Raw genomic sequence first — 121,896 nt, forward strand, 5'->3', positions numbered from 1 at the left:
GTTTTACATACAATAGTCAGGAAACTGAAACAACCTAAATATTCATCAATGAATAGACCATGGAAATGTGGTATCATATACACAATGGAATATTTTTCAGCTATAAAGGAAAAAATGAAATGTGCACAAAATGGTTGGATCTGAAAAAAATCATTCTGACAGAGCTGTAACCTAGACCCAGAAAGACAAATGTCATCCATTCTCTCTCATATCCGGATGTTAACTTTGAATCTTTAGATATGTATGTTTAAAGCAGAATATGCATAAAAGACAGGAAACTAGTAAAGGGCGGATGGGTGGGCAACTTCAACGGAAGCGGGATATTATGCGGGTGGTATATAGAAGAAACAGGGAATAATAGAACAGAGAGTTAAATGGGGTGGGGGTGGGGAGCAGGGTAGAAAAAGGAGTATAAACTGGTGTGGTGGCGCACGCCTGTAATCCCAGCACTCTGGAAGCAGAGGCAGGCGGATCTCTGTGAGTTTGAGGCCAGCATGGTCTACAAAAGCAATCCAGGACAGCCAAAGGCTACACAGAGAAACCCTGTCTTGAAAAACCAAAAAGAAAGGAAGGAAGGAAGAAACAAGAAAGAAGGAAAGAAAGAAAGAAAGGCAGAAAGAGGAGTATAAGGAACAACAAGTAACACTAAAGATTTTTTAAACACCATGTGGAAACCTACTACCGTAAACCCTCTAAAATGTATACATACACAGGGGGTTAACTGGAGTTTCCCTTTAAGGAGGAGAGAGCCTCCCAGATACCATAGGCGATCAGACAAAAAAGCCCATTGCCAGGCATGTGTTATCTCTTTTCAAGTTGTTGGTCAGAGGGTCCTAGAGACCTTCAAAATATTACATGTTATTGTCATTGTCCCAGAGTTTGATTAAAGTCTTACCATCCAGACATGAGGATGCCACGTACCTGAATCCTAGGAAATGGAGAAACGGAGCTCTTACTGACACGAAAGCCTCATTCCTACCGGCTAGCTGTGGTTGTCTGAGTGGGAATCGCCCCTATACTTGGTTCCCAGTTGAGGAAACTTTGGGGGAAGGATTAGTAGGCGTGGCCTTGTTAAGAGGTGTGTCTCCAGGGGCAGATTAGAATTTTCAAAGGACTCATTCAATTCCCAGTGCTGTCTTGATTCCCCCACCCCCACCTCCACCCCCACAGCTGTGTGGTTGTGACTCAAGATAGAAGTTGGTACAAAGGGGTGAGTTATTACCGCAATTGACATGGCCATGCTGGTCTTCTGAGGAATGTGGAAGACTTTGAGGAAGGAAGTTGAATGCTGTAATCAGGGATTAATGGGCCATCCTGTTAGGAGTTTGGAAGACAATAGCACTTAGAGCAATGTGAACTGTGGAGGCCCAGCTCAAGAGGTTTCAGAGGGAAACAATATTAGCAACTGAGCTAGAGACCATTCTTGTGATATTTCAGCAAAGAATGTGCCTGTTCCCCTGTGCTAAAAATTTGCCTGAGGTGCCGGGCCGTAGTGGCCCACGCCTTTAATCCCAGCACTCGGGAGGCAGAGGCAGGCAGATCTCTGTGAGTTCGAGGCCAGCCTGGTCTACAAAGTGAGTCCAGGACAGACAAGACTACACAAAGAAACCCTGTCTCAAAACAAAACAAAACAAAAAGATGGCGCACCAGGTAAAGGTGCTTATTGCCAATCCTGGAGACCTGACTTCAGTCACTAGGACCCTCACTACAGGGGAGAACAGACTCGTACAAGTTGCCTTCTGACTTCTACACACATACTGTGTCATATATGCAACACACACACACACACACTGTTTAATGTAATAAAAAGTTTAATTGTATGAAATAAAAAAAAGACAAAGGAGGAAAAGGAAGCAAGAACTTGGGTTAAAAGAAGAAACAAGCAGAAAAGTTATAAAAATTGTCGGAGGTATTTTTTGTTGTTGTTATTTGTTTGTTTATTTCACAATGTCTTTAATTCCAGCACTCAGGAGGCAGAGAGATGGGTAGATTTCTGTGATTTTTGACCCAGCCTGCTTTATGAAATTCCAGGCTAGCCAGACTTATATGGTGAGACTCTGTCTCAAAAAATAAATAAATAAATGCACAATGAAAAAAATAGACAAAATCAACTAAATAAACATAAGATAAAAATTAAATGTATAAGCTGATATTAAAATAAAAGTAATATAAGAGTAGAATGAAAGGAAACAAAGGACAAAGTAACTTAAGCACACACAAGCACACACACAAAATTTTTTTCCTGGCTTCTCTAATTTTAGATCCTGACAGGTATAAGGATGGTCACTTGAGACTGGAGGGCCTTCTCCTTCATTCTGCTCAAGTAGGTGCTCAGCCCACAGCAACCTCCAGTCAGTCACTGAACGGTGTTATAATCCCTTTAGGGGCTTCCTTAACCAATATATTTTATTACAACTTATTAACCTGAGTATACCCAGCTAACCAAAACAATAGGAAAAGAGGATTGACAGACACAGTAACAAAACCGTAAGGATCTCAGTTCTGAGGAACGATTCTCCTGGTGTAAACAGCAGGATTTCTTCTGCTGGAACCTGGAGTAACCAGAACCCAGAACCTCAGCAGGAGCCGGAGCCCCAAAGCCTTCCCTCAAGCAGTTCTCTCTTGGAGCGTCTCGAAGTGGAGTGATGAACAGCCAAAACTATCTGAAGTCTCCAAAAAGCCCCGCCTCCAGTTCTGAGCTCATTTATATATCTCCTCCCAGAGTCTGTTCATGGGATCTTTTCAGCTGGCAACAATCAAGCTCCAGCACGAGGTGGTTGGTCTTCCAGGGAATTAACTTCACCTGTTCTCTCACAAGACCATTCTGATCCCACACTTGGGATCATAAAAAGCAGGTTTATCTCTCCTTCAGCTTCCCTCCCACCACACCAGCAGTCACTTCTGAACACTCACTCCAGAACTCTGATTTCAGCTTTGGGGTGGCTAACATCTGCCAAGGTCTTTTCCTGAGTGTGTGTGGTATGCAGGGACAGGCACAGCAGCCCTGGGATCCATCTAAGGCTCTCACTGTGCTGGGCACGTAACACCCTGTGGGGAGGAAGTACTCACTGGACCGGAACCTCAGAGTCTTCAGCGATGCAGAGAGAACACCGCGCGGCAGAACACTAGCTGTGGCATTGGAGGCACCCTGTCTCTCTGCTCCAGGCTAACAGTCTCCTCAGTTGTCTGAGCCTGAAGGAAGAACCTTTGGCTTTCCCAGGCTCATCAGGGAGCAGAGCAAACTGGTTCCATGTTATCTTATCTGTCTCTCTGAACTCTTCAGGTACTCTATGATGTCTTTTATAGTTTCTTTCTCTCCACAGTATAGAGACTGGCCTATGTTTCTCTTGTTTCTCTCAATCCTGGTATCACACAAAGGCCGCTTCTATCTGCCATCTTGCTATACACACACACACACACACACACACACACACACACACACACACACTTCTTTTTTCTGGGTTAAGAAGGTTTTCTAAACTAGTTCATCCCAATTTCCTGTCTTTATTTGTAGAAATAGACTTTATTCTAAACATATTAAATATTGGGTCTGGAGAGATGGCTTAGCAGCTAAGACCACTGGATGCACTTCTCAAGGACCTGGGCTCAATTCCCAGCACCCACATGGCTGCTCACAAGCATATGTAACTTCTGTACCAGGGGATCCAGCATGCTCTTCTGGCCTCTGTGGGCACCAGACATACAAATGGTGCACAGACGGGCATATAGGCAAAACACTCATACACATAAAATAGAATACGTTTACACTTGTTTAAAATAATTAAGTATTACATAAAACTTTAATTGAAGAAGAGCAGAATTAGCTCTAGCTTAAATGGGGGAACAGAAGGACCAGACATCCGTCTACTCAGCCATGCCCTGGCCAACATCTATGGATCGTTAAGAACCTGGGCTTTTTTGTTTGGTTGTTTGGTTGTTTTTGTTTTTCTATTGCATTGATTGGGGGCAGGGGCTATGCACATGCCAATGCATACATGTGTGGATGCCAGTGGACAAACAATGGGAGTCAGATCTCTCCCTCCACCATGTGAGTCCCAGAGAGAGAACTCTTTTGGTGGGCTGAGCACTTAGTGCTTTGACCTGCTAAGCAGTGTCAATGGAGGCAGGCACCTGGGCATTTTAAATAGCTTTAGAATTCTATTGAAGTCAGTGTTGTTACAGTAGCACTGGGCCCCATAAGGAAAAGCTATTGCCTTCTAGTCACAATAATGGAATCTCTGGCCCAGACAGAGATCTAACATTCAGTTGGGCAAGTCAGTCACCTGGCTAGGGGAGCACCTTAAGGCCAGTCCACCTTAAGGCCAGTCCACCTTAAGCCCTGCTAGAGATAGGAGGAATAACTGTCCTTTTAATAATGAAGTGCTTTTTCTTCCCAGAATTCTCACTCCCAAGTGTGGTGACTTAGAGAGCCACAACCACAAACTTTGTAAATGTGCCTCATTCCTTAATTACTCGGAAAGGTGTAGCTTTTCCTTTTCTTCTCTCTTTTCTAACCATTTCCCTAACACTTTGAACTTCATTCTTTCTCTAAAGCTTGCTCCCAGCTGGCCTAACGCAAACAGCATGGCTTTTCTTCCATTTCTCTGTCTTCCTCCTCCAGGAAGCTGCCAAGATTTAAAACTTGGCTGCCCTGGGTTCTCTTTTAAATTCTAATTAAATTGGCCTCAAGTTCCCCTTTGAGCCCATCCTTAAATTCTTTTACTAATGAGACAAAGAACTCCGAGAGGGAACCCTAATTTTCCAAGTAACCTGTGATGATTCTGGCAAGACTCCCAAAATTTCGGGTAACATTATAAAATCCATAGCTCCATGATACACAGGACTCTGGTGAGTATCAGAGAGAGAGCGTGTGTGTGTGTGTGTGTGTGTGTGTGTGTGTGTGTGTGTGTGTGTGTGTGTGTGCAGGCTGTGTGTCCTGCAGAAGCTCCCACATGTGCTGTGTCTCATTCAGAGACATTTCTCTAAGGTCTCAACCATCATGATTTCTTGCAACTGGGCTTCAGCTCCAGGAGGAAACAACACTGGAGGCATCAAACTTGGGGGAACCACAGGGCTCTTTTGGAGGCTGCTGGAACATTTCCCTCAAAAACATGAAGAAAGGAAGCAAAGAAATGGAAATGGCATACAAATGTACAAATGTAACACTTCTTAAGTAAATGTTTAAGAGAAGGCTGTTTCTCTCTCCACACTGATTTTGGATGTCTGGAGTTATTATATTCCTGTTTTTAATAATTAAAAATAAGATGCCAGCCAACAGATATTATATGAAGAATTTTGTTATGTAAGCATGAAGGGGGAAGGAGAAGAGGAGGAGTATCTCAGAGAGAAACAGAAAGACAGAGAGATAGGGAAAGAGAGAGGTAAGAGAGAGAGGGAGAGAAAGGGAGAAGGAGAGAGAGAGAGAGAGAGAGAGAGAGAGAGAGGCCATGAGGAGGGTTTGTCCTTTTATAATCTTGGGTAGGGCCATGCCCAGTGGGAGGTAGGCAATGGCATCACAGGTAGGCAGACTTGGGGGAGAATCCTAACATTCCTCCCCTTTCCTATAATTAAAAATGAGGATGTTGGATTGTTTTTCATGTAAGGTAAGTTAAAGCATATAAACGTAGGTTCATTGGAAGCAGTGCTTGGCTGCCATGTAAGAGGAAGAGTGGGGGGGCGGAGAGAGAGAGAAAAAGAGAGAGAGAAAAGCAAGAGCAACAAAAATGTCCAGATTATATAGTGAAGGGGAAGGAAAAGCTCTGTCCTGAAAGTTCAGGGTAGAGGGCAGGGTATGTCAGCCATGTCCTGCAGCAGATAGGGACCGAGGAGTGCTGGGAGAAGCTGGAGCTGTTTGTCCCAGGCCTGGGGCAAATCATTTCAGCCTTCTACAAATGGATAAGGCATGAAGCAATCAATGTCTTTGACTACTTCCTGGTGACAGTAAGGCAGCAACAGGTATTAAATGGCTGAAGTGTTGGCCAGGTTCCCAAAGAACAGACTGTTCCATTTGCTGTCCAGGGTCTGAGAACATCTGCAGCTGGGAAGGGCAATGCACTAGATTTTGTGGCAGCAGCGGCTGCAGGCAGTTGGGGGCGGCAGTGGCAGCGGCAGCGGCAGCAGCAGAGGAGAAAGAGCTGTGTCAGTGGCCTCACCCAGTGAGAAAAGTCCTAGGTCAGTGAGAAGGAACAGCCAGTCATGCAGACCAGGGATGGATACCTCCTTTCCCAGTGAACCAGAGAGGTGTGGACAGTCTCTTGGACAATTGGAATCTTTTATGCCAACTAGGAAGGGAGAATGTATTTAATCAGCTGGCGTTGGGTGCAGGAGTGTAGCAATAGGGGAGTTAGGGGAGTTCCAAAATCAGAGAAAGGGGCAGGAATCCCACGCTTAGAGAGATAGGAGGCAGGTGGGAAACTTAGACTGTTGATTGACAGCGCTTATCTGGATTCCATTTGACCTGAGAAGGGGATGTTATGTAGTTTACAAGAATCCTTTTAAGTTCATAAAGGGAGATACATTTTAGACATGTTAGCATTTTCACTGTTTGAAATACGCAGTGAAATGCCCATTGTTAGACATGCAGGCAGTAGTTAGTAGACATACAGCAAGGGGTTGGGGGGAAAAACTTATGTTAAAAGGCACAGATACTCTGAGGTGAGCTTAGAAAAGGCAGAAGCCTTACGGAACTTTTCTGACATCTGTGGAATAATCACACGGGGAGAACAGAAATCTCCTGTATGGCAGAAGGGCAAAGGCGTACTTGATCTTGGTTTTTAGCATCAGTACACATCATGAAAGAGGGGCTTCTTCCCTCTGTTTAGAAGACTGGAGGGATATAGTTTTAGCACAATGAGAGACGTTTTAAGAAAAGGACAAAAGGAAATGTAAAATCTTGAATTTGGAAATATGATGAGATTGTGTAGTAGAATGTCTTACCATAGTTAGACTAATAAATCAGAGCTCCATTGATGGGCATCAAAGGTCTGAATGGCTAATACAATAGCATAGCAACAGGAAGAAATAAAATGCCCTTTTAGACATGTTGACCTTCATAAACTGCATTTACCAACTTAAAACACCTTCTTAGACCTTCTAGAGTTCATAAAACACCTTGGAAGCTTTAAGATATAGGTAAAATTGCTGTGAGCAGTCACTGTCTCTTAGCTAAAAGAATGGCGAAAGGGCCAGGTGTAGCAGTGCATGCCTTTAATCCCATCACTTGGGAGGCAGAGGCAGGCAGATCGCTGTGAGTTCGAGGCCAGCCTGGTCTACAAAGTGAGTCCAGGACAGCCAAGGCTACACAGAGAGACCCTGTCTCGAAAAACAAAAACAAAACAAAACAAAAAAAAAAAGCAACAACAACAATAAAAACAAGACAAAAAAAGAATGGTGAAAGGAAGTCTGATAACAAGGTAGACTGTATCTAGACCTGACAGTTAAAGTTTGCTCTCCTGCATATGAAGAAGGCTGGGAAGGTACCTGAAGCCTCCCATGATAGAAGTGACTGTGTAGCCCGAGTGTGAGGTTAAAACAGACCTGTAGAGTTACCCTGAGTTTGGTGAGGCTGATGAATCTAGGAAGCATCTGTACTCCAGCGGGTCAAGGAGCCTGTAGGCTGGAAGTGTCTACAGCTCTTCTGCTGGTTGAGCCTCCAGTGGCCGGGACAAGCCTGAGTGCCAATCTGCTGACAGGCAGGGTATGCGGCTTTTAGGCAGCTGTGGGACCCGTGTCCCCATTCTGGATGCTTCTGAAACAAGTCCCTGGTGGAGGAGGCTCAGGTTGGACCCCAGCAGGAGGGGGGATTGCAGACTTCTAGGTCTTATTTATTTATTTATTTATTTATTTATTTATTTATTTATTTTGCCTCAGGGTAGTGGCTAAGACCTGAAGCATAATTTTTGCTGTGGCTGAGACTGTCCAGATTTTTAAATTATTTTTACCAGTTCCTATCCGGGGATTTATGAACCATCCTCAGCCTGTTAGTTAAGAGGGCAGTGAGACCGCAGTCTGTCTTAAGAATATTTAGATAGACAAACTTTTTTTATAGTTTGAAGCTATGTATAACACAGTCCATAAAAGAGCAGAACAGTTTTTTCTATGATCAATAACCACACATTTAGAAAATAAGACTAAATATATTAAAAGGCAGTTTTAACATCATAAACAAATGAATGTTAATACAACAAAACATTATAGAGTAATTTAAAAAACCTTATCGAACCCATTAGCCAGGAAGCCTATAGTTGAATCTGGGGCAGCTGGTGACAGAAGGAACAGCATTTATTTATTTGTCTAGGAATTAGTTAAAGACATAAGTTAGAAATAAAAAGATTTTGAACCAGAGTAAAAACATAACCTTGAAAATGTAAAAATCAAAATTAGGTAAACATTATAAGACACAGAAGCTATATTTGAACAGGGCTGGCAAGCAGCGTATCCACAACATCTGAAAACAAAGACGGCGCTTAGTCACATGGTTGCCCTTAACAAAGATGGTGCGGAGGGCAAAAGCTCCACCTCCTCTCTCCCAAAACCAACATGGCGTCTGCCACTGTGAGCAACCACTGGCGGCCAGATTTGAAAATGCTATGGGCTGCCATGATGTCTAGGTGCTACAGCTGCCAGTGCAGGGGCGCGGTTGGTACAGCAGGCTGCAGTGACCAGGCTGTGCAGTGTTTTAGCAACAAGGGGAAGTATTGAGGTGGCAACGGTAGCTGCCAGTTCCCTGCTGACCCCCGTACAGGTTCCATGCCATAGGGGCCACTAATTTTAATAATTAAAAATAGTATGCCAGGCAATAGATATTATACAGAGAATTTTATTATACGAGCATGGGGAGATAAGAAAGGGGGGAGGTGTACCTCAGAGAAAAACAGAGAGACAGAGAGATAGGGAGAGGAAGAAAGAGAGGTGTGTGTGTGTGTGAGAGAGAGAGAGAGAGAGAGAGAGAGACAGACAGACAGACAGACAGACAGACAGACAGACAGACAGACAGACAGAGACAGAGTCCGAGACAGAGACAGACAGAGAGAGCCACGAGGAGGGTTTGTCCTTTTATAAGTTTGAGTAGGGCCACAGCCAGTGAGAAGTAGTCAATGACATCACAGGTAGGCAGATTGGAGCAGAATCCTAACACCTATGAGAGTGAAAACAAAGGTTTACTAAAGGGGAAATGCAAGAGGGCCTTTGTTACCTAGATAACCTCAAATCCTGGGTTCATGTGACCATCTTGCCTCAAACTCCATGGTAAATAGGACTGCTGGACCATAAGCAGGCACTACCAAAGCCTCAAAAGTGAAAATGAAATGTGAACTGAAGACGGAACAGGAAGAGCTGGGATTCTGAACTGGCAAGATGGTTCAGTGGGTAAAGAGCTTGCCATGCAAGCCTGACAACCTGAGTTTAACCCCTAGAGCCCTGATAAAGGTGAGCAACTCCAGAGAGCACCCTGCACTCCCTGACATGAGCTCCCACACATGATAATAACAAATACTTTGTAGAAAATAATAGAGTGGGCTGAGCATCAGCTTGCATTCGTCCTTCTCTGCTTTTCTACATTTTTATTTCACTGTTGTCTGTGTTTTGTATGTATGTCTGCAGACCACGTGCATGTAGCATCTACAGATCAGGTGCATGCAGCATCTGCGGATCACATGCATGCAGGATCTGCAGAGGCCCAAGAGGGTGTTGGACTCCCTGGAGTTACAGACAATTGTGAAGCACCATGTGGGTGCTGGGAATTGAACCCAGGTCCATCTGGAAGAGCACCCAATGGGTGCTCTTAATCTCTGAGCCATCTCTCTAGCCCCCATCATCTGCCTGCTTCTTGACTTAACCAGATGCCTCAGGCTCCTTTAGCCTTGACTTCTGCCATGATGGACTACACCCTTGAACTATCTTTAATAGGGGGGAAGGGTTTTCACATATGCATAATGCTAGGCCTCTCCTTACGTTTTAACCTCACTGCAGAACCCTGAATATGGACTTGGAGCATCTCTGACTCTCCTTGCTCCTCTACTCAATGCATCTACATTGAATAAATCTCCTTTTCTAATTTGCTTCAGATTATCCAGAAAGTCTGATCCTTGGAGAAAGTTTCTCCCTAATCCGTGCACCCCCAGGCTTTGCTTTCCTGTGTTTTCTTGTTTGTTTGTTTGTTTGTTTTGTTGAGGGGGGGAGGGTTGGGATTGTTTGGGTTTGGGTTTGCAGGAGCAGTACTGCACATTCGGGAGGTTTGTGAGCAACTTGGATTCCATCTGAACCGTCGTGGTCAACTGCCAGTGAGGGGTTGGGTTTGTCCCTGGAAGCTCTCTTGTTGAACTATTTGAGCTACCTTGGCATCTGTATGACGGGCTTTCTCAATTTGGAAGCGCTCTTGAACAAATCCGTTGAACTACTTGGTGTTTGTCATGTGACAGGAGAGGGTTTGGGGCTCTTGGACCATTTAATTCTGTAGTCCCATTCGAGATAAGGAAGCCATGATTTCTGTAACTCTGAAAAGTGCTACCTCAGTGCCCCCTTGGGGGAGCTGTACCTTATGAGTGTTGAACAAGCCCTGGAGTATGTCCATGTTACAGCTTGTTGCGCCTGGATGGAGGGGTTGCCCTTTAAAAGAGAAGACAGCTGGAAGACAGCATTGGGGGAATTTGAAACTAAAAGGAAAGCTGGACTTCAGGCTGGCCTATGTAGAGTGTTAACTAATGGAAATGTTAATTATGAGATTTCTTGCTGATGGAATGTTTGAGCCTGATATTTTCAAATGTTAATTCAAGAAACAGAGATAAAGAGAAAATACAGAAATTACAGGAACTGGATAAAATTAAAATCAAATAAAAAAACACACAAAAATGATTTATGTTGATTAAAAATGCCTCTAAATGATACTCATTTTTAAAAATCTGATTTTAGAAGCCGGGTGGTGGTGGCGCACGCTTTTAATCCCAGCACTCGGGAGGCAGAGACAGGAGTATCGCTGTGAGTTCGAGGCCAGCCTGGTCTACAAAGTGAGTCCAGGATGGCCAAGGCTACACAGAGAGACCCTGTCTCGAAAAACCAAAAAAAAAAAAAAAAATCTGGTTTTAGATTATTAGTTATCATTTGTTCTTTTAATATATGAGTGATAAATATACCACTTTAATTAAGACAAAGATACATAAAACATGAAGTGATGCATATGTACATCAAAGATCTTTGCATTAAATGTCTTCCTTATTCTTTTCTTTTTTTTTTTTTTGTTTTGTTTTGGTTTGGTTTTTGGTTTTTCCAGAGTTTCTCTGTAGACCAGGCTGGCCTCAAACTCACAAAGATATGCCTGCCTCTGCTTCCTGACCAGTTGGAAGGGATGATTTCGCCAGTGGATCTGGCTAGATTGTGGTCCCCATTGTGGCCTTCGGTATAAGACATGACCTGTCCAGTTGGGAAGCTGTGGGAATCCAGGCATTGCTAGGTAGGGATCAGTGGCAGTAGGAGGAACTGGAGTGACAATGGGCAGTGGAGGGCAGCATTTTAGTGTTTCACAGCTATTGTGACTGGACTGGTATGCACTGGCTAACTAGCAGCCCAACTTAAAAGTATTATTGTTATTATTATCATTATTAGTTATAGAAGAATTATTATATATTCATATTTAAATATATTATCTATATATATCTATTTAACATATAATAGTAACAATTAGTGTGTGTGTGTCTGTGTGTGCCATGGCATGCATATGGAAATCAGTTCTCTCATCCCACTGTAGGAGCCAAAGATTGAACTCAGGTGGTCATACTTGCTGTATAACAAGCCATTCTACCCTCTCAGCAATCTCACTGACCTTTGCCCTGACTTTTGTTTTGTTTTGTTTTGTTTTGTTTTGTTTTGTTTTGTTTTTTGAGACAGGGTTGTCCTGGACTCACTTTGTAGACCAGGCTGGCCTCGAACTCACAGCGATCCGCCTGCCTCTGCCTCCCGAGTGCTGGGATTAAAGGCGTGCGCCACCACGCCCGGCTACTTTTTTTTTTTTTAACTTCTTTATTTTTCTTTTATGAGTGTGTTTTGTCTGCATGCTTCAAACTTGTGAAGTACCTGTAGAGGCCACAAGAGGGCGTTGGACCCTCCGGAACTGGAACGTTGGTCCCTGGACTCAAACCCAGGTGCCAAGGAAAACAGCCAGTGTTCCTAACTGCTGACCCACCCCTCCAGCCCCTCAGTCCCTCAGCCCTGACTTTAGTCTATTACACAGTTACTTGGTAAATATATCGTGGTCACCCAGTCCCTATGGGGTAGCCATGTTACTTTTGCAGAGTCATGACCAAAATACCTGAGAGAACAGCCTGAAGGAGGAAGGGCTAATTTTGACTGTCCGCTTCGGAGGGTACATAGTCGCTTAGCTCTGTGCACATCACGGCAGTGCAAGTGTAGCGGAAGTAGGTTCCTCACCCCACAGTGGACAGGAAGGAGGGAGAACTTTAGAGCAAGGAAGAGCGTGAGGGTGGCAGGAGGAAAGAAAGGGCCTGAGAACCATTCTGACGTCTCCACGACAGCTTGTGTTTCAAGGGCCACGCACATCCTCCCCAGAGTAGCCCTGTAGGCAGTCTAACCTTGCTTGCTACATACCGCTTGGCCTCACAGAACTCTCTGGGACCTAGTATAAACCTTTAGGACCCCACTGTTCTTGCCTTCTGCATGTGTGCAAACCAGTACTAGAACTAGAGAGAAGGCTCAGAGCTTAGGAGCATGTACTGCTGTCCCAAAGGACTTGAATTCAGTCCCCAGCACCGCTGTTGGGTGGCTCACAACCGCACGTCACTCCTTCCCCAGGAGGTCTGGAGCCCTCTTCTGGTCTCTTTGAGCAAAGGTAGTTAGCCTGGTAAGGATTCACGTTTCCTGAATGTTCCCTCCCACTCTCCACTGATCAGCCTCCTAGCACCCGTCAGGTTGTGAAGCTGACCTACCACAAATAGGACGAGATGCAGACACTGCCTACACTAGGGATAAAAGACAGAAGTCGTCTTGGCCAAGTGCACTTGTTAGGAACAACAACAACAACGACAACAGTTCTTTTGACCTAATTTTGCTTTGTTTGTCTAAAAACTAAGGTTAATCTTTGTTTCTAAAAGCTGTATAAGATGAAATAAACCCTTTCTTCTTCCCCAAATTGATTTGGTCATGGCGTTTTATCACAGCAACAGAAAAGTGAGTAATACAGCAGTTGGGTACCACAGAGTGGCTTGTTGCTGTGATAATGTTACAGTGCTAGGCTTTAGAGGAATGTTGGACTAGAAAAACAGTTGAACGCTGCAAGTGGGACTTAGGGGCCATCGTTTTTTGAGGATGTGGATGTTTTACCACATGGGTTGTTCAAAACTCTCTGATTCTCAGGCAGGAAGCAGGTACGAGATGGGGAGCAGGCTGGGTGGCCACCAATATCCTTTGATGTGAGTCTCATTTCCCTAGGTGAGAAATTCAGGGACCCAGAAGTCTGTCAAATAGAGTCTTACAGAGTGCCTCAGTAGCTGCCTGTCAGGGCTTCTGTGGGCTCTGTGGCTTGAGCAGCAGCTGCCTCCAACTTCACACTCTTTTTAAAAAAATTTTTTTTATTTTATATTTTACTTTTATATATACATTTATATTATTACACATATATACAATAAACTACATACAGCAAGAAGGGCCATGAAACAATTAAGAGTTATATAAATGTTACATTCATAATGTTATGCCTATTTGTACTTGGCAACCTTGGAGAAAACATCTTTCCTATCCTGGTGAGTCTGTAACTCTGAGTGTAAACCAATAGCTATCTTATCTCGTCTATATCAACCTAAAAACATCTATCTAGACCTAAAAACATCTTAACCCCTAAACAACTAAGCTTAATTGTAAAGCTAAACAATCCGGTCTTCAACCACATCAGAAACTTGAGAAGGAATAAAATTAATTATCTGAGTAAACAGGAAGCACAAGTTAGCAGCTTCCAAAATGAGAAAATGACAGAGACGGTTTGTTGTCTGAACAGTCACCCAAAGCTCTCTATAATGTTGGAGCATTGTCTTCTGGCCCAGTATATCTGGCAGACATATTTATGAGGCAGGAACTATTGAGGACTTGCTTACCCTGTCTTGGCAGAGTTTAGGCGTTGACTCTGCCTGCGTCCAAGGTTGCTCACTTTAAGGCACAATTTAGAGAGCCCAAGCAATGTTCCTTCAGGTACCAAGTCCTTTTATTTTTATTTACTATATTTATTTATTTATTTGTGTGTATGTTTGTTTGTTTTTTGTTTGTTTGGGTTTTTGTTTTGTTTTGTTTTGGGACAAAGTCTCTCTGTGTTACCCTTGGCTGTCCTGGAGTCACTTTGTAGACCAGGCTGGCTTCGAACTCACAGCGATCCGCCTGCCTCTGCCTCCCGAGTGCTGGGATTACAGGCATGCACCACCAGGCCCGGCTTTGTTTGTTTGTTTTTGAGACAGGGTTTCTCTGTATAGCCTTGGCTGTCCTGGACTCACTTTGTAGAACAAGCTGGCCTCGAACTCACAGAAATCCGCCTGCCTCTGCCTCCTGAGCGCTGGGATTATAGATATGCATCATCATGCCTGTATTACATACAGAGAAAGCTGGAGAGACGGTCTCTGGCCTCTGTGGGCACCTGTACTTGTATACATGTACCCACAAACAGAGACACACACCTATACAAATTAAATATAACAAAAAGAAATCTCTAAAAAGTAATTATTTGTGGAGATTATATGTTCTGTAATTTTCATTGAGAAAGACTTTTTTTTTTTTTTTTTTTTTTTTTGGTTTTTCGAGACAGGGTTTCTCTGTGTAGCCTTGGCTGTCCTGGACTCACTTTGTAGACCAGGCTGGCCTCGAACTCACAGCGATCTGCCTGCCTCTGCCTCCCGAGTGCTGGGATTAAAGGCATGTGCCACCACGCCCGGCGAAAAAGAAAATTTAAGCTGACCTATGTGGGGTCATTGCTGAGTCTTTTCTACAATTACATCCATGCATTTCCTGTTGCTCTAACAAAATACCGGAGGCAGAATAGTGTGCAATAGCATTTATTTGACTCAGAATCCTGAAGGTTGGAGGATCCAACCAGCACGGCACTGGCATCATATTGTGGACGCCCTGATTGCATCATATCATGGTAGAGGGAACAGGAAGGGAACGGTTAGGGCACAGAAGACCAATTGCCTTCCACTGGGCCCTGACTTTTAACAGTTCTACCACCTAAACACCGCCGTACGGAGGACCAAGCCTTCCGTGTGTGAGCTTCCGGGAGACAAACTGCATCCAAGCCATGGCAATAATAACTCTTGCTTATAAATAAGGTTTAATTATGGTTTTTAAATTATGATTCTCATTGAAGATGGAGCAGACGTGGGACTAGGAAAGGAGAGAGGAGCCTGTCACTCTCTGAAGGCGTCTGTATCCCCATCAGGGTCCAGTCCGCATGTAAACCAAGAGGTAAGCAGTTTCCCGCCTAGAAAGCAAAGAGCACACGTCAGCACAGAGAAACGAAGCATCCGGAGTGAAACCGTGGTACAGTGGGCATCAGTAAACCTCCTGGCTCTTAGGGCAAGCAGCTGACACACAGGCCAGTGACTCCCCTAGAGGGCAAAATGGCTACCTGAGTGAGGAGCTACGAGGTGGCATCTAAATCAGATGGTGAAAACCTGTGGGACCACAAAATACGTGCAACTCTGTTTCTGCAAATGGATTCAACCACAGAGGTGATTTAAATCAGTCGCTGAGCCGGGCGTGGTGACGCACGCCTTTAATCCTAGCACTCGGGAGGCAGAGGCAGGCGGATCACTGCGAGTTCGAAGCCAGCGTGGTCTACAAAGTGAGTCCACGACAGCCAAGGCTACACAGAGAAACCCTGTCTGGAAAAAACAAAAATAAATAAAATAGATCAGTCGCTCGTGTATTGTGTGCCGCCTTCTCTGTGCTACAGGGGTGGGGGTGGGGTAGGGGTTCAGGGGGGGGGAGCCACAGAGCTGCGCCGCCGGGAGTTGTGTTCCACGGGGCTGACAAGCTCCTCACTCTTTACAGAGAGTCAGCCAGTCCCTACTCTAAACCAGGAAGGCATCAGCAACAATCAGAAGCAAAGATCTGGCGTCGAAGAGTGACACTTGAAGGCAACGAGAGAAGGCTGGCAAGTAGGTTGAAGGGGGATTTCAGACACAATCGCATCTCCTTCTCTATTTTTCTTTTTTGGTTTTTTTGAGACAGGGCTTCTCTGCTTCTCTATTTTTCACGTGGTCAAGCCCGCCTCTGAGCTGAGAACCATCTCTGATCACCTTTCATGTTCGTCCTTGTTCCCAGACTGGGGGTTTGGGGTGGGTGGGGGGTGGGAGCCGGGAAAGCTTGACGGAGACTCTTTGATCTATCTTCATCCAGCTTTTTCTTTTTCTCTCCAGCTGCCCCCCCCCCATAGCAATTGGTTTTAAGAGGTAATTGTTGATGTTCACTAAATGCTAGGCATACATAAATGAAAAGGCTCAGCCTTCCCCCCTCAAAGAGTACATATGAAAAGTGAAAGTTATATAAGCAAGCAATTAAGAGATGAGCTTTGTTGTTGGGGAGGCACTCTCAAGACACAGAGACAGCGCTGAGACCCCACACACACACACAAACCTGCCTTGGTTGACCTGTAAAGGCTTTGCACAGCAGCAAAAGGCCATGAGTAACAAAACCTGAGGCTGACTTTGCAACTAGGAAGAAAAATGGCAGACACAGCGTTTGGACTCCACTACAAATCCACAGGCACTACTGAAATCTCAGTGTCAAGAAAAGCATGGTGAGCCGGGCGTGGTGGCGCACGCCTTTAGTCCCAGCACTCGGGAGGCAGAGGCAGGTGGATCACTGTGAGTTCGAGGCCAGCCTGGTCTACAAAGTGAGTTCAGGACAGCCAAGGCTACACAGAGAGACCCTGTCTCGAAGAAAAAAAAAAAAAAAGAAAAGAAAAAAAAAAGAAAAGCATAGTGTAGTGGGACGGGTCGTCACGGATGACGCTGACTAGTTGGTCTCAGGGGAGTCATCAGAATGTAAGAAACACCAGAGCCATTATGGGTTTCACACAGCCAAGAATTCAGAGTGAGCTCCTAGGGTTACAAGACCCCCGTCCTCTTACCACCGATATCTGTGATTGCCATAGGTACACTGGACGTCCTCCCAGGTGACCTGGAAGCACAGAAGGAAAAAGTCAGCACACGACTCAGTGTGCAGTGTCCCGAGACCGCACGGCACTGTAACTCGCCCTCCCCAAACCCAGTCAAGTCTGTTCCTCTCTTTAAGAGTCACAACTCTGGCTTTAAAGAAGTTTCCCACAGAGTCTGAAGTGCCCCGGGCACTGAGCTCGCAGTGTAGTTATAAACCAAATGCAGTTTTCAAGTGGGAGGGGGACTTTGCACTTCGTTAAAAGTGCCTGCATTCAGAGGACAGGACCACAGTCTTCGGGGTGAAGACCCAGGTAGCCCGAGGTCCCGGATTTATTAGAGGTACCTAATCTGGGGTGAGTAGCAATGTGGCTGATGTTTCTCACCCAACAAACGTGTGAATCGTTGAAGCAGAACCACTTCCCATCCACAGGATTCCGGATGTAGGCACAGTAATGACCAAAGTCAGCCATCCCGACATGAGCAATCACGGCAAAGAGTTCATAGTGTACTTCAGACTGGAGAGAGACAAACGCAGAGACACTTGCAAATGTCGCATTTCCCACTTCAAACCTACAAAGAAGAGACAGTCTTCCCTCCCCTCCCCCCACCAGACTCTCCTAAGATGTTATTAACTTGGGACAATTGAATTAAATTTTCCCCTGGTAAAATACGGTTCAACAAGTGACTACTTTGATATTATTATCCTCAGAGCAGACTCTGGCTACTCAATACGAAAGTTTAGTTGGTTCTAAGAACCTGAAGCTTTGCATTAATTTAGGTGTCTGTGAGTATTCCAAGTGCCATTTCAAATGGGAAGTACCAAATTGCAGGTCCCTTTTCTAAATGTTCCGAGGCATTTACATAAAGCCCAGAAAAAGGAAGCTTTCTGAATCTTTAAAAGCAAAGGCAAAGGCTTGCAGTCACAGTGGGGAGATGGCCCAGCATCGCTTCAGAACTACGTAGGTTTGATCGTTACAGATTGCTTAAGAAAGAAAGGCTGCCTTGGGCTGGCAAGGTGGCTCAGCAGGTAAGGGTGACTGCCTCAAAGACGGGTGAGCTGAGTTCAATCCTCGGGACCCAGGTGGTGGAAGGAGCGAGTTGACTCCCACAAATTGCCCTCTGACCCCCACTCGTGCCATACACACACACTAACAAACAAATAAATACAACTCACTTTTTTTTTTTCATTTTTAAAGAAGAAAAACAGAAAGAAGCCTGGAATGTGTATGTGCTTTTGTGAATCATACCAAGTTGTGGTCGGTTCTCCACTGTTGTTTATGCCAAAGATGGCCAACGAGGGGCCTGGGTACCTGGATGAGGGGCCTGACCCAGGATGTGTTTGGCTCACATGATACTGGTCCGTGTCACCTCACAGCCTGCTGAGTTATGGGCCTATCTCTGACATGTGACTTGATACTCACAACTAGAGCACTTATGAGTGAGTGGGTCCAGGCCCCTGATGGGGACGGACGGCTACCTCAGACGGCCACAGAGTCTGCCGTTATGCATGAAGGATGGAAGGCAGGCCTCACCTGTTCCTGGGTATCGCCGAAGTCTTTCTCAGTTGACAGGATCTGACTGAAATCCAAGCTCTGGGGGAAACACACGGAGTGGCAGATCTTTTCCGTCTGTGAGTTCCTGGTGAAGAATCTCATGAGCTGGATGGTCAAGGTTTGGGGCAAATGAGTCAGTTCCAGAGCCTGAAAAGGCAAAACCAGCATGAAGATGAAGTCCTTAGGCCCCTTCTGGACTCACAGAGACTGAGTGTCACCCACCACACATCTGCACAGAAGGTCTCTGCTCAGGCAGAGGACCCCAGCCTAAGCCTGAGAGGAAAGCCCTACCCGCTGCTCTCGAACCATCATCCTTTCTTGTCCCTAAAAGGCTCTTCCTGTCCCTTTTGGTGATGAAATCTGAGATGCCAAGTCTGAAGTTATGCAAATGAGAAGTCCTAGGGTGCCAGGTACTGGCTGGACCCAGATTCCCTATGTCAGCCATTAGGCCAGGAGATGCCCTTAAAGGATCTGAAAAGACTTGTCAGGAACCCCACCGGGCAATGCCAGATCAGTGAAGAGTCCGGGTTGAAAGAGTACCTGTGTCCAAGGTGTTGTCTTCCCACAGCTCTCACAGAAGCACTTGTCTGAGCTTGCTAACTCTTTGGGCTGGAAGAAACAGCGCAAGGCATCCTCCTGTCCCAGCCAAGAGAGCAAATACAAGGCAGCATTAGTGTTTCCCGTCTCAAAAAGCAGCCCCCTCCCTCTCCTAGTGGAAGCCCGAGCTACCCTTTAGTCCCCTTTGCCCTGAGTGGACACATGTGATACACGGAGCAGAATTTCAGAAAGTACCCACTGGCAGAGGAACAGAACTGGAGGGGATTTGCCAGGGGAAGAACGGGAGGAAACCGGGAGGCAGGGGAGGGATTGGCCCCCGGTAGTACAGGTGCAACACAGGTCATTTTTTTAAAATTGTGTTGCATTTTGTGGTGGTGGTGGCGGCGGCGGCGGTGGTGGTAGAGAGACACACGCATGCCAAGGCACATATGTGTAGGACCCGGGGATCAAACTCAGGTCATAACGCGGCAGCAAGCCCCTTCACTTGCTACGCCATCTTGCCAGCCCACACGTTGTTGCTTTTAAAACTCCAAGGGTGAGTGACAGACTCAAGGGGAAAATAGCTACCTCAGGATACCCAACATCACCAACAAGACGTCTCTCACCAGCGTTTTCAGGGGCTTGGAGTCCATATCAAAAAGAGGAAGAGAGAGGGTGAGCAGCTTGCTCCTTCTGCTCCTCTCTGCCTCACAGCCCCCGCAAATCAGGGACTCCTTGGTCCAGATTGTGAACAGGGCCTGCAGCTGCTCGGCCTGCAAGTAGAGAGTGAGACGTTAAGATGACCCAGAAGCCCGGATAGGTGGTTTCTAGACAGAAGTTCAGAAACGGCCGACACAAAATTTTGCTTCCCCTCCACATGAAGGAACCATCCAGGGAGCTACAGGGGCGGAGCATTGACTCATTCCCCGCTAACAGTGCCCACAATAGCGGAGCTGGTCCCACATCTCATGGCACTGACTTCTCCAGATCCCCGCTCTTACCAAGTCCACGTCCGTGATCTGGTCCTTAGTCAGGTTCCAGATTGTAAGGTAGAGATGAGCAGCATCGTGCTGGACGGACACTGGTCGGAGGGAAGCACAGTTAGCAAGGAAACATCACACGCCCTTGTAGAGCCGGCCGGACACCGGGCACGAGATCACTCGCCACTTTGTCCTTTCCCAGCATTCCTTCACTTTCAAGAAGACTCAATAAAAAGGAAGCTCGGCGTTGACTCTTTGTTTAAGAGTTTCTCCTTGAACTCTGAACGACAGATAGCAACTATTTTCACCCCTTTTCCTGCTTAGCAGGTACTACATGACTGGACTCCTCCGCCCCCTGGTGACAACTTTTATTCACTTCACTAAAAGCGGGGCCTCTGCCTAATCTGACCAGGTTTCCCCAAAGTTGCCAGAAAAAAAGGAGCGAAGAGAAAAGAGCAACTCCATGTTAGATGATGCTGGGCAAGACGAGTAGGAGCTTTGCAGGGAACTGTCTCGCTGTAGTGTGAGTAGGTCTGAAATTGTGAACAGACACAAACTGACTTTAATAGTGTTGGGCCAACGTGTGAAGTGAGAAAAGGCGAGGAACAAGCTTCAGACTATTTCATAAAAGGGCAAATCTGCGCCAAAATGCAAAGACATTTCAGGCCAAGGCAGTTTCTGAGAACATGCCACATCTTACGTTACAGCATCACTGCCTTCCCTTAATGATACATATCTCAACATAAACTTGACAGTCATTTTTCTTCCATTTGATTTTTGATCTGTCCTGCTTCCAAACTGTACGTTCCCTGGAGGCAAAATCTCTGTCATTCCCATTGCATTTATGCACATCAAATCTTCAATGATGAATATGAACATTATATGTTAATAAAATATATTAATTAATCTATATAATGAACCCCAAGTTAAAAAAAATAGCCTACCAGATGATTAAAACTGATTTACCCGGGGAATCATATGGAGAAGGTTTCCTGTCTCAGAGCTAATCCTGACATAAGGAAAACTGGATTATGTATGGTTCTGTGATGATCTGCTTTGTTTAGATTTATTTATTTTTATATGCATGCATGTATGTATGTATGTATGTGCACCGTGTGCATGCCTAGTGCCCTTGAAGGTCAGAAGAGGGCATCCAATCCCCCTGGAACTGGAGTTACAAATAGTTGTGAACTAGCCCACAGGTCGTGAGAACTAAACCCGGGTCCTCTGCAGGAGCCGCGCGAGCTCTAACCACTGAGGCAGCTCTCCAGCTCCTGTGATGGTCAGTCTTAAGTGTCCACTTGACACACTCGGAAAAACGCCTGGTAAGAGAGTCTCAGCCAGGGGGCTGTGCAGATGAAGTTGGCCTGTGGGCATATCTACAGGGGTTGTGCTGACTGTGTTAACTGACACGGAAAGACCCAGATCACTGTGGGCTACACTATTCCTGTGTTTGGGTCCTAGGCCATATGAAAATAGAGTAATCTACATTTTAGAGGCGTGTGGGCACGCGTTCCATCTGAGCGTGACTGTGGGTGTGATTTGCCCCACTGTTCCAAGTTCCCACCCCCATTCTGACTCCCCTGCTGTGGCAGACTGTACCACACTGGACTTATGAGCTAAAACAAACCCTTTCTCCCCAAGTTGCTTTTCCTCAGGGTATTTTATCACAGGAACAGAAGTGACACTGGGACTGCTGCCGTCTGCAGTCATCCCAGAGCCAAGAGTCCCCTGGCATCTACAGAATGCAAGGATATTTGCCTATCCCCACTCTATCGCTCACACTCTGGAGCACCAAAGGAAATGCATGTCCCTGAGAAGCCATGTTCTAATGGAGGACAGGTTGCAACCGGTCATAATCTGAACACCCCTGGGGTGCACAAAGCACTATGGGAGGCTAAGAAAAGTGAGACTAGGAAATGAGATGGTTAGGAAGACAGCTTCTAGGAGTCTAATTCTTCATAAAAAGTAATTAAAAGGATCACAAAATAAAAAATAGAGAGTGAACAAGATGGCTCAGAGAGCAAAAGCATTTTCTGAGCAAGCCTGAGGGTTTTAATCTGAACATGGGCGCCCACTGTGTCCAGAGACTATTCCCAGAAGCTATTCCCTGCCCTCCGCATTTGCCACATCAAACACCCTGCAGCCCTCATATACCTGCATGTGTATACGTAAAATAATAAAAAGATAAATAAATAATTCTTAAAATAAAATTTTTTAAAGATCATATATGTCAAAACCACACTTAATATCACACTGTGTGAAGGAAATCTGAGCTCTTTCCCCCAAGATTTGCAGCAAATTAAGAATATTCAAATACTAACAGAAACACTGGCTGTTCTTCCAGAGGGCCTGAGTTTAATCCCCAGGACCAACATGGCATCTAACATTTGTCTGTAACTCCCAGTTACAGATCCAACAACCTCTTGTGGCTTCCAAGGGTACCAGGACCACACTTGGTACACTGAGATATATGCAGGCAAAATACCCATAATCATAAAAAATGTTTTTAATAAGTCAAATTCTGAATTTTCAGAAAAAGAACCACAAGAAACTATGCACCCTAGCATCTCCAAAGGAACACAATAACTTTCTAGCAACAGACCACAAAAGAAAGAAAACTAGCCAGGTTGTGGTGGCGCACGCCTTTAATCCCGCACTTGGGAGGCAGAGGCAGGTGAATCTCTGTGAGTTTGAGGCCAGCCTGGTCTACAGAGTGAGTTCCAGGACAGCCAGGGCTGCTACACAGATAAATCCTGTCTCAAAAACAAACAAACAACGAAAAAAGAAAGAAAGAAAGAAAAGAAATAAGGAAAACTAATTTAATGAGATACCAGAAAATAAAAATATCAATCAAGTTAAAAAGGAATACTGTTATATGAGTGAAAAAATCAGCATACATAGAGATAATTTAAAAATCATGGCACTAATTACTTCAATAAGTTTAGGTTAAACAATAACACAAAAGAGGTCCTTTCCGGTGTTGGTCAGGCAGAGAAAGTTCTCCAAGCATGAAATCAGGTCTTTTGAAATAACCTAATCAGAAAAATGAAAAATAAAATTACGAAAAACAAAAAAATCAAGGTCTATGGAACAGACTGCATGAAATTAATTAACAAAACACTTATAATACAAGTACTATAAGAGGAGATGGTAGAGCTGGAGAGATGACTTAGAGGTTAAGAACACTGCCTGTTCTCCCAAAGATCTTGAGTTCAATTCCCAGCAGCCAGATGGTGACTCACAACCATCTATAATGAGATCTGGTGCCCTCTTCTGGCTGCATACATAAATACAGGTAGAACACTGTAAAAATAACAACTGTACAAATCTTTAAGAAAAAAAAAAAGAGGAGATGGTAAAGGCACAGAAAACCTACTGAATCAACCAATGACAACTTTCCAAATCATGGCAAATATAGACATCCAAGTCCAGGAAGCTCAAAAGCCTCCTAACAGATTTAGTTAGAAAAGACCCTTTTTTAAGGCAAGAGTGGCATGAGATATACAAAGTCCTGAAAAAAAAAAAAACCAACCAGTGTGCCCTTAGAGGTGTTGCAGGTATGGCTGCTGTGTCACATGTGCACCAGTAGATGGCAGAGAGGAGACAGGCGACATTTACACTCAGCATTCTGACCTGGGAACATCTAAAGGATGTGTAGCCTAACACTCCCTGACCTGAGTCGATGACCACCAGTCCAACACTGAACAGGTCAGGACAGGTTCCCAGGGTGGGAAGCAAGCCAGTGACTAGAAGAACCCTGGCTGGGACCATGGGCTCCAGGCAGGAGTGATCCTGAGATAGACCCTCCCACAAGACCACTTAGATGGCCCAGGTAAGAAGCAAGCCCAAGATGACCACCAGATTCAAACCATGGGGTCCAGACAAAAAGCTAGACTCAGATGACCACCAGTCCACTGTCCAGGCCTAGAGGAACAGAGCATGCCCAACATGACATGTTGATGTCTGAGGGCTATGCAGCACTGGCACCACCCTTCCTATGGACATCATGGGAGAGCTGACCCTGGCCGTGTGAGAACAAGATTGCTAGCACCACCCTTAGGTAGCTGCAGCACTCGGGAGAGTGTGCCCTAACCTCACCTGGGTAGCACAGTAGAGCTGTCCCTGATGCCAGGGCACAAGTGAGCCAGCTCCAAGGGTGTGAGCATGAGAGGCTGGCCTCACATCTTGTCTGCTGTGAAGCATTGTGGACAAGGGAGAAATGCCATTCTCCCACCCTCACCACTTACCGTCTATGGCAAGCAGAAGATCTGACTGCTGCAGCACTCAGGAGAGCTGGCCCTGCCCCTCACCTGCTGCAGCACTCAGGAGAACTGGCCCTGCCCCTCATCTGCTGCAGCACTCAGGAGAGCTGGTCCTGCCCCTCACCTGCTGCAGCACTCAGGAGAGCTGGCCCTGCCCCTCACCTGCTGCAGCACTCAGGAGAGCTGGCCCTGCCCCTCACCTGCTGCAGCACTCAGGAGAGCTGGCCCTGCCCCTCACCTGCTGCAGCACTCAGGAGAGCTGGCCCTGCCCCTCACCTGCTGCAGCACTCAGGAGAGCTGGCCCTGCCCCTCACCTGCTGCAGCACTCAGGAGAGCTGGCCCTGCCCCTCACCTGCTGCAGCACTCAGGAGAGCTGGCCCTGCCCCTCACCTGCTGCAGCACTCAGGAGAGCTGGTCCTGCCCCTCACCTGCTGCAGCACTCAGGAGAGCTGGTCCTGCCCCTCACCTGCTGCAGCACTCAGGAGAGCTGGCCCTGCCCCTCACCAGCTGCACACTCAGGAGAGCTGGCCCTGCCCCTCACCTGCTGCAGCACTCAGGAGAGCTGGCTCTGCCCCTCACCTGCTGCAGCACTCAAGAGAGCAAGGCCAACACCTCACCTGGGCAGCATAACAGAACTGGCCCTCGATGTGGAGACTGTAGGTGAGCCAGCCCCAAAGGTGTGAGCACAGGAGAGCCATCCCTGCCTTTTGTCTGTTGTGTGGTGGCACAGATGAGGGAGAAATGGCCTCCTCTCCTCCTTCACCCCTGGTCACCTATGGCACCTGGGATCAAGAGAGTGGGAGAACAGACCATATCCCTCACAGGCTGCAACTCTCAGAAGATCAGGCCCTGCACCTCATCTGGGCAGCAGGGCACAGCTGGTCCTAGTTGTAGCCAGCCCCATGAGTGTGAGAGTGAGAGATCCAGAAGGCTGACCAGCTCAGATACCTTTCAGGACTAGACCCAGGGCTTTGAACTGGCCTAACAAAGCATGAGCCCATTGATGAACTACTGGAGTGCATGGAGGGGTCAGTCCTACTACAGATTCAAAACTATGAGGTCTCCATGACACAGAGCAACAACCAAACGTCCAAGAGGAGTGCCAGTGAGGTTCCAGTATTGATACTGTACCAGAATCCAGAGGCCTCATATCAGACCAATGAATTGCTGCAATAAACATTTGCGAACAAAGAAGTGTGGACAAAAGGGTATATACCATGAGGCACACAGTGGGACACACTGCAGCTTCTACAATGAGATAATTTTTCTCTGTTGTTGGGAAGGTTTCAAGGGTGGAGGGCAGGTATGAGGGGAGGGAGAGATGAGTGGGAATAGGGTACATTATGTCAAATTCACAAAGAAAGTAAAAAGGTTTTTTTTAAGCCAATGAAGTGTGTATGTGTGTGTGTGTGTGTGTGTGTGTGTGTGTGTGTGTGTGTGTGTGTGTGTATCCCTCAAAAAAAGGAAAGGAAAATAAAATTTTTCCAATAAAAACAAAAACCTGAAAAATTCTTCACCAGATTTGCCCCATTAGAAATGCCTATAAAAGTACAAGACAGGCAAGACAGTGTACCTTCTATACATTAAAAAAAAAATCTATTCATAAAGATGTACAAGAAAAAGAAAGATGCTGAGTGTGATGGCACATGCCTTAAGCCTAGGAAGCGGGGAGCAGAGGCTAGGAGACCAGGAGGTCAAAGTCAACTTAGCTACATAGTGAGCTTGAAGTGAAGAAAAGATGAAGAAGAGGAAGAGGAGGGGGATACAGATGAGTGGGAGAGGGAAGATGAGAGGGAGGAAAGGGAAAAAAAAAACCATAGGATTATCCAAAACAAATCCTAAAATTTTACATCATTACAAGAGCATGCCTCATTTATCAGTGGTAATAGTTAATGTAAACCAGTCCCCCACTGACACATCAAAAACCAAAACCCAATGATGCCTACAAGAAAATCACTTTACCGGTAAAGACACACAGAATGAAAGTAAAAGGCTGAAAAGGGTACAGCAAGAAAACCAAAACCAAAGGCTGCTGCTATACTTGTACCAGCAAAGTAAACTTAAAATTCCAGTGCTGTAAAAGGAGACAGAGAGGTCCGTGAGTAATAAGAAAGCAATCAATCCAACAGAAAGATTTAACAATTGTAAACATACACACTTCCAAAACGGGAGCACCTAGTTACATGAGGCAAATGTTCCTAGGTCTAAACACAGAGATGGATTCCAAAACAATAGTAGTTGGGTGCTTCAACACCCCCACTTTCAACAATGGAAAAATCATCTGAACCAAAAAAAAAAAAATCAACAGTGCTGGTGAGATGGCTCACCACAGAACAAACACTTTGCTCCTCAGACCTGGGTGCAACACCTAAAACCCACAGTGGAAGGAAGGCATCAACTCCATACAGTTCTCCTCTGACCTCTAAACACAAGCTGTGGTATGAATGCACCCTCACTACACACACACACACACACACACACACACACACACACACACAGCGCATATGTAAGATAACAATAATAAACAAACTTTTAAACCTTTTTACAACCAATAATGAGTTAAACAATACTATACACCAAGTGGATTCAACACACATTTACAGAACATTCCAAATCAAAATCGAGTGAGGAAAAAGCATTCTGATGTAATGTAGCTCGTTCAGTTTATTACGTATTTTATAAAGGACTAGAAGAGAAGAATCCAAAGTCAAGCCTGATGAGTTAGGACCTCCAAAGGAAAGACCTTCTAGTTCCATTCTGTGGCTGTGATAAAATGTGGTGACAAAAGCAGCTTAGGGGAGGGAAAGGTTTATCTAGGGTACACTTTGAGGTCACAAGTCCATCAGTGACGTGGAGGCAGGAAACTCTAACAGGAACATGAAAGAGAAACCGTGGAGAAATGCTGCTCGATGGCTTGCTCACCAGCTCATGCTCAACTGACTTTCTTTCATTCTTTTCTTTTCTTTTTTTTTTTTTTTTGGTTTGGTTTTTTGAGACAGGGTTTGGCCCTATACTCGCTTTGTAGACCAGACTGGCCTCGAACTCACAGAGATCAGCCTGCCTCTGCCTCTCAAGTGCTGGGATTGAAGGCCTGCACCATCATGCCTGGCTTCAACTGACTTTCTTATACAGCCTGGGACCACCTGTCCAGGGATGTGTGTGGGCCACAGTGCGCTGAGCCCTCCTATGTCAATTAACACTCTACAGAGTCATGTCCAGATACACCTACACACCAGTCTAATCTGAGCAATCCCTCCGTGAGACTTCCTTATCAGATGATTATTGGCTGTGTCGAGTTGACAGTTAGAAGCTAACCAGGGCAAAGGGCAACAGGGAGGACGGCTGTGTGTTTTGGCAAAGGTACCCTTGGCTATAGGCAACACGGAGAAATAAGTGTCTATAGAGAAGGATGTGCTAACCACCCTGATGCGATCGTCAGACATTGCAGAAATCTATCAAGTCATGCACTGCACCCTGAAAATGGGCAGGTCCCCTGCTCGTCTTTTTAAAGCCACTGCAAAACAGTGAGCTCCACGCCACCTAGACTCCACCTACCTGTCCATTGCCGGTCAGCCCCCTCCCTTGCTCTTTCCCTAAAGCTCCCCACCCCCACTGGGTATCCGTGGGCAGGCGAGGGATGCAATGGCTCTTACATGGCACGTTGTACTTCTGGAGGCAGCAAGCAAGGTCCATGGGCAGCACTGCTTTCTGTCGGCTATTCTGCATCTTCTCCAGCAACAAGAGCAGCTGGAAGGGGACACTTCTCTTCTGCTCATCTGCCTCCCGTGGCACGGTTATCCTGCCAAGTAAGATCAGCCAGGTGGCTCATACCCATCGCTCTTCGGGCATGGGCACACTGAAATCACTGTAAGAGCTGCAAAGACTTTCAGCAGCCAGGCCATTCTGTGGATTTACGTGCTGATGGTGGAAATGGGTAGATTTATGCGCGTACTCAGGTGACTTAGGCACTGGCATGTACAGAATACCATACTAAGAGGGCGATGAGCACAGCCCCACCCCAACCAGACTCAGCCATCATGCTAAGGAAGGGTGGCTGCAATGCATTCTGGGCCTACACCAGAGCAAGCAGGTAAACATGCAACTTGAGCTACTTCACGCTACAAAACCAAATAATGAATTAGGTCCTGGGAAGAAAGGGCGATGTGGTTTTACCAGGTTTCACTTAGTTAGAGGCGACTCTCCCTTGCTTTGTGGATGAGGAAAAGGGAGAAAGCATGGGGCCAAATAAAGCCACCGATAAAATGGCTGCATCTGCCCATTTATATTAGACCACTGACTTTCTCTGATGTTAGTTTGGTCCCAACTCTAAACCCGTGAGTGTCACCCATGGTTGCACTTCAAAAGTATCTGAGGAGTCTATTTAAAATCACTGTTGGGGGCTCGAGAGGTGGTCCAGCAGTTAAGAATGCCCTCTGCTCTTCCACAGTTCCTGGGTTCTCTTTCCAGCACCTACACGGTGGCTCACAGTTCCATGGGAACCAACTCCCTTCTCTGGCCTCTGTGGACACACATGTGGTGCACAGAGATAGATGCAGGCAAACTGCCCACATGCGTAAAACAACTAAATAAAAACTTTTAAAAATTTTTATAGAGCAGCAATGAGCCACCCAACCTGAAACCAAATGGAGGTGGGGACAAGATTGTTATATATTTTTAAACTTCATAAGTGATGCAAACTTGCAGTACAAAACACACAAGAAAAGATCTTTTGTCAGGCATTTCTGGACTGAAGACTTATAAAAGTCAAGGTCACGGTAAGTAAGCAAATAGTGCAAAACATAAAGGATATGAACATGAGTCATAGCTGTACCTCTTCAGTATCTTCCTGAAGTCCACGTTCATCATGAACACCTGAATCAAGGAGTTAAGGCAACAGGTCTGTCCGATGTTGTGTAAACCAACCAGACCTAGAAAGTGAAAAGAAATAAGCACTGAAGGCAAGACATAACACGGAACGGAACTCAAACATTTTTCTGGGGTTCTACTAAAACCATAAAATCCTGAGACATGCTCTCACAGACACCAAGAGTTTGTCAGGGAGCTTGCAAGCAATCTGGGAAAGGGCGATCAGTCCTCAGGCTTTGAAAAAGGGTAAATGGCAGAGCAAGCCTTAGCAATACACTAGGAAGAGTGATGTCACACACTGACAATGAGCAGCATGGCAGGTGTTGGAAGAAAAGGCGAAGAAACTCTGAGAACCCATGGGGGCAGCTGGGAGGAGCTGCTCTCTCCTCGCACTTCGCACTCCGCCGCACTCCAGACCGCTGAGTCAGAACCGGTGTGGTCAGCGTGGCTCAGGGAAAACACGGGCTCTGGTTTACAGTGGGCTCCAGCAGAGGAGTTGGTCCTCACCACAGAAATGGAGGACACTGCTGGGCAGTGGTGGTGCATGCCTTTAATCACAGCACTCAGGGAGGCAGAGGCAGGCAGATCTCTGAGTTCGAGGCCAGGCTGCTCTACAGAGTAAGAGCCAGGACAGTCAGGGCTACACAGAGAAACCCTGTCTCAAAAACAAACAAGCAAAAACAAATGAAGGAGAAGGAGGGAAAGAAAAAAGGAGAGAGAGAGAGGAGAAGGAGGAGGAGGAGGAGGCGGAGAAGAAGAAGAAGAAGAAGAAGAAGAAGAAGAAGAAGAAGAAGAAGAAGAAGAAGAAGAAGAAACAGAGGATAGTGACAGAGGCCGTGGGGAAGACGCCCCCCAGCCCTAAACTTACCTCAAGAGGTGGACACAACTTTCAAAGACATGAGAAAAGCAAAAACAATATGTCTGGGACACATCAGCAAGCAACCTCCTGTCCCACCCCAACCACAGGCTCAGCTGACCCCAGAAGGTGAGAGGCTGAAAAGCAAGAGAGTGTCCCAAATCTCAAGGTCCTGGACAAAGAGCTTCTGAGACAGGACAAAGCAAATGATTACAGAGGCAATGGATTTCAGCTCTTGAATCAACGGGAGGAGTGGGGGGGTCACCTTCCCTACGCAGATGAAAGTCAACGGAGTGGCAGAGCGCACGCGCCACTTCCAAAACGCAGTGTGAGCAAAGCATCTCTACACAGCGATAAGCGAGGGTGGGAGGGCGCTAATGACCATGAGGGCTGTCCCAGGCATTGCCGTGTTCTCCCGACAGCTCTTTCTTCCTCTTCATGTTCTTCTCTTCCTCCAGTTCTGAGTGCTGCTGAGGCTCAGTCGCAACCGACTGACAGGGTTTCCTCAGGATCCCAAACCCCTTGCCCATGAGTGATCACGCCCAAACCCCCGGAGGTTGGGACTGCCAGACTGGAGGTCAGGATTCCAGGACTTAGCCTCCAGGGAGAGTCCACACAAGCCGGGAACAACGGATCCTCTGTAGAAACACAAAGCCACGGCCAGCCATAAGACGGGGAACGAATCCATGCCTCCAGCCCTCACTGTTGCTGGAGGAAGGCCCGCTTAGACATCTCTACAGCGGGAATTGATGGCAACGCAACCCTTCTACCTTTTCGTTTCCCCTTCGTTGGCATGGACTGCGGTGTATAAACACTTCCTCCCGGGGTCTCAATCTCAGCAAACGGCCTGAACCACAAACCTACCATCTCCTTGCCCCTCACTCTCAGTCCTTAACAGATGAAAAAGGTGTCCGTTTCACTGGCTAGAGACTGTTCACCGGCAAATCTCTTGCTCTGCACATCCTCGGTCCCCTGGCACATGCCTGCAGACATCTAGGGGCCTTCCTCTGGGAAGCCTGTCCTACGTTCTCAGGTAGGGATTGGGGCCATCTCTGCTCTTAGCGCGCTGTGCCCAGTTACTCACATTCTGACGTGAGGCCTGTGTGTGGAATTGGTGGCTCACAGCTCAGGCCCCACCTTCCACGGACATCCCTTCCCGGACCCAGAAGACAACTGAATCCCTTTCACCCAAACCAAGGCCTCATAAGAACAAGATCGAATTACAAATGAGGAAATGAGCTACTGTGAACCTCCAGTTCTTACTTCCTCCTGACAACACAGACCTCAGGCACCTGTAAGCCCTCTCCCAAATTCATTGAGATCCCTGGAGGTATCCCGTGTGTTTCAGAACAAACGTCACAGCTGCTCTCCCAGCCGCACCTGCCTCTCTTGGGTGTGCTTGGGCAGCTGCGAGGCTCTGCCAGACACGCGGCCAGCTGGAGAGAGCTCGCTGGCATCTTCAAGCAGGGATGCTGTGAAACTGGAAAACACCAAGCTATCCATGTGCCCTTTGCTTCCCCGCAGTTCCTTCTGAAAGGGTTTCAACTTCTGCCTGCAGCTTCCCCCGCATCTGCAGCACATCCACAGGTCTAAGCTGGAGTGCACAACTGCACTGTGTCCTGTGTCTCCTTCTCTCTAGCCAGAGCGCACACACAACACAGATTTCCTCCTGAGAACCCATTGGCTATGGAGCCCTAAGTCACCTGGGTTCAACTCGGATCCCCTCAATTAGATTCTTTTTGAGAGAGAGATTGGTGTTGGGGGAGGTCTTCCTCGAGTGCCCTCCATCTTAGTCACTGAGGCAGGGTCTCTCAGGTGAGCCCAGGGCTGGTTTAGCTAGCCCCCTTACTGCAGGGATTCCCTGTCGTCGTCATCCCCCCACCTGCTTTTGAGTACTAGCATCTTGGGGAGACCACCATGCTCACCTAGCACCTACACAGGTGCGGGGATCCCATCTCCTGTCCCTCACATCCACACAGCCAGCATTTTACCACACAGCATGTTCCCGAGTGTGGATTTGTGCAGATACCGCTGGCGACCAGAAGAGGGCGCCAGATCCCCGGGCGCTCAAGTTATAGGCTGCTGTGAGCTGCCCAAACAACTCAGTCCTCTGAAAGAGCAGTAATGCGCTCTTAAGCCATCTCTCCAGTACCAAAAGCTAACATGTCTAAGTACTGGTTTATAACCTAGCCAATGACGTGTAAGAAGCCAGTCAGAACTGGGTGGCTAAATGAGTAACCCTAAACCTGGTTGTGTTTACGAGGGTGCGTTTCATGGAACAAGTCTGTCTATAGCCGAGTTTACTAAAGACAAGAGGCTGCTGCGCGTGCTTATGGTGGTAAGCCAGGCAGGCTGCCAAACACCAGTAACTCTAGCATTTATGAGGCTGAGGAAAGGAAATAAGTTTGGGGCCAGCCTGGCCTACAGAATAAGAGACAAGGAAGGTAATGTGTGTCATGTGTGAAAGCTTGGTTTCTGGGGAAAGGGGATGTGGGTAGGTTTTGCAGAGAATTTTTAAGAGGATTTGCATATGTAAGCTTGCATAAGTAAATCCAAACTCAAAATGGAAGGAAATACAAACAGTCTAGAAATGCACTGACCGGTAAGCTGACAGTCATGGAAACCCAGCATTCTACAACTATCCATTTGGGAACAGTCAGCAATTCTGAGAGAATCTGATCACCACATACCACACATGTGCTGACTTGAGAGGGCATTCAATATGCCCTCTGTTATAAATATGCAGTTGGGGGTGTGGGGTGTGGTTGGGTTTGTGTGTGTGTGTGTGTGTGTGTGTGTGTGTGTGTGTGTGCGTGTGTTTGGCTTTGGTGTTTGTTTGTTTGTTTGTTTGAGGAAAGATGTTCCTCTGAGGGCTGGAGAGATGGCTCAGAGGTTAAGGGAACCGACTGCTCTTCCAGAGGTCCTGAGTTCAATTCCCAGCAACCACATGGTGGCTCACAACCATCTATAATGAGATCTGATGCCCTCTCTTCTGGCCTGCAGGTGTACGTGCAGGCAGAGCACTGTATACATAATAATAAATAAATAATAAATCTTAAAAAAAAGATATTCCTTTGTATCAAAACTTGTCTCAAACTCCACCCTCTTGCCAAAGCCTCCTGGGTACCATAATGACAGGCAGCAATGCCACCACCCCCACTAGAAATGTGTATGATTCCTATGTGTCAACTAAAAATAAAATATATATTTAAATTTTTTACTGAGCCAAATGTTGGAGGGAGTGTGGGTGAACAACTTTTTTTCCTTTTCAATGTGTAATGTGTGTGCGCACAGACATGGGTACACACTATAGCACACATGCAGAAATCAGAAGACAACTCAATTGAATTGCTTCTGTCTGGGAATTGAATCCAGGCCCCTAGGGTTGTGCAGCACAGCACACTTTTACCTGCTGAGCTGTCTTGCTGAGCCTCAGCAGGATTTTTTAAGATTAAAAGGTTTTTGTTTGTTTGTTTGTTTTTTCTTGCTAGGTGTGGTGGCAGGTGCCTTTAATTCCAGCACTCAGGAGGCAGAGGCTGACCTGGTCTACAGAGTGAGTCTGAGAACAGCCAAGGCTACGTAGAGAAACCGTATCTCAAGCCTCCCCCCCAAAGTGTCTTATACTACTTATTTATCTTCTGTGTGTATTATGTGGACATGAATGTCATAGCACACAAAGGGAGGTCAGAGGGAAATTTGCTGGAGTCAGTTGAGTCAGTTTTCTCCTTCCACATAGGTCCAGGGATCAAACTCAGGGCGTCAGGCTTGGCAGCAAGAACCTCTTCCCACTGAGCCCTCTAATGCCAGCCCCCTAACAGGACTTTTATCTGCTAGTAGGAGAGGGGCATAAAATGGCCCAATCACCTGGGGAAATAATTGGTGTTACCGTTTAAACTCAGATTCAGCACTATAATTTCAAGAGAAATTCTCTCTCTCTCTCTCTCTCTCTCTCTCTCTCTCTCTCTCTCTCTCTCTCTCTCTCTCCCTTCCTCCCTCCCTCCCTCCCCCTGCTCCTCCCCCCTTTACTGTTTCTTTGGTTATATTTGTTTTGTTTGTGATGGCTCACCTGTTTTTCTTCCTTCCTTCCTTCCTTTCTATCTTTCTTTTTTGGTTGGTTGGCTAGTTTGTTTGCAGTGCTGGAGATGAATCTAAGCTCTCTCACATGCTAGGCCAACGGTCTACACTAAACTACGTCTGAGCCCCCTAAAGAAAACCTCAGATGTGCCCTTGGAGACATGTGTGGCAAGATCATGGCAGCACCGTCTGCATTATACAAACCATAGATTCTGCTCATTCTCCTGTGGGCATGACTAGACCACATTACATGTCACAGCAGGCTGAATCTGAGAAACAGAAAATGTGTAGCCAAGGGAACAAGAAAGATGACTTAGCCTCAAGAGCACTTTCTGCTTTTGCAGAAAACCTGGGTTTGGTTCCCAGCACCCACATGACAGCTCAGAACTCCAGTTCCAGCGGATCTGATGCCCTGCTTCAGCCTTTGTGGGTCCTGCATGCGGGTGGGGCACATACATACATACAGGCAAACCCTCATACACATAAAACAAAAGTAAATCCGCATTTTAAAAATAAAATATCACTCAAAACAGCAAATCTGGGGACTGCGGAGGTGGCTCAGTCTGTAAAGCGCGTGCTGAGAGAGCACGGAGGATCTGAGTGTGAGCATTGAGAACTCACTTAGGAAGCCAGATGTGCACATCTGTGGTCTCCAGGATACAAGAGCCTGTCTCAACCAAGCATGGTGGCACACGCCTTTAATCCCAGCACTTGGAAGGCAGAGGCAGGTGGATCACTGTGAGTTCGAGGCCAGCCTGGTCTACAAAGTGAGTCCAGGACAGCCAAGGCTACACAGAGAAACCCTGTCTTGAAAAACCAAGAAAGAGAGAGGGAGGGAGGGAGAGAGAGAGGGGGGGGCTCCTCAAAAACAAGATGCCTCCTGAGGACCTACACTGAGGGTAATCTCTGGCCTTCACACACACATCCACATAAACAGAAAGAAAGAAACAAACAAAGAAAGAAACACAGACACACCATTAAAATTCAGAAGACATTATATGCTTCTTACTATAGATTCAAACTTACTGCCAGTGGGGAAGTGTATTATGTATGCATCAATACATGCATGTGATAAAAATTTCTAAATAGAAAGTTATAAAAAAAATCAAGTTTAGGCAACTATTTTGAGGGGAGGCAAGGGCATGAGGCTGGAGAAGGGGCAATTGTTGCTTGGGGACAGCCTGCTTTGGTGGCGGAGCAAGTTCATGAGGTTTATCTTACTACTAATTAGCTCATTAACTGGAACCCGGAGTCACGGCTAGTGGACTGATGCACAGAGCAGACACAGTCCAGCTTAGGCCTGAGGCCAACAGCCTCACATACAGGTGGAGTGCCCCAGAACAGCTTGGGAGGCAGAGCCAGCGCATGGAGAGCAAGTCTACAAAGCTCAGTTTGACAGTGAAGGGAACTCTTTAAAGGCTCATGCTGGTACTGAGGGCAGGCAGATAGCACAGCGTGGTGGGGAAGGGAATGGAAGCAAAGGGCACTGAGGGAGGTGGCAAGCGGGCAGAGAGGATGCGGCTGAACGAAGCATACAGCTGCCAGAGTGGAGAACCCTGCGTTCCCAAACTCAGCCAGTGATTCAAGACACTGGCTCCAGAGCAGATGCCTGGCCCCACCCTTGCTGAAGCGTGCATCGGTCTAACCAGGGCCAAGGATGGAAATACCCACCGTGGGGAGAGCCGCTGATGCAGCCACAGAATCAGGGAGGCTCTTGCGAGAAAGAGCTAGGGAGCCAGTGCCATGGCATGGGAGTTCAGAGTTCCTTCCTAGCTGCTCCCCGACCCTGGGTGTGGGGAGAGAGCAGGTCTCAGCTATAAATGCCCTGATAAAACTAGCAGTATCAGCAGCATCTAAGCAGCCTCGTCTTCCAAACGTTTGAGATAAGGTTTAGTAATGTAGTCCACTGACCTCAGACTTTTGCGCATAGTTTGTTTTTTAGATGGGGGGAGGGGGTGTCTCACTATGTAGCCTAGGCTAGCCTCAGATTCTCAGCAAATCTCCTGCCCCAGCCTCCCCAACGCTGTGGTTACAGGTGTGTGCTGAGGCGCCATAAACTCTAGACCTTCCTGACTCACTCAGCCTCCCTAGGGCTAAAACCCTCAAGGATTACTAAAGGCACACACCACTGCTCTGGCCTTTGACCTCATTCTTGGTGATCTGCTCGAGTTTTATGAACAATGGCAATATGATGGACCAAATTAGATCTTTCCAGAGGAAACCCAAGCTAGCAAAGCACCTTGGGGCTCCTCTGGTCCTGTGGCATGGTGCAAACTGGTGCTCCCCTTACGGTGCCTGTAGACACATCTATCCTCAGCCTGGAAATGCTGGAAACCTTTCCAGGGTCCACTGGGGCTCTGGCCACAGCCCAATCACATGATGCACTCAGTTGAAGACGATGTGATTTTTCTCCCTCATAAACATAATATTGCATAAAAGTTCTGAGACCATAAAACACAGTTTTCCACAGTGAGAGAAAAGAAAGAAAACAACGAGAAGCTTTTTTTTTTCCTGGTTTTTTGAGACAGGGTTTCTCTGTATAGCCTTGGCTGTCCTAGACTCACTTATAGACCAGGCTGGCCTCGAACTCACAAAAATCCACCGCCTCTGCCTCCCAAGTGCTGGGATTAAAGGCGTGTGCCACCACACCCAGCTTGAGAAGCCTTTTTTTTAAAAAAGGTCCTCTGCTAGTGCATACTGAGTCAGACAGTAGTACAATACACACCCTATGGCACTTTCAGACGCAGGAGGTAACGGTATCAAAGCACACAAAAGATACTTCACAGGAAACGTGCTAAAATGTTCTGAAACACCTGCCTCGCTTTCTGAGACGATTTCAAAGTATAAACTGCCTCAACATTAAGTATAAAATTAAGTTGTTATTTTGAAATGCCATGAACTCGGACTTCCAGGGGGCAGGTTTATGCTTAAAGTTATATTTAGCTTTCTTCACAGAATATGAAAAGCAAGCTGGGGAACAGATCTAAAACATTCCGACTTAGGAGATTTGAAAAAAATCTTTCCAGTGTCTCAGTCCACTGGTTTCAATTTTAGGAGGTTTTTCACAAATGTGGTTGCGTATTTACAAAGGGGCATACAAAAATGATATTTGTTGATGAATCTTCTATACAAGTAAAAGTAAGATGTAACCTAAGTGTCCATGAGTTACTTAAATAAATACACACTTTTCATAGGACATGTCAGCTAAATACTGGCATGGAAAGGCGCAGAATAAGAAGCAAGTTACACAACAATGCTAAAGATATGCATAAAATTTTTTCTGATAAAGTGTACATAAAAAATATACTGAGTTGAAAATTAAGAGAAACATCCCTACACTTTTGTCTGTGTTGTTTTATTTATTTATTTATTTATTTATTTGAGACAAGGTTTCTCTTTATAGCCTTGGCTGTCCTCAACTCGCTTTATAGACCAAGCTAGCCTCAAACTCAGAGATCCTTCTGCCTCTCTCTGAATCAATAGGCATGCACCACCACCACCTGGCTGGTGTTTTAATCTTTAATAAGCAACTTTTTTAAATTAAACCTAAATCATGACTAAAGCCCAAATAAACATTGTCCCAGTACATGCACGCCAAGGATACACACTGCCACTATCTGCAGAGCCCAAGAAAATTATTAATCATCTGGAGATACATGAGCAAAGCTCTAGTGGATGAAGCCACAAACTTGCCTCAAGCACCTCGAGTCAAGCCCACCAGCGAAGACTAGACCGGATCCGCAAGGAGAACATGGCACAGCGGAGCAGAACAGCCAAGCAGCCTCCCAGCCTGGCAGCTCAGGAGCGTCTGCTGTCCCCAAAGCACCGCAGCCTCCAACTCCTCCCTGGTGCTCCTGGCCACGCCCTCTGCACGCCCGGTCACGCCCCCCTCACCGCCAAGCTTTCGTTTTCCCCTAGATCCAAAGGAAAGCGAAACTCAGGCCCGGAGCGGGCGGGTCTGCGCAAGAAGCGCGTACTTACGCGCGCGCCTAGGGAACCCGCGGTTGCCCACATCGGGATCTCAGCATCCTCGTTTGGACCTGGCCCGGTAACTCCCGGATACACGCTCCTTTCATCTGCTTTTTTAAGATTGGAAATGTCCACAATTGCTGTAACTTCTGCTTTCTGATTCAGCAGCGGAGGACTCCCTTGCTGAGGCTCCCTCCAAGGGTAAAGAGCCAATGAGAGATAACATTTACTGCGCCTCTGTCATTTGCCCGGCTCATCGTTAGACTCTGAAAATAATTTTACCTACACAACGGTCTTTTGTGCCTCTACGTCTAATCCTAATTTTATAGAATAAGACATTAAATTTTTGCTTTATCAAAGAGGTTGTGGCCAACTTAGGGTGACAAGTTCGTGAGTGCTGAAACCAAGATTCTAACCGGGACCTCTGAGCAATTCCACCCCTTTGTGGAAAATAACAGATCGCTGTAATTAGCACACCAGGTCCAGAAGTGCGATGAACAAACACAGCCTAAGCCGAGCCTGGTTTGAAGGATCTGGAATGCACCCACGGAATGCTTGCTAGCTCTTTACAGATGTGTTTCATCTGCAGGCTGTGTGAGTGGTGGCAGAGGGCGTCTGCTGGCTGCTGGGCTAGGTGAATTATGCGCGGGATCAGAATGAGGTTTCCACACGGGTTTGCTCTGAGAGTGGTTCCCCCACTCCCACCCCCAGTAGTTACAACATAAAGATATGTAAATAGGTCTCTCTCTGTTGTGTGTGTGTGTGTGTGTGTGTGTGTGTGTGTGTGTGTGTGTGTGTTTGTGTATGAAGCATGAACTATACAGAGTTGTTGATAATGAACCGGGGTTTCCATGTTTGGATATAGAAAGCAGTATGGTGCTGAGGGCAACGCATTGTCTCCTGATCAGTGATTGAGGTATACAACATGGCATTTGCACACATCACGGACAGATATATTAAGTCCTCAATACATCCGCTAGCCAATCGGTTGTGCGACTAGCGCCTTCTATCTATCGGTTCAGTCGTATCCAAAAACAGGAACATCAAAAACTGGAGGGGAATGAAAAGAGGACGTTACAAAATTGGATAGTTTGGTCAATATATTATTCCTGTAGAGTGCTAGGGAACAAAGTGTATTTGTTCCCAGTGGTGATTAGCAAACAGCTCCTTATAGCCAAATCATTTTTTTTTTAAAAATCCGGCTTGCTCAGCAAAGCAAGTGATTGACATCTGCACCAGTACGGAATGAATGAGGGTCAATCGTGGACAGGACAGGGGATGGCTGGATGATGCAAGAAGCCATTGCAATTCCTGTTGTGGCTCTCTTCCCTCCCCTCGCCTGCTGTCTCCTTACCTTCCAGCACAGTTCAGGGCTATCACCAGGAGCTAGGCTGAGCAAGGTAATAGAACTCCACAGTGGCCCAGAGCAGGATGTCAGAGGGTGACAACAAGGAAACCGCTCACCACCCATGTCAAAACCCACCCTCGTTGAGGCATCCCACCAAGCGTGGAGCGGGTGCAGCTTGCCTGGGCCTTGGAGCCTAGAGGGCCGGAGTGGGGTTCTATGTGTGAGAAGGCAGAGGCAGGGAGAGGAACGTGTCCATGTAAGAAGACGCTGGTAGAGGTGAGAGTATGCTTTCCACATGGCATTTCTTCCCCCTAATGCCTTAGTGTGAATTTATTATCACTCACATTTTACCAGTTGTCCCAACAACATCCCTTACAACAGAAAGACCCAGTTCAGGACACCTGGCTTATCTTGAAGACCATGTCCCTGTCAGTCTGGGAGTGTTCCTGACACTTTTGGTTTTCATGACCTCACAGCTAGCTGATTTGCAGAACATCTGTCACTTTGGGCTACTCAGATGTTTCTTTGGGAGCAGTCGGGCCAAAGGTCTTCGACAGGGGATTATGCTCCCATCACTCATTCCGTCCTGGACTCACTCTGTAGACCAGGCTGGCCTCGAGCTCACAGAGATCCGCCTGCCTCTGCCTCCAGAGCACTGGGATTAAAGGCGTGCACCACCACGCCCGGCTTCCTATAGGTTTCATATTGTTTCAAATTCTTAAATATAAAACAAAATTATGGGGCAAGTACATCTTTTTCTGAAGACTGCTAATAAAATTGTGCTTTTTAGATGCCTTTTCAAATGCCAGGGAGGAAAGAATTTAAGTTCAAACCACAGTAATACTTGTTGCAAAAGTGACTTTGGGCCCCCCAGGAGTTTTTCCTGTGGCTCGCCCATGCTGCCTACGGTGGGGTGATTTCAGTGTGATTGGAATCTTCATTGGCAGTATGCCTAACTTTTTGTCTTTTTGTAAAGTTGAATTTTGAAACTAGAGGCCCTGCCTAACCGCCTCACTCAAAACTTGGTCACAGAAGAAATTGTTGACAGACTAGATGGGACAGGGCAGTCCCTTCCCTGACAGGAAAAGTTACTTTAGAGACAAGTCATGTCAGAGGCCAGGACCCCCGTGCTCATAAGAAGGGTAGACCATGCAGCGTGGAGTAAGAAGGTTTGCTCTTTTGAGAGAGGGGGCGGGGGGAGAGAGATGGCTGACAAAGTTGTAATAATTCTTTACCAAGCTCACTTCTGTATATGTTGTCTCGTGTGACCCTATCTGCACAGTTCTTCCCTAGTTTCCTCTCTGCACCTCTATGTTTTTGTACCCTAAATTTTTGTGGTCCCCATATAGTCAAGAATAAAGAAGGCTGTAAACGGAATCTCCCTCAGCAGAGCCGTCCTCCCTGAGAAGGAGGGTGGTGCTGAAGCAGGCACACACACACACACACACACACACACACACACACACACACACAACCTTAGGTTTCACTTTCCCAGCTGCAGGTTCAGAAGACAAATAACAGAGACTTGGAGGGGAAAGGGAGGCGCCTGTTACCTGGCCCAGTCATTCCCTGCCCTCGAGCAGGGCCTTTCAAACGTGGTACTAAATGTCTTATTTTGAAAAATAGATTTTTGCACACAAGGGAAAACAGAAATATTTCAGTGACTCCAACATGACATTCACTCATTATTAGCATTATTTTGGGTGCACTGTCTAATTGTTTCTCAGCCTTTGAACACACGCATACCAAACACACCACACATAAATCTATATATTACTATTTTCCTTTTCTCCCCCCCCCCCCGGACTATGTAGTGGTGAATTACAGAGTCCAGATTCTTCAGCTCTGAATAATTCACTGTGTGTCTCCGAGAATCGAAGACACTTTACTAAGTATCCCTAGTACAATTATCATCAAATTTGGAAACTTTCTAAAATCTAGTTCATATTTAGGTTTGGCTAAAATGAATAATCTCATTTATTTAGGTTTTTCATTATTATTGAGAGAACTTTATAGAATCTTGTGTTCAGTTATAAGAAAACTAGAGTCTGGACTCTTATGTTCCCAGTACAACATTTTGCAAAACTATAGTACAAATTTCAACCGGAGTTTTGACACGGCCCCAGCACAGAGCATTTCCCCCTCAGAAGCATGCCTTGTGAGGAGGCTCTCCACCTCCTTCCCCGACTCTTAGCATCAACTCACCTGATTCCCATATCTTCAATTCTGCCACTTCAAAAGTGTCTGTAAATGACATTTTCTAGACACGTCCTGCAAGGTCTGATTAACTGATTAGAACTGCCATGATATGGGGAGGCTGAAATCTTGCATGTCCAGAGCTGAACTGTACCTTATTTGGGCTAGCTTTAGCCCCCTAACTAAATATTTCCTTGCCCGACTCTGTGTAGGACTTTAAGCCCCGTGGTTAACAGACAAAACTTTTAGCATGCAGTAAGAGGCCACTAGCTTCCACCAAGCCAAAAGCTAAAGATGTCGTCATCGGATAGCATCTGAGACCTATAGGAAAGACTCCCTCCCGCCCTCACCCCCACCCCCACCCCGCTCACCCACCTGGCCCCCGCCCACCCCTCCCTGGCTCCACTCACCCCCACCCCCACCCCACTCACCCACCTGGCCCCCGCCCACCCCTCCCTGGCTCCACTCACCCCCACCCCCACCCCGCTCACCCACCTGGCCTCCTACTCCACGCCCCCAGTCTTGCTTTAGCCACCTCTCTGATGTACTCACCGTTGTATTTTAAAAATTGCTTTGACTTATGACTTTCTTTGTCCTACTATGAAACTGTTTTCATGTGGGAACACGGGCCCTGGGGCAACCTAGTTCTGTTTCCCATGCTGTAGTCACTCAAGTTTGCCTCCTGAATCAACTTTTATTCCCTTTGAGGCTAGATCTGTGGTTTTGCCTCAACATGTTACATAAATAGATGTTAGCTCTGAGACACATATAATTCTTTAGAGTATTATTATTATTGCTGGGTAATATCAAGAGTTTGTTCCTTTTTATTGCTGAGTAGTATTCCATAAGATAAATGTATTTAGTTAGCCATCTCTTGAATTATTTTAATTTTTTATTAATTGCAAATAAAACCACTATTTAAAATTATGTATTTTTCTGTGTGGATTTTTTTTCCTGGGATAGATGCCTAGGGTACAATTGTTGGATGGTATATAGCTCTATGCTTAATTTTTTTTTTAGAAGTATCAAATTCTTTTCCACATTTGATAACACTGTTTTATGTTTCCAATAGCCATGGGTATGTGTTCTGGCCACCAGCATCCTTCCAGCATTTGCTAGTGTCACTGCTTGCCAGCTAACCATTCTGACAATGCCCACAGTAGCAAGCAGATCTAGCCCAGCACTGCTGCCAGTAGCCTGACAGGTTTCCCACAGGAACCTCCATTCTGATAAAGTCAAGTCCTTGACTACTTTCAGGACAAGACAAAGTGACACAGGTTAGCTAGCTTATTAAGAGGTTAATAGGGAGACAGTGCATGTTTCCACATTTAAACATGGAGAGAAGGAAAAAGAGAGGGGAAGGAGAGAGGAGAAAGGGGGGGAGGGAAGGAGAGGGAGAAAGAAAAAGAGAGATGCAGAGGGGAGGGAGACAGAAAGAATATCCATGCAAGTCATGAGTACAAGCTTCTCAAGAAAGAGGCACCCCTCTCGGGCGGGCGTCTCTGTATTGGCTGATGAATCATAACATCTTTTCAGGTTACTTTGCACAAAGCACGTAACTCACGCGATTTAAAGACTAACCAAGGTGAAAATCAAGTATAAGAATTAGCTGTTTTACTTTTCCTGAAGAATTTTCCTTTATAAATGAGATTTTTAAAGTGGTTCTATGGGGGCTGGAGTAGGTGGCTCAGTGGTTAAGAGCACTGGCTGCTCTTCCAGAGGACCAGGGTTCGATTCCCAGTACCCACATGGTGGCTCACACCCATCAGCAGTTGCAGTTTGATGGGATTTGACACCCTCTCTACTGGCCTCCTTGGGCACCTTGGCACACAAGTGGTGCACAGACATCCATGCAGGCAAAACACTCACACATAAAGTAAAATATTTTATTAATTATAATAAATAAAGTGGTTCTATGAAGGAAACACCGTTAGAGAGAAGAAAGGGGTTTTGGGGCAGTCATCTTCAAGACCCTGAGTACACACAGTTCATTTACTGTTGTGACCATCCTTGCTTGGGAATTCTTGCAGAAAACATGCATCATCTCTTTGTTTTACGGGTTGCATTACTGACTCAGCCAGCAAGAAATGCAAACTGGATCCTGGTTTGAGCAACTTCTCTACCTTCCTGTGTCGACCGTGATTTTGCCTCTAATGACTTTTGTTGCTGCTGCGGCTGCCTTGTTCTGTAGTTGAGGTTGCTGCTGTTTGACATGTGGTCTTGTGCCAGGGTTGCCTCAAACGTCACTAGGCAGCAGAGGATGACCTTTACCTTCTCATCCTCCTACCTCTGCCTCCTAAATCCTTAGTCCCAAGCCAGTTTGATAATTAATGCTTGTATGGCTAGACTTAGCGAGGACTGGATCGACCCTAAATATTCAGTTTTCTTTCTTCCTTCCTTCCTATCTTTCTTTTCTTTTTGTTTTTGTTTGTTTGTTTGTTTTTGTTTTGTTTTGTTTTGTTTTGTTTTTCAAGACAGGGTCTCTCTGTGTTAGCCTTGGCTGTCCTGGACTCATTTTCTAGACCAGGCTGGCCTCGAACTCACAGCGATCTGCCTGCCTCTGCCGCCCAAGTGCTTGGATTAAAGGCGTGCACCACCACGTCCAGCTTTTCTTTCTTTTCTTACTTTTTAAATACAGGGTTTCTCTATGTTACCCTGGCTGTCCTGGAACTCACTATGTAGACCAGGCTAGCCTCTAACTTGGAGATCTGCCTACCTCTGCCTCTTGAGTGCTAGTATTAAAGGCATGCTCCACTACACCCAGTGAATAGCCATTTGTCTTAAATGAGGCCACAGAAGGTCAGGGAACCAAGTATAGGCTGAAAGGGTTGGGGGAGAAAAACTCCATACTGCAGCCTCACACACAAAACAAGAATGTCAACTCATAGGTGAGGGTTAACAGCTAAGCCAACAGAGAAGCCAGTACACAAACAACCATGGGAAACCAATACTTGTTATGAACACAGACTAACAGGAAGCTGAAAGAACATATTCATATTAGCTTTGAGTCAACTTGGCTCTTTTTGTTGTGGTGGTTATTGTTGTTTTGTTTCTTTAAGTTTTTATATTGAGGCTTCTGTGTGCCATAGGAAAGGAAAAAAAAAAAATAAAGGAAGAAATAGGAAAAACCTTGAATACTCAATTTCCTTAGCGTACTCCTTTAAAGAATGGAGGGAGGGGCTGTGCTGCCAGCACCTTGTTGTTAGACAGCATGGGGGCCATCTACTTTCCTTGTGTATGAAATTGCCAACTTTACAAAAGGCGATTTTCTACAAGAGCAGGAAGGGCTTGAGAACCAACTGGAAAGTCTCGGGTTCTGTAGAGAGAAGAGAAGAACTGGCCAGCTATATGTATTTGGGAACCTAAAATGTGCGGATTAAAGATTTTAATCTCCCTGGGGGCTGTCCTAGGGCTCATTCACCTCAAGAGTGGTGTTTCTATGGCCAGTGAGTGGCTTAGGATTCGCTGATAAGGTGGGGGCCGGCATGAAGCCATCAATATCTCGAGTGATTTGTCTGGCAATTCGTGTATTTTAACAGTGGGTTTGAATTTTTGTTTTTTGTTTGGCTGGGTTGGTTTTTGGTTTTTCTTTTGTGTTGTTGCTGGGTTTTGTTTGTTTGTTTGCTTGTTTGTTTGCTTTTTGTTTATTTGGTTGGTTTGTTTCATCTTGTTTTGGTTTTGGGGTTGGGGTTTTTTGTGTATGGTTTGTTGTTGTTGTTGTTAGTTTGTTCGTTTGTTTTTGTTTTGAGACAGGGTTTCTCTGTGTAGCCTTGGCTGTCCTTCTCCTTCCCACTACTCCATGGGTAAGATTATTAAGCAGAATTAAGAACCATACATGGCATGGGTATGCATGAATATTGAGAGATATCCTTAAGAAAAGAACAGTACAGTGAAGAACCAGTCTGCCTCCTTCTTAGGCTTTAAAGCCATCTTACAGTAAAGGTGAACTAGGTTCCGTCTATACATAATTTAGCCTCTGTTTCTCCAGGATGGGACTATGTCCCACCCATAACCTTAACTACAAATGGTTCTGTGCTGCCAGTTCCAGCAATGGCCATCATGTGTTTGCTTCAAAAGTTGTTTAGAAACATCTTGCAACCCTACCTGTTGTTCAAAAGGGTTGTTATGGCTACCTTCTTATAACTACCTGTTGTTATGTCCACCTTGCCACCATGTCTTTGTCTCAGGAGGATGTTAAGCCTAATTTGTTCTGTTCCATTCTGCTCCTGTAACTCTGCCTACTTTACTCATCAAATCCCCCATTTGGAAACCCCCTACCGCTGAGCTTTATTTCTGATTGTGAGCCTAGCCTTCAACGGCTGAGCCATCTCTCCAGTCCACCCCAGAGCTTTGAGAAAACGTTGTCTTCCTCACCTCCATTACTAAACTCTTGGATCCCACCGTAGGGAGAGGCAGCCCATGCATACAAATATAAAAACTTACTTTAGTTAATTTGGCCATAATGACATAGGTCCGTGGCTTTTCTCCTCCGGTCTTTGGGATTAGCATACAGCTAGACGAGGTAGTGCATGCCTTTAATTCTAACACTGGAGAGATTAGGCATAAACTGTTCAGGAGTTCAAGATCAGCCTCAGCTGTAAAGCAAGTTCAAGGCCAGCCTGGGCTATATGAGACCCTGCCTCAAATGTCTCAAAACATAAGAAAGACGAGAAAGAGAGAGAGAGAGAGAGAGAGAGAGAGAGAGAGAGAGAAGAGAGAGAGAGAAGAGAGAGAGAGAGAGAGAGAGAGAGAAGAGAGAGAGAGAGAGAGAGAGAGAGAGAGAGAGAGAGAGAGAGAAATATTGGGGGGAGAAATAGGAGGAATGGAGGCTAGAGAGAGAACACACATACCCAAGACAAGGGTACAGGGTCCTCATCCTCCCTCCCCTGTGCCCACCCCACCGCACACCCCGTTCTCAAATGCATACATGTGCCCCTGCATACACACACACACACACACACACACACACACACACACACACACACACACACACTTATTTATGGTTAGGTTAAAATGGGGGGAGACATCTTATTTGCTCCCACTTTACCTATGGTCTTCACTCAGTTTATAGAACTGTGAGGCAATGGCTGCCGTGGATGAACATCTAACTGTCACATGGGCCAACTGCTCCCTGCCCTCTGAGGAAGAAAGGGGACTGCAGGTCCCAGGCTGTCTTTAAGATAGCTTTTTACATAAGTCCAGGGAGAAGAAAATGGAGTCTTTTACATCCACCCATTTGAGTCTGGGAGATAGTCGAATCCCACCCACTCCACGCTTGGCAGAGTTTCTAGTCCCTGGGTCCATGGAAAATGAAGCCTTTTGTGTCTTCTCTTTGGGGATCAACTTCAAGCTCCAGCCTCCCGAATTCCTGTTAAACCCCCGAAACTGGCAAGCCTGAGAAAGGATGCCCTAAGGAGCCTTTCTGGCTAGCTGGCTGACATCTTGAAACAAAGGACCCCAGAGAATTGGAATTCCCCACTCCAGGGCTCCCACACTAGAGAAGGAAACAGCTGAAGCCTGGTGCCAGGCAGAGAGGAGGAGGGGGGCCTCACACAGCCCAGCCTGCCCAATCCCCTACAGGAGAGACTGGAGCTGAGATGCAGATCAGTGATGGAAACACACCTGGCCAGGGCTGCTTAAGTATGCGGTTCTCTTGCCTTCTATTTACAGTCTACCCCCATGTTAGGACCTAGACGATAGAGCTGGGGTTCCTGGGAGAGCTCAGAATATCTTTGTTCCTCTTCTCGATGTGTCTACATTGAGTCAGTATCCTTTTTCTGCTTTTCACTATTAATTTAGCCCCATCTTTTATATTTGTTTTATTTGATTTACCGTGTGTGTGTGTGTGTGTGTGTGTGTGTGTGTGTGTGTGTGTAAATGTGTGTGCACATGTATGCCAGTGCCCAGAGAGGCCAGAAGAGGACCTTGGCTCCTCTGAAGCTAGATTTATTGATAGTTGTATGATGCCCAAAGTGGATGCTGGGAACCAACCTTGGGTCCTCTGGGAGAGCAGCAACTGTGATTAACAAGTGAGCTATCTCTCTAGCCCCTCTTCCTTAGTCTTTATTCGGATTACAAGATGGTAGGGTTCCACTCAGCTTCTTTCATACCTCCTTCATGGTGGTTAATCCCTCTCTTCCCCTCACCTCCCCACTCCTTTACCTCCTTCCCTACTTAAACCTCTCCGCCCTCAGAATTCTCCCCACTCTCTACTTTTATGTACATTCTAGTCCAACCTCCCACTCAATTTCCCCTCTCAGTTTCCTGGCTTCTACAAGTATCCCAAGTTAAACAAAGAGAACAAAGGACACAAAGCTAGGATGTGCACATAAGAGAGAACACTATGCATTTGTCCTTCTGGTCCTGGGTCACCTCACTTAGTATATACCTTTTTCCAGCTCCATCCATTTGCCTACAAAATTTGCAATTTTATATTTCTTTACATTGGATAAAATTCCATTAGGTGTATGTGTTATAATTAAAGATTAAAGCAATGGTAGATTGAAGGCACCAAGCAGCAGATGTTACGTTATGTTATACGGAGTTTATTAAATGAGCATGGGGGAGAAGGAAAAGGGGGGAAGGGGCACCCCAGAGAGTGAGAGAGTAGAGAGAGAGGAGAAAGAGAGAGAGAAAGGTTAAAGAGAGAGGAGAGAGAGAGAGAGAGAGGAGAAAGAGGGGTAGAGAGAAGAGAGTGAGAGGTAACAGAGAGAGAGCCATGTGGAGGTTTGTCTTTTTATATGGCCCTGGGCGGGGCCACACCCCCATGGCACGTAGGCAATGACATCACAGGTAGGCGGACTGAAGCAGAATTCTAACAGTATGTACAACATTTTCACCATCCAGTCATCACAGCTGATGGACATCCAGGCGGCTGCCATTTCCTAGCTACGGCGAATAGAGAAACAATAATCATGAACGTGTGGGATCTCGGTGGTTAGATACAATCCCCTTTGAGTATTTGCCCAGAAGAGGCACACCAGGGTCGCATTTTGTTTCTAATGTTTTGAGAAACCTCTAGACTGGCTTCCAACGTGGCTTCCTAGTTTACACTGGGAAGGCCCCAGACACCCCTGAAACAATACCAGTTCTACTAGTCCTTCTTGCTATCCTCCAAAACCAAACATCTTTTGATACATAGAGAAAGCAGGCACAGCTGTTGTAGAGGTAACCAACCACCCTCTGATTGGATCTGAGGTATGCGCCATGAACAGGAACCAACTAAAGCTGGCTGACAGAGCATCATCCTGCCTGCTAAGTCTCTGTTTGTACCACAAACAAAAGGTACTCTTAATCTCAACCAGAGAAGCCTCTCTTTGCTGTGAATATCTTGGCTCTTGGCTGTCCGAGACACCGAGAACAAGAGGAAACTGAGAGCTCAGCCCTAAACAAGATATTTACAACCCCTGTAAGGCACGAGAAGTGTTGCGGGAGAAAGAACAGGAAGTATGTGAAGAGCATAAGGTGAAGAGCTGTGATGAGCGATCCTCGTGACTAGACCCAACCCTCACTCACAAACATGGACTCACAACAACCACAGGTCTCTGCGTAGTCTGACGGGACTGGACCTGTGAGCAGTCAATCATTCAATGATGGGCAGGCTCATCTGGCCTTATCTCTTACAGCTGAACTATTGTCTACTAACAGATTCTAGAAGGGGGAGGAGTTATTAACTGTAGTTGTCTTCCCACTGTTGAGCCCCACTGGGCTCTAGTGGACAGCTCCAAACCCACAGTCACACAGACAACCATGGTCACACAGACCGTGGTCCCCAAAACAAAACAAATAAACATGAATGTGAGAGAAAGAGTTGCAGGGAAATGGGGGGACATAGATAGGGGTAATAGAAAAATGGGAGATGGGCAGAGGTGAGAGCAGTCATGCATGAATGAATGGAATTGTCAAACAAATTTAATAAATAATAATGAAATAGGCCTCAGAGAGACCGTCACCAAGATAAATATCATATGGAATCTCTCATATGCACAACCTAGAGAAAATAATAAAGGCGATACAAAAATCTATTGGGGAGTGGAAAGAAAACTGGAGAAATAAGGGCAATAATTAGGGTTGTTATAGAGTGTGACAGTTGTAGAACTGTCACAATAAAACCTGGCATTTTTATAATTAGGGCACACCACTGTTTTTAAGAGTTAAAGTCAATACACACGACAATACAGGCTGTGTTATGCTTTGCCTCTGAAACAGCTTCCACAAGCTCATGTTCCGGGGCCTTTATGAGGAGAGGCCTAGCTAGTACAAGTTGGAAGCTTGACCTCAAGCTGCAGATTTGTTGTCTCCTGGGTCACTGCAGTGTACAGCACCTCCACCATACGCCGCCACCGCCATGAGCTCAAATCTTCTGAAACCGAGCACCAAAACAGATCTTTCTTCCTTTAAATTGTTCCTGCCAGGTATTTTGGTCACAGGAATGTGACAATAATACAGGTTGCTGCCAAGACCTGAAGAGCGTTGGACTTGACCTAGCTGAAGTGACGAGGAATGAAGAAACAACAGACACACATCCAGAAAAGCTGGGATTAGGCGGGCCATGCAGTCCAATGGAGATGCTGCAGCAGCAGCCTGGAGACTCTGAGTATTGTTTTTATACAGCAGGAAGGAGAGGACAGGCAAGCTAAGCTCTGTAGAGGGTCTCTGTAGGGGAACCGTCTCAGGCTGCAGGCATCCCAACCTGGGAGAGGAAGCCATGGTCTGTACAGGAAGCTGTGGTTGGTACCCTCTGTACACACTGTCAACATCTGTACTCAAACCTGGGGAAGGCTTTGTCATTCCCTTGGGTCTGAGGCGTTGGCAGCCTTAGCATGGCCATGCTCATGTCAACAGCACACATCCGCCAAGGACTTCATCTGCTCCTCACAAGTGGGCGGGTAGTAAAACTGGAAAATGGTTTACCGTGCAAACATCAAACACAAGGGGGGATCATGGGCTACGTGAATACCACAGAGAGTAGGTTTCGGCGTGGCGAAAACTGCAAAGAGAAGAAAAGGACATTATATAACGACGAAAGGATCAGTCCACAGAGAAGACTTAGAAACCCTAAACAACAGGACAGTCACTTAGATGGAGAAATCTCAATGACTGACACACAGCTAGACAGAAAATCAGAACAGCAGCAGAGTAACTTGGTGCCAATAGGATCAAACTGTATCTAGACACCCATGGGCTCCAACTGGAACTCGGCTCCAATGGGATCTAACTTGCACTTATGGAGCAACTTAACAACAGCACAACATAGGTTCTGCACAAGTGCACTTAAACATTTCTTAAGGTAGAGCTCATCAGATCCAGCACATCAGAACTTGCGGAGCACAGCTAATGCTAACACTGAAGAAATGTATAGCGCTAAGTGTTTATGTTAGGGGGAAAAACCCTAAAAGTCTTAATCACTTACGTTTCCACTACAAGAACCCAGGCAAGGCGTGGTGGCCCACACCTTTAATCCCAGCACTCAGGAGGCAGAGGCAGGCGGTTCTCTTTGAGTCTGAGGCCAGCTTGGTCTACAGACTGTGTTCCAGGACAGCCAAATCTACACAGAGAAACCATGTCTCAGAAAAACAAAACAAAAAAATAAAATAAGAGCATAGGTCATTGAAATTGAGTGATACACAACAGTGAAAAATAATAAAATAGGAAGTCTATTCTTTTTTTTTTTTTTTTTTTTTTTTTTTTTTTTTTTTTTTTGGTTTTTTGAGACAGGGTTTCTCTATGTAGCCTTGGCTGCCCTGGACTCGCTTTATAGACCAGGCTGGCCTCGAACTCATAGCGATCCACCTGCCTCTGCCTCCCGAGTGCTGGGATTAAAGGTGTGCGCCACCACGCCTGGCAGGAAGTCTATTCTTAAAAAGTCTCCAGGAGTATGACTAACAAAGAAAAATGAAGACATCAATACCAATATGGGGAATTAGAAGAGGAAGAGGAGGAGGACGAGAAGGAGGAGGGTAAGGAGGAGACAGACCTGCAGACACAAAGCCCCACAAAGGAATCCATAAACAATAACACAAATTCCACATCCATCTCAACCGTGCCAATCCTTCTGAAAACACAAACCACCCCAACATGCCAATATGAAAGAATAACTCTGTGACTAGCAAACACATTTAACCCTTCACTTGTTCTGTGTGAGTATGAGTATTTTGCCTGCATGTATGTCTATGCACCACATGAGCCTGGTGTCTAAGAAGGCCAGAAGATGGTGTCAGATCTCCTGGAACTGGAGCTATAGATGTGATTGTTGGGATTTGAACCCAGCTCCTCCAGAAGAGCAGTCAGTGCCCTTAACCACTGAGTCATTCAGCTCTGAACTCTTAGTGTTTAAAACTCTCCAAAAAGAAATCTGTAGGCTCAGCTGATCTCCCTGGAGAGAGCTACCACGTATTTTAAGAGTTAACATCAACTAGACACTTCAAAAAGGCAGAAGAAAAAGGAACACTTGTTTTTTTCTTTGAGTGTAAGATTTTTATAACACCAAAATCAGAGACAGTATAAAAAAGAGGGACTCTGCAGGCCATGCTTGCCATGAGTAGAGATATAAAAAGCTTCCCAAAGTGTTAGCAAACGGAGTTCAGCGAGAGAAGTTGGGCGTGTTGGTACTCGCTTGTAATTCCAGGATGTGAGAGGCTGGAACAGGAAGGAGGAAGGTGGAGAGCTCAAAGCTAGCCTGGACTACATAGCAAGACTCTGTCTCAGAAGATGAAAAAAAAAAAAAAAGAATAGGAATAGGAGGAGGAGGAGGAGGAATGATATTTAAGCAATTATAAAAATAACTGCAGGTCAGCCATCTTAGTTATGGTTATTATTACTGTAATGAAACACCATGACTAAAGGAACTTTGGGAGAAAAGGGTTTATTTGGCTCGCACTTAAACATCACTGTTTGTGGTCAAGGAAACCATGACAGGAACTCAAGCAGGACAGGAACCTGGAGGCAGGAGCTAATGCAGAAGTTATGGAGGGGCACTGCATATTAGCTTCTCCCCATGGCTTGCTCAGCCTGCTTTCTTATAGACCCCAGGACCACCAGCCCAGGACAGACGGCACCACCCACCATGAGCTGGGCCCTCCCCCATTGGAGCTGGGCCCTCCCCCATTGATCACTAACTGAGACAATGCCTGGCAGCTGGATCTCATGGAGGCATTTCCACAACTGAGGCTCCTTCCTCTCCAATGACTCTAGCTTGTGTCAAGTCGACGCACAAAACCAGCCAGCGCAGCCAGTTTGTCATGGGGACTCGTGTGACTCTTTATGGATGAAAAAAAGAGAGATCTTTAGTAATGGAGTTTCCTGTCTTGATTGGTACAGTACACAGAGAGCTGTGTGTAAGGGCATGTGTCATAGGCACACACATATACGTGCATTGCTTTCTTGGTTTTTATATGTCATATGCAATCACTAGAGGGATAAATCTATACTTCTTAAACCCTCTGTGCCTTTGTGTAAGATGTATTTTTATTTATGTGCATTGTGTATGTCTATGTATATGCCAAAGAGCCACCACACACACACACAAAAAGAAGTGTCAAATTTCCTAGAACTGGAGTTTCAGGCAGTTGTGAGCCACCCAACCTGGGAACTGAACTTGGGTCCTCTGGAAAACCAGCAAGTACAGCCCTGATCAGTGTTGTTTTTTAGTTACATTTTAAAATTTTTGTTGTATGTGTGCATATGCTTCCAGCACACATGTGGAAACCTGAGGACTGCTGTGGGAGTGCTTCCCTCTCATAGTTCCCTCTCTCATCCTATGGGTCCTGGGGAATGAACTCAGACTGCCTGGCTCAGTGGCAAGGCCTCTATCCGCCAAGCCAGCTTGTGGCTGCTCTCTATACTATTTTTTACAACTCCTTGTGTGTCTGATTTTTTCATAATAACAGGATTTTTAAAGAGATTTTATTTATGTATTATGTATACAATGTTCTGCCTGCATGTGTGCCTGCAGGCCAGAAGAGGGTATCAGATCACATTATAGATGGTTGTGAGCCACCATGTGGTTGCTGGGAATCAAACTCGGGACCTCTGGAAGAGCAGGCAGTGCTCTTAACCTCTGAGCCACCTCTCTAGCCCAATAACAGGATTTTTTTTTTAAATAAAAGATTGTAAAAATTATTGGTGGAGATTTCCTCTTCCACTGTTTTATTGTCTTGAAAATAAAAGGTATATTTTGTTTTATTTAATCTTATCATTGATTGCATAGAATTTTCCAGATGTTCTATTATATTAGTATAGAAATTATTTTCTAGATTTTTCCTTATCCAATTGCTCTAGCCAAACACTTTCAGCATGACCCAAATTGCTGCAAACAGAAATTCAAGGTGCCCACAATCCTGGACTTATGGTACTATATTGGGGAAATTTGTTTTACATTGTTTCTTAGTGTGGAGAGCTAGATATTGCAACACAGAGAGAAAGGGGAAAGAAGGAAAGGAGAGGAGAGGGGAGGGGAGGGGAGGGGAGGGGAGGGGAGGGAGGGGAGGGGAGGGGAAGGGAAGGGAGGGGAGAGGAGATAGCAATTGTTAGTTTGCAGGAGAGGCTGCACCTCATGACACGGGTCAAGTCAGACTGTGAGGACCATGCCGGCTGTTCTTGGTTGTCAACTTGACTACATCTGGAATTAACTACAACACATGTGGCTGGGTGCACCTGTGAGGGACATTTTCCCTAATTAAATTGAAGGGAAAGACCCGTTTTAATCTCCATCTTTTGAGGTAGGAAGATCCACCTTTAACCTGGACCACACCTTCTGCTGGCAGCCTAAAGCCTGCTCCATGGAGGACTTGGAAGAAGGAAGCTTGCTCTCTTTGCCTGCTTGTTCGGGCTCTCCCTGTCCCTGGCAAGCGCACTGCCTCACTGATGTTAGAGCCTGCTTCTCTGGGATTCGGGCGTATACTGAAGGCCAGCCGAGACTTCCAAGCCTCATGACAGAACAACTACTGCATTCTTGGACCTTCCAATCAGCCATTGTTGGCCCCATATTATAATTTTTTTAATTTTTAAATTTTATTTTATTAATTTATTCTTATTACATCTCAATGGTTATCCCCTCCCTTGTATCCTCCCATTCCTCTCTCCCTCCTATTTTTCCCTTACTCCCCTCCCCTATGACTGTGACTGAGGGGGACTTCCCCCACTTTATATGCTCATAGGGTATCAAGTCTCTTCTTGGTAGCCTGCTATCCTTCCTCTAGAAATGATCATAATGAGTGAGTTAACCCAGAAGCAGAAAGAGACAAATGGTATATACTCACTTATGTCTGCATACTAGCCCAAGGGGCATGTCCCACGAAAGTCTTCACTTACCAGGAAACTGAGACAGAGGGAGGACATTCTAGTGGGACTCTAGATGAGAGAACCATATGATTTTTTTTTTTTTTTTTTGGTTTTTTGGCTGTAGCCTTGGCTGTCCTGGACCCACTTTGTAGACCAGGCTGGCCTCAAACTCACAGTGATCCACCTGCCTCTGCCTCCCGAGTGCTGGGACTAAAGGCGTGGGCCACCATGCCTGGCTCATATTATATTTTCATTCGATAAGTTTCTGTTCCTCTAAAGAGCCCTGACCAAAACAAAGACTCATCAAAGTGCTGACAGAATCAACAAGCTCAAAGAAAATGGACATGTCGTCCTCCTCCTCCGTAGACTGACCGACCTAAGCTGACTCCTAAACTGGAAGCAAAAGTGGATCCCGGGAGGCATGCACAGCCACACTTTCACGGGGAGGCGGGGGGGACCTGGAATCGCACTGATAAATGGGGGAAGGAACAAACCTCACTGAGATTATGTTAGCCATGGATTCTTCTAGGCCCTGGTATAAAAAATCCCACAAAATAAAAGTATCTTTCATTAAGTCATGAATTTTCTAAAGGGATCTTTAGTGGGGCTGGCATGAGCCAAGAGAGCTAAACAAAGAACTTCCCAAAAGGCTACTACTGCCTAACCATCCCTCCAATCCATCTGTTTGCAGAACTTGCTTCACCCTCCCCTCCCCCCACTGCGTGTGTGTGTGTGTGTGTGTGTGTGTGTGTGTGTGTGTGTGTGTGTGTGTAGTGTTCTGTGGGGTGAGGAGAGTATGGTATATGGGGGGTTGGGTGGGAGGTGTTTGTGTTGTGTGATATATATGCGTCTAGGTGTGTACTCATGTGTGCACACCACGCGTGTATGGTGCCAAAAGAGCATGTCAGATCCCCTGGAGCTGGAGTTCCAGGCCATGAGCTGCGGCATTGTGGGTACTGGGAACCAAAGTCAGGTCCTCTGGAAGAACAGGAAGCCATTGAGCCATCTCTCCAGTCCCTACTTTAACCTGCCTAAGCAGCTTCAAAGCTGATCTGTAGTAGGCTAAGTTTCACAAGCTGATGTCCTGGGAAGTGGCAGTTCCCTGTCCCCTACCTACCCTCCCATAGGGACTTGCTTTACCCTCCAGTTCAAGAACAAACTCAACACTCCTTCCACCTCCTGAACTAGGCCATGAAAGCGGTACTGGCCTAGAGGTACCCAAGCTCATGACAGGAAGAGGGTCCAAACAAATGAGGGAAGACGGGAGAGGAGAAACAGCCTCATCCAAAACCCCTTTCAGGATGTTTCACAAACCTTCCTGAACCCTCACTCCCTTTATACGTGCCTCTGAGGCATCATTGTTGGGACTGCCACTTAGGCTTATTTTAATCTAGCTCACGTCAGGTTGGTGTCTATCAGTGAATCCATCTCTCATTTCTGCCAACAGAGAAAATGCCCCTTTCTGACAGGGGCTGGCAGCTCCCTACCACAGACATCTGTACCGACAGCTGTGGAAACTGGAAAGGGCATGTTCTATGCCATTCTTCTTGCCAGATATCGCCACAGAAAACAGCCCTGGACCTCTTTTTTAGCACCATGATCTCCTGCATAGAAGGGCAGAAGAGCAGGCTCTCTGAAGACAGCTGGCATCTTTTCTTGCCTAACTTTCCTTTTCTTGGACAATGACATTCTACTTCTCTCTGGGCTTAAAGAACTAGGCTAGAAACTTTCTGGAAGCAGACTTGAAGCAGTACGCTTTTGATGCCCAAGGACCCATAACATAACGGGCTCAACCTTGGAGGTCTCAACTCTGAGATTGCTCCTGAATTGCTCCTGAAACTCTGAGCTGCTGGCTGCAGGGAGGTGCTGAGCCTCGCTCCTTCTCCTTGGCAGATGTTTCTCTCTTGTACTGTTTCATGCAGAGCTGAGAAGCATGAGAGACTGGAAACAGAGGAGAGAGGTCTGGTGTTGGGACCCAGCTGAACTCCGCCTTGCTGTCTCTAGCAGTCGACTCTCCATACTTGTGTCCTCTACAAAATGACCCAAACTCCATTGTGAGACTGTTGAGGACACTGAATGTGTGTATAAAAGATGAGGTGCTGTGGAAGCCTTCCTCAAGCTGTCAAGTGCTTATGTCACGCTTGGGAGACAGCTAAGCACCCATGATACTCTCCCCTCTCTCTCTCCTCTCCTCTCTCTCTCTCCTCCTCCTCCTCCTCCTCTTCTTCTTCTTCTTCTTTTCTCTCTCTCTCTCTCTCTCTCTCTCTCTCTCTCTCTCTCTGGATAACAGTGCCACCTGACCTCCCGCCCTCCTGGAAAACTCCTTTTTGCTCCCTTCTGTTTTCTTATTGCTGTTCCCTACGGACAGTGTCCCTGGACTCATGTTATATGGGCTCCATTAGGCTACAGTGCCACTCCAGAGACTGCCATTGCTGTCTGGCATCTCTAAACTCCATCTAAAGTGAACTTATTTTCTTAATATATTTAGGAAGACTCTAACTCTCTGGCTCTTGAGCTAATGCCTAGGACAGAGCACAGACTGGAGGTATTTTTATTTTCACTTTCTATTTCTGTGGTTTCCTTTTCCCATAGAAGAGTGAGTGCAGCAGCATAAGATGAGAAAACAAGAGGAAGCAGACACATTTGCTGCTCTGTCTGTTTGAGTATGGTGGTAAAAAAAAATGAACCCAGGGCTTCTTTCACACCTGCTACACACCTGCTCACCATAAAACTACATCCAAGTCCTTACACAACATTTAATTGTTGTGTAACAACTATTCTGTAGATAGTGACTGTTAATCTCTCACTGTGCTGATATATAAATTATACTGCATAACATGTGTAAGTATGGAAAAACACATATACAGGTACAGGGTCGGGATCCTTAGTGGTCGTCAACAGCTAATGAGGGTCTTGGCATACACCCCGGAGGGAAAAGGGATGAAGACACTCAAACACTTGATAAACGGATGTGATGGATCCAGATGAGGTCAGGGCTGTGCTACAGATCCAGGAGGTTCTGCCTGCTCTGTCCACAGCATCTTCCCAGTCTGAGATTTTGCTGGTGTTTTCCTATACCTCCACCAACATGCCCTGTCTTGGGGTGAGAGGGCAGCCTAAGCTAGAATTAAGATTCCTAATGTGTGCCCTCGCTCCCACCCTGTGTTTGTGACTTGCTCACCTTCACCCTCGCCCTTCAGTCAGTAATGAAGCTGTCCTCACTCCAGGGAGGGGTCCCTATGTGCTGAGTATCCACGTGGATGGTTGCATTGCCTGGGTGCAGGAGTCAGGGGCCCTCCTTCTCTGTAGGACAGGAGCCAGCGGGGCTGAGGCTGAGAAGCCAGCTTGTCACTTTCTCTTTCTGTGGTTTCCTTTTCCCATAGAGTACAGCACACTAAGAAGAGAAAACAGGAGCCGGCAGGCACATCTGCTGCCCTGGGTCTGAGCGCAGTGCGAGGAAATGAAACGGGCCATACAAACAAAGAGACACAGTCATGGGGCAGACGTATATTTAAAATTCCTCCCCTTCATTTTCTTCTTCAAATGAATCAGTCCCCACCTCTTCATAATCCTTCTCCAGGGCAGCCAGGTCCTCCCTGGCCTCGGAAAATTCTCCTTCTTCCATTCCCTCTCCAACATACCAATGTACAAAGGCCCGCTTGGCATACATGAGATCGAACTTATGGTCAAGGCGGGCCCAGGCCTCTGCAATTGCTGTGGTGTTGCTCAGCATGCAAACGGCTCGCTGGACTTTGGCCAGGTCCCCTCCTGGCACCACAGTAGGTGGCTGGTAGTTGATGCCCACCTGGGGAACAGAGATAAAAGATTGGCGAAAGAACAACACACAAGTCAGCCAAAGACAACCTTGTGCAATCTGTTGGTGCCAAGCTATGTTGCCAAGACCTAGGCATGGGTGTGAGGTGGAACTGCGGGGACTGAGAGGCAGAAGGAACAAGGAAGTTGGGGACACGGGCAGATCAAAAGGGTGTATGCTAGGAAGGAAAACTGAGAGCAAAAGGGAGGAGGCGTGGTAGCACACGCCCATCATTTCAGTACCGTGGAGTCTGAGGCAGGAGGATCACAGGGGCTTTAGAAACTAAAGGCTGGAGGAGAAACAGAGGACAGGCTGGTAAAAATGTCTGTGGAAATTATCAAGTTGACAAATGTAGTGAATGAAATCGTGGCATGAAAGGAGACGTCTCCAATGTTTGTGTTGGGAGCAGAGGCAGGAAATGCCTTCCCTGTTACAGGCAGGTCCGTCTCCAGAACTGACATTTTTATCAGCAAGCTTAATGTTTTCTAGATGCTTATCTGATGCTCCTCTTAGCTTTTTTGTGATAAATTTAGGGAAGTTTCTCTGTCAGGGGTAAAGGGCTATTTAAGAGGCCACAGGGAGAATCCAGAGCAGTAAATTAAGGAGGTCCTGGGGGAATAGCATGGGGGATGAGGAGGGAGGCTTCCTAGAGGGACTTCCACCCTCAAAATCTCCCCATGAAGGCTCCAAACCAAACAAGACCAAGAATTACAGGAAACTGGAAGGCATCAAGATGACAAACTGTGGCATCATCGGTAGGGACTGAGATCCATTGCATTGTCCCAAAGGAAAGTATATCCCGGTCCAATGTTGTGCTTAAACTGCCAGCCTCTTAGAGTCACTGCCTTAAAACATGTCTTCAGATACTGCTGCCTGTGAGGCACACACCTGCTACACAAGCAGCAGGCCACAGGTGTGAAAGAGATACATCGTTTGCCATACCATGTTATCTTGCTGGTGTGGCTCTGGCCAGCATAAGGGCTCTTTTGCCTTCTCAACAGTGACACCATGAGGCAAGTTGGGGACAAATCCCCCTGGGGAGAATGTCAGCAGGTAAGGCTTAGCAATATGCATTCTGCAGCCATGCACCTTCCTGAAAAGCAACTACCTATGCTAACACCACCCTGCTCATCTTTCCATATGGAACCTCAGAGCAGGCTTTAAATTAACGAGGGAGGGAGGCAATCCCCTCTTTGTTCATCACCCCATCATCCCCACATTTCTCTCCTTTTCCTTTCTCTCTTATTAGCCTATGTTGTTATCTCAAGTCAAAAAGACAAGTTCAGTTTTTTTGGACAGCCTTGACTGCTTCGGCAAGCATAAGCAAACTGACTCACAGAAGAAGGTAGTATCTAGGAAGGAAAGACAACGTGTGTCGCAGGGAGTGGACCAGTAAGCAGCAAACCCATGTTCCCTTGCTCTGCAGAAGCAGCACAGCTAATAGGAGGGGATAAAGTCAGGGCTTCATGACTAAAAGGATTTGGGCAGCTAAAGTCTAGAAACTGCCTTGGTGTTTCTCTAAGTTGAATAAGGTTAACAAGGGTAAATAGTTGACTTTTATTTTATGCCGGGAAAACGCATCTTCACTTAGAAGAATTACGCCTCTCTAGCAATTAAAACCATTTAGTTAGCTCTAAAGTTAAAATGTGCCTAGAAGAGTCTTTTAGGTAAATTGAAATGAATTGCAAGTCCTCAAGGAGTTGTGATTCAGGTCCCTCAATTAAAAAAAAAAAAAGTCAAAGTTGGTTAACTAATTTTGAATAGCAGCAAACTCATACACTTTCTAAAGTGGCTTAAGCAGACCAGCCTTTAACCGCTGAATGTCTCAATCAAAGGTGAATGAAGTCTCTGTTGCATTTGCTTTAAGACATCTCTCTGCGTCATAGTCATAAGAGATCAGAAGCTCCCAAGATTCACTCTCCCTAATCCTCAGTAATCCCCAGAATTCTCCCAACCCTGTCATCAGTTCTCACCTTGAAGCCTGTGGGACACCAGTCAACAAACTGGATGGTTCTCTTGGTCTTGATGGCAGCAATGGCGACATTCACGTCCTTGGGTACCACATCACCTCGGTACAGCATGCAGCAGGCCATGTATTTGCCATGACGTGGGTCACACTTCACCATCTGGCTGTTGGGCTCAAAGCAGGAACTGGTGATCTCTGCCACAGACAGCTGCTCGTGGTAGGCTTTCTCAGCAGAAATGATGGGTGCGTAAGTGACCAGCGGGAAGTGGATTCGCGGGTAGGGTACCAGGTTGGTCTGGAACTCTGTGAGGTCCACATTGAGGGCGCCATCAAAGCGGAGTGAGGCAGTGATAGAGGACACAATCTGGCTGATGAGGCGGTTGAGGTTGGTGTAGGTGGGGCGCTCGATGTCCAGGTTCCTGCGGCAGATGTCATAGATAGCTTCATTGTCCACCATGAAAGCACAGTCTGAGTGTTCCAGGGTGGTGTGGGTTGTCAGGATGGAGTTATAGGGCTCCACCACTGCTGTGGAGACCTGGGGGGCAGGGTAGATGGCAAATTCTAGCTTGGACTTCTTGCCATAATCAAGAGAAAGGCGTTCCATCAGCAGAGAAGTAAAGCCAGAGCCTGTGCCCCCACCAAAACTGTGGAAGATCAGGAAGCCCTGCAAGCCGGAGCAGGCATCGGTCTGGGGAGAGACAGAAGCAAAGCAGAGTACTGAGACCTCCCCGCCCCCACATACATGACGACAAATCCAGACAAACCCTGCCCTCCCCCGTCTGCCATACCCATCCTTAGTATATTTATGCCAGTGAAATCATAATAGTCTATATGGAATAAGACACAAAAGAACTTGTTCCAATTTTAAGAGGAGTGGTTAACGGCCAGACTGACAAACCACACATGTGGTTTGCCTCAGAGCTGGCCAAACCAGGAGTAGGAAGGAAGTCTCAAAGTTACCACAGTGGTGGCCCTTGCCTTACGAGAGCTGGAACCTTGGCCACTACCCCTGTCCAAGTCACATGATCTTATGGGCAAGGATGACCTACACATCTCAACCTTGGAAAGGGCTCAGGGTGCCGGTCTTAGAGATGTAAAAGGAACTATGTTTGTTTGCTCTTTTTTTTTTTTCTTTTAAGATTTTGAAATTTTCAGTCAGGCACAGTGGTGCATACCTGTAATCCCAGCACTCAGGAAGGCAGAAGTAGGTGGATCTCTCTGAGTTCAAGGCCAGCCTGGTCTACAAAGTGAGTACAGGACAGCCAAGGCTACACAGAGAAACCCTGTCTCGAAAAACTCAAACAAAAAAAAAATTCAAGATTTTTTTAAAGCTATTTTCAGGTTGGCAAATCACAGCCGTGTGTCACACCATGTGGAACACAGTGTGATGCTGCGGCTTTTGTGTACATTCTGGAATGACCACACCAACACAACCAACATATCCGTGAATTCCCAACTTGTAAACATTTGAGGCCCTTTAACCTTTCCCAAAGGTCTGCTCCCTTGGCTAAAGCCTCATCTTGGGAGGGTCTGTGATGGTTGGTGAGACCATGCCATGTTCTCAGCAAGCACCTGACGTGTGGCAAGCACCCGCCAGTTGACACATTCCTCTACCCTACCTGAGTCCAAGCCTGAACAGGCTTGCCCTGCCCTGCTTACCAGTTTACGGATGCGGTCCAGTACCAGATCGATGCTCTCCTTGCCCACTGTATAGTGCCCGCGGGCATAATTGTTAGCTGCATCCTCCTTCCCTGTGATCAGCTGTTCAGGATGGAAGAGCTGGCGGTAAGTTCCTGCCCGCACCTCATCTGTCAAGAGACGGGACCCTCAGAGCCTGGTTTCCAGGAGAGACGCTCGATCCCTCCCGTCTGAGTACGAGACTCCACTGGAGTGAAGTCAGCCCACCCGAGCACAAGTCCGTGACTGACTGCGAGAGCCTGAGTAATAAGGGCACTCGCCAAGCCTAGGGCCCTGAGGCAAGCTAGAGTGGAGGAGCAGACAGCACTCATCAATCACCAAAGCCCCTTTCTTCTCCTTCCCTCCACTGGCTCTGGGTTCTTCAAAGAGCCTGGGGAACCCTTCCCTGAGACAGCCGGAACCCACCTGTGTTTTTCTAAATCTAAACCAGCGCTGATCTGCCAGTGCAACACCCCTAGTTCTGAATGTGGCTACTTGTCGCACACGTTGACGGTAAAGTGCTGCGAGGTTACACTGTACCAGTGAGGCCACACTGCAGCTCACATATGAGAGGTTTCTAATGGTTTCTAAAACTTCTGTGTGTTTTTAACTCCCTACTCTCAGTAACAATCTTGGTCCACTCTATCTGTTTAAGCCGGTTTAAGGAGCATTTTGTTCCGCACAGATTAGCAAAGGGCCTTTGGAACCCTATTACAAGCTCCCCAAGGAGCTAAGCAAGGGAAGTCACGTGGAGGGCGGGGCTAGCTGGCTCACTCATGACCTCTCAACTCCCTGCAAGCTGCTGTTTCCAGCAGAGCTCTTGGCCAGCACTCACCTACGACGGTAGGTTCCAGGTCAACCATGACCGCCCGGGGCACGTGCTTCCCGTTGCCAGTCTCACTGAAAAAGGTGGTGAAGGAGTCGTCATCGCTGACCTTGCTGGCCTGAGTGCCAAAGGTTCCATCTGCCTGGATGCCGTGTTCCAAACAGAAGAGCTCCCAGCAGGCGTTGCCAATCTGAACTCCAGCTTGACCCACGTGGACTGATATGCATTCCCGCTGTGGAAACAGGGCACACCGAGGTCAGAGAACCCGAGGTCCTGGCCGTGGGCTAAGGCCCCACATCTAAGGGCGGTCTCTTTCTCACATTCAACACACAGGACGCTCAACCCTACAGCCACGTCACCCCCACAAACAGGATGTATCTGGGGCTCCAGGTGCCTGGCACAAGAGATGGTCCCAAAGAAGTCAGTTGTCCCGTGGCTTGCCTGCTCTAACAATTGCTCTTCCCGAATGCTGAGAAGTGGGAAACACTTTTGAAGCTACCATAAACTACTGCGTTGCTTAGATCAGGCCAAATGTTCAGTAAAACTTCCCTTTTAAGTGCCCATTTATCTGTATTGCTCCGATTTGAAGCCTCGACTGTCTAGTTGATCCTATTATTGTCACCTGAGGATAAAGAGTGTGTGTGTGTGTGTGTGTGTGTGTGTGTGTGTGTGTGTGTGTGTGTGTGTGTGTGTTCAGTTCCCTCCCAAGCAGATTTCCTGGGGAAAACAGCTCGTCCTTCACCCATTCCCAGCCTATGGGGACACAGTGGTCCCCACGGGGTGACTCTGTACCGTGATACTTGCCAGAACCCAGCAGGAAAGCACATGCCTGGTGTGTAGGTTTCTATTCTTATCCATGACCTGATGTGGCACTTTCCAGCTCTGGGTAGCCCAAGCCAGGAGCAGAGCCTCCGGAGAGCATGGCTAGTCATGGAAGCAAGCAGTGTCCCGCATCCTGGGAACTCGGAAGCCTCTGTGGACACGGGGCAGAGCACATGCCCTGGACATGCCGAGGACCAGAGACTTCAGGACCTGTTGCTCCCTGGTTTGGTTTTATGCCTGAGTCTCTCTCCTCCCCCATTCACCCCGCTACCCCTTGCTCCAGGAAGGAAAGTGGGCAGGAATTCAGAGCCACCACTATGGAGCACAGTGCTGTAGAGTGCAGTACAGCGGCACTTCCCAATGCCCGGCGAAAGGCTTCTCTCAGAGCTGGCCCACACCCAGGGCCAGCCGTCTCAATTTATTTGCTGCGTTGTATGAGCTTGGCTGAGTCACTTAACCTCTCCTCACCTGAAAATAAAGCATCTAGCCGTGCTCGCCGTTGGCTTTACCACGGTCACCATTACGGCGTGATCTTGGAGCTTCTCTTCTACCTGCTGGGAGCAGGCAGAGAGTCCAAGCTCACGGGCTCCCGCTCTTACCCCCCTTTGTTGCAGGGCAGGGCTGTTTTCTATTTCCATCTTAGCCCAGGACTCAGGAAAGCACATCCTATAACCAGCCAAGTAGCTGCCCCCTACCCCAGCATGTTATTATGGACACAAAACTGCCCCACACATTCAGCGAGAACTGTGGCTGCTCAGGAAGGCACCGACACCAGGGACCGCTGGGCAGGTCCACACAGAACCCCATCCTGCATCCACACGGAACCTGATCCTGCATCTCCTCTGCCAAATTACAGTAACATCTTTGGCCCCAAACTTCAGCTTTCTGAGATTTGTCCCTTCTTGTCACCGTCATATGCCAATCATCCCGAGCTTACTGAGGGCGCTGCCTGGTTTCCAGTTGTCTTGTTTCTGGAACACTCTAGACCTTTCCTGGGAAAATACAGGGCTCTTCCAGGAAGGATAGTGGTATCTCTCTTTCTCTCTCTCTCTCTCTATCAATTTATGAGTAATAAGAGTGCTAACAGGGACTGTGCCACACCAAAACCATGCAAGAAGCAGAACAGCTAAATCAACTATGCCAACTTTGAATTCTGACTTAAACAAGTCAAAACAGAGAAATTCATCAATTTTAATTTTTAAATAAGATAAAAATGAGGTTAAGTCTGAAAATGCTCTCAGTGTCTAAAATTATGTCTGAAGCGTCTAGCATACCTTAAAGTACTTTTGTTTTTCTTCTAATTTTTAACAGTATTAGAGACCAAACCCAGGGCCTACAATGTTAGGAAAGTAAGCTACACTCACAGATTAGTAAGTAGATATTGTCTAAGATAAATGATTATTACACCTAAGCAATAAACACAACACTGGCCTTATACACATCTATTTTTCTGGAGGTTTAAATTTCTTCATAGTAAAAATCGAGGTGTTGATAACAAAGTGAAAATAAAAATAGGTGAAAAGCAAGAGTCCGGGTAAAGACTCCATGCGGTGTAAAAAAATGAGTCACCTTCCTCTGCTGTTACCAGAAGGCTGTTCCTCGGGATAAGCTGAGCAGCCAGAGATGGGGGGTGGGGGTGGGGGGGCAAAGGTAAGCTGAGTCAGCAAGGATATTTCAGTCTGTGTTGCTCCAAAGGCATAGCTCAGGTTCCCCTTTGGTAGCCCGAGCTCCTGTTTTCCTCCTCCTCTCGATTCTATTTTGAATCTGGGCCTGTAGAGCTCTGTTCTCCTGGGTCTCCGCAAGGAAAGGCTCTATATGATTCCAGAGGCCCTGAACTCAACAGTCCTGGGGGTAAACAGCGATTGAAGAACTTATACACCAACTTGAGAAAAGCAACACTCCTTCAATAGACCTGAAACTCCAGAACACCTCCAAATGTTCACCCCAACACGATGAGCACTGCCACCTGCCAAGGAGGCTGTAAATGGCAGTGTGCTGACACCTATCAGTTAAATGCCACTACTGGCAGAACACAGCACAGGGTCCCTGCTGTGTTTGCTAATAATTGTCTCTCTGTTTATCACATACAAGACTCAAGCCACAGTGGCTGCTGCTTCAAGTGTCTGCCTTTTCCTTCTATGGGCAAGCAACTGAATCATCAGCACCAAGCACAGTGCTGGGCATAGCCAAGGTGAGCAGAGTAAGAGCCCTCTGTGGGTTGACAGCCCCTTTAATGGGAAGAGAGGGCAGAGCCTAAGAACACAGAGACTGCAGCTGCCGGTGTGGTCAGCTGAAGGAGGACCCTAGGCAGGCCTGGAGACATGTTTGGGTGAGCTTAGGAATAGTGAGCAAGAGTCAAGAGAATTTAGGACATGTCCCACAACTGCCACTTTGTATGGAGCATAAGTGCATGAAGGACGAAGTCAGTGGGACAGCTGTGTCCCCTCTGCCCACCCTCTCTAGAGAGCAGATCTGTCACAGGAAATAATATTCCACAACCCCACAGCCTTTCAGAGTCTACTACAAAAGGCCCTTCCTTATGTCCATCCTGTTTAATGTATTTCCTCTATTTTAGAGTTGTCAGTCCCTTTTGCTTTGTTCTCAGAAGACTAAAATAAGCTACACTCTCTCCTCAGCTAAAGCATGCTTTGACTCTTTCTATATCATTTCAAGGCCTGTGACACAAGTTGAATGGTAGAGTAATTTCAAGCATGAGGCTTTTTGTTTTTTTGTTTTTTGTGGGGGGGTTGTTTGGTTGGTTGGTTGGTTTGGTTTGATTTTTTTGAGACAGGGTTTCTCTGTGTAGCCTTGGCTGGCCTGGACTTGCATTGTAGACCAGGCTGGCCTCGAACTCACAGGGATCCACCTGTCTCTGCCTCCTGAGTGCTGGGATTAAAGGCACGAGCCACCACTGCCCAGCCAGTTTCAAGCATGTTTAAGATCCTGTGGTCTGAGCCATGCTTGGACGCACACCCCTTTAATCCCAGCACTTGGCCGGGCAGAGGCAGGCAGATCTTTGAGTTCGAGGCCAGCCTGGTCTACAGAGGGAATTCTAGGACAGCCCGGGCTGCTACACAGAGAAACTCAGCCTTGAAGAACAAAAAGGAGAAAAAAACCAGTTCAACACTTCACAAGAAAGCATTAAAAGTGGAATATTTCTCTAGAAAAGTTAGTGACTCAGAGCAGCATCAGGAAGTATGTGAGGGACTGAGACAAGGTCCATTGTCCCTGGCCACCTGTCCCCGGTTGCCACGGAGTCACCATCAAGAAGCGTCTTACCACCTCATTATTTCTAGTTAGGGTTTTAAAAATCACATATATTTTCAGACCTAGGTTACAAAGCCGGCAAGTGAAAAGTAGATCTATAGTGTCCTAGGGGATAATTAAAGTAAGAACAAAGGTGACTCATCAGAGACTGAGTTATCTCTGCCCACAACCTTCAATTAGAGTGCATCTGGGATCACTGGCAAGAGAGAAAAGCCAGCAAATGAACAGCAGCCAGGGAGAGGGCAGCCCAGGGGGAGGGGCTCCGATGGGAGTGGGCCGCCCAGGGGGAGGGGCTCCGAGGGCAGAGGGCAGCCCAGGGGGAGGGGCTCCGAGGGCAGAGGGCAGCCCAGGGGAGGGGCTGCGAGGGCAGAGGGCAGCCCAGGGGAGGGGCTCTGAGGGGAGTGGGCAGCAACAGCGCTGCTGATGAGAGACAAGCGGTAGGGGTGCTTGGTAAATAGAATCTGGCACTAGAGGCTCCAGGTGGCAAAGGCCTCTGGGCTTTCAGTGTGATGTACACACGGCCTACTGCGCTTTTTTATCATCTTCCAGGAGACAGAGGAAACGTACCCACCACAAAGGCCACAGCATTGTCAGCTCCCCAAGTAATCCAAGAAAAAGTGAACAGTTGGTCCACTTCCTTCCTCAAAAATACCACATCCTCCCCCTCCTCGCTAACACTGGCCTGGTTACCAGCCATTTCCTCCTCAGGGTTATTAACTTGTCATCCTACCAAGGTCACTTAGGAGTCCCCCCTTCACCAATGACAGTCAACAAGCACGGGGCCACAGCATTAATGTCTCCACCCCCACCCCTCAACTGCGCATTGGCTTGAGATGAGCAGGAAAGATTACTATCAAGACTGACTCAGCCGGGGCGTGTTGACGCATGACGCAGGCAGGCCGACAGCTGTGAGTTCGAGGCCAGCCTGGTCTACAAAGCGAGTCTAGGACAGCCAAGGCTACACAGAGAAGCCCTGTCTTATCTTTGATGTCAATTTCCAAGTGATGCAGCAGGTGTTCCCCAAAGCTAAAGGAACAGCATGAAGGTATTTCAAAGGTCATGCTATACACGCCCCCATCTGCACGTGACCTTTATATTTTTTAAAACCTCACTGGTTCCTGCTACAGTTAGCACGAGCTCGGCTTAGCCTGGCCAGGAATCTCCATACTACTCCCCAAAACTAAGGGTCATCCTCACATTCCCAGGGGATGCTTACTGGGGAGACACGGATAGCAGACAGGATACTGGGGTGTGGGATTGTCCTGCTGATCTGACGGTTAAGAAGGAAAGCTTCGGAGGGTGGATTTAAGCTGAAATCTGCGTATCTGGTGTGGAACCACTCAAGGACATTGGTGGATGGAACAACATGGGCCAGGGGGGAAATCCAGCAAGTCGCAGGAAAAATGCCCACCTACCTAACAACCGAAGAATGGCCTCATGTGTGGGGACTAATTGCATATGTCTTACCCAACAAAAATAGAAATGGCAAAGCTAATTCTGCTCAACTCTCAAGGAGGCCTCCCTGACCCATGAAGGAAGAGGAGACCTGGGGGCCAGGCCAGCTGTCTGAAACTTGACCTACCGGAGGAAGCGAAGTGGGCTTCTTGGGATCAAGGTTTACAAAATAACCATTCTAGTCTCTCAGGAATGAGTCAGGGTCTGAGGATGTGACCCAGAGGTAGCGAGGATGCCAAGCAAGCAAGGCTGGGCCCCAGGATTCCATCCCCACCCCCACTGCCAATGTAAAAAGGAAAAGAAGAAAAGGATTTAGTCTCTCAGCTGCTCAGGAGGATGGGGGGGGGGGAAAGCACAAGTTAAAGGGGAGCCTTTCTCAAAATAGAAAATAAAGAGGGAGGGGGAGGGAAGGAAAGAGGTAAAAAGAAAAGGGTTACATGAGTGGGAAATGGTACCCACCAAGACAGTGCTGGGCATACAAGGTCATTCTCAGTACACAACACTCAGGGCTACACAATAACATGATATTTGACCATTTAGGTTTTTCAAAACCTCTTCAACCTTGCTGTTTTGCTTTGTTTCCTGGGTATATGCGGAGCACACTGGCACACACAGGGGCGGGGTTATCCCTTCTGTCCCCTTCGCCAAGCATCTTTTAGGCTCTGCTCTGAGAGTCTGTAGACACTCAGGTCAGAATTCACGTACAGAAGTGCAAGCACTTTGGAAATTGAAAAGCTATATTGATGCAGTGGATACTGTAAATGGTAAATACCAGTTCTACAGTGTGCAGCCAAATAAACAAAACAAGTCTAATAATAATTGATGCCAAAATGATGGCTCAGCAGGTAAAAGCACTTGCCAAGCAAGCCTGGTAACCTGAATTGGATCTGCAGATTCCCCGGTAAAAGGAGAACAGTGATGCTCAAAGACCCGTGTGCATGTACACACAAACACATGTGTGCATGAGCACACACACACAAACAAATAAAATGTTTTTCCTGGATGTGATAGTGCACACCTTTAATCCTAGCACTTAGGATGCTGAGTCAGGTTGATCTCTGTGAGTTCAAGGCCAGCCTGGTCTATAAGTTTTAGCCCATCAGGGCTACATAGTAAACACTTGTCTTTAAAAAAAAAAAAAATAATAATAATAATAATAATAACGATTGATTATAACAAATAAATGAAGTTGGATGATGGTTAGAATAAGCTTATTAACTCTCCACATGTGTGTGTATAATTCATATATGTATAAATCACTCTATAAATAGCCTAAAATAATAAAATCTATGTAGCGCCTTAGAAGGTCAGACTAAGCCCTTTTCATTTTTGTAAATGAGAAAAACCAGTCCAGAGAAGTTTGATGAGCGTCCTGAAGTCACGCAGCTAGCTGCATAGCCACATGCTTTAAACTCAGCTTCAGCACTGTCCTTCTATGGTCCCACACTAGGGGCCTGAGCTGAGGTGGCTTCCTCTGGTCACTCTCTCTCCTGTGTTGCCAAATTCTTCAAGCTCCCAGGTGTGTCTGGGAGTGTGCTTGGGGAGTGACAGCTAGGCTAAGAGGTGGGACCAACAGGAGGACCAGCGCCAGAAAGTCTTGGGCACTCTCCCAAATGAACAGCCAGAGAGGAGGAGGGTGGCAGGAAGAGGGGGAAAGAGGAGGGAGGACGAGAAAGGAGAGGGAGGAGGGGGAAAGGGGAGGGAGGAGGAAAAGGAGGTTCTGGCCGGCTGCTCTGTCACTGACACCGGAGCAAGTGGCTCAGAAAACCTGACCTTGGTCTGTGAGATACTCTTAATTCTGCCCCACCCTCCACCCTAACCTTTCTGTCCCACTTCACTGCGGAAACACTAGGGCTTCCAGGCGTCGGGGGAAGGGGGCGTCGTGGGGGGGCGGGGGCGGGAACTGAGGGCAACAATAGTCCAGGCAGCGAGTCATCCCAGGGGCTCCTGCGGAGCTGCCTTGGAGCTCAGGAGCGGGGAGAATGGGGGGGGGGGGGCAGCTTGAGGGATGGAGGTGGGGGTGTCTCTCTAGCTTATAAAGGTTGCCACAGCTAGTGGAGACAGCTACCAGTAAGGAGTCCTGACTCAAAGCCAGGAAAGGAAATAAAATTAAAAGGCTGAGGTCCCCTGGTCTCCGGAGAGGGAAACTTCCGAGTCCCAAAGTCTTTCTCATTTTGACCGCTGGGAAAGGTGAGGAGCCTACAGCAGCGCCAGGCGCCGGCGAAGCTGGTTGGGTCCAAAGGACGCAGCTCGAGCTGAGGGCGTTCCAAACCCAAGCCGCTGACCGGAGAGCTAGCACCGGTGGTAGGCGCCTGCGAAGCTGGTTGGGTACGCAGGACCCAGCTCGAATTGAAGTTGCCCCCAACCCAAGCCGATGGCAGGATGATGAGGGCAGAGAATGACCTTAGTCTGCAGCCTGTCACTTTTGATTCCGTTTGGAGACTTGATTCCATCTACTCCGGTAGCCACCCAGATCCAGGCCACCTGTCCCGAACCCCATTTCGTCCCACCCTGGGCCATGAGTGGCGGTCCCTCAGATTCTAACTCGCCTCTCCACCCGGCTCTCCGGGTCCGCGCCCCCCGCCCCCCTCACCTCCTTAGCAGATCTCCCTTTAGGTGGACCGGCCCCTGCTCTCTGCACTCTCCACAAAATATAAGGAACTGGACAACTAGATATTCCCCCACTCCGGAGTACAAAAGCTTTGACCCTAAACTGACCCACACCCCCTCCAGGAGACTTGGAGCCCCAGTAGATCCAAAGCCACCCTGCAGCTACCCAGTGGCCTCGCAGCTTTGGACCCGGCACCTGCGCGCGTCCCTGCCCAGCCCGGACCGGGAAGTCTCACCATCGTGGCTGCTCTCCTTGCGCGCTCGCCTCGCAGCTGGGCCTGCCCACCCCAACTGCTCCAGATACGGCCGCCTCCGCGTCTGTGACACACTGAGAGGGAGGGGGCCTGAGACAGACATGCTAGGCCAGCAGTTGCCCTACAGCATCACAGTGCCCGCGGAGGGGAGGGACCTGGGTAGGTCACAATGGCACTTCTCCTCCCACCGGCGGCTCCCTGCTCCAGCCCGACTGCTTCCCATGCCCCGGAGCTGCAGCTGAGCTCCTGCGCCTCACTGAGTCGGGGAAGCAGTCCTGTGACCGTGACACACGTGCGCACACAAACCCCCCACATCCACTCCGAGATCAGCATTGGAAAGCAGTGGAAAAATACTTCAAAACAAATGCTCATTTCTCCCCAAATGTTCGCAGTCTTCCTGATGCCAGCACTGGCTAGTGTGGTGGGAAGACGCTGATCTGTTAGCCAGAATAACCCCCCAGGAGAGCCCGAGGGATCAGGGCAACCCGGGGTTAGGGCCCGCGCTTCCACCACCGCCTGCCTGGTGACTGGAGAACTCAGCGAGATGCCATAAACCATGGCGCCTGATCTATGGCAAGCACTCCATAAGGGGTTCAGGAATTCAGTGCTGTTTAAAATAGAGTATCCGCTCCCCACTCCACGATTCTCAAATCTCTCTTCCTGACCCACTCCTACAAGATCCCTTCCTACTTAATTTCCAAATGTGTCACCTCTCCTACTCCAGAACATGGGGGGTCCTCAGTGCCTCTGTCCCGTTAGGACCTCTTCTTTGTGACTATAGATGACATTGATGAGCAAGGGATTTCTGCACTCTCCATCTAGTTGGGTAGGAGTGAGAAGGTATGCCTGGCCTGGTTAAAAGCCTTTTTTTTTTCCCCTCCCGGAGACCGGGTCTTTCTATGTATCCATGGGCAACCTAGAACTCACTTTGTAAACGAAACTGGCCTTGAACTCAAGAGTGGTCAGATTAAAGGCGTGTGGTACCACACAGTGGCCTAAGAGCCTCTACCCTTTAATTGCCCACATTACTAACTGGTTCCACATGTCCCTCTGTCTCCAAGCGGGTGGGGGCTGGATGGCTCTTATGCCCTTGACCTCAACACTGACTTCCCTACCAAGGGCCATTTCATACTTAACAGATGTAACCCAGCTGTTCTTCTCTCCCAAGATGTATGTGGAGCTGCTGTGGCCAGATGTTGGGCCATTCTGTTTCCAACCATAGATAAAGATACACCTTTCTTCTGTCCTCAGGAACCAGCAGAGTAAAACTTATCTATGTAGTTTATTCTGTTGGCCCACCATTCACGTATTTGCCTATTTATGAGTGAATTGATGGTAGAATATGTGTTTTAATTATCTTTGCCCATGAGAAACTATTGAACACACTTCCAACTGAGACACAGCCTGCAAGCCAAGACTGCCCACACCAAGGGCTCCAGATAAGCCGCCCCCACTGCTGTAACACACTAAGGAGACTGCTGGGCCAGCAGCTTCCCAGCAGCATCACAGAGCCCTCAGAGAGGAAGGACCCGGGAAACTAAAAAATCTTATAATAGCTTAAAAATGGAGACTTAGCCAGCTGGTGGTAGCACACACTTTTAATCCCAGCACTCAGGCGGAGAGGCAGTCGGATCTCTGTGAGTTGGAAGCCAGCTGATCTATAGAATAAGTCTCAGGACAACCAGGGCTACACCATCTCAAAAAAATAATAAAAAATAAAAAACAAAAATAAAATAAAAGTGGAGACCCATAGTTGAATTGTGTCGAACTCCTTGCAAATGCTCAATAAAGAATGGTCATTATTATTATTATTAATTCCACAATTTATTTCTCTTCCAGACTATGGGATATTATATTGCTTCTTCCATTCATTTATTACTTACTACTTTATATGATTTGGATTACAGGTTGTGTGTATATGTGTTTCAACACGCCTATAAAATTGCAACACCTGTGATATATTGTTTAGCTCACTGCCTGCTCCACCAGGGCTCAGAGAATGTGCCTGGATAAGTTAATTTTCAAGTCTTCTTCATAAGCCATCATATATTAGGAACAGGCTCTTAATGTCTCAGGAGAAAGTTGATGATACTGGTAACAGTGATGACATTCAATTGCATCCTTTAATGATGATATCTTTGAACACCTCGTCTCTGCAGGGTTTGATGGAGCCATGGCCATACAACAAGTGCTAAACATTTTGTTTCCAGAGAAATAAAAAAAATGTTGACGGTCATTTATGGAACTGTTAGCATCTGCCCCCTCCTCCCAGTTTCTGAAGGCCTAATCCCCAGTGGGATTATTTGGAGATAGGGTCTTTAGATTAAGGAGAAGACTCTACGGTGGAAGGCTCAGCCCTTAAGACCACTTGTTGCTTAGGCTGAGGACCAGGGTTCAACCTCAGCACCCACAAGGCAGCTCATAACACTCTGTAACTCCAGTTCCAGAGGTTCTGATGCCCTCTTCTGGCCTGCACAGGTACCACATGTGTGTAGTACACAGATATACATGAAGGCAAAACATCCATAAACACAGACGGGCAGTGGTGGTGCACGCCTTTAATTCTAGCACTTAGGAGGCAGAAGCAGGTGGATCTCTGTGAGTTCAAAGCCAGCCTGATCTACAGAGTGAGTTCCACGAGATCCAGGGCTACACACTGAAACCCTTCTCAAAAAACTAAAAATCCATACACATTTTTTAAAAGGCCCTGTAGGCCGTACCACAGCCGGGGGCCATATTGACTCAGGTCGCCTGTACTGCCACCTGAGGCCATGTCTGGATCCCTGGTCCTACTACAGATGGGGACAGTGTTAGTGGTCTGTGCTGTCTGTCGCCAGAAACCATGTGAAGGTCCATTATCCATGTTCCTGCTCACCATGAAGAGCAGGCGGCTACCTTTGTGTGATAGCGATGACTTCAGACACACAGTTGAGGGGGAGGGAAATGGAAGTCTTCTGTGACAACCACTACCCATACCTCACCTCACTCCCCCAAAAGCTAACAGCCTGGACAGGAAACCATCAAAAAAGAACTTTTAAAAGTGTAATTGGCGGGCTGGAGAGGTGGCTCAGAGGTTAAGAGCACTGGCTGCTCTTCCAAAGGTCCTGAGTTCAATTCCCAGTAACCACATGGTGGCTCACAACCACCTGGAATGAGATCTGGCGCCCTCTTCTGGTGTGCAGGTATACATAATAAATAAATGTTTCTTAAAGTGTAATTGGGGATACTGAAGTGTAGCTCTCCACAATTGATGGCTTCTGGCAAGGGTATAGAAGGGGAAGGACTCAGTTCTATTTAAGGGGCAGGCCAGGCTCCAGTGAGTATACAGGTAACACAAATTAAGCTTGGGGTTTTTTTTTCTATTTTTTAAATTTTTTTCTTTTGTTTGTTTGGTTTTTTTTTTTTTCTCCAGACAGCGTCTCTCTGTGTAGCCTTGGCTGTCCTAGACTCGCTTTGTAGACCAGGCTGGCCTCAAACTCACAGAGATCCACCTGCCTCTGCCTCCCGAGTGCTAGGATTAAAGGCGTGTGCCACTACGCCTGGCTATCTTTTAATATTCTTGTTTTTATTTTTTTAGGGGGAAGTCACAGAGTTGGGGGGCGGGGGCAGACATGGAAGGACTGGGAAATGAGTGTGATCAGGGTGCGTGATATGAAATTCCCAGGAAATCAATACAACAAGGGATGAGGCCCTAATGCAACAGGATTTACAGGGAGAGGGAAAGGGTCTAGAGATGCAGTCCCACAGGTCACGCGAGGACACAGCAAGGTGGCCATCTGCGCATTAAGGAGACAGGACTCAGAAGTCTCTCATCAGCACTTGTTCTTGGACCTTCAGGCCAAAAATCAAAAAAACAAAAAAACCAGAAACCCACATTTGCACCCTTTAAGCTGCCCTGCTTGTAGCATTTTGTTTAGCAGCCTGAGTTGATTGGCAGTGACTAGAAAAAAAAAATGTGTACTGGGGGCTGGGGAGATGGCTCAGCAGCTAGGAACACTGGCTGCTCTCCCAGAGGACCCAGGTTCCATTTCCAGCAGCCACGTGGCAGCACACAGCTGTCTGTAACTCTAATCCAAAAGGATTCAATGTTCTCTTCTGGCCTCCCCTACCACTGCGTACTACATGCACATAGCACCTGGACACATGCAGGCAAAGCACCCACACACATAAAATAAAATGGAAAAAAACACATCACATCATACAGAACTTCATAAATAAATATGATTAAAAAGAATAAAAGTGTACGCTTCATTTTGACAGTTAAGTCCTCGTTTTAAAAATTATTTGACCTGAGCACATCCATCATGCTCACTGATGCTCCTCCAGCCTAGCCTTACCCGACGTGTCCCTTCCTGAGTAGAAAAACAAAAGGATATGTTTTCCCCATTCCCGTGTGTGTGTGTGTGTGTGTGTGTGTGTGTGTGTGTGTGTGTGTGTTTTAACTGGGCCACAGGGTGTCAACATCTGGGTTTATCGATGAGAGCATTTCTGAATGAAACTTACATGAAGTTAATGGGATGCCTTTCTACGTGTGGATGGACTCACCCACATGAAGAACAGAACGGAGTACAGGGCTAAGTTACAAGAGATGTTCTGCGCTCTCTTGTATTTGAATTAGAACTGATGCCGTTGACTCCTAGATCCGCAGCCTACAGATTGCACAGCTTAGCACTTTTTAGCCATCACAATAGCATGAACCAATCTTTATGGTCAGTCCTATTAGAGCTGGGTATGTGGCTCAATGGTCAAGCGTCACCCTGGACGGCGTACGTTTCTGGGTTTGATTCCCCAGCACTGCACATGTAAATTAAATAAATCTCTCTCATCTATATCTAGGTAGATAAGTAAATAAAGACATTTCCATTCCTTGGAAGAACCCAATATGATGTCCTTTATGTAAATAGAGAAACTATGTGAAACCCAGGCTGTCTGTGGGAAGGCAGCCACCCATACTGCATTTGAAGAGCCTTCTGAAGGAATTCCCTCCCCCGACTACCTCCTGCTTGGCAGGTGTGACATCCATACCTCTTCTGGTATGCATTTCTGCAGAGTGAGCTCCTGTTACTAGAATAACTATGACCTAAAAGCTGAGCCACGCTCATTTGAATAGGAGATAACATCTACAGATGGTACAAGAAAAGCTAAGTCTTCATAGGAATGGATATGTAGGTGCGTATTTGTGTTTGTGATAGTGAGGACTGTCGGCGCTGCACCGTCCAGCGGAAATAAGACGCCAACAACCAGACTTCTTCTCGAGATCTTTACTCAGGATTAAGCTCAGTGGGAATGGCCCCGAAGAAAGGAAGGGCCAAGCTTAGGTACAACTCAAGGGCCAATCAGCTCATGCCAGGCGCCACCTCCTCATAGGTCTGCGTCAGAGTAAGACTGCTCGTCATCAGATCACCAGTTACCCTTGCACAGCCTTTTGCCATATAAGGACTTGTTTATCTTAGAGAGCGCTCAACGTCGAGATGGCGGAAACCTGCGCCTTGTTAAGGCGCGGCACCTCGCAGCTCTCCACAGAGGACTGAACCTAGAGCCCGCGTGTGCTAGGCAAATGCCCTATACCTGCTATAGCCTCCGTCCTTTTTTTTCTTCTTTCCTCTCTCTCTGTCTCTCTCTCTCTCTTTCAATAAAGGGTTTCTCTGTGTAGCCTTGGCTGTCTTGGAACTCACTCTGTAGACCAGGCTGGTCCCGAACTCACGGAGATTCTCCTGCCTCTGCCTTCTAAGTGCTGGGATTAAAGGCATGAGCCGCCACCACCTGGCTTCCCTTTTACCTTTTGGTTTTGAGGCAGCCTCACTATGTTACCTGGGCTAGCCTTAAACTTACGTGTAGAATTTGGATCTGGCAGGCTCGGCTTCCTGACGGGCTGGGATCCAGGCCTCCTGGTGACATTCATGTTTATTTGTGCAGTATTTCCTGATCTTGAATAAATGCTGTTGCTAGGGGTTTTCTGTGCATTGTTTCCTTTACTTCTCACAACAGCCTACAGAAAGTAAAATTGTTATCATTTTCACTGTACAGATAGAGAACTTGAGACCTACAGGAGTTGATTCTTAGTGCTTATTAAACAGCTGGTAAAAGGCCTTGAGCTAGACTTTACACCCAGGAGTCTGATGCCAGAAGCCCGAGCTTTAATGTCATTCTTCACCGTGAACCCACACTGGGAAGCTGAACCTCACATGCAGAAGCAAAGTGCACCAAAGATAGAGTTTACCTTGCGGAAAGAACTAAGAAGAGGTTTCCATGCCCAGGTGCCCACGGCCTGTGACAGACCTCAAGCCATATCTTATCATGAACTGGGCCTGGATTCAAGTCCTTGACATTGGTAATTACGGTTATGTATCCTCTCCCACCTTGAGTAGGTTCATATTTAGGTGCTGATATTCAACCTTGTTATCGCAGAGTCAGAGGGGCATTTAGAAAAGGAAGGGTAAAGATTTGGGCCATAGCATCACGGACACAGTGGCCTCCTTTTCAAGCCTCCATGGTCAGAGCAGCTGTGATCAGGGAGAAAGCAAACGTCAGGACAACAGTAAGACCACCTCACCCCACGGGCCCTTCTCCTAGGAAATACTTCCAAAATCAACAGTAGGGTGGCTGGGCATCTTTGTCTTTTTTAATTTTTTTTATTATTTTATTTACATTGGTGTTCTGCCTCCATGTATGTCTGCATGAGGGTATCCGATCCCCTGGAATTACAGACAGCTGTGAGCTGCCCTGTGAGTACTAGGATTTGAACCTGTGTCCTTTGGAAAAGCAGCCAGTGCTTACAACCATTGGGCCACCTCTCCAGCTTCCGGGTCTTCTCTTAAGTTGGAAAAGGCAGTATCTTCACACTGGCCCTGATTCTTCCCCGCTCCCACTCATGCTGACTGGACGATGTCACAAATGGCAACTTTCAGGGCATTGTTGCTTTGGCTTCAGTTTCAATTCATGTTCAACTCACCTGCCTGAGAGTAGGAAGTGTTTTCCTCCCTCAAACAATATTTTTTTTTATTGATTCTTTGGGAATATTACATCATGCACCCCAACCCTCATTTCCCAGTCCTTCCATGTCTACCTCCACCCCTGTAACATCCCTGGAAAAAAGAGAATAAAGAATAAAGTATAAAAATTAAAACTAACAGGGCTAGAGAGAGGGCTCAGCAGTTAAAAGCACTGTCTGCTCTTCCAGAGGTCCTGAGTTCACTTCCCTGGCAATGACACTGGTGGCTCACAGCCATCTATAATGTGACTGATGCCCTCTTCTGGTGTGCAGGTGTACATGCAGATAGAGCAATCAGACATAAAATAAATAATAAATAAATAAATAAATCTTTAAAAATAAAATAAAATTTAACAACAACAACAAAAAAGTCTTGCTGACCCCTCTGGACAACAACCTGCTGCTCTATGAACTGCAGCTTTCTCTCACACCCATCACAGCTGTTGTGTCTTCAGTTCTACCTTGCATATACACCCCCCAGCCTTCCCACCCCAATCCTCTCTGTCTTTCCCACCTATCCATCATATATTCCTTTCTCATTGTGGTATTGGAAGCTGCAGTGTGTCACACAATATACCCTTTTCCCCCAAACAGCTTTATTTACAAATGTTCATTGCAGTGAGTCATTGGCCTGGCTCAAGGCCTATGACTTCTGCTACACCATCAATACAGGACCCTTGCAGAGAACTCACCTCAGATATCCTGCCGTGGTCCTGAGTCATGGAGATCCTGCAGCTTCGGTTCAAAGGACTGGCTCTTTCACAAGCCCCAGTAGCTCATATATGAGGTAGATGTTGGGATGGGCCAACTCAAAGGTCTGGATCTGGGCCTGGATGGAAACCTCCACTAGACACCCACACCATTAAGTGGTGGCCATTGAGGAGCAGGGCCAGCTCTCCTGCACCCACACCACCTAGGCCAGCTCTCTCTTGTGCCCACGCCATCAGCACCTCCATGCAGTGGCCATTGAGGGGCAGGGCCAGCTCAGCAAGGTCCCTGGACATCAACATGGCTTCAGTCAGGAGTCCAGAGCACAGACATCCGCATGGCCTTCAGTGGTAATAGGGGCCACAGACATCAACACAGCCTCTGGACGTATCTAGAACACCATTCCATTTACGGCCCTCAGGGGCAGCACAGACCCTGGGACTCATCATGGCCTCAGATGGCTATATATACCACCCACATCAACATGGCCCCCAAGGCAGTGAAGCTTGAGGACATCACCAAGTCATCAGTTAGCAGCATGGACCACTTATATCCATAGGCTTCATCATGGCCTGGGGCAGCAGCATGGACCACAGACACCAACATAGCCTCTGATGGCATCGCAGACTACTGGTGGTGGGAAGGGCTTTTTAGGATGCCAGTTAACCAACACACACCACCCAGAGAACTCAGCAGATGGGGAGGGGAGGTCGTGAGTGCTAAGAGCTAAAAGTCAAGGACAGCAGGGAAAAAAAAATGCAGAGGCCATTAAGGTCAAGGGACCAAGAAAAACATACTATCTCCTTCACCAATTGCTCGAGGTGCCTAGAAGCCAGCACCTAAAGCTTAGACCCCACAAGGCATCCAAAGTAAGGTCAACTCAGGTACATTTTTTAAAAACTGAGGCACAGGAAAGAATGATTTGCCAAAGCAATGAGAACCAAAATATCAATTCAGGTCTCAGGAACCAGACTCCTAAATACCATTCCACAGTGCTCACTCACTCATGTAGTGAAAGTACTCCATTGAGTACACATCTTTAAAAAAAAAAAAAGCGGGCTGAAGAGATGGCTCAGTGGTTAAGAGCACTGTCTGCTCTTGCAGAGGTCCCAAGTTCAATTCCCAGCATCCACATCATGGCTTATAGCCATCTATAATGAGACCTGGTGCCCTCTTCTGGTGTGCAGATGTACATGCAGGGCAGAACACTGTATATGTAATAAATAAATACATCATTTAAAAAAAAAAGGCCCTGAAGGGATTACTTATCCTTGCATCTGGGCAGTTTATGTTTAGCACGATCAAGACTCTGAGTTCCAAAATGCACATACACACACACATGCACACACATACACAAACACATGCACATACATACACACATGCCACCATGCCACAGACACACACACACACACACACACACACACACGCAGGCACGCATGCACGCACTTGCAAGTACACACATGTGAGCATGTCTTTCGGCCATTGTCTGTAGCACCTATGAAAATAAGTCATAGCCAAACATGGTGGCACACACCTGTAATCCCAGCACTCGGGAGGCAGAGGCAGGTGGATCGCTGTGAATTTGAGGCCAGCCTGGTCTACAAAGTGAGTCCAGGGCAGCCAAGGCTACACAGAGAAACTCTATCTGGAAAACACCACAAAAAAGAAAGAAAGAAAGAAAGAAAGAAAGAAAGAAAGAAAGAAAGAAAGAAAGAAAGAAGGAAGGGGAAGGAAGGAGAAGGAAAGGAAAGAAGTCATTGTTACTTTGCTAGAAGCCCATCAAATTCACAAATGGGACAGAAAACTACTAGAAAGAGGAGAGGGGCTAGGATCCTGTTTCCTTGAGCTGTGAGTGTTTGCTGAAAGGAGCCTGCCATCCACTGCCAAAGGCAGGCTGCGACTGGGTACTGCGGTGTCTCTTGTGGGATTACAGGCAATTTGACCAGCTCTCAGCTCTGTACTAGACTAGGGAGAGGAAGCAGGATCTGGGACAACCCTGTGGAGAGGACCAAAGGCACCAAGTGGCTCTCTCGGAAGAGGCAGCTTTATCTGCTGGAATCCAGCTAAGGCCAGTGGCACCCAGGAGTACGGCTCATCCACCTGGGTCATCTTGGGGGAGCTACCAAGCTGTCTTTGTCATGGCAGTACAGCGCTGGTGAGCTGAGCAAGGGCACTGCGTAACAGGTACCAAAGCTGGTCCCTCCTCCTCCTCCTTGCCTTCACCCCATAGTCTTAATGTTTGCCTTCATTGCTCCCCAACTTCTGCTGCTTCTATTCCTTCCTTCCTCCGACTCTCAAGGCCCAAATCCAACTTCATTCACCTCATCTTTATTACATGCCCTATGGTGCATTCTAGGTGCAGCAGTGGAAGGTGAGAATGTGGCCTCTGGTGCCAGTCAGCCTGGTTTCCAAGCCCAGCACCACTTAATAGCCAAGCGAAGCTGAGCATGTAAGTTATTGAGCCCTACCACATCTGCTTTGTGGCCTCCAGCCCTGCCTCACTGATGTGTTGCAAGATACAATTTGCTGATATAAGGAAGTACTTAGACACGCTGCACAGGATGACATCATAGGTCCGAGTTCTCTCTGCAGCTGGAAATGGAGTCAGGCAACCCCTGAGCTGTCAGAACAGAGGTGAAAAAAAAAAAAAACTTCCAAATAAAGGTAGTGGTGGTTGAATTCACAGAGGTCAAGAGAGAACAAAAGGTAAGAAAACGCCCCTGCCACTCACCCACCTCCCTACAGATATGCCACACTGCTCAGCGCCATGCAGGAAGAGAAGGCATGGCGCTGCCACCCTGGACAAATAAGCATCTTAAGCAAAGGTAGAGGGCTGGAGGAGAGGCTGGGGGCGGGGCAGGCTGCTGCCTGGAGTGCTCCAGATCCTGGGCCAGATCCTAGGTTCTAGGCCCAATATGAATGCTTTCTTCTAGAACCTAGCACCTTTGAGGGTGAGAACTGTTGGGTATAGTTTAGCCATACAAATTGGTTTCTGTCCAAGAAATGTCACCATATAAATAACACTGATATTATTGTTAAAGTGGCTTCCCCCTGCCCCCCCCCCACAAAGTGAAACATGTCTACAAAAATTCTTTAGGTTTTCAACCAAGTCTTAAATATCATCCTCCATCTAACTTAACACCCCCACCTCAGGTCAGATGAAGGGGACAACGGGTGTTAAAACGCTTCAGAAAGCTACCAGAAAGTAGGAGAAAGATGTAAGCGCCAGTCTGTAGCATCAAAAACTAGACGTAGGCCACCAAACCCCTGCCTGTGTATTCAGATCTGGCCCCGGGAACTGAGAGTGCACACACGTGGCCCTGTCCCCAGCCGGGCCCTCCCACATTCACCTCCCTTCGCCCAGAGCAGAGCATGCCCCCGGCTATGCCTCATTCCCTCTCAAGCGCAAAGGACTGACTATTTCCTCCACAGGGTCTCAAGCTGCCAAGGTTATGTGTTTATATTAAGAAACAAACAGCTTTAGAAAGCTAATGGCCATGGTGGCCCAGGCCTATAATCCCAGCAGCTGGGGAGTAGCCAGGAAGCTCAGGAATTCAAGGTTATTCTCTGCTACATGGTGAGTTCAGTTTGAGGCAAGCTTGACTAGGAGGATCACACGCACATGTACACGCACATGCATGTGCACACACACACACACACACACATACAGTGGATGTCTGAGGATAGTGGCATATCCTAATATTTCTTATTTTTATTACCTTTATCATATATGTAATATATATGGTGTAACATAGTACATCATAAATAACGTGATAAAGATACTATATATTTCTCATATATCACATATGTGATGTAATGATAAAGATAATAAAGTTGGGGGCCAGCAGGATGGCTCAGGAGGTAAACATGCTTGCAGCCAAGCCTGAAGACCTGAGTTTGATCTGTGGGACCCACACTGTGAGGGGAAAGAACCAACTCCCACAAGTTGTCCTCTGACCTCCACACAAGTGCTGTGCTAAGCCTGTGCTCACACATAATGATTAAACAAAATTTTAAGTTTATAAGTTGGATACAATATGAGATCACATACTTGATAATAATATAGACCGATCACAGCAACACTGTAAGAAGTGATAGGCATGTTCTCGGTCTGTCTGTCTGTCTGTCTGTCTGTCTGTCTGTCTCTCTTTCTCTCTCTCTCTCTCTCTGAATCTTACTGTACTGTATGTATTCAGTTTGCTACCCTCCAAGGTTAACCAACAGCAACCGGACAGGCTGAAGCAATGTTCTATGACAGGGAAACCAGGTCTGGGGTACAGCTATGTGGCAGAGGTTATGTTCAGCACATGTGAGGCCCTGAATGATTCCCCAGCATGTAAAAGAGCAGAGCACGTGTTTTAACTGACAACATGTGGATCTCCTTAATCCAGAGCGGGGCTTACTAAGCTTCTCAAGGCATCACGCCCATTGCATTTAATGGAGGGAAACAAAATACAGAGGGAGAAAAGCATTGGGGGGCGGGGGAGGAGTGGGAGAGGAGGTCACCTAGCATTTCCCAGTTAACTTCCAAAGAGCAGGGCAAGGTCACCTGGGGCCAGGCCACAAGCAGCTTGTCTAACTAAGGCAGAGATAAACTCACCACACCCCCAAAGGGGTACAGAGATCAAACTCCACCAACCCTCAGCTTTTCCATGCAAAAAGAGAAAAGTCAGGCCTGCTCCCTGACAGCCCACCTATAGGCCGTTCGCATCAGACCTTTCTCTTTCAGTCATTCCTTCTGGCAGCTTTAGAAACAGAACCTCAAAGCCCAGAGTATACAGTGGCCTCCCTCCACCCAGACACGCAGCCACTGTTGCTGGGGCAGTGACCAGGTGGCCAGAGCAGCTGCTCTGTGCTTGTGGGTTTATCCTACGCTGTCCTAGACTCACTTCACAGAGATGCGCTAGCCTCTGCCTCCCCGAGTGCTTAGGATAACAGGCGTGTGCCACTGTGTCTTCTTTGTCTGTGGATCTTAAACCTGGGAGGGGGAGTAAGATTCCAGCAAAGCAACAGGAGAAGGAGGCTGAAGCAGGGCTATCACCCCAGCCATGCCGGCGCCTGCCGAGAAGCAAGCCAAGGTCCTCGTCAATACTAACAAGTGATCTTAACGGCTGAGCCATCTCCCCAGGGCCTTTTTAAGGGAAAAAGCCATCTTGTTATACAACTGTGAAAAATGAGGCAGGTCGACCTGTGTTCTCAGGGAACAAAGACCACTTGATTAATGAAGTTGTTTTTTTTTTTTTTCAAGTGTATATACAGGCAGTGGTGCACTATCATTGTGTAAGAGAAAGGAAAACTTGAAGGATGGGTGAAAATATGTGATGACGCCAGCAGAAGTTGCCCTGGGACAGGAAATGGGGCATGGGAACAAATACACGGAAGGGACAAGTTTTCTTTCCCATGATTACCCCTTTATACCTCATGCATCAGTTTGCACGTGTAAAACTAATATATGAATGTCGTCATACACGTATGTGCGGGCAGGGGACGCTACGCATCTCATCTCAGAACTTCCTGTCTCCTTCAGGTGCTGGCTGTCCTGTGCCTGCCCACCTCCCCCTGATCCCACCCCCCACCCCCCACCAGCCCAGGGGACACTGCTCCTGCTGTCCTAGGCACCCCGTAAGTCAGAATGCCTACTCTACATCACGAGCAGCAGACGCCTGAGAGTTGGTCTACTCTCTCCACTTTTCCCTGGTACATCTGCCTATTTAAGGAGGGACTCCAGCCAGAGGATGACAGAGAAGCCCGCGGTGGGGGGTGGGGTGAGAACACTAGGAGGGTCAGGAGGCCTGGGTCTTATTCAGGCTGTGACTTAGGACAAACGGTTTCACCTTTCTGAGTCTCAGTTTCGTTAACTAAAAAAGAAGGTGGTTGCAAGATACCATCTGCAACTGAGACTCTCTAGGCCCAGTGTCTCCCAATCCCAGCATGCACTGCTCTTCTTGGACATCGATCCCCCTCTGAAATTGGCCAGTACATGCAGTATCTTGAATGACACTATCCAAATGCAAGCAGCACCAGACATTTTAAACACAAACCTCGTTACAAAAAGTAGAAACAGCTGAAATTAGTTTAATAGGTTTTATTTAACCTGATATATCCAAAATAAAATCATGTCAACAGACAATATAAAAATCTTTGTATTTCCATTCTTTTTATTTTATTTTTAATTTTTAATACATGTTTTACAATTACAGAATGTGTCCACATGGATGAGCCACATTTCAAAGGATCAAAAGCCACCTTTGGTTGATGGCTACTGATCTATCAAGAAGGCCCTCCTGTCATTTTGATCTCATTAAGCCCAGAGCTGAGGACCAGCCTACATCCTTGGAAAGGTCAAAGCAGCAGCAGTAGTTTGGGTTGTGAGTTCCTCACCTGACAGGCAGGTGGTCAGGGTACAGGCAGCCCTGCAGCACTCAGGACAAGAGTAAGCAGAGCCCCACGGTCCACCTTCAGAACCGTGATGAACATCAGGAGATAGCACAAAGACAGGCTAGCACAACCAAGCCTATACGTCCAGGGTTTCACAGCACAGGACAGCACACACACCAGAAGCATGTGCCCTCCGAGATCAGTCCATTCATTTATCCCTCCGAGAGCCTGCCACACCCAGTTGGGCGTGGGAATAGCCACCTCTCACAGGAACTCTTTCTCAGGGCTGGAGAAGCTTCCTGAGTGCCCATTCATCACTGAAGAAGCCCTGTGTGATGCAGACTGACTGACAGATGAGCAGGCTGCATTCGGCACAGCAGTCACCCACACAGAAGAGCAGGGCACTGCACAGCCTTGCTCTGCAGCCCCAAAGAGCTCACAGCACTGGAGGAGGCAAACAGTCCCCCAGCTACCAAGCCACTGCTGCGGGAAAGCAGAAAGAGCTGGGAAAGGATGACCAGGTGACCCTTGAGCAAGCCTGAAAAGTCAAGAGCCTGGGGCAGAGCTGCTATAAGACCCTCGAGCAGTAACAGCCAAGCCATGGCAGAGAGGCCTGAGGACAGCCTGGCAACGAAAATGCAGCCTGCCCAGGGAAATGGGCAACACAGCAAAGGCACTATCAGCCAAACCTGCAAACACTGGGCCTAGGTTTCCAGTAAGACGAATCTGGATTTTTATCCTGTGGGCCATGGAAGCCTTTAAGGAGTATGTTCAAGGCCAGCGAATGTCCAAGTTCTCATTTCAAAATCCTTGTCAGACGGTGCATGAGTCACAGATATTCACAGGCTGGTGGGTGGAGTTCATCCCTTGAGCCCAGCAGCTCTGGGCCAAGTTGGACAAGTGAGACTCGCATCTCAAAAGCAAGTGAGGAGGGACCAGGTCAAGGGATCTCAACCCTTCCTGAATCCCTCCCTTTCTTCCGCCGGCAATCTAGGGCTTATTCAACAGTCATACAAAAAATGATCTGGATGCCAGGTCTCCAGGATTTAGATGGAATTCTAAGTGTCTGTCAAGTTTCCTCTTCTATTCTTATTTTTGGTTTTTTTAGACAGGGTTTCTCTGTGTAGCCTTGGCTATCCTGGACTGGCCTTGTAAACCAGGCTGGCCTCGAACTCACAGAGATCCTCTGCCTCTGGGGTACTGGGATTAAAGGTGTGCACCAACACACCAGGCTAGTTTCATCTTCTAAAGAAAGGCTGTTGACTCACAGTTCCAAAAAATGAACCAACAAAAAGCCAGTAAACCCTCTCTGCATTCTCTTCATCCACACTGACAGATCGAGTGTGGGTGGCCAGCTGCGGGCCCCCATCCTGATGCCACCACAGTGCTCTGTATTTACTTATCCAGAAGAACACGAGACCTTTGTGGTCATCGAAAGGAGGAGGCCAGTGCTCCCCCCTCAGATCTGTCCCTTTGGCCCCATCAGCCCCTCAGCCCAGCCCCCACAGCTCTCCCAGCTCACCTGATTACCCAGTTCCATTTTCAGCTCTCAGCTCCGAGACTGGCCTACTTTTCACGCCACACGAGCAAAGAAACTTGGGCATTATACAAACAACAGAGCACAACTAGGACAACAGGCCACAGAGAAGGGGCCTGCCACCATGTGGACGGAGGAGAACACGATGAGACAGAGTCTGTTGGACAGGTCAAAGGGTGGTGAGGTACAGCGGGAGAACACTGGGTCCAGGAGAGCCGTGCTTGGCCCCTGGCATACTGGAAAGCTGAACTAAGACTAAGCGGCACCAAGCAAGATCACATTCCCCAGAGATAAGGTCAGGCAGGCTCACTTTGCTCCCAGTGGCCACCTGGGTAGGTCAGAAGCCACATCCTGTCTGAACAGCAAAACGCCTCAAGCAGAAAGCCTCTTGCCCCACTGCAGGACCAATGGGAGGGACGGGTGGACTGACTCGGAATTACGGCATCTGTGGGAGGAGCGTGGGAGAAGAGGCTCCTCTGGTTTCACTCCATTCAAATACTAACCCGTGTCGCAATTTTCAGAGGTAAGTGGCCAAGGGCCACTCCACCACATTTGTGAACTCCCAGCTCCCTCAGCACCCTGACCTAGAAAGTAACCCTCTGCCTTTGTCAAGAAGACTGAATGTCTCAAGACCCATTCTCTGCTCCTAAGCCTCTCCTTTTTGAGGAGCTGTTGCAGTCAGAGGTAGGAGAACTGCCCTGGCAGCCGGAACTCTGCTCTGGGTAGCCGGCACCACTGTTCCCACATTTCCTTTGAGGCCAGCCACAATGGGATGCTAAGGGAGGACTCAAAGGCAGCAAGCCACACTCTGCCTGCCTCAGTCACTCTTTAAGAGACAAGGTGGGCCCCAGCCACTGGGCTCAACTTCTCTGCTTCTGTAGATGTGGACTGCAAGAGGCCGAGGCAGCCACTCAGTCCTGGAGGGCAAGAGGGTAGAGCCGAGCAAGTGTGGCCTTCTGTATCCTGCGGAAGAGCTGGGCCAGCTGGTAGAGGAAGGGCAGTGAAGAAGGAGATGCTGTGGGGAACGGAGAAGAGAATGAGCGCTCTGCCCTCAGCCCCGCCATGCTGGCTACAGCACACATCTGGGCTTCCAGCTATTCGCAGCCTCCTCAGCAACAAGGAATTCTCTTTCCCTGAGATAAGTTTTCTCCACTTGAATTACAGTAACCTTAAATATTTTAGGAAAAAAAAATCCAAAAATCATTCAGATATATACACATTTGCTGGTAACTCTCAGAGAAGCCCACACCGTACCTCCAGGTGCCTCAGGTGTGTCTCACTTTCTTCTGAGTGCCTCTTCCTTAATTCCTATGTTCAGGCCTATATTTTAAAAAATTTTTATTGGGGCTAGAGAGATAGCTCAATGGTTAAGAGTACCCGCTGCTCTTGCAAAGACCTGAGTTCAGTTCCCAGCACCCACATGGAGACTCACAACCATCTGTAACTCCAGTTCCAGGGGACCCAAGAGTACAGGCATGCATGTGGTGCACATATATACATGCAGCCCCATGCATATTTTGGGGGAGAGGTTTTGAGACAGTGCTTCTCTGTGTAGCCTTGGCTGTCCTGGACTTTGTACACCAGGCTGGCCTCGAACTCACAGAGATCTGCCTGCCTCTGCCTCCCCCAGTGCTGGGATTACAGGCATGTGCCACCACTCATGGAGCATTTCTTTTAAAGTCTAAAAAAAAATGTTTATTAAGCCCAAACTCTACTTCATGAAAAGATAAATAAAAAACACTGCTAACAATGTCTGCCACTGAGGAGAGTCATTTGGAAGACTTCTACTACATTTGTACCTTGCTACACTTTCTCCGTTTGGAGCCTTTTGCCAGCATTACCTAGTTTACCACAAATTAACTACACTGAAAATAAAGAAAAATCTACCATTTATTTCTTTTCCTTGTTTGGATTACACATTTAAAAATCAAACAAGCAGGAAATATATATTTCTATCTTGCTTTGGTTTGATTTGGGGAGGTTGTTTTATGTTTGGGATGGGGTCTCATGTAGCCCAAGCTGGTGGAACTTTTACAGGCCACGATGGCTGAGCTGATCCCTCTGCCTTCATCTCCTAAATGCTGGGAATACAGATGTGAGCCACCACACCAAGTTATATCTGGTGCTGGGACTTGAATTCAGGCTTTAATACATATCAGGCAGGCATAGTACCTGAGCTCATTTGTTCCTTAAACAGAACAAATATCCCAGCTCCTTAGAAGGCTGAGGCAGGAACTTCAGCCTGGACCAGAGGTTGAGGCCAGGCTGGGCAACACAATGAAACACACAGGCCTGCCCCTCAAAACAGGGAAGAGCAGCATTTAGGGCTAAGGACATGGCTCAGTCGGGACAATGCTTGCCAAACAAGTGTGAAGACCTGAGTTTGAATCCAAAACATCCATGCCTGGAACCCAATGACAAGCTCCAGCTTCAGTGAAGAGACACTCTCAAAAACTAACGTGGGCAGTGATGGTGGTGATGGCGGCAGCAGTGGCACACACCTTCAAGCCCAGCACTTGGGAGGCAGAGGCAGGAGAATATCTATGAGTTCCAGGACAGCGTGGTCTACAGAGAGAGTTCCAGGACAGCCAGGGTTACTCAGAGAAACCCTGTCTCAGAAAACAACAACAATGCAGAATGGAAGGGTTGGGGCTGTAGCTCAGTGGTAGGTAGAAGTATGAGGCCCTTCATTTAACCCCCAGTCACCATTGTCATCATCGTCACCATTGTCATCTTGTGGAGAGTAAGAGAAGCACCCAACACTAACCTCCACCCTCCATGCATGTGCACACCTGCACGCACACACATGCACACATGGTGGGGGCAGTAAAGAGAGAGATGTCTTTATTCCTCTAAGGCTGGAAATGAGACCCAGTGCTTCATACATGCTGTGTATGCCATCTGCCACCAAACTCTACCCCCAGCCCCTCCAGACATGGTATTTCTCTTTAAAGTAACTGACCTCCTTTCTTGCAAGTTTGCCTTGCAGCCCACCCCCAGTCTTCCTGAGGAAGCTCTGAGCCGCCCAGTACACACCCACATTCAAATGGCTTTCTGGTCACCGTTCAGGAGTCAGGGCTATGACACAAAAGGGTTTAGGGGAAGTCACAAGGAATTTCTAAATTCTTATCAAATCTGAAAAGTGAGAGTCAACATGGTGGGAAATCACACACACTAAACTTCTCTTTTTGACATGTGTCTTCCCTGTGCTGAGAACGTACTTCCCATGTTAGGTGTGGCTGCTCACGGTTGTTTTTTTAGTGTTTGTGGAAGCTGCCAGCAACTCTCCGGTATAACCAACAGGGCTGTCCAGGGGGGGACAGGCCTGCTCAGAGTCCAGCAAAGGGCTTAAACAAACTCTGACTAAAGAAAGGGAGAAGTGAGGAACACAGGGAACTACAGTCCAAAGCAGCTTTACAAGCAGGCAAAGTGTGGGACTCTGCTCTAGTCATTTTGCCTCTCTGGATATTAGATTTCTCAACCAAAAATGAAAGAAACTGAATGGACCAAAATAAAGGTTTCTCATTTCCCCTTGGTTTTGAAAGTTGCATAACCCTATCCTACGTCTAAATTCTTGAGAAAAGTAGAGACTAGCTCACAACTCACAGAGGGCAAAGCAGAAAGCTGGCTCAGTGATACACACTTGTCATCTCAGCATTTGGGAGGCAGAAACAAAAATGGTTGATGCCATTCTGTACTATGCAGCAAGACCTTGTCCCCTCCCCCCCCCTTTTTGTTTTAAGGGAGGGGCAAGTCTCGAACAGCAGTGGCCTAACTGTGGCCCATGTCTTCGTATCTGAGTGACCACCACTCAGGGCGTGGCCAGGTGTGCTCCCAAGTCTCATCTCTACTTCACAGTGAGGCAGAAGAGACTAACCATCTAATGGCCCAACACGAACCAGTCAGGGACGGTTCTGTGAACCACAATAGCATTTAGCTGTTTCAATTTAATTTCCCACCTCTTCCAAAATGCATCGGATTTTCATTTACAGTTTCCAGGCCACACTAGCCAGGAGACACTTGGACCATCCTACTCTTTCCCAGGCGTTACCATGAGGAAGATTTTTTATCCTGCACTCTGACTAGAGGCCGCTCTGGATGGAGCAGAGGTGACTCCCTCAGCATGGGGGTCAGCAGGGGAATGCTCTCCAACTGCTCTCCTAGGTTCTAGGCCTAGTCTCTCCTTCCAGGTAAATTACACTCTTGTTCTTTGTGAAAGAGGCTCCACATCACCGGAGGTGGCTCCTTCCCCAGCAGCACCTGCTCTCACAAGCCAGGCTGACAGACCCCTCCACTCACCTGGGTCAAACCGCAGAACCAGGAGACAGAGGATCAGGGCAACCAGGAGGCCCTTTCTGAAGGGCTGAGAGAGGAGGTGGCTCACTGCAGAGCCCCAAAGCCGGCGAAGCAACATCAGGAGAGACAGCAACTTACGGGAGAATGGACCTGACCAGGGGACAGAGCACTGCACATGAGTAAGGCAGATTAGCTTCCTTGGCACTGAGCTTTGACACTGTTTGTTTGGGGGTTTGGTTTGGCAGTGCTGGGGATGGATCCCATGATCTTGCGGATGCTTGGCAAGTATCTATCACTGGGCTACATCCACAGCCATCCAAAGATGTTTTAAGGACAGGCCGTACAAAGACACTGCCAGTGCATGCAAGACCTACTCAGCTGTGTAACTATTCTTCATATTAAGAATTGACTTGAGTGAAATAACTCAGGGCCTTACTTGTGACACAGTAATAGAGAAGTGAAGGCCTTTAATATACGCAGCACAGAATTCAAGACTGGGGTTGTGAATACCAGCAGCCCAAAAACAAGTGATGCCAGGCCTGACAGAACCTCCTCTTGCCACATATGTTATGGTTGTGCACCTTTTCATGTCAACTTGACAGAATAAAATCATTTGGAAAGAGAGAACCTCTACAGAGAAAATGCCCTTAGCAGACCCACCTGTGGACAAGCCTGTGGGGCATTTTCTTGATTAATTATTGATGTGGGTGAGCCTATCCCACTGGGGGTGTACCATCCCTGGGCTAGTGGTCCTGGGTTATATAAGAAAGCAGGCTGGGCCAGGCGGTGGTGGCACACACCTTTAATCCCAGCACTCGGGAGGCAGAGGCAGGTGGATCTCTGTGAGTTCAAGGCCAGCCTGGTCTACAAAGTGAGTCCAGGACAGTCAAGGTTACACAGAGAAACCCTGTCTCAAAAAAACAAGAAAAAAAAAAGAAAAAGAAAAAGAAGAAGAAAGAAAAGAAAGAAAGCAGGCTAGACAAAGCATGAGCAACAAGCCAGTAGGCAGCCCTCCTCCATGATTCCTGCTTCGGTTCCTGCCTTCAGGTTCCTGTCTTCAATTCCTGCCCTGGCTTCCTTTAGTGACAGACTGTGATGCAGAACTATAAGATGAAATAAACCCTTTCTTCAAGTTGCTTTTGGTCATGGTGATTTATCCCAGCAATAGAAGACTAACTGAGCAGTGGTGAAGGGCCTGGCAGCCACAGGCAACTCCTGAAATCAACAACCTGCTAGCAAAGAAGTGAGCCTATCTCAGCCAGTCCACAGAGAAAAGTGCCTTGATTATAGTTTGCTGATTAAAACAACAGGATTTCATGTAAACCTTAAAAAGAAGAAAGCTTAATAACCCCTAAGCTGTCCATAGACAGAAGAGAGTACACTAAAAGAGAGTATAAAGCTAATTGTTTTTCTAGTTCTACTCTGGAATGGTCATTTGTTTCTGATGGTGGCTAAGTACATAAAAACATAATGTGCAACAGCTTCTGTTCTGAACGGCTGTCCAAACTGTATAGAAGTTCATTGAGGGCTGGAGAGATGGCTCAGAGGTTAAGAGCACTGATTGCTCTTCCAGAGGTCCTGAGTTCAATTCCCAGCAACTACATCTATAATGAGATCTGGTGCCCTCTTCTGGAGGGCAGGCACACAGGCAGGCAGAGCACTGTATACATAATAAATAAATAAATCTTTTTTAAAAAGAAAAAGAAAAGAAGTTCATTGAATTGTAGTCTTTCGGCCTGGTTTATTTCTGTGTTTTCTGTTTTTTAATTTGCAACCATTTTGGTCATATCTAAATTTTTATTTAGTTTATTTATTCCACCACACAATAAAGTGAGATCATAGCACATAAAGGGGATGCAACCTATCCTATAATCAAGTTTACACACACACACACACACACACACACACACACACACACACACACTATGTTTGTTCCTGGCACCCACACTGTGGAGCTGATAACTACCTGTACCTCCAGCTCCAGGAGAATCTGATGCCTCTAGCCTTCATGGTTATCCATATTCACATGCACATATCCAAACACAGATATATACAGACATAATTTGAAATGAAATAAATCTTTAAAAAAACAAAACCACAGACACACAGAAGGCCCTGCTTCGGGAAGCAAGTGGTTTTCTAGCCTTGGAAGTATTCACACTCAGGCTGAGGGCAAAGGAACTGAAAAGGCTGAGGAGGAAGGAAAGTATGGGGCCAAGGGTTTTAAAGTTTTTTAACAGAACAACCGCATACCCAGCTCTGCGCCAATGCCTTGTAAGGATGCTACCAAAAGCTGCTGCATGCTAATGAGCAGGGCAGACCTCAGTGGGAAAAACAAAATAGTCAAAAACTCAAGTTAAGTGAAGGCCGATAGAAGGCCGTGCACAAAGACCCAACACTGAAGGAAGTCATTTTATGTCGTGAGTTACTGAGTTAAGCTGCATGTGAATGAGGGCCAACATTTCAGGAGACAAGTCAGGGTTGAGAGACTCAGCTACACCTCTCCATATGGACCTGCGCTCCAACCTCAGAGTCCGGCTCAGTTTTCATGCAGCCTAGTGACTTAAGACTTATTCCTAAGTTCCTACGCTTAGGAAAGCCAGAAAGGTACAGGGGATGCCCAGGGAATCTCTCTGCAGAGGCCACAGAGCCCTGAAGTCCTACCTTCCTGGCTCAGCTTCTGAGGCTCCTGGGAGTTCAAGGTCTCCTGCATGTGCTGTCGCTGCCGTGCTGCAAGGACGGCCTGCAGGGCTGCTGCCCGCTGCGCCTCACTGAAAACCGGGGAGCGCACCGCCAGCTCCTCCGCCTCTGACAAGCGGCCCAAAGGTAGCAGCACGCGGAGCAGGTGGAGTTCTGCCAATGATCCATACTCAGGAAGGCCCTGGTTGTCTGGGTCTTGGAGCCAGGCATCCGCCACATCCAGCACAGCTGTGGGCTCTTGCATTTTGCTGTATAAAAGGATGCTGTGTCCCCAGACAACACAACCCCCAGAAAAGGAGAGTCAGTGCTCTGCAGGTGTCTGCAATCTACCCTCCCAGTCCTCCAGCCCTTCCCTGTGGGGCACAGACGGCACACCATTATCCATTAGAGACTTGGGGAGGGGAGGGGCTGGAGACAGTGACAAGAGTGAGCATGGCTCTTGCTGCGGATTGGAGTTTTATTCACAGCACCCATATGAGGCAGCTCACAACCACCTGTAACTCCAGCTCTGGGGTGTCTGAGACCATCTTCTGGCCTCCAAGGGTACTGGCAGTCATGTGCAAAAACACACATAACTTTTAAAAATAACATTTTTTTAAAATAGAGATTGAGGGCTGGAGAGATGCTTAGAAGAGCACTGGCTGTTCTTCCAGAGGACCCTGGTTTGATCCCCAGCACCTACATGGAGGCTCACTATAACTGCAGGTCCAAGGAATCCAACACCCTTTTCTGGCATCTTTTTGGGCACCAGGCATGCATGTAGTACAGACATACATTCAGGCACAACATCCATACACATAGTAAAATAAAGGAAAAAGTAATTTTTTAAAAAGAGTATTTGCTGTGCAAGCCTGAAAGGTCAGAGTTAGGAGCCCAGCACCCATCTAACAAGCTGGATGCGGCTCCACCCGCACCTGTAATCCCAGCATTGAGGGGAAGAGACAGGAGGATCACTGGGGCTTGCTGGCTAACAGCCTAGCTAAGAAAGAAGATGAGCTTCAGGCTCAGGGAGAGACCCTGACTCAAAGGAATAAAGCAGGGGGTGACAGAGGACTCCAAATACCCTTCTCTCATCTCCATGCACACATCTGTGTGCACCCACATATGTACTTGCACATACAGCACTTATACACATACCCACATACACAAAATACACACATACACACACACACACACACACACACACACACACACACACACAATGTTTTAAGAATTAGGAGATTTCCCAGGAGGCAACAGGAGGCTTGACTGGCTCTGTCTCTCATCAGCCTACCCCATGTCTGCACTCTCTCTTCGTCTATCCTAACCCCAAATGCCTGCTTCCTAGTCTTGTGGCTTGAGGTCCGCACAAGGTGGGGAAACCTGAGTTTCAAGGGAACTGCTAGGCAAGGGGGACAAAGGAGTCGCGAGCCCCTGAATGGGCCTGTGCTCCTACACCGGACCCAGTGTCAGCACAAGGACCTACCACAACTCCAGGACTCTAGGAGGCAGCTCTGCAGGAAGCCGATAATACCGGAGGACCCAGGACAGGACTTCTCTCCAGCGATTCATTTCCGCCAGAGCCTGGATCCCCACCACACACAGGGAGCATTTCACCTCCACAGCACTGTCAGCAGAAAGACACAAGTCGGGTTCAGAAGTGTTTCCCCTCTCTCCCTCCCTCTTCCACTCTGGGATTGGTGGCCCAGGCCTCACCACAGGTCTCTTGGGCTGCCCTGCCCCCCAACCCCTAGAGTTAAGTTCTGGAAACCTTTCAGAGGCAAATGACCTATTGCCCAAGACACATGTTTGCACCCAGGTAGAATCAGAATGAAAGGTAATCCTGGGGGCTGCAGAGATGGCTCAGTGGTTAAGAACACTGGCTGTTCTTCCAGAGGACCTGAGTTCAATTCCCAGCAATTACATGGTGGCTCAGAACCATCTGTAACAGAATCTAATTCCCTCTTCTGGAGTGCATGAAAGTGAAGCACTCATATAAATAAATAAATCTTAAAGAAAACAGAAAGGACGCCAGGTGTGGTGGCACATGCCTTTAATCCCAGCACTACTTGGGAGGCAGAGGCAGGTGGATCGCTGTGAGTTCTAGGCCAGCCTGATCTACAAAGTGAGTACAGAGAGTCAAGGCTACACAGAGAAACCCTGTCTCGGAAAAAAAAAAGAAAGAAAGAAAGAAAGAAAGAAAACAGAAAGGTAATCCTGTGGGAATGGCACGAACAGGTGTGCACTGAAGAAAACTGGAGTCCAGGGTTTGCTTGGTGAGAAAAGAGCCTGGAGCGAGGATTCTGGCTATGTGTTCATCTGGAAGCCTAACTGGTCTTTTAGAATTATCTACATCCAGTCAGGGGGTGGTGGTGGCACGTGCCTTTAAGGCAGTGGCAGGTAGGTCTCCCAGTTTGAGTCCAGCCTGGTCTACATAGTGAGTTCCAGAACAACCAGGGTTACAGGAATCCGTCTCAAAGGGAGAAAAATACTATATCCAGATGTTCATATAAGCAAAGCCTCAACATTCGACGTGCAACCTCCACCCCGCTGAAACCACAGCCAAGTCTCTACAGTTTTCGCTGCTCTGCCGCCAACTTTGACTTTTATGCCTACGCCCTCCCTCAAACTGCTCTGAGGAAGGTTTACACTCCACAGAGTAATGGTGCCCCCCAGCTGCCAGAGGCGGCTAATGCGTTAGAAAGAGCAACCCAAATCCTAAAGGCAAATCATTGCGTCCTTCGACAGGAGTAGAACAGGGTGTTTGTGCCTTGACGCCCATTTTCCATGATCTGCCCATGCCCAAGAGTGACTAGAAGGTGGGTCCTCGAAGGAGGCCTTCCGGGACCTGCTTACGGAACCTGCTTACGACTGAACACTTAATAGACAGCCACCCTGGTCCTCCCCTCGCTAAAATAGTGGGCAAAGAATTGGCTGGGCCCCACCCCTCCAAACTGTTGTTGAATGACTGACTTCATTGTACAGTAGCATGGGTGCAGGATGAGCAACCGGCCTTTCTCAGAGGGAGGATCCCCGAGTGAAAGCACGGTGTGAGGCTGATGCAATCTGGCAACGCCAGAGATTCTGAGACCGAGTTCCTCCCCCAAAGGGATGCAGAAAGGAACACCACAGCCCAGCACATACGTGCCATTCGAGGGCTCCTCGGTCAGGTTTTGCCAGGCCCGTTCGCAAGTCTCTAGTGCGGCAGGGAAGTCCAGGTGCACCACCAGCAGGTCGGCCGCCTCCTCCAGCAGGTGCACCGCGGGTGACACAGCCGGGAGGGCGCGCGCCGGCTCGCTGCTCCGCAAAGGGCCCGGCCCGAGCCCTTTCAAAGGGGCTGCAGAAGTCGAGGCGTCGCTCTTCATAGCCAGCCTAGGTTTTGCCGGGTCTCCTCGCACGTCAGGGGGACAGCTTCTCCAGAACCTACTGGAAATCCGGAGTGGGCCTGGTAGATGATCGGCAGGCCTCGCACTCTTTCTTCCCCTCCACGCTTCTCCAGGTCTGTTCCTAGGGAAGGACCATGAAGACGCTGGGCCCGAGGCACTACCTGTGCTCACGCACAGCCTAACTCTTGAGGGATTGGCCTACTCAAGAGTTAAGATGTTGCCGAACCCCTGACACCAGCTCCTCCCTCTCCTCGACCTGTGCTGGAAGAACCGGAGCTCCCAGAGTCGTGAGCGCTCCAGCAAAAGCCGTGCACCAGGAACCCAAAGAGACCGACACCTCCGATAACCCCCACCCTCGCCACTATGGCGCCTGTGCCCGCCCTGGAGCATGGGATTCTGGGAGTTGTAGTCTCGGCCTCTTGGCTCCGCGAAGCTTACAGGAAACGTTCCGACTCAAGCCCGAGCCGCCCAGAGACTGTCATCCTCCTGAGAGAACGTACCAGATCACCAGCTTCAGAGTGGAAAAGACGGGGAAATAGTGAAATAGTGAAATGCCTTTGTCCTGCGAAATGCGATCTCTCGCTCACTAACCCGGAAGAGGCCGGATGGAAGAAATTACAGCAAAGAGGTGGAGCTACCTGCACCTTTATTCTGACCTCTGAAGGGGTGCATTGAGGATGTCAACTGAATGCAAGGAAAAACAAAAAGGAAACCCTGGAGCCGGCTATTTTCCCTTTCTGGGTTGGATGTTTCTAAAGTATGGCACAATGCAAAGAGCTTTCTATCTCAGTTATTCATCCCTATGAGTTAAGGACAACAACTATTATGCCAGGTGTGGTAGCCCACACCTTTAATCCCAGAATTCAGAAGGCAGAGGCAGGCAGGTCGCTGTGAGTTCGAGGCCAGCCTGGTGTACAAAGCGAGTCCAGGACAGCCAGGGCTACACAGAGAAACCCTGTCCCGAAAAAAAAAAAAAAGATCATTAAATAAATAAATAAAAAGGATGACTGGGACTGGAGAGATGGCTCAGAGGTTAGGAGCACTGTCTGTTCTTCCAAAGGTCCCGAGTTCGGTTCCCAGCAACCACATGGTGGCTCACAACCATCTATAGTGAAATCTGGTGCCCTCTCCTGGTGTGCAGGAACACATGGAGGCAGAATACTGTATAAATAATAAATGAATAAAATATTTTTCTTTTAAAAAAAGGACGACTATTACTCTATTTACAAGCAAGATAGGTCACACAGTAAGTTCCAAGAACATTGTCAAACTAAAATAAAGCACTTGTGGGCTAAAAGGAGTGCCGGACAGATGTAGAACTGATCTATGCTCTGTGTTCAGCAGATGAGCCATCAACACACAAGTGAGTTACACAAGCTTCTGGATCCTGCTCTGTTTATGTAAAATGAAGATATCATAAAAACAAAGGCATGCATGTATAGTGCAGCTTTTCAGTACAGTACTGGAACCAACCTAAGAACTGATAAGGTGTGTGTGTGTGTATGTGTGTATGTGTGTGTGTATGTGTGTGTGTATGTGTGTGTGTGTGTGTATGTGTGTGTGTGTGTGTATGTGTGTGTGTATGTTGTTGTTGTTGTTGTTGTTTGTTTGAGACAGACTTTCTCTGTGTAGGCCTGACTTTCCTGGAACTCATTCTGTAGACCAGGCTGGCCTCAAACTCAGGGATCACCCTGCCTCTGCCTCCCGAGTGCTGGGATTAAAGACATGCACCACCACAGGTGGCTTGCTAGTGTATAATTTTACACAGACTCGTAAATCACTAATTGTCTGCGTGCTTCAGACAGGGTTCTCTTCTATCTCTTCCACGTTTATACTCAGCCCCCTGGCCTCACTCTCGTCTAGTTGTCTGCCTTCCCAACTCTCTCCCAAGCTTTTCTAGAATCCTTTGTTCCAGTAGTGATTGGGTAAGACAGCTGGGCACCAGGCCAGGACCTGCTCACCTCATACGTATCTTTTTCTTATTTCTAACACTGACACAACAACCTTTAAAATCTCTGCAGAAAGTTCTCAGATAGCTAAGACAGAAACGCCAAGTCTGTTGAGTTTGTGTAAGGTGAAAAGGCCAGGCTGTCACTTGTTCAAAAGTACTATTTAATTTTCCTCCTAGGCCCTGGAGAGAGAGCTCAGGAGTTAAGAGAACTTGTGTGGGAAAGAGTGTAAGCTTTGTCACAGGTGAAAGCAGTCTTGGCGGGCTTTGCCCTAGGACATACCACGGATATTCCCAGAGATTAACCTTGAGATAGACTGGGTGGAACCATCCTGGGCCTGAAATTCAGGCAAGGGGGAGACAGACACGACACTCCACCTGGATTATTGTGTTTCTAATTGACCCTCGATGGGAGGAGGAGACCGGCTCTTGCAGATGAGAGACAGACTGGCAGCAAGGACGGGAGGAGCAGCAGGTTCAGACCAAGCTCAAGCGCACGTGGATCAGGAAAAGGATCAGTGAACAGGCCGGACTGGCACACAGGCCAGAGACACCTAGAGACCCGTCCCTGGAACGGATACCGGAAGGTTCACTCTTGTTTCCCTTTAACCGTTTTTCTGCTCTTGTGTAAGATAGTTGGGTTGTATAATAAAGTTTAATTGTTAAGAAACAGAGCCAACAAACTTGGTTTTGTAGAGGACCTGGGTTCGATTCCCAGCACCCACACAGCGGCTCACAACCACCTGCAACTCTAGGCCCAGGAAATCCAATGCCCTCTTCTGACCTCCTGAGGCACCAAGGCTTGCACATACATACATACATGTAGGCAAAACAGCCACACACGTCAAATAAGATAAGATCTTAAATATATTTTTTAAATGTTCTGCATTTGTTTGTGTGCCTACACATGGGTACACAGCACCCACCTGGAGGTCAGAGGTCAGGCTGCAGCAGTCAGTTCTCTCCTCCCTCCATTTGTGTCATGGGGATCAATCTCAGGTCAGCAGGCTTGGTGGTCAGCTCCTTTACACACTGAGCCATCTCACTGGCCCCATAAATATCTTTTTTGATTCTAGAAGGTGGCAGGCATTGTACTAGACACTAAGAGTCCCACAGAAATTAAAGACAAAGCCTTGGTAGGCTTATAATGTAAGGAAACAAACAATAAAATAATAATAATAATAAACAAGTGTACATGTCTGTAGAGCCAGCTGACTCCTGAGTTGATGTGGAAAGACTGTTTTGAGACCAGGAATTGGAGACCAGCCTGAACAACACAGCAAGGTCCCTGTTTCATACATATGTGTGTGTGTGTGCACATACACACATACATACATTTAAGCAAGTAAAATACATGCAATTATGTTGTTAGGTGATAAAGACAAAGAAAAAAGAGAAGGGATCTGGGGATAGCCATGGAGAGACCAGCACAGTACATGCACGGAACACAGAGAAAACATGGCCTTTTTGCTTTGCACTGGCCCTTGTTATTGGGGTCAGTATTTGGAGCATCTCATTTGGGACCAATGCATTCTCTGCAGCATTGTGAGGAGACCTTCTTCCTGGACAACATTTACCCTCCTGCAGCAAACACTAAACAAAGCAGAGATATTTGGAATGTAAGTTGCGTAGACCGAGGCTGCCAAAACGTCCTGCCTCCAATTGAACATTAAATGATAAAGATCACTGGTAATAATTATGGGGTGGCAAAACACAACAGCTCACTTGTTTCTCAAGCTCAATAGTATTTTTTAAAAAATTTTATGTGGATGGGTGTTCTGCTGCATGTATGTCTATGTGCCTCGTGCATGTCTGGTGCCCACAGGGGCTGGAGGAGGAGTTATATTGGATCCCCCAGAAATGGCGTTACCGATGGTTGTGAACCACCACCTGGGTGCTGAGACTCAAACTTGGATCCTCTGGAAGAGCTGCAAGTGCCCTTAACCTCTGAGCCATCTCTCCACAAACTGAGTTTTAAAATGTGCCCTAGCCGAGTATGGTGGCGCATGCCTTTAATCCCAGGACTCAGGAGGCAGAGACAGGTGGATCACTGTGAGTTGGAGGCCAGCCTGGTCTACAAAGTGAGTCTAGGACAGCTAAGGCTAACACAGAGAAACCCTGTCTCAAAAAAAAACAACAAAAAACAGAAAACAAAACAAAAGAAAAAAAGACAAACAACAAAACAAAAATAAAAGTGTGCCCTGAGAAATTAAAAGAGCAAGGATTGGGAGATGGCTCAGGTGCAGAGGCACACCCCTGTAATCTTGGCATTGGAAACAGGAAGATCTCTGGGATTTGCTGGCTACCCAAGATAGCCAAATCAATCAGCTCCAGGTTTAGTGATAGAGAAAGACACACAGTGTCAATCTCTGGCACACACACACACACCCGCATGCGCGTGCATGTGGGAACATCAAAAACAATCAGAACTGAAAGAGCAGCAAAAGATAGGACATGTAAGCAAAGCGAGACCTGCCACAGGGAAGCTGCTATGTGATTGAAGGCCTGGAAAAGCCATTCTTAATTCCTGACAAATGCCTCGCTGTTGCAAGTTTATCCAGCAGATGGCAGAACAGCCTTAAAAAAAAAAAAGTCTTCTTTGCCAGAAATAAATTTCTCTATTTAGTGGTACCCTAACCAGAATGAGGTCAAGATATTTAAAGCAGGAGTGGGATGTGCTGAAACTCATATAAAAATAAGATTGTGCCAATGTGTACTAAACGCATATTAAAACATCACAATGAAACCCATTATTTTGTACAATTAATATACATAGTAAATGTTAATAAAAGCAAGCTTGTGTGGGGTTTGTGGTGGCATGCAGGCCTTTAATCCCCGCACTCAACAGGCAGGGGCAAGCTGATTGCTGTGAGTTCGAGGCCGGCCTTGATCTACAAAGGGAGTCCAGGACAGCCAAGACTACAGAAAAACTCTGTCGTGGGGGGGTGGGGGTGGGGAGGGAAAGCAAGCTTGTGTTTCATTGGTTTCCCTTGATCTTCAGCTATGTGTATAGTCTAGTGAGAGGCATCATAATGGTCTCTATGTTCACGCCTAACCTTTGACAACTAAGCCCACAAACTGACTGAACACACCACTGCTGTGACTCACTGCCCCTTTTCTGAGTATACCCAGAGTTTCTCAAGTGAAGACATATCAATCCTAAACAGAACGCAGTATGTTCTATGTGTGTGAGAGTGAGCATGTATGACAGAGTACATACTTGGCCGGCCAAATTTCCTCCTGACTTGCGGGGCCCTTGATACAGCATGTTTGGAAAGTACCTACCTTTCTTTCATTGGCTCATCCTTTAAATAAAGCTAGGAGTAGAAATAAGTACAGTTCTCCCAGTCAGCAAGGCCTGGGCCCAGTTAGCATCTGTATCAGTGAGATCATCTCATTGTGGGAAACCAGCAGAGAGAATGAGACGGCAGCCTCCCCATCGCAACCCAGCTCCTAGTGCCTGCCTGTGACTTGGTGTTCTTTATTCTATGTGACACCCTCAGGACTAAGCTCAGGGCACCTCTTCACAGGCAGTGTAGGTTGGTACCTACAGGATGGTACCCTGCTGTGACAGAAGAAAAGTGAGATAAGACACTGGTTAAAATCTTGCTTCAGTCTGTGACAAAGCTGGCAGACTTCCGTGTGACCACCCAGCCTCCCTGTGCCTCAGTCCTCTCTGAGGACATGGTTGCTTAGCACCTGCCACATAGAAAAGATGTAATCATCAAGGGAGAGATTGGGATAGCCCACTGAACCTCTAAATCCCTGGCATCCTTCAGGCTAATGACTGGCACCCTATATTCAGGCTCGAACAGGAAGAGAATATTCTTCACCTGCAGGTTCTAGAATCTTGCCTCGTGACGCTCTCAGTTGTAAGGTTTCTGTTGCTGCAATGAAGCACCATGATAAAAAAAAAAGCCAGAGAGGAAAGGCAGTTTACTCAGTTTGCATATCCATATTGCTGTTCATCTCCAAAGGAAGCCAGGACAGGAACTCAAACAGGGCAGGAACCTGGAGGCAGGAGCTGATGCAGAGGCCGTGGAGGGCTGCTGCTTACTGGTTTGCTCTCCATGGCACAGCCTGCTTCCTTATAGAACCCTTAGAGAAGGCAGGACCACCAGCCAGGGAGTGACACCACCCTCAATGGGCTGGCCCCCACTTCACGCTCATCAATTACTAAGCCAGAAAACGCCTACAGCTGCATCTCATGGAAGCATTTCCTCAACTGAGCCTCCTTCCTCTCTGATGACCCTAGCTTGTGTCAAGTTGACACATAAAACCAGCCAGGACAGTGACCTTGTTTTAGGAACAGGTTGTCTTTTGGGGGGGATTGGGGGGGTTGTTTTGTTTTGTTCAGTTCTATTATGTTTTGTTTTGTTTTGTTTTGTTTTTTGGTTTTTCTTTTTTTGTTTGTTTGGGGGTTTTTTTGTTTTTTTGTTTTTCGAGACAGGGTTTCTCTGTGTAGCCTTGGCCATCCTGGACTCACTTTGTAGACCAGGCTGGCCACGAACTCACAGCAATCCGCCTGCCTCTGCCTCCCGAGTGCTGGGATTAAAGGCATGCACCACCATGCCCGGCTTGCTTTTTGGTTTTTCAAGACAGGGTTTCTCTGTGTAGCCTTGGCTGTCCTGGACTCTCTCTGTAGAGCAGGCTGGCCTCAAACTCACAGTGATCCACCTGCCTCTGCCTCCCAAGTGCTGGGATTAAAGGCATGCACAGAACAGGCTGTTTATGAACTTGCTATCTATCAAAGGATGACCTTAAACGTCTTCCTGCCTGCCTCTCCAGAGGGCTACAGGCATGTCGCCACACCCAGTTTATATGGTCGCAGAGACTGAACTCAGAACTTCAAGCATACTAGGCAGTCTACACACTGAGATACATCCTCACCGCAAGTCCAACGCCAGACTCTTCTGGCCAAGGTCAGAAATGTTCACATCTCTGGTCAGCCTGGCCTGTCTTGCTCCCTTCAAACTGGATCGCCTTCCAAGCCAGGAAACTGTCTCCAACAGCTGCTCTTTCAAACCTGTTCCAGTCAGCCAAGGGCCCCCCATACAGGTTATCTGTGCCAATGCTGCACAGGCGGTAGATAACACTAGGTGTGGACCTTTGGCCTGGTGCAAGCCAAAGAGGTAAGTATGGGCAGGGTGGAGCAAGAAGGCTTTCCCAGGACTTCAAGGGTGTGCCTCCAGGCTCCAGACTTTCCAGGCATTTTTATGGCTCTTTTGGTAAAGCTGAGACTCAAGGTTCAGGGCAGAACTCAATCAATGCTCCTGTTTTCTCCTCCAACTTCAGCTGCGGCTTCAGTGCCCAGTGGTAACCGCCGTAGTTGTCATCCTCCTGCAGAGGACATTAGCGTAATGGTGTCTCAGTTTATGTGGCATGACATAGACTCTGTGCTAGGAGACATTACTCATCCGACAGCCATGGGTCCCTCCCCCACCCCCACCCCGTATCATCTTTATTTTGTAGATAAAGAAAGTGAGATACAGAATGCTGAGTAACTCGCCAAGATCATCAGGAGTGCGGCAGAAAAGGACTTGAGCCGGGCACTTGAGCCCCGGAGTCTCCTCCTTTCCTAGGATGTAACGCTGGCTCTTCAAACCCCATGATGCGTGTCTTGTTTGCTCCTGCAGCAACCGTGTAAGGCAGATGACACTGCTACTGACTGGAGGGCAAGGACACCGTTGTTACTGTCATTCCTACTTATCGTCTGTTTCTACTAAAGCTGAGAAACTTGCTCAACTCCAAATCCTTGTCTTCGATGGCAAAGCTCCAATTTAAGTTTCCCAGAACTCCCTTGGCTAGTTTATATCCAACACTAATATAAAAAAAAAAAAAAAACCAAACATACAAAGTAAGGCAAGCTGTGGGTGACACACACCTTTAATCCAAGTACTCAGGAGGCAGAGGCAGGTAGATCTCAGAATTTGAGGCCAGATGGGTCTACATAGGAAATTCTGGGCCAGATAATGAGAAACCCTCCTCCCTCCCCCACCCAACAAAAAGCGTTTTATAATTTTCATCCAGAGAGCCCCCCTCAAGAGACACTTCTTCAGGACGTCAAGAATCTATTCAGAGGCCGAGCATGGTGGCGCAAGCCTTTAATCCCAGCACTCAGGAGGCAGAGGCAGGCAGATCTACAAATCAGTTCAGGACAACCAAGGCTACACAGAGAGACCCTGTCTCGAAAAACAAAACAAACAAATAAACAAACAAACAAAAAAGAAACTATTCAGAAAAGATGGCCTAATCTCAAGACAGACAGACAGACAGACAGACAGACAGACAGACAGCTGTTTGGAATATGGAAGAGATGCTCAGGACAGATGTTCATCCTTGACTCTGCTGCCAAAGGGGTAGAAATGCTCTGAGTTCAAGCTCATTAAACCTCCCTGCGAACTGCGCTTGGCTTGTTCATGCCTCCCCTAACACATCTTTCCCAGTTTCCATATTTCTTTTTAATTCTATCACCCCCATATCTGTGTCCTTCCTAAAGACAGAGGCCAGGTCTCATGTTTGGATGCCTGAGCTCCTCAGCTCCTCTTGGGGAGGTGGAGTGGGGTGGGGTGGGGTGGGGTGGGGTGGGGTGGGGAAGGGGAGGGTGGGGGGGTGGGATGGGGAGGGGGTGTGGGAAGGGGTGGAGTGGGGTGGGGTGGGGAGGGGGGTGTGGTGTGGTGGGGGTGGGTGGGGTGAGGGTAGGGGTAGGGAGGGGTGGGTGGGGAGGGGAGGGGTGGGGTGGGGAGGGGTGGGGGGCTCTCTTGCATGGTTCCCACCATTCCTCTTCATGTTGACGGCACCCTTGCTGGAGAGTGATGAATGAAAACATGCCGAGCCCTACCCAGCCCAGCTCCTGAGAAAAGAGAAACATCTATTCCTAACCCTCAGGAGGCTGAGACAGGAGGATCAGGAGCTCAAGGCCAGCCTGTGCTATATATCAAGACCCCGCCTCAGGAAGCAGGGGAATTTTTAAATGATTCCCAGATGTTGCTACCTGATCCTTGCTTCTTGCCTACACGTGATTTCCAATGGTCTTTCTGAAGTATTTTTTCTTGTTTTCTAGGAAACAATCTAATTAAGCCTATATCATTGGTTTTATAAAGATCCTTTCTGGCCTGGAGAGATGGCACAGCGATTAAGAGCACTGGCTGCTCTTCCAGAGGTCCTGAATTCAATTCCCAGCAACCGCGTGGTGGCTCACAGCCATTTATAATGAGATCTGGTGCCCTCTTCTGATGTGCAGGCACACATGTAGGCAGAACATGGTAATGTAGTAAATAAATAAGATCTTTAAAAAAAAACAACAACTCTGCTAAGACAACAGGGAAATCACCTGCCCTGGGATTCTCCTGCCACACCTCTAGAAGGTACCATCTTATCAAAGCTGTATAAATGATGCCCCCTGGAGCTGTGTGCTTGACTGCCTTGAGTGTGTGCATGTGTGTGTGCGTGCAGGCACAAGGGCTTTGGTGCTAAAGTGCTAAGTACTGAGCCCTTCCTGAAGGGGTGTGTGTGGGTGTGGGTGTGGGTGGGTGTGAACAACAAAAAGCCTTCCCAGCCCCCATACCTCTTGTTCTCAGTGGGGTAATGGGATCCACAGAAACAAGCTGTCTCCAGGCACATACAGACTTGCCAGCGGAAAGTTCTCTGGGGCGAAGGCCGTCACGCACAGTAGGCTCACCGCTGTCATCCCTTCCATTTTGTATCTTGTTGAGGAGCGTATTTGCTCCTGGGCATCTGGCTCTAAGCGGTGTAGGCAATGGTGGTATATTACAGGTAGGCTCGCCACACCCTTCACCTAATCCCTCAGGACAAAGGGTGATTACGGGGGCAATGGGAATGTGTGGGTGAGCTCCCTGCATCCTCTTCCCTGACAGGCAGGATCCAAGGGACCACAAAGAATAGAGGTAGAAAAACAGGAATCCCATGTTACTACAGCAAACAAGGAACTGCCTGTGTACACAGGCTCTGCCTGAAACCACCATGTTATCACAGCCCATGAAGCAAACAGGAGTGAGAGGGAAGGCTGCCCGTCCCACCCCGCACCCCTGCTCCAGGGCTGTCTAGAAGGGCCCCCACCACCATTTCCCTCTGACTCTCTGTCATTACAATCTTCTCCAGCTCCTCCTTGATGCCAGAGACACCATTTTCCTTTCCTGGGGAGGCATTCTCTAGGCTCGAGGGAGCCCCTGGGGCCCTCCTTTCCAGTTTTCTGCAACTGCTGAGCACTCCATTCCGAGGTGGGGAGAAGGAAGCGGCCTGCAATGGATTCCCAAAGTAGATCCAAGTCCTCCTTCACGTGGCTTTCCTGAGCTTGTCTTACAGAGCAGCCGTGGTCTTTGTTTTCATAGAGGAAGGAGAGCCTTACTCTTTAGGACACGAAACTAAAGATGATGACAGATCATAGAATGAGATGATGCAGGCAAGCCATTTAAATACAGGGTGGGTGGAAGACACGGGAGGAATTAAACCTCGTTGTCCTGATGTGTAGGCAGAGTTGGTTTGTGGAGATCATTAGGCAATCAAAATTAATATTTTCCCCTTTAGAGATAACAATTTCCCTTTTTAAGGTCCTCCTTGCTGGAATGAGCTCAAAGGACTTCATGGATGCTAGGTAATTACCCTACCCAACAAACAATTTGCAAAGTAAGAAAAGGGAGAGGTAATTATTCCCATTTCACAGGTTAGAAGACTGAGCTGTGGAAGAGTGGCTGGTGCCTTGCTCAAAACCAGAGCAGAAAATCAGCAGGCCAGCCTCCTATATGCACTCAGGTTTCCTGTGGGTAGACATCCTCTCGAGGAAGGACAGCCCACCGACTGGCCAAAGAACTACAGCTCCCAGCAGGCACCGAGGAGAGAGAGAGGGCTGTGCCTCTAGTGCCCATTTCAGATTCCCAAATATGGAGAAGGACTGGGCTTTGGACAAGGAGCAGCACGGTCACCCTTAAGAGAGGGGGGAGGATGAGGTAAGTTTGGGATACTTGATTGTGTCACCTCAATGTCTGTCCAGCATTTGGAATGTGGCAGCCTGAGGTCGGGGTGTTATAAAGTTGAAGCAGTCGGTTCAGTTGCACGCCCTTCTCAGGGTAGATGTGCCAGGAAAGGCCACTTGCAGACCATCAGATGCCTGAGTGGGAGGTGTGAGGTGTGAGCAGCTCAGAAAGTGGAGGTGGGGGGGCGCAGGAGGAAAGCAGAAGAGAGGCTGGGGCTGATGCCACCCAGGCTGATCCAGAGATAAGGCCAAGGAGGGCAGGTGCTCCCTCCTTGCCTGCCCTGGAGGCTGTGAGGCTGCCTGGTGGGAAAGGCACGAAAGTGCTGCTTCTACCACTCCTGTTTTCATTCTGTCATCAAACACAAATGAGAACACTCACCTGGGCTGGAAGCACTGAAGCCTACCAGGGAGTGGCACCCAGAAATCAGAGCTCTGCCTTCAGGAGGCTTAGTAGAGGTTGGGACAAAAAGATGGATGGAGCAGAGGAAAGCAAATGACAGACGATGGATGGCAGTGTGTGGCGTGTGTGCCTCCCAGCCACTGTGTATCAACCAAGCACCTACATGAGGAGCCAGGTACTGTTCTAAGCCACTTGGGACATCAAAGGCTCCTGTCCTTCTAGATGTCCTCTGGTAACCCTGATGTCTGGTACAGGGAACATATAGCAGTCCAGAGCCTGGGGTGCTGGCAAATGAGGAAAGTCTGGTGCTGCTGAAAAAGTCTGGGATCATATTGTGCATGGCTTCAAAATGACAGAACCTTTCCTCTGAGTGCTGTAGGAAGCTGTGGTGGTTTACATAGGTTTGGCCCCCATAGATTCGTGTGTTTGAATGCTTGGCCCTTGGGGAATGGCACTATTAGGAGATGTGGCCTTGTTGGAGGAAGTTTGTCGCTGTGGGGGTGGCCTTTGAGGTCTCTGTGCTCAAACTCTGCCCAGTGTGGAAATCCAGTCCCCTCTGTAAAACTCTTGGCTCTTCCAGCACCACGTCTGCCTGTGGGCTGCCATGCTTTCTACCGTCATGATGGACCAAACCTCTGAAACTGTAAGGCAGCCCCAGTGAAATGTTTTCCTTTATTAGAGTTGCCTTGGAGCCAGGCTCGGTGGCGCATGCCTATAATCCCAGCACTCTGGGAAGCAGAGGCAGGTGGATCACTGTAAGTTCTGAGGCCACTTGGTCTACAAAGTGAGTCCAGGACAGCCAAGGCTACACAGAGAAACCCTGTCTTGAAAACAAAAACAAAAACAAAAAGAATTGCCTTGGTCATGGTATCTCTTCCCAGCCATGGAAACCCAAACTAAGACAGAAGGCATAGTTGTTCCCCTTTGGTTTGCTTTTGTGGTGTCTGACCAAACGCGGGGCAAGCACTCTACCATCCAGCTTCATCACCAGCCTTTAATTTGTTTCAGTGTTGGAGACAGCCTCTCAATATCTAGCATAGGCTGGCCTCACATTTGTACTCCCTCTGCCTCCAGCGCCCCGACACTGGGATTACAGATGCGATGTGCTATGAATCCCCTGCTGAAGTCATTGATCCTAAGCAGTGATCTGTTGTCACCTTGGGCTAGTTGAGTTCAGAGGATGGATGGTGGGGCGTCCCAGAGCTCGACTGGCACAGAAGGCCAAGCTGCAGATCCCTTTAGCATGGTGCTCTAGAGAGGCATTCCAGGTGGGAGGAGCTTCTGAAGGAATGGGTGGAGTCAGAATGGCATAAGGCATTTCCAGGTCATTCATCTGCCCTGGGGGGCGGGGAGTGGTGGGTGCTGAGGCTTGAAAGAAAGAAGAGGGGAAACATTTTTGCAGCCTTTATGTCAAGAGACTCTGGGCCTCAGTCCAACAGTATGAGGACTCAAAAGCTCAGCGGCACTTTTTCATCAATTTAAACGTCCAGTCTGAAAACCTGGCTTCTACCAGGCAGGCGATGTTGTTCCCAAAAGATGTGTTGCTTTGGTTTTGAATCTCAGAGTGAAACGAAGGCATCTGCCTTGCCCAGCTCCCAGGAGCACCATTTACTTTGCATAAGAAAGGCAAGCCCCTGTGCATGCTATGACCCACAAGGTGAGTGGTAGCACTGTGAGGGACAAAGTGTCACTCCTGTCAAAGCACGTAGTGGGGCTGAATAGATGGCTCATTGATCAAGAACACTTACTGCTCTTGCAGAGGGCCTGGGTTTGCTCACCGTCACCCATATCAGATGTCTTACAACCACCTACAGCTCCAGTGCCAGGGGATCTGACACAGTCTGACCTCCTCAGCCATGCACCTGTATGTATGTGGGGCACACAAACTCACGCAAGCACATGTGCTACACATCTTTAAAAAACAAACAAACAAACAAACAAAAACCTGGTTTTTTGTAGCCTCCTCTTCTTTCTAAGATTAAAGCCCAACTGACCAGGGCACAGGAGAGGAGTCAGGCCCACGATGAAGGAGAGGAGCAGTGAAAGGGAGATGGAAAAATCTGGGAGTCAGGTGATGACACTGCATGAGAGAAAGGCAGTTATCTTGGGTCACGCAGCTCCTGGCGGTGTGGTTAAGCTGAGGTTCACCTTAAGCTCTTCAGCAAGTGCTTTCGTTGGAACTGTCTTTCCTCTTATCTGAATTCTGGGAAACGATGGCACCACTTCAACAGGCCAAAGTCAACTACAGCCAAAGTCAACTACAGCCAAAGCCAACTACAGCCAAAGCCAACAACAGTTCTCTCCAGGCGTTCTCTTTCTCCCAACCCTTAGCACCTAAGAGAGGAGTGTGCAGTAGCAGGGAACAGCAGAGTATGGCATGTGTGGCATGTTTCCCCAGGAAAGGCCAGGGCTAGAGAGCTGGCATTTACATGTCCACGGCAGACTGGATCCCCATGTAAATTCTCAGTAACAGGAAGTAAGCAACAGGACTGACTTTCCCTTAGACTATTATGCTGAGGCTCCCTATTCTCTCCAACCTGGTAGACCCAAAGGGTTCCAAAGAGGTCATGGTGTTTAACAGTGAGTACCCAGATTTCAGTGACACCACTTCTCCTCCTCCCACAGTCACTACACTGGAATGTGCTGCCCTTCATGCGCTGAGTACAGCTGGCATAGAGCCAAGCCCCACCCCATCCTACAGGGACCATCTTCCTGCCCTGAAACACACAGGAGGAATCCCTGGGCCTCTGCTCTTCCTGGGGGTACAGTGCCCGTGTGTCATGGGAGCTGAGCACCTCTGCCCACCTGCCTTCTCCCAACCTCAGTGTCATGCCCTGTAGCTCAGTCCTGGGTCAGGGCTCCAGGAAGTGACATATCTTTAATTGAGGAAAGCAGCCACCAGTCACTCATGGGTGGGCGAAGCTACGTGGGGCCTCTCAAGGACGCAGTCTCATTTCTGTTCGGGAAGCAGTTTGCCTGTTTTACCCCTCTACGGTCCTGGTCTCATTTCTTGCCACCACCTCTTGTCCCCATGCCCAAGGTCTAGTCTTGAAGCTCAATATGTTTTTCCTCATGGTCTACTCTGCTTTCTCTGTTGTACATACGACTTTGAGTGACGTATTTCTTCTTGGAAGACGTGTCTCCTTCCTAGGCTATTTCCTTGAACCTTCTTGTTATGCTTTGAATCTGAAGTGTCACCCAAAGGCTCAAATGTTTGCAGACCTGTGGTGCGACTGGGGCACGGTGTATCTTCAGGAAGGGGAGGGGCATCTATTGGGAAAAGTTATGTCATTGGAGACTTGGTTAGGGTCACTATTGCTGTGATGAAATGCTGTGACAAGTACAGCTTGGGGAGGAGAGGGTTTGTTTGGCTTATGCTTTCACATCACAATTCATCATCAAAGGAAGTCAGGGCAGGAACTCAAGCAGGACAGGAACTCAAGCAGGGCAGGAACCTGGTGGCAGGAGCAGATGCAGAGGCTGCTTACTGGCTTGCTCCTCGTGGCTTTGCTCAGCTTGCTGTCTATAGAACCCAGGACCACCTGCCCAGGAATGGCATCACCCACAATGGGCTGGGCCCTACTCAACTAATTAAGAAAATGCCTTACAGCTGGATCTTAAGGAGGCATCTTCTCAATTGAGGTTCCTAGTATGTCTTGTTGACGTAAAACTAGCCAGCCCAGAGATGTACCTTGAAGGGGTTATTGGAACCCCAGGCCTCTCCTCCCCCCTTTGTTGCGTCTTGGCCACAGTAAGGTGAGTAGTTTCTTCTGTATGCTTCTACCATGATGTTCTGCCTCACCACAGGCCTAAGAGCCAACAGGACTAAACAATGATAACTAAGAGAAACCATAAGCCAAAACATCTCTCCTCTGTGTGTGTAGTGGGGCACGTGTGTATTATGCCCCTGCAGAAGCTAGCGTCCGCACTGAATGGCTTTCACATTCATTTTCCTTTATTTTTTGAGACAGAATCTTTTTCTTTTTTCCTTCCTTCCTTTCTTTCTTTCTTTCTTTATTTCTTTTTTTTTTTTTTAAGTTTTTTGACACAGGGTTTCTCTGTGTAGTCTTGGCTGTCCTAGACTCACTTTGTGGAGTGGAACTGACAGCGATCCACCTGCCTCTGCCTCCCGAGTGTGCACCACCACACAGCTAGCACCAATTCTTAAGTGAATTCTCACTAAACTATTAACTCCTTCAGGGTTCAGCTGTATATGTTATTTCTGTATTTCTAACTTCTGACACTTGGAGGGAGTATGTGAATATGATTTTTTGCTTGCTTGTTTGTTTTGTTGTTTTGTTTTTCGAGACAGGGTTTCTCTGTGTAGCCTTGGCTGTCCTGGACTCACTTTGTAAACCAGGCTGGCCTCAAACTCACAGCGATCCGCTTGCCTCTGCCTCCAGAGTTCTGGGATTAAAGGCGTGCGCCACCACATCCGGCCTGGCTATTATTAACGTTTTATTTTATGTGTGTGGCTGTTTTGCCTGCGTGTGTCAGTGTCCTGCATGCATACCTGGTAACTGAAGAGGCCAAGAGAGGGAGTCAGATCCCCTAGAACTGGAGTTACAGATGGTTGTGAACTGCCCTGTGAGTCCTGGGAATCGAACCCAGGTCCTCTGGAAGAACAGCCAGTGCTCTAAACCTCTAAGTCAGCTCTCCAGACCCTGGCTCTGTGAAATGTTTACCGAATGAATAAGAAGAATGCATTGGCTTAATGAGTACCCAGGTGTCCTGAAATAAAGAAATAAAGCAGTGTGGATTTTCCAGGCCTAATCGCAAGCTCTCCAGGCCGTCCACTCCTCATCCGCGTCTTGTCCGCCCCGGGCTGCCCTAAGGGAATTTACCAAAGTAGCCTTTTGAAGCAAGAGCACACGGTGTTCTGGATGCAGCTGCCTTTGACTTCTCTTCCTAAGGCAGGAGCATGTGGGTGGCCTGAACTCTCTCTAAACCTCAGCTGGGTCTCCTCCCTCACCCTCAGAGAGGGAACAGAGGCGAAAACTTGATTAAGTTTAAAATATAGGGCTGGCGGCAACAAAATAGGAGGAGAGTCAGTACTTAGCTGGGAGACGTGAGGACAGAAGACAAGGCTGAAATTAAGACGAACCCTTTCGATTCTGGCAGTGTGCTTAAATAGATTTCCACAGCAGGGACCATGTGCTCGAAGCTAATGTGAGACACCCCCCTCCCCAAGAAAGCACTTCCTGCCCTGAATTCTTTGCCGGAGGCCAGATGTGGCCTTCCTGGGACACGGCTTCCACTGGAGCTATTTGGATCTGCAGTAAATTAGCTAGCTTGTCCTGAGAGGGAGAAAGCATGGCTCCCAAAGACATTCATTCACTAGGTCAGGATGCCCTGCGGCACCTCCCCAACACAGACAACGAGATACAGTGTGCAGAGCGGCCCGGGTTACATGGCCCTTCCTGAGACCTATCTCTGCTGAGGGTCAGCACCGAGGGACAGAGGCTCCCAATGCCTTTGTACCAGCAGCTTCTTCCCGGGGTCCTAAAGCTGACTACTACTCATTGCACTATGGGCCAGCCCTAATCTGGTTTGTTTTGTTTGTTTTCCTTTTTTGAGACAGGATCTTGCTCTGCTGTTGCCCTAGCTGATCCTGACAATCCTGGGCTGAAGCAATCCTTCAGGCATGGCCAACAGTCAGGCTTAACTGTCTTCTTCTAAAAAACTGTGTGATGCTGGGGGTGGATCCCAAGGTATCCGGTTGGTCAGTGGGGAGAGAGTCTGGACCAAGCTTCATTCTTCTCTCCCAGAAGTACATGAGAGGACCAAACTATTGATGCCGGTCAGATGCGCTGACCGGGCATATACAATGCTACCTGAGCAGACCCACATATGAGGACGCCAAGGTGTCCTTTCCTTTCTCCTAGCTAGGTCAGGTGCAAGCAAGGGCTGACAAGACTAGGCAGAGGAAGCAGGGTTGGAGGCAGGAATCTGGGAGTAGTATAGAAAGTCCTAAGTTTGGCCCAGAGCATCCAGGTGTTTTGTTTGGTTTTTGGTTTTGGTTTTGATTTTGGTTTTGGTTTTTTACTTCACACAGACAAAGCTACTCACACTTTGACTCTAGGTTCTTTATCAAGGAAAGGGCTGGGGCTACGGGGTTGGAACAGAGCTATGAGGTTGCCATTGAGCACTCTTACCGCCCCAGGGTCATAAGGGTAAAATGCAGTCGTTGCTCAAATAGAGCCTTGAGTAATGTAGAGTGCAATATTGCAGAATAGTTGCATAAAATCTTTAAGCTTTTATATAATTGAATCTCCACTCCAATTAGAGTGCTTTACGGATGCTCATTCTCCCCAGCCTGTTTTCTCTCCCTCTGCTTTCTCTGCCTGGTGCTGGGGCTAGAACCCAGGCCCTCCTTTGTATCGGACAAGTGCTGTGCTGCCCAGCTTTCTAGATATTCTCACGTTATGACAGGTTTTTGTTTTGTTTTTTTTTGTTTTTTTTTTTTTTTTTGCTACTCACACGACCCAGCCTGAGGTTCTCTGTGATTGGCTAAGTCACTCAGCCTCCTCATAGTCCTGGCGAGCTCCCACCTAGTCCCTGCCTTGCTGGCTTCCGTTGAGTTCTAAGTGTGTGATAGGAACAAGCTCAGGCCCGCTCCCCCCCCATCCCTCCATCCCCCCTCATCCCCCCATCTCCCCCCCCCCAAGTAAGTCAAATTCTTCCTCATCCCTGGACCTTTGCAAACTCCAAGTCCTCAAATGAAAATGCTCGGTGTGAGCCAGGTGCGGTGGCGCACACCTGTAATCCTAGCATTCGGGAGGCAGAGGCAGGTGGATCACTGTGAGTTCGAGGCCAGCCTGGTCTACAAAGTGAGTCCAGGAGAGCTAGGGCTGTTACACAGAGAAAGCCTGTCTTGAAAAACCAAACAGAAAAAGAAAAGGAAAATGCTCAGTGTGACCACTCCTACACCACTCTTAGGCCAACACGCCAAAAGCAGAGACTGCCGTGGTGTCCTCAAGAGCCACAGCTGCGCAGAATGCAGGAGGTGCCAGAGGAATAGAGCCGGATTCCCCTCCCCTGCTGCTTAATTCTTCTCTGCTCTTCACATGCTTACTGGCCTGACCTCACCCTGGGAGATGCCACAGAGATTAGCTAATTAATGATAGTGACTCTCTGGGGACATCGGGTTGTTAATATTTAACAGATACAGCTGAGAGAGCAGTGACCCAGGAAGGCAATGGCTGAAGGCTCTGACTGTCCTGGATGCGAGGCCTGCCCTCTGTTCTCAGCGCTTCCCAAAGCCTGCACTCACTCTTAGCAAGGCACAGCCCAGCCTGCAGCCAGGAGGCTCAGCCTCATCCCCACCATCCAATCCTGGGATTCAAGACCTCTGAGAATTCTGGGAGATCTGCTTTGGATCCTACTCCCCATTCCCGGAATAGACAGTAGAGCCTGAGACTACAAAGGGCATTTGAGAGAGAGAGAGAGAGAGAGAGAGAGAGAGAGAGAGAGCGCATTCACAGCTCACAATGGTCACTGGCAGTGAATAAATCAAAGCAAAAAAACCTGTGCCAGCTTTGGTGCCCTGGGAAAAGTCAGCATGCCCTTGAATTATTCTGTTTATATTTAATACAAACTGATAGTCTGGACTTAATAGATCGCGATGGAGTCGCAGGCCATTCATGAAGACAAACGCGTGGCGCAGTTTTTGCCCCCCTGGATTCATTTAAGGCTTTGGCACTACTCCACACCAAGTCTTGCTATTTTCCTGGATAACTTCACTGTCTAAACAGACCAATTATTTACAAACTAGGGATCAGAGCGCATTAGTGTGTCATGAAGTTGATTAGAGGGTTGTAACAGCATTTTTTTTAAAAAGGAAACAGAATAGTAGTATGCCGGAGCACTTCACCTAAAGGAGGTGTGGTTTGAGTCTAAAATAGTTACTTAGTAATATACATTATCCAACACATACCAATAATTTCCTTCTTCTTCTTCTTCTTCTTCTTCTTCTTCTTCTTCTTCTTCTTCTTTTGTTTTTTTTTTTTGTTTGTTTGTTTGTTTGTTTTGTTTCAGGGTCTCTCTGTGTAGCCTTGGCTGTCCTGGAACTCTCTTTGTAGACCAGGCTGTCCTGGAACTCACAGAGATCCACCTGCCTCTGCCTCCCAGAGTGCTGGGATGAAAGACATGCACCACAACTGCCTAGCTTAGTGAGATAATTTCAATAATATATACATGTGTAATGCATCATAATGTAAACTACATTTTTTGGTTGTGCAGCATAAATAAAATTCAAAGTATATATAATGGGATATCATTTGGCCTTATAAGGGAAGAAAATTCTGACACTTGAGAATTTTCTATAAAAAGAAAATAAGCCGGGCATGGCGGCACACTTAATACAAAACACTTGGTTCAGTTTTCAAAGGTTAAAATGGCAAAATGCTATGTGCATTTTTGTTGTTGTTTTGTTGAGGTGGGGGTCTCATTATGTAGCCTTGACTGGCCTGGAACTGAGAGAGATCGGTCTTCCTCGGCCTCCTGAGGACTGGGGTTAAAGTGGTATGCCACCATGCCTGCTGCTAAGTGTGTTTTACCACAATTTATTTTAAGCCATGGGAGAGGCCTGCTAGGTCTTGAACCTCATTTAAACCAACCTTCAATCTCCCTTCACACTCATTATCTAGCTGAAAGCTGGGCCCACTCATTGGCAGGAGCCCTCAGATTTCCTCCTGTTTTCCCAGCTCTCTCACTGTCCCCCCATTCCCATACAAAGGCATGCCTGCTTCTTCCCTGTTCTCTTGGTCAAGCTACCTTCACGACTTTGAGTAGCTGCCGGAGCCTTCATGACTACTGTCCTGTCCCTCCAGCTCATCCTCAAAACTAGAATGACATTTCCAAAATTTCAATCTGACCTTAACACTGAACAAGGCGGGTATGACACTGTGGGCTCCTGTTGCCTTGCCTCCCCTCCTCCTTGTCCTCCTGAGTTGGGGGACACATACCCCAAACTTACTTCTTGCAATACACTAAGGGTTTCAGAACTGAGCCCGGTGGTGCACACCTGTAATCCCCGCACTTGGGAGGTAGGTCAGTGCCACGCAGCAGGCCTACAACGACTGCTGGTAGAGGCTGTACAAATGGGCCGGATTTCACAGGTTTTGAGAGTAAAACCTGCCATCAGTTTCCACCAACACTTCCAAATGGAAGCTTCTCAATTAGAGCTTAAAGGAGGGTTTATCCACGGAGACCGCCGAGCTTTGCATTTGTGTAAGACTCGACAGTTTATAGCCACTGTCCTATTTCATGTCTTACTTGACAAATTTATGGCCTGAAAAGTAAGTTGGAAAGCTATTAGAAGCACCACGGGATCAATGCGGAAAGTGGGCTTTGCACAGGATCAGAAAGCTAGCAAGTGGTAGAGGCGGAGCGGGTGTTCACGTCTCTCTTGTACTCGATTTCTCACTCTTAAGCTTCATCTAACCAGCTGAGTGGAAACTATCAGAATAATTAAACCTAAAGTCAAAACATGTCAGAAGACGGCAAGCACAAGATTTTCCTGGATTCTAGGGTGCCCTACCACGGTCCTGGCCCTCAGAAAACTTAACTGGCTTCAGCCGGAAGCAGTGGCACAAGCCTTTAATCCCAGCACTCAGGAGGCAGAGACAGGAGGATCGCTGTGAGTTTGAGGCCAGTCTGATCCACAAAATGAGTCCAGAACAGCCAAGGCTACACAGAGAAACCCTGTCTTGGGGGGAAAAAAACTTAACTAGCTTCATTGAAACAATGTAGTTCTTCCTGTGCCTAGATCTTCCACAGTGTCTAGAAAAAGAAAAACAAAACAAAACAAAAACCTAGGTAACTTGAAGGACCTGAGCTAAAACACATCACAATCAGTACTTTCTTACACTAACCCTGCATCTCTGGAATTGCAAACTAAACCCTCTCTGCTTTGTATCTGCCTCTCAGTAGAGACATTTCTTAAAAGGCACAAATATCATTTATATCCCTTCTACAGCCACAAGTGCAGGAAAAGAAGCATTTAGCGCCATCCCCTCCAGCCCTTGCTCACACCCTAAGGAGACCCTCCAAATTGCATTTTGAAAACAAAGACCTATTTTCAAGTATTCGGTCACTTTCTGTTGTTCATTTTCAGATCATAACCAGTTGTTCCCAATCTCTTTTTTAACCTCTCAAGCCAAAGTTAGATGTGGGTTAGCACCAGTAAGATTCTGACTCAAAACTACAAGCAGAGGAAGGTGACTTCTTCTGTGGTCCAGCTTGCCCAGGAACTCATTTCAATGCACCCCAGGCACATCCCAGCTCACAGGGCATGTCCCCAGAGCTGGTGCCCTGGAGTCCTGTCTGCAGCATACAGCAAAGTGTCCCAGGCCGTTCTTCCTCCTCCTCCCTAACACACCCACCTACATTTGCTGCTGTTTCCATCTGGGTCGGCGGAGCATCGACAACTGCCTTCGGGAAGGTGAGGCTGGTCGAAGCCTGAGAGACGTGGACCAAGCTCTGTAATCAGGAGTCTTGGCTTTTCTAGAACTGGCCAGACCTCAAAACTCTGTTCTGTTCGCCATAAAAATCACCAGACTATCCAAGGGATCTTGACACTTTCATTTCTTTCTTTCTTTTTTTTTTTTCTTTGACACTTTCATTTCTAAAGCGCGTCTCCGAGGAAGCCTAACTCGTCTCCAATGAATAATAAAAGCTCTTTTGGCAGACCCCATGTCCACATCTTTCATTTTAAAGTGATGATCGGTGGTGGGTCCACGTTCTCCAACAAGCAGTGGCCCCTCTCCTCTGCTTGCTTCAACCTACAGCCCCAGCTGGCGTCCCATTCCTTCCTGTCTTAAGATGTCATCGGGCTTATTGGTGGACAAATATCCCTTAAGCTCTCTGCAGACATTTATAACTTAGTGGGAACGTGTTTTTGCCTCTTCACTGAAAGTGAAGTTTCAGGGACTGGCACAGTCGGCCACTAGGGAGTTCCTTGACTGTCCTGTCATCGCCATAAGGGCATTTCAGCATCTTCCCGCTCGTTTCCTCTTTGCACTCCTCTTTATAGATGCTTGTAAACTTGACGTCCATCAGTGCTTTCTGCATAGGCATGATGCTTTCCAGCCTCCCAGAATTTTGCCTCAGAATGCACGGCTGAGCAGCCATGGCCCAGAGGGGACCATTAGATTGAAGAGGCCGAAAGGCACCACGGCCGACTTCTTTCTGTGCAAGGATTCTGTCTTTAGCGTCTCTTTTTAGTGACCATGACACCTGTTTCTGTGCACCCTTGAGAAACATTCCTGGATGGCAGGAGCCAACACTATAGGAGGAAGTCGGCCATGAGTCTAAGTAATCATGGGAATGGTGTGCCTCCCACCCAGCAATGGTACCAAGGATGACCTAGCATCTGAAAGCATTTGACTGGTAGAAAGAAAGGGGAAATACCAAACTCCTTTCCATGAGAGGGCAGAGGTACCACTGAGAAAAATCAGAGTGCCACGCTAGAGCCAAGGTATCTTTTCTCTCTCTCTCTCTCTCTCTCTCTCTCTCTCTCTCTCTCTCTCTCTCTCTCTCGTACCAGTTACTGCCTTGGTAACTGGAGATTACAAGTTGTTTGACTTGATGAGAGCCCGACCCATGAAAGCTAAGAGAAACAAAACAGAAGAACTGGGAATCCAGCACAGCTAGGGGCATAGATAAAACAGCTGCTCCCCGACACAGGCAGCCACAGATGAAGAGAAGGTAAACAGATGATGCCAGCCGGGGTCGTCCAAGGAAACAAAAAGAGTTCTATAAATATAACCAGAAAGAAAAATATTTGTTTTAGCTGATGAGATCACCACTCATGGCTCATAACAGGGATCTTTTGTTGCTCCCTTAATTGAAGCTTGGAAAAAGAGCAGAAATCAGACTACTAGCCCACAAGGTTCCAGTGAGTCCGCCCAGGTTAAATTAGATGCAGCTGAAGTCATCAAGGCTTGATACCATCAATCTGGACTCTGGCCTGTGTTGTTGTGGACATGCTGGCTCCCACTCTTCCCACCTCCTCCCTGATGCAACACCCACCTGGCTAGTATCTTACACTAGGAAATGGAGGCAGAAACAGCAAGAGGCAGATGGCCATGGGCTGAACACAGACCTAGGACAGGGGAAAGGTCCCACATTCTCCACAACTCCCTCTAAGGGTCCCTCACCACATTACAAGAGTCAGGAATGTTGGAGGCACCCACAAATATTCAGTGCCTGCCATGTACCAAGTTAGAGTCCAAGACATAGGCGTTAGACAGATCCCTGCTTCGAGAACCTTGCATTCAAGAGTTCAAGGTGTGGCACCAGGCTATAGTTGGAGGCAGATGACACATAATGACTGCATGAGGTAGCCATGTACTGATAAATGATGCACAGGGAATTAAGTAGAGATAAGGGACTAGGGCTCCTTTAGGTCAGAAGTTAGGACAGGTATCATTGGATCCCACACCGGAAAGATGAAGATGCAACAAGTAAGATGGGGGGGGGGGAGACAGATAAGGCAGTAGCACAGGGGACAAAGGGGGCAGAGAGAGGCAGCTGTGAACAAGAAGGGCGGGCTTTATAGGGCCCAAGGGCCATGGGAAAGACTCTTGCTGGATGTTTTTAGGGGAAGAATGTGATGATGAAAGATCTGCTTTAGAAACATGGAAGCTGGGTGTGGTAGAGAGTGCTTCAGTGGATGAGACAGAATTGCAAGTTCAAGACCAGCCTGGGCTAGATACTATCTTAGAAAAGAAGGAGGGGGAGGGGGAGAAGGAAGAAGAGAAAAGGAGGAGGAGGAGGAAGAGGAAGGAGAGGAAGAGGAGAAAAAAGAAAAAATT

At 47.5% G+C, this 121,896-nt stretch overlaps 3 protein-coding genes across 4 annotated transcripts; all 3 read right to left on the bottom strand.

Annotated features, from left to right (window-relative positions):
• Positions 1–15,025: 15,025 nt before the first annotated feature.
• USP18 (ubiquitin specific peptidase 18) lies at positions 15,026–38,111 on the bottom strand. The gene is made up of 11 exons (XM_084766608.1): positions 37,972–38,111; positions 30,587–30,842; positions 29,314–29,410; positions 28,136–28,281; positions 20,239–20,318; positions 19,864–20,010; positions 19,241–19,336; positions 18,680–18,847; positions 17,531–17,662; positions 17,120–17,169; positions 15,026–15,466 (listed from the first exon to the last, which is right to left on the bottom strand). Exons 2-11 carry the CDS (start codon positions 30,732–30,734, stop codon positions 15,421–15,423), a joined length of 1,110 nt encoding a protein of 369 aa, XP_084622734.1. The 5' UTR covers positions 30,735–30,842; positions 37,972–38,111; the 3' UTR covers positions 15,026–15,420.
• Positions 38,112–58,559: 20,448 nt separating this feature from the next.
• On the bottom strand, positions 58,560–71,980 carry TUBA8 (tubulin alpha 8). The gene is made up of 5 exons (XM_084765601.1): positions 71,746–71,980; positions 63,365–63,587; positions 62,512–62,660; positions 60,860–61,540; positions 58,560–58,877 (listed from the first exon to the last, which is right to left on the bottom strand). Exons 1-5 carry the CDS (start codon positions 71,746–71,748, stop codon positions 58,584–58,586), a joined length of 1,350 nt encoding a protein of 449 aa, XP_084621727.1. The 5' UTR covers positions 71,749–71,980; the 3' UTR covers positions 58,560–58,583.
• Positions 71,981–85,532: 13,552 nt separating this feature from the next.
• On the bottom strand, positions 85,533–98,561 carry PEX26 (peroxisomal biogenesis factor 26). 2 transcript variants are annotated; one of them, XM_084766356.1, is made up of 6 exons: positions 97,497–98,561; positions 95,839–95,979; positions 94,338–94,636; positions 91,677–91,823; positions 88,632–88,697; positions 88,255–88,392 (listed from the first exon to the last, which is right to left on the bottom strand). In XM_084766356.1, the coding sequence occupies exons 1-5, from the start codon at positions 97,715–97,717 to the stop codon at positions 88,654–88,656; spliced, it is 852 nt and encodes a 283-aa protein (XP_084622482.1). In that variant the 5' UTR covers positions 97,718–98,561; the 3' UTR covers positions 88,255–88,392; positions 88,632–88,653. The 2 variants fall into 2 exon arrangements, with proteins under 2 accessions (XP_084622481.1, XP_084622482.1); XM_084766355.1 differs by lacking the exon at positions 88,632–88,697 and having other exon boundaries at positions 85,533–88,392; positions 97,497–98,135.
• Between the last annotated feature and the right edge of the window lie 23,335 nt (positions 98,562–121,896).

The sequence above is a fragment of the Acomys minous genome, assembly GCF_964271855.1.
Source record: "Acomys minous genome assembly, chromosome: 17".
NCBI lineage: Eukaryota > Metazoa > Chordata > Mammalia > Rodentia > Muridae > Acomys > Acomys minous.

Coding starts and splice junctions, on each gene's coding strand:
- USP18 (XM_084766608.1), bottom strand. CDS start 30,734: ATGGGCAAGGGGTTTGGGATCCTGAGGAAACCCTGTCAGTCGGTTGCG. Junction 28,282..29,313: donor TTCAGGAAGATACTGAAGAG/GTACAGCTATGA, acceptor CTTACTTGGCAG/GATAACCGTGCCACGGGAGG. Junction 17,663..18,679: donor TCGGCGATACCCAGGAACAG/GTGAGGCCTGCC, acceptor GTCTCTCTCCAG/TCTGAAGTACACTATGAACT.
- TUBA8 (XM_084765601.1), bottom strand. Junction 62,661..63,364: donor CCTGGAACCTACCGTCGTAG/GTGAGTGCTGGC, acceptor GTCTCTTGACAG/ATGAGGTGCGGGCAGGAACT. Junction 61,541..62,511: donor TGGACCGCATCCGTAAACTG/GTAAGCAGGGCA, acceptor GTCTCTCCCCAG/ACCGATGCCTGCTCCGGCTT.
- PEX26 (XM_084766355.1), bottom strand. CDS start 97,717: ATGAAGAGCGACGCCTCGACTTCTGCAGCCCCTTTGAAAGGGCTCGGG. Junction 95,980..97,496: donor GAGGAGCCCTCGAATGGCAC/GTATGTGCTGGG, acceptor TTCTGCTGACAG/TGCTGTGGAGGTGAAATGCT. Junction 88,393..91,676: donor GGTTCTGCGGTTTGACCCAG/GTGAGTGGAGGG, acceptor CGTTCCCCACAG/CATCTCCTTCTTCACTGCCC.